This window comes from Dipteris shenzhenensis, chromosome 2, assembly GCF_047967505.1.
Source record: "Dipteris shenzhenensis isolate YYH24624 ecotype China chromosome 2, Dip_SZ_1.0, whole genome shotgun sequence".
NCBI classification, from domain to species: Eukaryota; Viridiplantae; Streptophyta; class Polypodiopsida; order Gleicheniales; family Dipteridaceae; genus Dipteris; species Dipteris shenzhenensis.
Window position 1 is genome coordinate 11281565 of NC_141597.1, and position 103704 is coordinate 11385268.

General features: G+C 45.5%; 1 protein-coding gene across 3 annotated transcripts; it reads left to right on the forward strand.

Moving 5' to 3' along the window:
* The first annotated feature begins 611 nt into the window (after positions 1–611).
* On the forward strand, positions 612–71951 carry LOC147904326 (exocyst complex component EXO84B-like). Of its 3 annotated transcripts, XM_087385851.1 has the most exons (9): positions 612–1126; positions 31792–31889; positions 34593–35628; positions 55808–56329; positions 56589–56777; positions 57189–57325; positions 57569–57755; positions 58084–58252; positions 71624–71951. In XM_087385851.1, exons 1-7 carry the CDS (start codon positions 929–931, stop codon positions 57726–57728), a joined length of 2340 nt encoding a protein of 779 aa, XP_087241977.1. In that variant the 5' UTR covers positions 612–928; the 3' UTR covers positions 57729–57755; positions 58084–58252; positions 71624–71951. The 3 variants fall into 3 exon arrangements, with proteins under 3 accessions (XP_087241977.1, XP_087241985.1, XP_087241994.1); XM_087385859.1 differs by lacking the exons at positions 58084–58252; positions 71624–71951 and having other exon boundaries at positions 56589–56797; positions 57569–57703; XM_087385868.1 differs by lacking the exons at positions 57569–57755; positions 58084–58252; positions 71624–71951 and adding an exon at positions 57377–57460 and having other exon boundaries at positions 57189–57263.
* Positions 71952–103704: the final 31753 nt, after the last annotated feature.

A 103704-nucleotide genomic window follows, 5' to 3' on the forward strand; every position in this document is an offset into this window, starting at 1 on the left:
GGTAGTTGATTGGCAAAAGAATGAAGTTAGATTTTCATTCGGCATTGAAACCGTGCCCAACTGCACGTCTAGAGACACCGAGGTATCCCAAGGAATCGAAGATTGAACTTTCTTGGAAGCCCACCCATTGGAAAAGATGAGCCACTCCAGGGGGTGGTTAGGGGCACCCCTTGGCAAGCAGAAATGCTCACTCTGCATTGTGTGTGCCAAATTTGGCTTGCATCTGTGTCTGAGTTCTAGAATTGGCTTGTCGCTTAGAAATTTTGACCTGCCATGGGGCTTGGAGCGGGACGGAGGAACGATGCTGTAAAACATGGTCCAAGGGGACTTGCTCTAAGCGCCTAGGCATTAGCTTTTCCAGATTGGTGATTGCTGACCTTCATGTCTCCTTCGGTTGTGCGGAAATCAAGGCTTTGGCTTGGCAAACCAGCCTATCGTTGTCTTCAAGCAAGCCGTGAAGTTGGGAGATGTTTTCCCACCTTGCTTTCTCTTGTAATTTGACTGGGGAGGAGTTCAAAGTTCAAACTTGATAGAATTGACTGGCTGACAAGCCCAATATGTTGAAACGTCCAAAAGACAAAACGGTGACGTTCACAAGACAAAAACGGGAACCTCGAAAGCATCAATCGCTGCCTGTGCCGCCCATCATTCCCTCCATGGAGAATTTCCCCCTCCTTCCTACAGTTGTTTCCATCCCTTGGATGTTGGCCCTGTTGCAGCTTGCTGGTGCCCACTGCAGTTCTGCTTTGTTCCTCTTGGGCTACCCAGCTCATTGGCCTTCATCGTATCGAAGCCTCCTTCTGCATGTGTGAGAGATTTGGAAAGACGGAGGCTTGTGGGCACTTTGAATCTTACTAAATTTATGCGGGAGAGAGAGAGAGAGAGAGAGAGAGAGAGAGCGCTCTGGATGAACCTTGATTGAGACAAAATGCTGTCTGAGGGACCTGACCGTATGGAGTCCGCGAGACCGTCCGTCCGATTCAGAGCCACCATTTTGGCAGAGTCGCCCCGTTCCAATGCGTCTGGTGGGAACCTGGCATCGCCAGAAAGTTTAAGAGCTGTAGATAGCGAGTGGTTTACCACAGATGGTTATGTCGAGCCCAAGTATCAATCACTGACTGAAAAGGTATAGTAGAGTTCATCTCAATGGCTCCACGCTGAAATTTTCGCGCTTAGCATGCAAATGTAGCCGACAATCCTGGGAACTTCCTCCGTTGGGGTGTACTTATGGATTGGGGCTGCACCCTTGGGCGAAAAACTTAGGCCTCACAAGTTTAAGCAAGAATTTCGGGGTCAGCTATGTCTGCTGACTAATAAAATTTCCGAGGTCATAACCAAAAGCAGATTTGGAGGTGTTATGCTGCCAACGTTACCGATGCCTTCCATGAGCTTCAACGCCCTTGTTTCATGGTCTCCGTTTCAACTGTTGACTCATAACATCTGACAGCAAATAATCAACACTGGCAATGTGGAAAACTCATAACTAGTCTATATTGGCTGACCAACAAGGAAGGAACGCACATGTGTAGTACATTTCTTGCTAATCAACTCAAGAGAACATGGTGACTTGAGTCCAGACACTTAGATAGATCTTTTCGTCACTTTTAACTGCTGTTCTCAAATGATATTCAATCACAAGCATCTAAAAAGACACGGACTGTCCTTGAAGCCTTCTTAGTATGTTCTTCACATACTAAAGTAGTTACCACATGGCAGCACAAGTATAAAGAAGTATATAGGAAACCTTGTTAATGCATACTAATAAATGTTCAGCCGATTTATTGTTTCATGATCATGTATTCACAGACACGCGCATGCAGGCACATTCATGCATGCACTCTATTATGGATGACGTGATCTAGCTCTACTCTAGGGCTGCCAAGGCCAGGGAGGGCAGTAAGAGCATGAAGCAGAAACCAAGGGCTGGACTGCCATGCATAAGTAGCAGCAGTCCGTGCGGCAGGAGTAGGCCTACAGGCCTAGTGGTAGACCTAGAAAGAAGAGGGGTCGGGTGGGGAAGGGGGAAGCGGTCAGCCTCTTCATTGAGCAGCAAGTTCACTCTGAGGAGGACCTTCAGTTACATTCATTTACCTCCATCCCTAGTGGCTCAGGTGTATTCTTTGTGCACTTGGTGATTACAAAGCCAGAAGCAATAGTTTAGTATACCACAAGTCTTCTGCTGTGAGCATTAGTCCACTTGCATGTTTTGGGCGCTATAAGAACAGGTTCAGTTCTGGGGCATAGAAGAGGTAAGCTCTAGAAATATTTTTGTAGCTGTCAAACTGACTAACCCATGAAAGCAAGAGTAAGGGGTCAGTCTTGCCTTTCTATACCTTTGGGAAGTTATTTTCTTTGAAATCCAAGTAGTGGGATGGACTAGTGGGGCCTTAACATCTGCCTGTTGTTGGAGACCCAACCAAAGTCCCATATTGGGGCCTCCTCTTCCCTCTCCTTGAGCTCTGTATCCTCATTCTCAAACTGTCTCTGTGTGTGTGTGTCTCCCAGCCTTTTCGAATTTGTCTGCAATTTTCTTCTTTTCCAAATGCTTGCTATAAATGCAGACAACTGGGTCATTTTGCACGGGACTGCACTTCTACTCCAGATCTAGGTACCTCAGTTCCTTCTCCAGCAGTTCCGGCAACCGGTTTTTCTTCTTCTGGGATAGAGGTAGTCAAGCAATTTTCCAAACCAGTTAAGGTATGGAAGCGGGTTAAAGATGTTTCAGCGCCAGATTGTTCTCAGGTTAATCCCTTTGTTGTTAAAGAAGCTCGGGATCAGTCTATTATTGAGCATACTCAGCATACTTCTTTTCAGGATATGGAGTTACATGTTGAAGAGGGGCTTAAACAGGATGATGCACATGGTACATCTCAGGCTGATGCACAGGGTGAAGCTGTAATGATGTGTCATGATTTATCAGCTGCAGCTCCTATGTCAGAGTGTGTAGATGTTACTCAAGTCCTTATGCCTGTGAAGACGGTGCCAGAGTCTCTTTCTGTTCAGGATGCAGATGTTCCTTTTTCATTGGATTCTTTTCATCCTTGGTTGAGACAGGTTTTTGACCTTGTGGTTCAAAAATTCAGGTTGCGGTGAGCTGATGCTGCTCCCCGACTCCCTTGCTGCCCCCTCTCAGCCTCCTCCTGCCTCCATCCCCGCCCCTCTCTCCTCCCTCCTCTCAGCCCCCTCCCTGCCTTACCTCTCCCTCCTTCCTCAGCCCCTCCTTGCCTTCCTACCCCCGCCTTCTCAGACCCCTTCCCTCGCCCTCTACCCCTGCCCCCTACCTCGCTGCTCAGCCCCCTCTCCCTCTCCCCCGCCCCCTACCTCCGCCTCTCAGCCCCTCTCCCCTGCCCTCTACCCTGCCCTCTACCCCCGCCCCCTAACCCCACTTCTCAGCCCCTCTCCCCCGCCCTCTATCCCCTCTACCCCCGCCCTCTACCCTCGTCCTCTACCCCTGCTCCTCAGCCCCCCTTCCCCCACTCTCTACCCCTGCCCCCCTCCCTCGCCCCCTCAGCCCCTACCCTTGCCTCCTCCCCTCGCCCCCGCAGCCCCTTTCCCCCGCCTGCCTCCCTGCCCCCTCCCCCCGTCTCCCTCACTTCCTCTCCCTCCCTTTCAGCCTACCTCTCCCCTCCCCTCCTCCTTCATCCCCTCTCCCTTCATCCTCATCCTTATCCTTCTTCCTCCCTTCATCCTCACCCTCACCCTCCTTCACCCTTCATCCCCTCCTTCTGCCTTCACCCTCATCTCGGACTCTCCTCTGCCTTCATCCTCTTCCTAAGCAGCTTTTTAGTAGGACGGTGCTCAACAGTGTTCGAGTCTTCCTTTCCACCCTGATTGACGATGGCTCTGCCTTCAGCCAATCCTCGCCCGCTTCCACCGGCCGCGAAAACCATCACATTCTCAAAAGACGAGGTGCAGCAGCTCAAAAAAGATATTGAGTAGGAGAGCTTGACATCGCTCTTTGCTCGCATCCATGCGTCCCACCCTTCCAAGTTACTGGCCAGGGATTGGATGCTCGCCACTCTACATGGAGACCTCGCAAGGCACTTCACAGATGTTCCTCTGCTTGGGCGAGGTTTCTTCCAGATTGTTTTTGACTCCTCGAAGGTAGCACGTACAATGCTTCAAGCTAGTCCGCTAGCACTCGGCTCCCAGAGGATTTGTCAGATCCCCTTTTCACTGGGTTTTGATCCTGTCGAGGAAGACAGTGGGACGACGTTACTCTTCATCAGATTTCTAGGCTTTCCTCAGATATACCATTGACTGCTACATTCCATTGAAGCCGCCTTTGGAGTGTTTTTTGAGATCCCGCATGTTAGGGTCATTGTCTCTGACCCTAACATCTCGGATGACCACATTATGCTTCAGTGTCCAGATGGCTCCTTCTTCAGGCAAAGAGTCGAGATTGCAGGGAGATAGGATCAGTGTAGGATTTGCAGGACCCTTGGACACTTTGCTAGAGATTGTCCAAGGAAAAAGAAAAGACAAAAAAGATGCACGGATGCGTCTCATAGCTTCATTCGACCTGGACCTTCTTCACGACCAGTTCTTACCGCCTCACGCTGCTAGACCTTCGACTTCATAGTCAGGACCATCAGCCTCTCGTCCTAGTATTTCTACAGCGCGGATAGAACAGTCAGCACGTCCTGCTTTGGTCGTTCCCCATTGGGTGCTTGTCAAAGTTGGTGAGCTAGTACCTCAAGCTACCACTGACAGGGCTGCTGCGGACCCGTCAGTACCTCAGTCTACCACTGATGGGGCTGCGGATCCGTCTCTTCAGGCAAGAGACAGTTCTTTCCTGGTTCCATCTGCAAGTGAGACTGCTCTTGACCCTGTTCAGATGCAGGAGCGCTCATCTAGGGAGAACCTTTCTGTAGAGACCTTTGCTTTACTTGAAAGCAATGACAAAATTGTGGACGAGGTCATGCAGTTGTGGTCACGTGTGTCTACACCTGACAGAGGTAAGGGGGTTATTGGTTCCACCCCTTCTTTTGCAGGGCTCCTTCGCACTCCTACGCCAGAGGTACTCCTTCGCACTCTTGCACCAGAGGGACTTCGTAGGAATTTATTTTCAGTTTTGGCAAACTTGGCTGAGTTTGAGGTAGAGGAGTTTGTATCCTCCACGCCTGGGGAGCATATCTTCCAGGACAGTTTCCCCCTCAGCAGGGGGTGTGCTTTCCCCAGTTGACTTCCCTCCTCTTGATAGGAGGAATTTTTCGCAAGAGAGGGTTTTCTCTGCTACTAGGTCGGGTAGGATCTTCCATCCGGCCTTCTCCTCTCGTAGATGAGGATTGTCAGTTAGAACGTTTAGGGATTCGGGGGTGTACCTCACTGCCGCCGCAGAAAGTTGATTCGTAATCAACTTCATCCAGGTGTTACTGGGGGTCCCATAAACATTCTGATGATTCAGAAACACAAATTGGATGCCAGGGATTGTTCTAAGTCGGGTAAACTTCTTTCAGGCCACACTTTTTGGTCACCCGCCATAAGCACCAAGGGAGGTACTTGCATTTCTGTTTCTTCTTCTATACTCCCCTTGGTGATTGGACACGGGCTCATAGTCCCTTCTAGAGCTGAGTGGATTATACTTTTGATTGATGGGCATAAGGTTGGTCTCTTAAACCTTTATGCACCCAATTCTAGAGGGGATCTTGTTCTTTTTTGGAAGGAACTGCTCTCTTGGTCACTTATTGCAAATGCTTGGATTATAGGGGGCCATTTCAACATGGTTGAAATGCCCTCAGACAAAAGGGGTGGTAGGGAAGGTGGCCTTCACTCCCTAGAGAGAGCAGCGTGAGATGCCTTGCTTTTTCAGTACAGTGGCAGGGATGCTTGGCATGATGATGCTTTTCACACTTAGCCACATTCTCTCCGGTTTTCTTGGTCGAACAGGAGATTGCAGATGCCTATACATCCATGGATTGACAGATTTTATGTGGATGATTTTGTCCACTTCGGATCATTTCCAGTGGTTTTGATGGTTTTAGATCCCCATGTGAGGCACCGCTCCGCCAGTGTCAGGATTCCAGATTCTTTCTATGCACAGGAGGGCCTTATAGAGACAATTTTGAGGACCTGGGTATCTCATTTGCAGGATGGGTAGGTTTCTCCTTCAGACTTAGCCGCAGCCCTCTCTGATATCAGTGACTTTTATCTTTCAGTTGCTCGTATCAAAAGGGGTGAGATTCTCAGGCGTGAGATAGGTATCTGCCAGCAATTGGCTGCTCTCTAGAGGGAGGAGTAGAAGAGCCTTACAGATGCTTGGATTCAAGAGCGCTTTGCTGCAGCAAGGGCTCAGCAGCAGTCACTTTTAGATTAGAGAGCAGAGTATGCCTTTTATGCCAGAGAGTCTTTTTTGACACAGAAGGGAGGTAGGGTCAACAAGCAGTTCTTCTCTACTCTTGGCCCCGGACATAGTAGGGAGAGTGTCTCACAGCTTGTTGACTCAGGCAGAGTTCTTCAGACACATCCAGATGCCATCTTGCATGTTGCCACCGATTTCTATGCCTCCCTTCTTACAATAGAGCGAGACACTTAGGCCATAGATGATGCTAGAGTGGTTATTTGGCGACACCTACCTGGGTTGGTGACAGGGGATATAACCGTTTCACTTGATGCACCCTTCACCAATGTAGAGCTCAAGACTGCTCTCTCTGCCCTTCACAAGGGCAAGTGTCCTGGTTCAGATGGACTTATCCCCTTATTTTTTATTACTTTTTGGGATCAGATTGGGGATCATATTACCTTGGGACTCGGACACTCAGGCCACAGATTATGCTAGAGTGGTTATTTGGCGACACTTACCTGGGTTGGTGATAGGGGATATGACCGTTTCACTTGATGCACCCTTCACCAATGTAGAGTTCAGGACTGCTCTCTCTGCCTTTCACAAGGACAAGTGTCTTGGTTTAGATGGACTTATCCCCTTATTTTTTATTACTTTTTGGAATCAGATTGGGGATCATATTATCTCAGTGCTGTAGGGTGTATGGGACTCGGGTGAGATGCTAGACTCACTTGCGGAGGGCCTCATTCATTTGATTCCAAAAGGGGGTTGCAGGAATTTAGTGTCTCAGTGGAGACCGATTACCTTGCTGGGTACCTTGTACAAAATCCTAGCTAAAGCTAACAGCCTTCGTCTGTAGCCCTTTCTACCAGATCTTATCCATGATATGCAGACGGGTTTTGTGCATGGCAAGAGCATCTTTGATAACATCTTCTCATTTCGGGAGGCTTCGGAGTGGGCCATGCATAATGGCCACATGCTGGCCTTTCTACTCTTGGATTTTGAGAAAGCTTATGACAGGGTAGATTGGGGCTTTCTAGAGGGCACACTTACTCGCTTTGGCTTCTCAGATGCGTGGATCAGAGGGGTATCAGCCCTCTATAGATCAGCCCACAGCTAGGTTCTTATTGGTGCAGTCAGGGGAGATAGATTTGAGATTACTAGATCAGTCCATCAGGGTTGCCCCCTAGCTCCCTTTTTATTCCTTTTTGTGGCGAGGCTATGAGCTATTACATTAGAGCTCAAGCTGGAATCGTAGGGCTCAGGCTTCCTTTGAGGGAGGAGGATGAGCTCTTAGACAGTGAGTTGGCAGATGACACGGCTGCATTTTTGGATGCCACTCCACAGACACTGAATTCATTCAGGACAGCATTGGATTTGTTTTGCATTGCGGCAGGTGCACACATTAATTGGAACAAATCCAATGAATTTTGGATCAGTGATGATGACACTCCAGTATGGGGGATTGACATCGGGTTTACTTGGATTCAGAGGAGAGTCTCTGTCAGATCTCTGGGATGCTAGGTTGGGTTGGGCATCTCTCCGGCACAGTAGTTCGCTTCCGTGTTGGAGAGTATCAGGAGGAAACTCATCTTTTGGAGTTCAGCTAGACTTGACCTTGCATCCAGAGTTGTGGTTGTGAACCAGGTATTATTGGCCATTGCTTGGTTTGTTTGCTCATGTTGGTGCAGATCTAGAGGCTGTATCACTCAGCTCATGAGACCTATCAGGAACTTCCTATGGAGCGGTTTAGATGGCACCTCAGATGTTGTAGACAGGGTGGCTTGGGAGACCCTCATTCTTCCCACAGGAGAAGGGGGTCTTAATATTATTGACCCGAACTTGCAGTGTATGGCCTTGCTCTGCAAGTTTGTAATACGTGGTTTCACGTAGCATTCAGTCTTGCACCCCTTCTCATGGGGGAGATTGGTTGGACAACAGTAGATGGATCTTTCGGCCCATCTCAAATCCTCCCCTTTTCCTCTCATGGCTGCTATTCTAAAAGCTTGGGGTTGCTTCAGAAACACACTTCGCAGAGTTACACCCACTTCTTGTGAAGAGATTCAAAGGCAGTCAGTCATGTGGAATGACTCGATTTCGGATCATCATTGCAGGCCACTCGAAGTGTCACATTATATGCAGTGGTCTAGATGGGAGTTGGCAGGCCTGTATGAGACTTCCAGAGGATCAAAGACTTTTAGCAGTTGGCCACCTCAGAGGGAGTGCACTTAGGATACAGCAGATACATGCAGTTATCTGCCAGAGTGGATTGACACAGATGACATGCTGCTTACAGAGTCCACTTGGTGGGGAGTGTTCTCAAGGACGGATATTCCGTTATAGGTCATTGCATTGCAGGATGCACATGAAAATACCCTTGTCTTTGATGTTCAGTCAAGAGGCAGACTTATCAGATCTTCTGATGATATTCTTTTGGAGGTTGCATTTCAGCCTATCAGGATTGCAGGATTCATGGAGTGGGGCAGGGATTCACAGTGGTATCTTGACCTTGATCCTATTCTCCTTGCGCTGGGGTCTTGGATTTCAGCCTGTCAGGATTGCAAGATTCATGGAGTGGGGCAGGGATTCACAGTGGTATCTTGACCCTGATCCTATTCTCCTTGCGTTGGGGTCTTGGAGACTCTGGTTGTATGGTGGTTCCCCTATTAAGTTCTTGTAGTCGGACCCAGGGGAGTGGGAATGGATTGATGAGGGGCACCGAGATAAGAGCTTTCCCTTCTTTCGCTATAGAGTTAGAAATGCCCGAAGGTTTCAGCTCAGCACTAGAGGTTGGAGGCCCTCCAGAGCGCCACATTGGGATAGTTTTCAGATTTTCGCAGTTGTGCGGAAGAACTTTTGGTGCAGGCTCTGGAAATCCCTCAGGAATAGAAAGATGAGTCCTGTCTTTTGGCTTTCTATTGATGGAGGGATTGCAGTGAACCTGTGGAGATCTAGGTTTGGGGCTGACCCTACTTGTCCTCGTCGTCACATGGCAGTTGAGTCAGCACAACATTGCCTTTGGGAGTGCAGACAGGCGAGGACGATCTGAAAAGGTGTTGCTTGGATTTTCAGCATCTTTCATACAACATCTTTCTATATGACCTAGGGTTCAGTGGCTTGGTTATCTCTTACTGACCGACAGGTGTTGTTCGAGGGACATGATCCAGATCCAGCTTTCATTGTACGTCGACATTCAGTGGAGTCTTGTTTCCTCTAGGATGTTCCCCTCACTCCTTTCAAAGCTGCTCATGCCTTAGTAGACACGTCTTGGGAGATTTTGGCTAGCATTGTAGCTTGGCATATTTGGAGAGCCAGGTGTTCAGAGGCAATGGAGGGTATCCTGGTTCCCCTTCCCAGACTATAGCCAGTATTTGGACTGACACAGTATACACTCTGAAGGCCATTTGGGCGAGCATGCAGGGATCCTCTAGAGCAACCGCTGCTAGGAGAGTTACTTTTTTCAGAGTTTGGAGGGGATCTCCTTTCTTCTCTGAGTTTCCTTCAGGGTTGAGATGGCATTTTCAGCCTCTGCCGTGGTTCTTTATTAGCTCACTTTGGGCTTTTTTTTCTTCATGCATTGCATGATGTACTCCCTTATTTGAGCTTGCTCTTGTGGTTTCATTCATACTTAATGAAGTAATTTTCTTGAAAAAAAAATTAAAAAAAATAAAAAATAAAAAAGTTTAGGTTGCCAGCTTATATAAGAAGAATCACAAGGGGAAAAAACAGCTTTGTTTTATTGACGGTGATGTCACTCCGTTGCATCACTTTTTGCAAGTGAATAGTCTTGGAGAAGTGTTTTTAGATCCTCCTCCAAATGATATGTAAATTTTATCTTGGTAGCCTCATGATTTTTTCTCTCTGAGGCTTGCTTGTAAATTTGATCTTTGTACTCAATGGTGGGTTTTCACTTCGTTTGAGGTTTCCCACAAAGAAATATAAGATTTCACTAAAAAAAAAGTGTGTGTGTCTCCCTGTCTCCCTCTTTTCCTCTCTCTCTCGAATCCTTTTGTTCTCGCTCTAGACTCTACAACATCATTTTGTGCATGGCTTGTTGTAGTATTTTGATTTTGTTGGGGCATAGGATATATATCGTTCTGCTGGTTGGTAAATTTACTTGTGGCTCAATCAAGGGTATGCCATCCATCTAAGTTCTCAGTTGACGTATGACAGGCTCCTGCTCTCCAGTCAAAGCTTTTTCTGCATGTACCCATTGATTGCATGTAACCATTCGATTGTGTGATGTGGATGTCCAAAGCATAGTACTACCATGCACTGCCATATCCGATCATCGGAGACCATGGGGCTTACTGATGCCTGATCTCTTGGTGTATGTTGGCTGCTAACCCCCGCTAAACTCCTACCAAAACACTTACCTTGGACTTGGGGTCATGCAGCATTATCATACACATATAGGCTTAAAGAAGCTGAAGCTTAATGATGAGGCAAAACCATGCTTTAGGTGCCCCTTTTGTCCACCTTGAGGAGTTACAGAAGGTCCTTGCCTGTCCAAGCATGCACAGGACAACAGCAGCCAGCCTGGCTACTTACGGGGCACTGAACAGGTAGGTTCAGCACAGCAGCCAGTTGGCGGTTGCCATGTGGCAGTCGGCAGAGTTACAGACCCAGTCGGGTTCCCACAGATTGCTCGGCCAGTCTGCCCTGTCATGACAAGAGAAATGATTATTTAGTTAATTAATAGTCATTAGAACTTTATTATTGTTAGGCGCCAATTTGATGGTGCGGTTATATGTTTGTATTTATGATCGATCAAGCGGTGTAAATAGTACCGCCAAAACTATGTAACATTGGCCAATGATTAGTAATAAAGATGTGCACACACGTGTCTAGGTCCTAGGGGCAATAGGAAAGGGAAAGGGTGCATTAGAGTGCATTGAATGGTAGGTGCATGGGTCATAGGCTAAGGGTAGGTGTAAATGGGAAGATGGAACTTGAGTGATCTCAAGGGACATTAATGAAAGGGTATCACCCTTTCATTGTGAATCTCACGTAGCATTCTTTCTACCACATTGCATTCATCCGTCATCTCTCTCCCACCTTGCATGTAGGTCGAAAAAGAAACAAGTACTCTCACGAGGGCGCTCTTCCCCATTGGAGGGCCAATCGGTATTCAAATTCTGCATGCATTGCACACATTTGCATTTTCGAAAAGTGTGGATTTTCACATGCCCCCTTCCCGGTCGGGTAGCATTCAGGTCAGTGGCCTTTCTCCTCCCCCATTAGTGAGTACTGATATGGTAATAAATGATTGATAGCCATGCCCTACGATTGGAACCATCTAGAGACTGATGCATACCAGCACTGCTCATCTCCCTCAGCTGCAAGCTGCATAAATGATGAGAGGACCCTCAGACCAAAGAAGGTCGTCAAATGACCAATCAAAATAGCGCGATAGTAACTTGCATCCATGGGATCACCTGTCCTATGAATGGGTATGATGGCGTTTGTGTCTGGGAGGTTGGAAACGCTTTGCAGGAGGCTTCATTAAACAGCTTCGTTAGGATTGGAGCAAGTACTTTCCACCTGCCGGTTAGTAAGTCTGCGTGGGGCTCCCCTGAGCCATTGTGTAACTTCGTGATGGCCTCTTTTAGGCGTGCTATGGTGAAGAGCATGGAGGTGGTGCGGTGAAGGATGTCTTCTAAGATGGGCATGGGCTGGTCATGAATGTCATAAAGCCTGTCCGCGTAAGCTTTCCAAAGACTAGGGTCCTTGATACGACATGGTGATCTGCTTTCCAGAAGTTGCTATACAGGACACCTTAAGAGCGGGCGAGAAACTTGTCTCTTTTGTCGCATTAAACATCGATACTTTTTCCCAGTTTGTTCTTGGTCAGGGTGCCCTTGTTTGGTCTTGGATTGCGAACATTGGTCAAATGTGTTGCACTTGACATCATATGAACTATTTTGAGTTACAAGCTCTTTTGGGTGGCTTTCCAGTGTTTTTGATTGTGTAAGGGAAGGAGTGTTGTGCTGTAGTGTGGATGAGGCTCTGTGCAACCACACACCTTTAGGACCTGGTTGGAGCCGAGGGAGCTTCCAGTGAAGCTGAGTTTCTAGTATCTACAGAGATTACTGTCTTCATATTTTGGAGGAGGGATTTATCACACCACCGGGGTACAGTGAGCTTCATATGCCTCACTCACTACGGATCTCCATCAGACAGTTTTGGGTTTCATCACACCGCCTCCGCATAGAGAGCGGCAGAGCAGAGGGGATTCCTAGGGAGCATCGCTTATGCATATTGTGTGACTGTCAGGAGGTTGAGTTGGAGGAGCATTTTATTTTCAGGTGCCCAGTGTACTACGAGATCCGAGGTCGCTACCACTGCCTCTTCAGAGACGGCTCCGGGCTCCTTTCCAGATTCCTCGCCTACCCAGATTAGAGATGCCTCGCGGCCTTCATTCACGAGGGGGTCCGACAAAGAGAGTACTTACTCAGGCGACGGGGCTTGGCCACATCATCAGACACCTCTCAGAGTAGGATCACAGAGTTCTTCCCATCGAGTGACATTGATCGTCCAGTCTTTAGCCGCAGACGTGACAGAGACCCTGACCCGACGATCGTAGCACGACACACGAGACATCGAGGGGATACACAGATCACTGTGGGGGACCTCCCGTCATTGTTTAGACCCGAGATACGTCCCACGGGAGTCACGGTGGCTTTGGTCTTGTGTCGACGAGCCTCGTCTCGGAGACCGAGACGCACGGCACCCCTTGACGGGCACCAGCGTCCCATCACCGGCTATGCACCAGCTAGGGTGACATGACATACGGAGGATTCCGCTCTGCTCCAGTCTTTTTCTTTTCATTGTTACACTCAGATGTATTTGATTATGTATGATCAGACTTAGGATTCAGCACGGGTGATGATGCTCGTTTTAGTAGCTCCACCCTTAGTGTGATTTGTATCAGGTTTTCTTTCAGTCTCATAGACCCATAGGTCTTCCGAAGACTCTAATAAAATTTCTTTCTTTGGCAAGGTCCACAACAAATGAATATCTCCAGATAACCTAGACCACGAACTCTCACTGAGCTTTTGAGCAAGTACTCTTTTGGCTTCAGTACACCTTGTCCATCTGTGTCCGAGATTTGAAGCACCCACACTTCCCCTTTTGCCTTAGAAGAAGGCCAATTCCTTCCAATCTCGCATTACCTGAGACACATGAAGAGCAGAGTCTCTCCACAGCATGCTATAAAGGCTCATATTTAGAACATCAAGTACACATCAGATCGCCGTACTGCTTGTGTGCTTGCTCTGAAAGCAAACCATGCACCTCATTGAGGCACATACCAATAGCCTATGTAATCCTGTACTGTTCCCTATTAAAGTACATCAACCATCTGACCTCGAAACCCTAGGGCACACATGAAATCCACCCTCGTGTCAGTATCAACACAGCCACACACTCCATGCTGTCCTTCACCTTCACAAAGGCATCTGACTCCTCGTCGACCCACATCTCAATGTTAGACATCATCACTGTGGTTTCTAGGTCAACATATCTGACCTCAATAACACACGGAGATGTCACCAAGAACGACTCTTCGATTACCACATTAGCTTTGGCTTTTGTGTCACCCTCGGACTCCTTCCTCTTGTTTTTTTGATCCGCCTTCTTCTTTCTACAATCCTTTGCAAAATGACCTGGCGTGTCGCAATAGAAGCACTTCTTCTTCTACTTCCTCTTGGAAGGCTCCTCACCTTCAGAGTCATCCTTCTTGGACTTGCCAGCGTTAGGCTTGCCCTTTCCTTTGCTAGGGTAATCCTTCGCTAGCAACGCCTTGTCATCTTTGTCGTTGTTGTAGAGCTTCTTCCTAGCTTCTTCTTGTAGCAGTTTTGGACCCAACTCCTCAAAAGTCAGAGGTTTGGTCCTCTGTCCCGCTGTCACAATCGTAACAAAGCTTTTGAAACTCTGAGGTAGCCTCCTTAGTACCATCAAGGCCAAATGGCATGAGTGCATCTTCTGACCAACTGATTCCAGTCGATCCCTCACCACCTTGACCTTTGTCAAGTGGTCATGTATCGAATCTCCCTCATCCATATCAAGGTTGTAGAGCTGATGTTGAGGAAGCAAGATCTGGGATGTGTTGTCTGTCTCGTACAAATCCCATAGAATGGTCCATGCCTCTCTTGATGTGTCGACCATCTGGATGTGAGGAAGCACAGAGTCCGTTGTAGTCCCTATGATCAATGCCAGGGCATGGGCATCTCTGTCTTCCCAAGCTTCGAGCTCCTCTCCATCTTTTGGCATGAGTATCTTCCCCTGTTTGTCCACCGTATCGTCCGGCTTCGGTCTCCACTCCCGTTGTCAATTTCCACAGCTTCCGAGCCACTAAATGACTCCGGATCTTCACCTTCCAGATCGGGTAATTTGTCCCATCCAGTTTCCTAGACTCTCCAAAGTTAGGGATGGTGAAAGAAAGAAATCTGGGGGAGGAGGAAGGGAGAGCAGGGGCTGAAGAGGCTGAAAAGATCGACATCTCTGTTGCTAAACCACACAGCAAAGTCAAACAAACTCACCCTTTTGTAGATCAGAACTCCTTACGCCCCTAACTGAACTTGAGTCACCCTTCCTTCTTGCAAGGACACTATCCTCCAGTCATGGAAGTCGATTCCTAAGAGCTTCCGAATCAGGGCTGTCGTTCAGCAAGGTCCTTGCTTTCACGCTCCCACACCTGTGAGCCTTCTACTTGAGCTCTGATACCGTGTTAGAAATCAACCAACAGAGGGTACGTGCATCGGAAGACTAATAGAATAGCCTAGGAGCTCACACAATGTGGTGTGGGGTGTGGAATCACAAACTTTTTAACTTAATGTGCATTAGATAGATGTGCAGACTCATCAATAGACAATGAACCAGCAAGATATAGAAACCACCAAAATAATATATTTCCGTCCAAAGCTATGGACACAATACAAAAGAGATAGATTTAGAGTCCCACCAATGGTGTGGTCCTCTGATCTTACCACAAGGTACTTCTCCTATCTGCCGGCTATCTCTAGACTCGAGCCCGCATGCTCCACCTCGAGCATCTGTTAGACTTTCTGTCCAGAATGATCTTCTCAATTTCGCTGCCCTGTGTGTAGGCAGCCCCTTTTAAGCTTTGTGTGCAGCACACAGGTCCTCTTGGTCCTCCTGAATGTAGACCCCAAGACAGCTGCTCCACACTGCTCCAATTTGCTTGGGAAAGGCTGCTAGGGCCTAGAGGCCCTCCTTTTATAGCCCCCAAGGGCTGCTGACAAAAACTGACCAGCCTTGCTGATTCTGGCCGACGAGTCAGTCCAGCCCCTTAAGGGCTCTCAAACCGGGGCCCTTTGGCCCACTCTTCTAGGGCCTTGGACCTCCAGTCAAGGCAAGGGCCCAGCCCTATATAAGGCATGTCCCTGCCTACTAGCAGCCCCCTTTGCTGCTGCACCAGGTCTCCATGTGGCTGACGTGATCTGCTGGTCTGCCACAGCTCGAGAAATCGACAATGGACTGATAAAGAGCTGCATATGGTGATGCCTCAGCTTCCTCTTGGATATCTCGAGCAAAGTGGGAGGTCTCGAGAGGGAAGTAGCATACTGTAATGAACAAATCCTGGCTGTCCATGTGTCGGATCTGGATCCAAAGAAATCTGGAGTATCTCTTTGCTCTACTGAGATGGTTCCCAAAAGGGTGGAGCTGTAAAGAACAGCTACTCTTCCTGACCCTCGCACTCCCCCTGTGTCCCTCGTCTCATCTCTATAAGCAGACTCCCATGTCTACCTGCTGACTACTGGTAGTGGGCGATCTGGACTCTGAGAGAGAGAGAGAGAGAGAGAGAGAGAGAGAGAGAGTTTATTAAAGTCTTCGGAAGACCGATGGGTCTATGAGACTGTGAAAAACCTGATACAATGAGCTGTGGTAGTGGAGCTACTAAACGAGCATCCACACCAATGCAGAATGCAAAAAAATGCAAAATGGCAGTACTAAGTCCTAAGTACAACATAGTCATATCCCGACTATATATATCAATCTCAGCATCATCGTCGGCATCATCATAACCATCATCATCATCATTGTCAGCAGCAGGACATCAGGATGGATGAGGCTGTGGAAATGGAGGCATGAGGTCAGCAATGGAACGTTGTTGCCCCCTCAAGGGTGCAGTCGTGGTACGTCTCCTGGTCGTAGCTCTGCGTCTAACCAAGGCCACTTGACCCCTTTTAGTCGGGCTCTGACCATAAACAAGGAGGGGATGTCCCCAAGTATGATTTGTGAGTCAACCCTCTGTCTGAGCTGTTGGGTCACAGGCTCCGGGTCATGGTCATGTCGAGGTCTCGCCTCGTGGGGGTCTATGAGATCTGGCTGAAAGAACTCCGAGAGAGAGAGAGAGAGAGAGAGAGAGAGAGAGAGAGAGAGAGAGAGAGAGAGAGAGAGAGAGAGAGAGAGAGAGAGAGAGAGAGAGAGAGAGAGTTGTACTGGAAGGGATACGGTTGATCTCATCGCGTGGGATCTGAAGGGATGGGGAGTCCAAACTGTACTGAAAGGGGGGGAGGCGATCCATCTGAATGCCTTGAGACCGAAACCATTTGGAGATGCGTGCATACTAGGCTTTGTTGTCCCCGCGCTTAGCTAGCCGTCGGGATGACTCTAAGTGCCAATCTAGGTAGTCTCCATCTAGGTAGGGCCCATACTCTGTATAGATGCAGTGTCTAGAAGATGGCAACAATCTGCAGCGGTGTCATAGTGAACTCAGCCTGTATGATCTGATGAGGGATTGACGGCTTACTTCTAATCATCGTGGACCCCATGGTCATAGGTAACGTGTAGCCTCTCAAACTTCCGCCACTCAGATATCGGCAGGTCACATCTCCAAAAAGGTGTTGCATACATGCCTTTTGGTCTCACTAGTGTATCAAAGAGCCACCCCTTGTCAAGGGATCCTGAAAGTGTGCTTGGAAGCACTGTCTCTCCAGCCGTGCCAGAGCCCCTTGCCCTCGTGTGAGTCGTGGTTGACCTACCTGTGTCATCGTGAAGATAGGTCCCGCAAAAACTGCTCCAAGATAGGTGTATGATTTTACTATCTCCAGTGGCTCCCCTCGGTATGTGAAACTATACTGCTGAAGTACCGCTTGTGATGTGTTGAAGATCATAACCTTGGTTTTGCCAAGGTTGACCGTCAAATCTCTCTCTCTCTACGAAATGCATCAAGAGTCTCAAGATGTGGTTGTAGACCCGCCGCAGAGGAGATATGACTACTATGTCATCCGAATATAGTAATATATGTATCATCAAATCTGCAAGCAAGGATCCCTCTCCACGTAAGCGGTCAATGAACATTGTCATCTCATCAAAAGAGCCCAAAGAGTGTCAGAGAGAGGAGACATCCTTGCTTCACTCTGATCGTGCTCTCAATCGAGTTTGACAGACCACCAGGCGCACGCACCCTCCCTCTGATAGACTCATATAAGCTCATCACACCCCAAATCATGACTCCCAGTATCTGCATCTCCCGAAGCCTTCGAATGAGGCGAGCTCGTGGTACTGTGTCAAAGGCCTTCCGAAACAAGCATAGACTTTCTGGGACTTGGATCTCGCCTCCTCAATGACTGCCCGCAGTGTGAAGATGTGGTTAAGGGTGGAATGTTGCCATCGAAAAGCCCGCCTATCCTAATGCCCGCTGCCCATGTGCCTCAATATAGGAGCTGATCTCTTGCTCTAGCACCGATCCATATATCTTGGCTAGCATATGGTCATGAGTGTGCCATGACATACAGCATGATTGAATATCTGTGCTAGGATCGGGGCTAGGATCTCATGTCCATGTGAAAAGTATTCCGTCCTCAATCCCTCATGATCCATAGCCTTCCGGTTATGAAACCGGCATAGTGCAGCATGTACATTCTGTGCAGTGAACAAAGAGGACGTGGTGTGCCTGGGTAAGGAGGACAAGTCCGGCGTTGTCTACATCTGGACATCATAAAGTGAAGTAGCATATGTATTCTAGACCTTTGGATCGGTGATAGGAATGGGTAACTTATGGATCGGTGATAGGATTGGGTTACTTACCCTTAGAAAGAAGCCCCCATGCAAAGGTGGGATCTCCCCCTCGAAAAAGATCTGATAACCTCATCCATCCGATGTGAGAGAAAAGCTCGTCTCTTCCGCGAGTCACTTGGCTGATATCTGCTGTGCCTCAATCTTCGTAAGGTGCCCTAATGCTTGCTCCTGTATGAGGTGGGATCTCATCTCTCGACACTCATCATCGAACCATGGGTTTTGGAACATCTTCCCAGTTGGGGACTGTGATGTAGATCGAGTCGTGGGGAAGGATCTGACTGTGGCATTCTGTACCACTGATACTAAATTGTTTGAGGCATGGGCAAGGTCTGCATAGTTGCCAAGAGAGTGGGGTAGTTCACGCGACAAGTGACTCATGTATATGGCACCGAGGGCATGATCAAAATGCACCTTGACCCGAGTGGAGACTGGTGGATTCTGTCCTGTGATCGTCTAGGAAGCTGAGATGCTGAAGGTCATATACGAGTGGTCAACGCCAAGTGGGGGGGGGGAGGGACAATGAGATCGCGTACGTGTGACAAAAAAGCTGGTGGAGATCCCAAAGGTAATCTACTGTACTTGATCCCCCTCCGTGTGAAAAGCAGATGAGCCCTCCTGTCAGTGGCCATCGAAGAAGACCATGGTATATGATCAAATTATGAACTGCCTCCATTCCAGCAGATGTCTGCCATACCCAGTGACGTGTGGTGCATCCTCTGAGCGTCTCGCTATCCCAAGCGCTGTCGGATCTATCTCATGTACTTTGAGGGGATCGGTCTCGGAATCAAGTAGGCCCACTTGTCTATTCCTGGTACGTGCATTTAAGTCCCCCAAAAGTAAGATCTCTCCCTGCTTGGAGAAGATATATCGTCTCGTATGGGCTATAGCCTATGACCCTCTGCACTGACCTCTTGTGCGCAGATTCCCACTCCATTTTCTCTCTCCCACTCCTCTCTTCCCCCCCTGCTTCTTCATTTCACTTGGGGCTTTGTCCACATGTGTTTTCTCAGCCAACAATGCCACATAATGCCACATTTGTGGCTTCTAGGCTCTCCTCCTTCTCAATGAGGGCAATACAAATTTTATTGATGCAATTGAGTACACTCTCAGCAACCTTATTGGTTGTCCTTGATAAATATGTTGCCATGGCATTCTCCAAAGCTTTGCTTTCCTCATTTGTCTTCCACGCATCCTCGCGTAGGCATTGCAAATAACAACCAACACCCCTTCTATTTCGTGTGTATAGTGGCAGAAATGCAGAATATGACAACCACCCTCACATTTGTATATATGTTGACAGCTCGTGGTGGGCCTCAATTGATCCTCAACTGAACTAGTATTTTTATGGTAGTTTTGTTTCTCCTTTTCTTCAATAACACATTGTGAGAAGATGCTGTTGCTGCTTCTTGAATCAAGGCTGATCACGTTCTTTTGCTGGTGTCTTTCTTGCAGTTCTTGCTGCTTATGATGGCCGGGAGTGCCTATCTTCTGTGTGAGGGCGCAGATTGGATGGGGGTAGGCTTTATGAAGGCACAATGGGGGGACTCCTTGTGGCTCCCGTGCAGATCGGGCTGAGTGGTCATATCTGGGGGCTAGACAGCCCCTGTGCTACAGTAGGTAGCCTCGATGGGGCTGCAGGCCCAGTATAGGGCAACAGGCCCGCTGGAGCAGGTAGGTGGAGACGGGGGCTATAAGCCAACCCCCGTGCTACAGTAGGTAGCGTCGTCGGGGCAGCAGGCCCGTTACGAGACAGCAGGCCTGCTGGAGTGGGTAAGGTGGAGATGGGGGCTATAAGTGCCACGGCAAGAAAGCGGGGGCTATAGAGCCCGGTGACAGAGAGTGTTAAGACGGGGGCTAGAGAGAGAGAGAGAGAGAGAGAGAGAGAGAGAGAGAGAGAGACATTAACGCCTGCAAGAGGTCTCGCGGGCCTATGAGACAAAGTGCGAATCCAAAAGGTACCTCATACAAGCCACTGAGGGCTGAAGCAAAGGGTTCACTAAGACCTTTGCTGAAAACTGAAAACTGAAAGCTAAAGCTAAAGTGCTAACATGCCAAACTAGTGAACAAAATACTAGAGTAGCAAAGTAACAGAAGAGTGTCAGGTGCTCATGGCTAGCACTCCTAGTACATGCTCACGTTCCACATATCTAGGTAACTTGGTGGCACTATGATGAGATGTGAGAAGCTCTTGTATCTGTGTCTATTGAGCTGTCTCACGACGTGGGGGAGGGCGTGGTCTCCTCGATCTCTGGATCCGGTGGGCTACATCAAGGGTGATGCCTCGTCTTTGGCGGTCGCCTCTGAGAAGGGCTGAGATAGACCGGACCTCGATCGTGCCCGCTCTGGTCTCTCTCTGTGTCGCACGTGGAGTGTGTGTCCCTCGTTTGGATGCATCGTGGTGGACACTCCTACTGCTGATCCATGATGCTCTCATCTCATCAAGCTCCTCTCCTTCCGGCACACTGGCAGCTAACTCAGACGCATAGAAGTTTGTAACAAAAGTCAGTGATCTGTCAACGGTGACTTGTGGCATCAGTCCATGCTGCTCTCTAGCCTGTCGCATCAGTGTGTCTCTCTGTCGATGCATCTCAAGCAGGTAGAGCCCAACACAGACCTGATCGTGAAAATGTATCAGCCATGTGAGTGGACCAAAGCCATGTCCCTCTTGAAAGAGGCAGTGATATCATCCTTGGATCTCATAGTAGACTGGGCAGACACATAGAAAATGCTCCTCCGTCTCGATCTCCTCCATTTGGCATAGTGTGCAAGTCTTCTGCTCTCTGGGTATGCTTGCAGCTCTCCCTACCTCAATCCGCAACTGATGCGATGAGACTCGTAGCTGACCAATGGCGATCCTCAGTGCATGTGAAACTCTCCTGTCCTCGAGATACTGAGGTCTGATGACAAGACCGTGCTCTGAGATCCTCAGAAAGTGATCATGGTAGAACTAGATCTTGGTGGAGAACTCCTCTCCCCCCCAAGCCCTAGATGTATGGATCTGGAGGAGGTTAAACCGTATGATACGCTTGATCTCATCTCGTGGGATCATCTCGGGTGGTGCGTCCAAACTGTACTGAAAGCGGGGAAGTCTGTCCATCTGAATGCCGTGACTACCAAACCACGTGGATAGCCGTGCGTACCATGCTGTATCAACACCACTCTCTGCTAGTTGCCTGGAGGACTCTAATGCTAACCTCGGTAGTCTCCACTGGGGTAAGGCCCATACTCTGTGGAGGAACGTCACTATTTGAAAGATGGCATCAACCTGGAGAGGGTTCATGGCGAACTCTACCTGTATAATCTGATGAGGGACTGAGGGTTTACTCTGAATCATCCTGGATTCCATGGTCACCTGTAGCTTGTCAAATCTCTTCTGCTCAGTCGTCGCTGAAATATCACTCCCCCAGAAAGGTGTTGCATACATGGCAATTGGTCTCACCAGCGTGTCAAAGAGCCAACCCTTCGTCGGGGGGTCTTGGAAGTGTGCCTGGAAGCATCGCCTCTCTAGTCGGGTGAGAGCACCCCATCCTCATGTGACTTGTGCTGTACCCACATGGATCATCGTGAAACATGGTCCAGTGAACACTATCCCCAAACATTTGTAGGATTGCACTATCTCCACAGGCTTGCCACGGTATGTGAAACTATGGTGATGGGACACTACTCGCGAGGTGTTGAAGATCATAACCTTGGTCTTCCCAAGGTTAACTGTCAAGTCTCTCTCCCTGTAGAACATCTCCATAGCCTCTAGATGTTTCTGCAGTACCTCTGCTGAGGATGATGTCATCAGCGTACATCAATATCTGCACCATCAGGTCAGCCAGGAGCAAACCCTCTCCGTCTAGTCGATCGATAAGAAGTGATCTCATCGATATAGAGCCCAAAAAGAGTCGGTGATAGGGGACAGTCTTGCTTTACTCCGATGGTGCTCTCAACCCAGTTTGATAAGCCTCCTGGGGTGTGTATCCTCCCTTTGACAGACTCATATAGACTCATGACCCCCCAAATCATGATATTTGGGAGCTGTAGCTCTTGTAACCTCCTGATTAGGAGAGAGCGTGGGACGGTGTCAAATGCCTTACGGAAGTTTATGAAGCAAGTGTAGACTTTGTGTTGCCTTGACTTTGCCTCCTCAATAATAGCCCTCAGGGTGAAAATGTGATCTAGGGTGGAGTGCTGTCTCTGAAATTCTGCCTGCCCAAGTGCCGGCTGCCCGTGACCCTCTGTGTGGCTGTTGATCAGCTCACACATTCTGCGAAGTAAACAAATGACATGTGGTGGGTCTGGGCATAGAGGATGAAAGGGAGTGAAGGGGGGAGAAGAGCAAGAGTGTGAGAGAGTGAGAGAGAGACACTCAAGATGCGGGTGTGAAATGAATGAGCCACACCACAAACTCAGTTGTGTTTTATTAGGATTAGGTTTACCCTATGACTGTCTTAAGACAGTCATAGGTGTCCTATCTTTTAATGAAGGGTTGGCAATGTGCCTTTACCCCAACAACCTCCCACCTAAAGGCCAATGTGCCTAAAGGGGAGAAAAGAATAAAAATTACAGCAATATACAGTTACTGTATACAAGACCATAAAATAAGAATGGTCTCATCCTAATCCCATGATGTGGCGGCAATGTGCAAACCGCTCTGTAGGCAAGCTCTTAGTGAGCAAATCTGCAGGATTATCATCAGTATGCACCTTCACAAGCTCAAGTCGCTTGTCTTCCAGTACCTCCCTGATGAAATGATATTTCACCTCTATGTGCTTGGTCTTCTGATGAAAGACCGGATTCTTTGCCAACATGATAGCACTCTGACTATCACAATGCAAAACTGGCATATCTCCTGTAATGCCCAAATCTCCCACCAGCCGAGTAAGCCATATTGCTTCCTTGCAGGCCTCAGTGGCTGCAACATATTCAGCTTCAATGGTTGACAGTGCAACGCATTTCTGCAACCGAGACACCCATGATATAGCACCTCCTGCAAATGTGAAAATATAACCGGTAGTAGACTTCCGGTTATCTGCATTCCCTGCATAGTCTGAATCTGTAAAACCATGCACCAATGCATCTTGCCTACCATAGCATATGCACAAGTCTTTGGTACCCTTGAGATACCTCAAGACACCTTTCACTGCTTCCCAGTGCTGCTTGCCTGGATTTGCCATATACCTGCTGATGACTCCCACCGCAAAAGCAATATCCGGACGAGTGGCAACCATGGCATACATCAAAGAACCAACTGCAGATGCATACGGAACCTTGGCCATTTCAGCCTTATCATCATCTGATCTGGGGCTGTCCTTACTGCTGAGTTTTAAATGTGGAGACAACGGGGTACTAATAGACTTCCCCCCCTCCATTTTAAAGCGCTGCAGTACTTTGTCAATGTACTCTTTTTGTGACAGAAACAAAAGTCCCTTGGACCTGTCACGAGTAATCCGCATGCCAAGAATATGATTTGCATCACCCAAGTCTTTCATGTCAAAAGACTTATGCAGTTGTTTCTTCAAAGCACTAATCTCATGCTGAGATTTACTGGCAATAAGCATGTCATCCACATATAGAATGAGTAGCATCAAACTGCCATCCTTTGCCCGTTTGGTGTACAAGCAATGATCGGTCTCACACCTATGATACCCTTGGGACTGCATGAAGGCATCAAACTTCTTGTACCATTCTCTTGGCGCCTGCTTGAGTCCATACAAGCTCCTCTTGAGCTTACACACAAGCTGCTCTTTCCCTTTAACAGCATAACCCTCTGGCTGACTCATATAGATCTCATCATGGAGATCTCCGTGAAGAAAAGCTGTCTTCACATCCATCTGACATAAATCCATGTCGTCATGAGCAACAAGAGCTAACACTGCTCTCAAAGTAGTCATCTTGACTACAGGGGAAAAGATCTCATCAAAGTCAATGCCCTTCTCCTGCTTAAATCTCTTGGCAACCAATCTGGCCTTATACCTCGGTAAAGCATTTGAATCCACTTTGACTTTGTAAACCCACTTGCATGGCAAAATTTTTCTGCCTGCAGGTAACTGCACCAAGTCCCATGTATCATTCTGAAGTAGGGAGTCCATTTCTGACTGCATGGCTTTCTCCCACTTCTTTTTCTCCGTTCTTCCCATAGCTTCCTTGAAGCTGGAAGGCTCACCACAATCTGTCAGCATGATAAAATCAGCCACATTATTAGCTCCTGGAACAAACCTGGCAGGAGGCCGTTGTGCACGGGTGCTCCTCCTAACAAAATGTTCCGGATTAGGCTGCTGTCCAGCCTGTTCTTCATGCATGACGGGTGGCTGTACCACCATATCTGGCTGTTCTACAGCCCCATCTGCTGGCATATCTAGTGGTGCATCATTGGCAAAATTATCTGGCTGATTTTCAGCCTGTATACCCTCTTGAACAGGGTGATCTGCAGCAGGCTGCTGCTGCATATAAATGGGCATTCTTTGCTGTCCAACATCATCATAAATAACCCTCCTGTATTCCACAGGTTGCACGGGTTCCTTGTGTACACTATCCTCTTTAAAGATGACATCATTGCTGCGTATAATCTTCCGTTTAACGGGATCCCATAACCTGTACCCCATTTCACCTTCGTCACCATAACCCATAAAGATGCATCTGATAGACTTTGGATCCAGTTTGGTGCGTAGTTCTTTGCGTACATGAGCAAAGCACTCGCAGCCAAATACACGTAAGTGCTTATATGAAGGTGGCTTGCCAGACCACACCTCTTCTGGCACTTTCAACTCCAAAGCCTTGTTTGGCGACCTGTTAATAATGTGAACTGCTGTTTGCACGGCTTCTGCCCCAAAGCCATGGGGTAATGCAGCATAAGACAACATACATCGAACCTTCTCCTGAATAGTTCGATTCATACGCTCACTTGCACCATTTTGAGATGCATTATGAGGAGCTGTGAGTTCCTGTTTGATGGCCTTAGCTTGGCAAAACTGCACAAAAGCATGTGACACATACTCACTCCCATTATCGGATCTGAGGCATTTCAGCCTACGACCTGTCCGATTCTCAACCTGAGCGACAAACTTCTTGAAAGCATCTAAGGCATCTCCCTTATGCTTCAAGAAATAGACCCACACTTTGCGTGTGGCATCATCAATGAAAGTAATAAAATATTTTGCACCCCCTAGTGATAATTGTGGCATCTCACACAAATCAGTGTGCACTAGATCAAGTGGTGCTCTATTCTGGGGAGTTCTCCTCTTATGAGGAGTCACAGAATGCTTGCCAAATATACAATGATCACAAGTAGGCAAATCTGAAAAAGAAAGAGGCGGCAGATAACCCAAACGTGACAGTTCTTGCATTCCTTTAACAGACATGTGTCCCAACCGGCTATGCCACAATGAAACCTTTGGCAGCTCGGTTATGGCAACAACATGATTACCCACACTGGAAACATAAAGAGGGTACAAGGTATCACTCTTAAAACCCTCAGCCACTATAGTCTGGCCATCAGTAATCACCCATTTGGAATCCCCAAATGTGGTGTGGTAACCACTGTCATCCAATAAGCCAGTGCTAATCAGATTTTTCTTGATTTCCGGCACATGGCGGACACCATCAAGCATGAATATGCGTCCATCAGGAAATACTATCTGTATACTGCCAATCCCTGCAATCTGACATGCATAGTTGTTCCCAAGATGAACAACTCCATGAGTACCTGTGTAGGAAGTAAACCACTCTTTATGAGGAGTAACATGAAAAGAGGCACCTGAATCCAAGAGCCAGGTGTGGATGTCGTGACCATCAATAACCAAGGCATGTGCTATTACAGCAGAAGAGCATAAAACATCATGTATGTCACTGTCACTGTCCTCTGCTACAACATTCACTGCATCCAAATCATCTGCCTTGGCCTTGCCTTTGCCTTTGCTTGCATTTCCTGCATCCTTTGTTTCAGCCTTCTTGGCTTTCTGATCCCGTATGAACTTGAAGCACTTAGACTTCACATGTCCCTTCTTGCCACAATAAAAGCATTCAATATCCTTTTTACCACGGGACTGACTTCGGGATTTGGATTTACTAGCGGATCTCCCTTTCTGCTGAGTTCTGCCTCTATCCTGTACCTGCAAAGCATTTGAAGATTTGCTGCCCGTATTATTCTTCCTGCTCATCTCCTCCAAAAGGAGAGAGCTCTCTACATCAGCATATATAAGAGTGACATTTGAATTAGACAGGGTGGTCTTGAAAGTGTCCCAACTCTCAGGGAGGGTACACAACAAGAAAGTAGCCTTGAACTCCTCATCAAGATTCAACCCCTGTGCAATCAGCTGTGTAAAGATGGCATTGAACTCACTCAAGTGTGAGGTCATAGCTGTACCTTTCTTCATGCGAAGATCGACCAGCTTCTTCAGCCAATAAACCTTACTGGCTGAGCTCTTTTGGGCATACAATTCTTCTAGTCTTTGCCATAGACCATAAGAGGTCTTTTCAGCCTGAACATTGAACACAAGAGTGTCTGAAATAGTGAGCATGATAGCTGCCCTCGCAGACAAATCAAGCTCTTCCCAGTCATCAGCTGCCATGTCAGATGGCTTGACACCCTTCACCCTTATGGGCTTAGCAATCTTCTTTAACAGAAGTACATTCAAGCACTGTTCTGCCCATAATGCATAGTTGTGTGCTCCTTCCAGTTTCTTTATGTTCAGAATCGAAGAATCACTTCCCCCTGATGCCATATCAGATAAGGAAAGTACCTGACTCCCTGGAAGTAAAAAAAAAGACTGAATAAAAAATTCTGATTTCTCAGAAAAAACCTGCTCTATTCAAGAGCCAGAAGCACTCTCAATGGTGCTGTTTTTACTGTCAGGAAAATCTGCAGCAAAACAGTAAATGACCCTGCAAATACTGTACCTTCTGACACACTGTACTGTGCTCAAAGGGGCATAAAAACAGTAATTTCAGACTGCTGCAGCTGCTCAACAAGTGCTTAACAGTGCATAATCATCTGACAAACCACAAACACTGCTGTAAACACTGCTGTACTGACTGTACTGATCACTTCTCCCACCTCAGATGAGGTATTGCACTGAGTTAAATTGCATAAACCACTTGGCAAACACCCAAAAAAAATGACACTTCAGCCTGTCACAGAACCTGCAACAGAAAATGGGATAAATCCCAAGCAATCACCCTTATACCAAGGGGAGAAAATGCATATGAAGATCTCTGTCGGTAACCCAAGTGCTATCAAACAAAGTCTGGGCAAAAGCCCCTTGATCTGACACCTGAATCAAGTGGAGAACACCTCAACAGTGAGGTAGCATGCAATATGAAAATCTCTCTGACAAAATCATCCACCAATGTAATGCATATACTGCCCTGTGTAGAAATGACATACACAGATCCCAACGTACAAACACTCAATGAGGAACCTTTTGAGCACTGTCAACGATGGACAGTTAGGGACCGAGTAAACTCGATGCGCCCTGGCCAAGCGTGGCTCAACTGAAGTTCTCTGAGTGTTGCACAAGAAATGGGACCTGCAAGAAAATGTCACCTCGACACTGCGGAAATCAAGACAAAAGTGTGCTCTCTGGCACCACACTGCCTCAAGGCATACAATGCATCACCTTCCGGGCAAAAGCCCTATGATCTGCTCACCTGTGAACTGAGATTCAAACCCAGTAAAAGCATATGTCCTCTTGCAAAATCAAGGCATTACCTTCCCAGAACAAAATAACTGTGCAATCAACCACACTGTGGTTCTCTTCACCTCAAGCACAAGATGAATGAAAGTACTTGCTGTACTTTTCAAGATAACACAGTTCTGTGAACTGAAAAATGATCCTTAAGCAAGAGGAATGAAGAGCAGAATGCTGTTTCACCTCTCTTTCTTTCCCAAACAAGAATGTAACTTTGTACTTTCGTACTTGCTGTACTTGTGCAGCAGCCAGATCCAAGGAGAACAAATTTCTTCTGACACAGATCCCGAAAAAACGAAAAATGTACCTCCCTGCTGCACAAAAAACGAAAAACAGCTCTAATGTAACTCCCTGCAGGTGTGGCGGCGTCGTCCGTACAGCTGTACGGCAGTCCGTACGGCTGCCCTTGGAGTAGACTGCTCGACGCCCGAAGGGCTTAGCAGCTATGCAGCTGTAGCAGCTGTTGTGCAGCTGCCTGATGCAGCTCCGTGCTGCAGCTGTCAGCAGTTGCTGTACAGCCCGCGACCCGCGTCGCCGCCCGTGCCCGCGCCCGAGCTGCTCTCGTGCCCATGCCACAGCCCGCGCCCGCGCCCGCGCTGTCGCCCTGCAGCCCGCCTTCGCCAATGCGCCGCCGCCGTGCAATGTCGGCGTTCCGTACGACTGTACGGATGACTCGACGTACGTCCGTACGGCGCTCGACGTACGTCCGTACGGAAGGGGGTGGGTAGGCTAGGGAGTGGAGGGGAATGGCTCTGATACCAGTTGAAAGGGAGTGAAGGGGTAGAAGAGCAAGAGTGTGAGAGAGTGAGAGAGAGACACTCAAGATGCGGGTGTGAAATGAATGAGCCACACCACAAACTTAGTTGTGTTTTATTAGGATTAGGTTTACCCTATGACTGTCTTAAGACAGTCATAGGTGTCCTATCTTTTAATGAAGGGTTGGCAATGTGCCTTTACCCCAACAGAGGACATATGAGGTCTCTGTAAAAAAAAAATAGAGGACATATTAGGTGGTGCTTGACCTGGGACATTATATAGAGAGCAAGCATATGTGTGACTGCGGGATCTGTGATGGGAATGGGTGATTTCCACAAGGGTCCCCATCCCGTAGTAGGATCTCCTTCGCGAAAGGAACTGATTACCTCATCCATCCTGTGCATGAGGAAAGCCCGCTTCTTACGCCGTGTCACTCGGTGTGAGATCTGTTGTGCCTCTGGTGAAGTCAAATGTCCCAGTGCTCACTCATGTGTAATGTGGGCTCTCTTCTCTCTACACTCCTCATCGAACCAAGGATTTTGGGGCATCTTCCCATCTAGAACACGTGCAGATCGTGTCGGGCGAAAGGATCTGGCGGCAGCATCTTCTATCACCGATATAAGAGTGTCTGATGCATGTGCGATGTCAATCCCATCTCCAAGTAGTATTGGGAGCTCAGAAGCCAGGTGGCTCACGTACACTGGGTCAAGAGCATGGTCAAAATGGATTTGAAGACGATTGGGTGGTGGGGGGGCCCTCCTCATGGTTGGCGCGGTGACCGATGTACATAAGGTGAGATATGAGTGGTCGGCTCCGAGTGGAGGCGGCGGTTACCAACACAGAATTCAAGAGTGCTCTCTCCGCCCTTCATAAGGGCAAATGCCCTAGTTCTGATGGTCTTACTCCTTTTTTTATAGCCTTTTGGGATATGATAGGTGATCATATTACTTCAGCCCTACCGGGCATTTGGGACTCGGGTGAGATGCCTGACTCATTGACCGAGGGACTCATACACCTTATCCCGAAAGGTGGCAACATGAATTTTGTATCCCATTGGAGACCGATCACTCTTTTGGGCACTCTGTACAAAACCTTGGCCAAGGCGATCAGCATCCGGTTGCAGCCCCTTCTTCCAGACCTTATCCATGATACTTAGACAGGCTTTGTGCATGGCAAAAGCATTTTTGATAATATATTTTCCTTTTGGGAAGCCACAGAGTGGGCTATGTAGAGCGGGCAGAGGCTGGCAGTTCTACTCCTGGACTTTGAGGAAGTCCGCCAGACGATGGCCATCTTCGGAGACCGCTATATATGATCAAGTCATGTATAGCCCCTAGCTCGAGTAAACGTCTCCCATATGCGGTCACTGGTGCATCTGCATCTGCCGACTGCCTCACGATCCCTAGCCCTGCTGCATCCATCTCTGGTACTATGAGGGAATCCTCATCGAAATCTAACAGGCCCACCTGTTTGTTCGCAGTACGTGCATTGAAGTCACCAAGGAGGAGAGTGTCCCCGTGTCTAGAGAACTTTGTGATATCATCATGAATAGTCTCATATGGATTGTGCCCATTAGTGGTGACCTCTTGCGCATAAGATAATGTGTTTGGGGGAAAGTAACATAGTGCAATGAAGGTCGGCTATGTGTCTGGTAACTGGACATGAATGCACATGTGTTGTGCATGCTCCTCCCTTAGTATCATAGAGAGGAGTGGCCTCATATGTGATCTGAAGAGAACAGCCACACCTCCGGATCCTCGTACCCTCCAGAGCTCCCTCTTGTGGGCAGACTCCCATGTGTATCCTGTCATTGTGGGTAGCCCTCTCTCTGGGCTCTCATGTGTCTCGGTGTAGAAGATCACATCTCTGTTATGGTATGTCTCCAAGAACCCCCCTGGGTCATACCATAGGGTGCCATTACAATTCCACACTGCCATCCTCAATTTGTTTTGCATACTCGCCCCATCATTCAGACACCATCATGAGAGAGAGAGAGAGAGAGAGAGAGAGAGAGAGAGAGAGAGAGAAGAACAGGCCAGCCAGCTAGTAGATGACCAGCAGGGCCTGGAAAAAACCCCTGCAATTACAATTCCACACTGCCATCCTCAATTTGTTTTGCATACTCGCCCCATCGTTCAGAGACCGTCATGAGAGAGAGAGAGAGAGATCATGAGAGAGAGAGAGAGAGAGAGAGAGAGAGAGAGAGAGAAGAACAGGCCAGCCAGCTAGTAGATGACCAGCAGGGCCTGGAAAAAACCCTGCAATCCAAGAATCACTAGCTTCGAGTAAGGATAGCCGCTTGAATATAACTTTTTCCAAGAGGGCTGCAAAACCCCTTCGAACCAGGCTGTGAAAAGCCACGCCAGGGGAGAAGCTGTCGGGAATCCGCTCGACAGCCTGGAACAGGCGCTGAGGGACAAGGGGGGGCAGAGAACGATGGAGAGGGGAGCAGCGGGCGGAAAAATAGACAGGGGAGAAGGGGGCGGAAAAATAGACAGGGGAGAAGGGGGCAGAGAAATAGACAGGGGTGAGGCGGAGCAGAGAATGGGGAAGGGGGAGCATGAGGAGGTGGAGAGAGGTGGAGAAGGAGGCAGAAGGGGAAAGAATGAAGGCGGAGGGGAGAGGCGATGGGGAGGCTGAGGGCAGGGGTGGAGCTAGCTGCTCATTGTGGGGAGGTTGTCGCCGCAACTGCATATATCCTGTGGGAAGAGATCTGATACTCACATTTGACCTTTGTTACTAGTTATTCTGTACTTTGTTGAGCATGCATTGAGATTGAGTATATAGATGAACTTGACAAATGTGTCAGCCTCATCATGCATTGATGACTTGGAATTGCAATACATATTATGTCTCTTGCTTTCAAGGACTTGCTTGAGTAAGCTGTCTTTTAGCCTTATTCAAGGAAAGCAAATTAAAGTGGAAGATTTGCAGGCAAAGTTCTTTTTTTTCTGAATTTCTTTGTAGAAAAGTTGTAGTCTTCCCAGCTTCTTTGATGAAGTCATGTTCTTGTTATGATGGCTGCTGCAGGGAATAAGGTTGCTTTGTTCAGAGCTTTTAGAATTGAAGAAGGCTTCAGCTGAAGAGATGCGGAAAAACGTTTATGCCAACTACACTGCTTTTATAAGGTACAATTTTGCTTTGGAACTTCTGCCATGTAATACTCGAGATTTAATGCCATTACCTGGAGCTAAACTGTTTGGAGATCAATGGAAGCATTTTTCAAAGCTAGTAGATGCAAGCCTTGTGAAATAGCTGAGTGCTTGCCATGGAAAGCCTATCTTTATTTTTTGTGGCGTCCTCAATGGGACAGATAATTGGACAGAAAGTGATGGCCTCTAATGCCACTTCCAGGGGATTGCTGCCAATTGTGCTAGAATATATTTGTAGTAAATGAATAGCTTAGTTTCAATTATTGTCAGGATAGGAGAATTTCCGATCTTTAATGCACATCCACAGGTGCCACGCCTGGGTCCAAATCTGAGCTCAGGGGTAAATGGATGGAACGTTGGGGGAGGGATGATATGGATCTCAGAGACGAGGAGATGGCCATTAGAGACTAGGTAACACACAAATTGTTGGCCAATTAGCAGAAAAGATGGATGGCTTTCTGTAAGAGAGAACTCTACCCTATGCTGAGTTATGGAAGGGAAAGGTTGCCTTAGTGAGGGCATCTTTGTCTTTAAAGGCATTTCATATGGAGATATGGGCCATCTCACATGATATCAAGGGGAATAGGCAAATGAAAAAGGACATCCCCAGGGAAAGAATATGCAAGATATGCCAACGAGGAAACATAGAAGATGAGCACCACACAACATTGCCTATTTGCCATGCATAGCAGCACATCAGAGAGAGGCACAACATACAGGCTCTAACGCCTATGGATCTGCATAGCCTTCTTGAACAATCAGCCAAACGACATGGTTCCTACATCAACGAGGTTTTGATATACTGCAACATTGTCTTAGGCAGGGCATGCACATTGGCCAGACAGGCACTAAATACAAACACTTAGAATTATTTCCCAGCTATGCATAGAGCTGCAACTTCTATTCATTTATGCTATTTCTACTCTCCCATAGATCCTGTTGGGTTTCCAGAGCTTTCCTTTTGAGCCTCTCAAAGTGTTCCAGTTGTTTGTCTCGGTGATGATCCTCCTCTTCTTCCTTACAAGAACTCTATAGACGTTGTCTTGCTGTTTTTCCATAGCAGCTTCTTTTTCCCATGCTCCCGTCTTCACTTTCCTTGTCACACCATCCATTGCAAGGCATTCTCTTATCTCTCATGGTTTCTTTAAAAGTACTTGAGAGCTGCTTCTCGTACCATCCTTGTCCACTCTTCATTGTTGCAGTCTTCTTTCTTTTCATACAAATTCAAAGGCTCTTCTTGTTCTTGTGTATATGCATGGAAATTTGTTGGTGTAGTCTGTATATCTCTTCCAATATTATTAATGTGTCTCATCATTGACCAAGAAGATGAGAGCAAGCCGTGATCTTCATGTAGGCTATGCACATAGCATGTGAAAGCTGAAGAGATGCTTGATGAAAAGGAAAAAATTTCCAAGCATGAACTAGACTCCTTTTCATAATTAGAAATCGATCTATGTCGTGCCACTATTTACCTAGAGAATGTCCTTCTGTATTATGTAGTGGCTTGTTGTTCCAAAACCTCAAACAATGTCATCACTTGAGTGTCCGCTGGCGATTCCCTTGTAACATGGCGGCTATGAGACTAAAATGCTAGCCAAAGAAGCTAGACCATCCTGTGAAGGAGTCACCCAAGATATTCCATAAGAAAATCATTGATCTAGAATGGTGCCTGCAGAGTTGTGAAGTTTGCCAGTATGACATAGACAGTGTTTGCATAAGATAATTGCAGGTGTAACAAGGAAATCAAAGATAAGGCTTTTGCCTCACGCTTTTGGATATGAATGGAAGTAGTGGCATTTAAGCATGGACGAGAGTGCATACCCCCTCCTAATTGAGTGCCTTTCGCTGAGCGTATCACGAGCTTGGGACATGCAAACTCCACGCCATGTCTTGTGGCAGAAATCAAACTTAGAGGTGCAAGGGTGTATATATGACATGTTCAAAGCGTATGCCTGCACACAGATGCCATCCATAGTTTGCAGAAGGTCCTGTTTTGAGTTATGGTGCTTCTGACGTAATACTGGAACATGAAGTCATTCTATGATGTTGCTCTAGGTCTTAGGTATTGCTGTTTCTAACATGGCTGCCTTTGTTTTGGGAAAACCATAAAAGCAATTGATGTCCTATAGCACTTGTGACAGAGAGAGGGCATGGTCAAAGGTGTATCTGATGTGTGATTTTCTTTTAGTGCTAGCTTTTGCCATGAATGCATCTGACTGACCTGGTCAATAATAGACTAATAGAAACTTAACTGTTGGTATTGTAAAAAAATGGATGGTTTTGGATATATTCTCCTGCAGTACATGACTTGGACATTTATCAGGTGGTAAGGATGTCTGATCTGTAGTCCATGCTATACATGGTGGAGTTCACATGTGAGTTTTGTTAGCAGAGAGTTTTGTTTTTTGTTTTGCATTGGTAATTTCATGCATACGCCTGACGTGTCTGAAGGATTTTGTTAAACACAGACGTGTCCTGTTCTTTTTTCATTATGCATTACGAGTTTCCTTTCTCACGATCACTCCAAACAGGAAAAATTAAACTCTATGACGATCCCTAAGGAGGCACGCTATGCATCTAAATGTGATTGTTATAGTGTCACAATAAGAAGAGGCCTGTACAGCTCTTTGAGATTGTGGATATTCACTGAATTGTCTGCTTGCAATCGTTTGTTTGTAGAACATCTCAAGAACTAGGTGAGTTGGAAATGGAGTTGATGACAATGCGGACTTTAATTTCTACTCATGCAGTCCTCGTTCGGGATCTTCTTGAAGGAGTGTACTTTCAATCAGTGTCAAATTCTAGAGCTGCTGCTCTTTCTCAAGAGTCATCAAAGGCAGATGAGGACATTAAGTTCCTTGATCTTAAAAAGCGATTTCATCTGCTATCAGATGTGTTTGACGTATGTTTAGCAGAGCGTAAGATGGACGATGCACTTGCAGCTCTTGATGAGGTAGAGATGTTTATTTCTGAGGCACAAAAGGGAGCCCTGAAACTGGTCACTGCCTCCTACTTCACTTCTGCCTTCTCTGAGAGGAAGGGTAGGCTAATAACACAGCTTGTGGAAGCAGCATGGCAGCCTACTGTTCACGGAAGTGAGTTGCGCAAAGTGGTATCGATTCTTAATCGACTTGGTGATGGGCCTCATGCACATACATTGCTATTGAATTCTTATCATGTCCGTATTCAGAATAGTGTGAAAGACCTACGGCCAACAGGCTCGTGGTATACTGGGTCATATACTGCAACTCTTGCACAGCTCTACTTCTCTATGATCTCACAAGCATCTCGGGACTCCTTGAGGGTTTTTGGGAATGTCCCTGCCTGTGCATCAGAGCTTGTATTGTGGGCTTGTAAGGAAACAGAAGATTATGTTTGCCTCATGAAAAAGCATGTTTTATCATTCTCTATTATGGCAGGTGGGATAGGGGCTGCTGCAGACTTTGTTCAGATTTCATTAGGCCATTGTGGTCTTTTGGAAAAGCAGGGTTTGTCACTTTGTCCTTTGTTATTGAAGCTGCTCAGACCTTGTGTTGAGGGGGTTTTGGAAAGATGTTTTACGAGGATGGAGGAATGTCTCAGGGCTCAGATTTCTTCTGATAATTGGATCCTTACTGAGTTGTCTGCATGGTCTGCCAGCCGAGGAAGGATAACATCAAAAGTCTCACATGTCAAGCTGTCCATCAGTGCGCACAGATTTTATTCCATGGTTCAGGTACAACATTGAGGTCGTCATTTGCTCTGGTGCATATTGTTCTTCATTCTGTTTGTCACAGTGCAATTTTGTCTCTTTAATTATCATTTCTTTAAATGGATCATGCATGTAAGAGAAGGCATACGACATGCATTGCACATAGTTGAGCTAGAGATAAAGGCAGGGGTGTGATCTGTCGATGGTGTCTAATGGCTCAAGGGAACTTTTAGAAAATGTGGAAGATTGACTCGAGCTAAATCATTGGCCAATTTTCTTCACTTTCCTCAGCCAGTGTCTACTAGAATTGTTGTTTGGGAATGTCCTTTCTGCGTGAAGAGGTTTTGCTTCCTGTATGTACAGGTATAAAATATATAAATGAAGTCATTTCAACTCCTTTTTTGACCTCTTTCATGTTGCTGTTTATCCAACCTTGAACTGCATAATAGGTTGATTTAAAAAACTCTATCCCCCCATTTATGCCTCTATCCTTTCTCTTTGTGCTTGTGTTTCTAACTGAATGAGATTTTTCTTATTGCTGTTCATGCATCAGACAGGCTCATTCTGAATCCTTTTTGCACTAGTTTGCTCCTTTTTCTTCTCTTCTTAACCGCCTTCTCTTCTCCTCTTCCGTTCTACTCTCTTAGTCCTTTTTGTCCCCACTCTATCAATTCGAGCAAGTTTCTTCTTCCTCTGTAGTTCCGTCTGCTCTTGTAGGAGTTGCATGATAGTTTTGGCCATTGCTAAGCTGCTTTTTGGAGTTCAAGACAGGAGGGTTTCAACATAGTGTCTGAACCTGCCCCAACCAGCTGAAGCGAGCTATTGTTTTCTGGGCAGTATGCTGAGAAGCTGGCGTATAAAGTTTTGGTCGTGTTTTAGTAGGATAGAGGCTGTCTGCTATACCATGGGATGTTCGTTCTCAATAAGAGACCTCTTCCAGTTGCTACTCGCTTTAGCAGAGCGGATTGCATTGTTGGTCAGCAAGAGCCAATCTTGGTTTAGGACAGTTTATGTTTTTCGGACACTTACAGTTAGGGCCCGTCAATACGTGGTCATCCTTTTCCTTAACAAAATCTCATAGATAGAGCCTTGGATAAGGTGCATGGCGAGGCTTCTAACGTAGGTCTGACGTTGCTCTTCATTGCAGCCTTTACGGCAGATAACAAAGGTGCTGCATGAATGTGGTTTTTAGTACAGTCTACTCCTTCAAAATTTGATGCCTTGTTTGAAGGTAACAACTTCAAGATGGAAGAAATAGACTTGAGAGAAGCCAATCCAAATGAACTGGTGATGTATGCTTGTGACTGTCCCATGTTTATTTCTTTGCAAGATATTTTTTCACCTTGTATATGCGAAGGATTGATGTAGTCTTCAGATACAATAGATGGTATCTTTAGGGGAGCTGTGTGTGGATTTGTTTCTCAGAGAGGGAGGACCATGATGTTGCATGGTCTCATTGAACCCAAAGGGCATGTAATTACAGTAAGGCAATTAACCAGGTAACTCCGTAAACCGATTTCTTTGTATGCATAGTACCCTCATTAGTTGTGATAATGAGTCAATAGGAGGTTCGGCTTGTGTAACTAGTGTTTTGCGTCCAACTTTATCCTTGGATTGCAGATTTAGAATCAGAATCGACTAAAACCAAGATATGTAAAGCTCATATAGCGTTGTGCAATCATAATTTTTTGCACTGTACATGTGGCACTGTGCAACCTGATGACCTAATCTTAGTCTATGGTTTAGGGTTTCCTACAAACCCCATTGTTTCTTTGCATTTAGTATTTACTATTCATTTCAGCTTTCTTAGGGTTTCTCCAAATTCGTTTGTCCTTTCCATTCTCACTTAATGTAGAAGTGGTGTAGAGCCTTTCTTCCGGGTAGTCCTATGAAGTTGATAGGTGCATAAAGAATACACTATGTTAGAGAAAGCTGAGATGGATCACACCGACTATGAAATACAAGTGTATGGGTTTTCGTTGGAATTTTTGAACTCTTGAGAAAGAAGAAGTCCATCAGAGCATGCATGGCATAGGGCCACATGATGCACATGTTGTGTTTTTAGAGGATGAGTTTGGGATTGTTCTTGGATTCATCTAGGTATATGGCATAGGGCCACATGATGCACATGTTGAAGATTCCATGTTCATGATGATAGAGGATTTGGCAAGCGTACGATCACTTAAGATCATAAAGTTATATTTGCACTATATGCATTGTTGCATCCTAGATGTTTAGTTTATGGACACCCAAATGGATAAAATGCTATCTTCTGTAGGTTCCCAACATGCATATGGGTTACATGAGATTGGACATGCATTAGTGCCAAATCACTTGCCTTTCCAGCCTATGCATGAGCTTTACCTTAAAGCTTTGATGCAATCAGCTGGCAAGCACTCATGCCTAGCATGAGCAAGCAAGGCACATTCATTGAAAGGCAAACACAAGGACAGATATAGGAGACACATGCTGAATTTTCATGTGGCTAGCAAGACAATGGTGGTGGTAATGACACTTTGCACACACTAGGCAATAACCCCAATGATGCTTTACTATGCCAGCATGCTGATACACATGATGCAGTGTTGTTGGAGAAGCAACATGTTACAAGCATGTTAAAAATGCAAAATTAGCTTGTGGTTGCAGATTGACTTGGTGGTTTGATGCCACCCTAGCATGCATCATGGAGGCAAACTTGATGACAGAGTCTTTGGGGATGGGGTGAACAGAGAGGAGAAAGAAAGAAAGAAATTTTATTAGAGTCTTTGGAAGACCGATGAGTCTATGAGATTGAAAGAAAACGTGATACAAATCACAGTAAGGGTGGAGCTACCTAAACGAGCATCATCACCCGTGCTGAATCCTAAGTCTGATCATACATAATCAAATACATCTGGATGTAACAATGAAAAGAAAAGGACTGGAGCGGAGCGGAATCCTCCATATGTCATGTCGCCCTGGCTGGTGCAAAGCCGGTGATGGGACGCTGGCGCCCGTCAAGGGGTGCCGTGCGTCTCGATCTCCTGGACGAGGCTCGACGCAAGACCAGAGCCACCGTGACTCCCGTGGGACGTATCCAGAGTCTAAACAATGTGTCAAAGGCTTTGCGGAAATCCACAAAGCAACAATATACCCTCTCCTTCCATGATCTGGCCTCCTCAATGGCACTCTTGAGTGTGAGTATGTGATCCATAGTCCCATGGTCTCGCCTGAAATCGGCCTGACCCTCTGCTCTGAGCCCTCTCATCTCTATGAACAGGCTGACCGATGCATCCAAGACAGTTGAATAGATCTTGGACATCACATGTCCAATCATGATAATCTTGTAGTTACTCGGGTCCATGGGATCCCCTACCTTGTGGATGGGGGTGATGGTGTTGAGTGTCCAGGTGCGGGGGAAGCCAAGGCAAACAACGTCATTGAATATCTTTGCTAGGATCGGGGCTAACGTGTCGATCCCATATGCGATAAACTCAGTGCATAGCTCCTCATGATCCTTCGCTCGGCCATTGTGCAGTTTCAATGTCGCGTCCTTGACTCCGCCTCTGGTGAACAACGTGCAAGAGGTGGGGCGAGGTGTGTGTATGAGATCCGGAGTGGGCTGGACATCATAAAGATGGTGTGCATACGTGTGCCAGACTCTGGTGATGGGAACCTACACTCAAGGAATATCCACAAAAAATTCTTAGAGTTGCTGCTGTACAAGATGTGCAGCAGCAGCTCCTCATTTCGAGGAAGAAATGTCTGCTTCTTCCGACGTACGAGACGTCGGTACTTGCGTATCGTGTTTGGTGTGTTCGGGAGGTGACATCTGGTTTCAAATCGGAGCTATCAGCGATAAGCCTTGCACTCCGCATCATACCAATTGTTGTAGGGTACAGAACCAAGAAGTGGTGGTCTAGTGGACCGTGTGGTGTGGGGAAAGATTTGGAGGGCAGCCTCGTGGAGTGTGCAACTAATTAGGGCAGTACCGTCCTCTATGAGTGGTATGTGATTGATGTAGGTTAGGAGTCTGTTTAGGCATCCAGAGTAGACCGGTGAGAGGCTGTAATCAAAGTGTATGTCGTGGTAGGTGTCGTGCTTCCTATGTGGTATGCGTGGTGTGGCTATACCACATAGGAAGCAAAGTGTGGGGTGGCGATAGTGAAGAATAGGTATGTGTGATCAGCTCCTGGAGGGAGTAGTGCTACGGTGAAGTGGGTGATACATGAAGTGAAGGTAAGGGATCCCATGATGTAATCTACTACACTAGTGCCCCCCTCGTGTGGGAAGCAAGTAAAACCACCTGAGGAGGGCCATAGGTCAAGTTGGTTGTAGATGATGAGATCATGCATCTTGCCCAGATCAAGGAGCGCGTGTCCATATGGTGTAACAGGCCCGTGTCGGTCCTATGAGGTCCTAGTCATACCTGCACGGTCTAGGTCCATGTCTGGTAGTATGATAGAGTCGTCTCGGAAGTCCAGGAGTGGTGCCTGGCGCGTGCTCGTCCTGGCGTTGAAGTCCCCAACAAGGAGAACTTCCCCGCGGGCTGAAAGGTCTGGGATATCCTGATGTAAGGGTGCATATGGCGATGTCTCACCCTCCTCTCGTGCCACTATGGCGAAGTGGGATGTGTCTGGCGGGAAGTAGCATATTGCTATGAAAAGGTCACGGGTGTCTGTGCGTCGGATCCGGATCCACATGAATCGGGAGTGTGTGTTCTTCCTCTCAATGGAGATGGCTCTAGCAAGGGAAGACTTGTACAATACTGCGACCCCGGTTGATCCTCGGACTCCTCCTGTATCCCTCATCTCATCCTTGAAGGCTGACTCCCATGTGTAGCCACTGACTATCGGAAGTGGACGCTTTGGGCTCTGGTGTGTCTCCGTGTAAAAGACTATGTCTCGTCCTAGCTAAGACTCCGAGAAGTTCTTTGGGTCTGACCATAAGGTACCATTACAGTTTCAAATGGTGTAGGCTAGGGTCTCGGAAACCTCAGTCTCATAGGTCCCGTCCCCCTAGGGGGTACGGGTGGGAGCTCGACGGGTGCCGGTCAACAACCTACCATGTCGGATCACGGCTCATTTTCCCTCCTTGCGGACAACGTCCCGTTGCTATAGAAGAACTTGTCGCTCCTGAATCTATAGTGGCGTCAAATCCTTGTCCATGGACAAGGTGGGATGCTCTCGTAGAGCGGCTCGGCGTCGGAGTGTCACTAGTCGAGCATGTGAATCGCTGAAGCGAATGACTAGGGGATGCTCTCGGTTGGGATCTCTCCCAACACGCCATGCTCCCTCTATGCCATGGTCGGGGACCCCCATGGTGGTGGTCACAAAGGTGATTGCCTCCTCCATGGGCATCGTAGTGGTGTTGGTGCTGTCTCGCGTGATCCCTCGTATCCGGATGTTGAGGGCCTTCGAAGCCCGTTGTTGCTGCTCATGTATGGCGGTTGAAACGGTTGCCTTTGGAGGCTCCCGTTTTGCCACGTCCACCCATCTAGTCGTCTCTGCTATAGCCGACTGTATCGTGGCTATCTGTGCCTCCATCGCTATGACTGGGGTCCCTCCAGGCGTTGCTCTGAGGGTCCCGAGCTCCTCTCAAAGCTGTGTGATGTCGGGTCTGAGTCCCTGGGTAAGGGTGCCCTGCTCGTGTATAATGCAGGCCTGCTCCTGGGTGTATCGGGCTTGCTCCTAGGTGTAATGTGTCAGCTTTGCCTGACGGGCCCGGATGCTGTGTATCTCAGCCAATAGGGAGTCCCAAGCATCTGGTGGGGTCCTAAGATGTCTTGGTCTAGGTGGGAACTTGATCTCGAGAGGGGTTTGAAAACTTTGAATGAAGGTTGGCTGCTGAGGTTGTATTGAGGGTGGGGACAGCATGATCTGGGCGGGGGAGTGGTATGTAGGAGTAGCGAGGCCGGACGAGGTGATGAAGGGTGGCTAACTGAGAGGTAGAGGTGATACGAGGGGAAAGTACTGTGGAGCCGTGGCCGGTGGGGCCAGTGGTGAGGCTACTGGAGAGGAGACCTGTGATGATGATGCAGGAGAGGGGGAGGAGAGAGGTGGCGTAGATGATGAGGCGGATGATGGTGGTGAAATAGTGGTGGTAACCAGAGGTCGACGATGTGGTGAGCGGCATGGGCTTTGGGTGGGCCCCTTTCTTCTGGGCCGTGTTGTTGTCCACTGTCAAACCGCTCCGGTTGCTGCGTTTGTTGAAGTCCTTTAGACTGAGTTGCTTTTGTGTTTTCCCCTTGTCACCGTTCCCCTTCCCCATCTCCACGCGTATGGAAATTTGGACCGAAGGGTCTCCCGCCTAGTCTCCTGTCCTCATCCCCCTGTTCCCTTCATTATGGGGGGGAGGCAGCAGCGGGCAAAGAAGGGATTGCAGGAGGTCGGAGCTGTTGGGAAAAAAAAGGAAAAAAGTCGGAGCTGCAAGCGGGGGTTTAAAAAAAAAAAAACTTGAGCGAGGGGCGGGGGCTGAGCGAGGGGTAGGGGGGGGTAGTGAGGGGGCAGCGAGGGGTAGCGGAGGCGGTCGCTGGGGGGGTGGCAGTGAGGGGGTGGCGGAGGGGGTGGCAGCGAGTGGGTAGCAGAGGGGGTAGCAACGAGGTGAAGGGGTAGCAGCGAGGGGGGGAGCGGAGGAGGTAGCGAGGGGGTAGCGAGAGGGTAGCGGAGGGGCAGCGGAGGGGGTAGCTCCTAGGTCAAAGAAGATCAATGGCATCTAGACATGGGTGAAAATACTAAGCTTCATAAGGATGATGAACAGTCTTGAAAGGTTGTAAAACAAACACTCCTCCATTGTAAGATCTCAAATTGGAAAATGTATGCTTAATGCATTGGGCACTGTATGGTGCCACAAATGGTCTCACAAAGGAAGAAAACCAAGAAGATCGAATAGGTGAAGGCAAGGGATCCCATGTACAAGATACTAATGGTGAAGAACATCATGATAGTTTTAGTTTTGAAACTGGATCACATGTCATGATTTTGAGAATACTCTAGATGATGCCATGATGCCTATATAGATCACACAGCCTCCAAATCCAAGACAATGCATGTTAAGTGGGGTTTTACATTTCATAATCTTCTGTACGGAAAACCTCATGCTCCTAATGCCTCTCATATCCAAATGAGGTCCAAGATAGAGGCAACATGGACAGTTGTGAGAGGGCAGCATTATATGAGTATCTCCATCACACCTACCATGCGTGTATGTACCCAGATGTAGGCAAGAGCCTACTAACAAAACAAGATGGCAAGGAAGTTATTGGTTGCTTTAAGTGTCCTTGTCTCACATATTAATGATGGATATAATGAGAAACCAAAAAAGTGCAAAAAGATTGCAATGATCATAAGAGATGCCATTGTGCTTGAGATCTATTGTTACCATCCTTCACTCGCGTGTGTATGGACATGGGAGCATCGTGAAGCGGCCTAGTAATACGATGTTTCCAGGACAACACCTTGGATGGAGCGCTTGCCTATAGGCATGCTCATGCTACTTTGTTGTATTTGGAGAACATGCATGTGTCCTACGATGGCCACACGGTGTAGTCTTCTCCTCTGCTATGTGGGCCTCTGGCTAACATGGATTACATGAGTGTGCGCCTGTTGCTTGTGACCCTTGACACATGCTACATGGTAGTATATGGGTAGCTAATGGTTTGCATCATGCCCAAAAAATCATTGTCGAAAAGACTGTGGTATTGGTATTGATCGTATTGTTGTCTTTGGAGAACATGCATGGGATCATGTGTCCTACGATGGCCACACGGTGTGGTGTTCCCTTCTACTATGTGGGCCTCTGGCCAACATGGGTTACATGAGTGTGCGCTTGTTGCTTGTGACCCTTGACACATATGCTACATGGCACTATTTGGGTAGCTAATGGTTCGGGTCATGCCCAAAAAATCCTTGTTGAAAAGATTGTGGTATTGGTATTGATGGTATTTCAATAGCACATGCTCTTTTGTTTCTACCTCTTGCATGTCAGGGAGGATCTGGAGTCTCAAATCACGACAATTTTGTGTGGTCTCAATCTTTCACCTGCACACATGAGAGAAAGAAAGTAAGAAAGAAAGGTTATTAAAGTCTTCGAAAGACCAAAGGATCTATGAGACTGAAAAAACAAGATACAAGATAAATACAAACACAAACACAAACGCCAAACACTAGTATAAAGTATATGAGCCCATGGAGAGGATGGTAACGATGGTGGTATCACTATGGCGATCCTTTGTATGTTGTCTGACCAACTGAGTCTACGGGGTAACTGAGAATAGAGAAGAGGGTCTCGACAAAGAGACACTTTGATGATGGTGGGTGCTAGGACAGCATGCACCCATGATAGAGCGCTGACGTTATTTACTCTACGTGGTCTGCTATGGTCTCATAGCCGTGGCTCTTTGTCAGACAAGTGCCACTGTCACCCCCATCGATCGTGTCCATACTCTGGCGAACATGGAGGTAAGATCCCCAAGCCTAATTTGTGCATCGACATATTGATGGATCTATTATATCTCTTGCTCCAAGCCTTGACTATGCCATCTCCGGAGCTAGATGAGCGCACCCTGATCTCATCTCTGTGCCTTGAGAACGTAGTCTCTATGTCGTATGGCCTCATGAATAAAGATTGCTAAACGTCTTGGATTTGGGTGAACCAAGAGGCTGGAGAGGTATCCTAATCCATCTTTGTGAAAAGACAATGGTGACGACCTCGAATCTCATAGTTCACATGACATTGGAAAGCAAAATGCTTCTTTGACTCAATCTTGTAGATCACATAGGTGCATATGCAGCCCTCTCTAGGTATTCCATCAGCCCTTCCAATTTGAATGCGTAGTCGGTGTGAGGAAACACGGATATGCTAGATCGAAATCCTTAAAGAGTGGGGGAGGTGGATCCATGTGTCACTTGGCGGGTTGACGAAGCCCTCGTATGATATTTAAGCAATGATCTCTATAGGATTTGAGCTTCAGTGGAGGCTCGCTAGGGGATAACTAAGTCTTGTATGTGTGAAGCTGAATGAGATCCTCTCAAATAATGTGGTTAGCCTCGTGATAAGTGAGTGGAATAGCTAAGGTCTCAAGGTGATACTGAAAGGAGGGTATTTTGTCCATGGGGAGTCCTAGGCTCTCAAACCATGTGCATGTATGGGCATATCAACACCTCTAATCGACCTTAGCTACTAATGTCGTGGATGCAGATAGGGCAAGCCATGGTAACATGAGGTCGAAGGACCAAAGTCCTTAGAGTCGGTGAAGTTATCTGATCACCTGGACTCTTATGTCAAGTTGTAGCCGGATGACCTCAAGCTTGTGGAACTAATGGCTTATTGTGGATCATCCATGACAATAAGAGAACCTGGAGCCTCTCTACTCAAGCCGAGTCTATCTCTGATAGATCAAGCTCCCAGCATGGACTGCCATAATGTTTTCTGCAGTCTTTCTTGAATCTCACTGTGGGCTGCCAGCTCACCTTTCTTCCGTCTGAGTTCAGCTCGCCACGTCTCTCTTGCTTTTGAAGGGAAGAAGAAAATGGAGCAGACAGATACTACAGTCAGCAGGGGTCCACGAGGTAGTTCAAGAGCGCATTTCCTCTACAACACACTAGTTGATGTCCATCTTGACTGAGTCAGTCAACACACATACTCGAATAATAAGAAAGTAGAAGATATAGTTCATGGAAAGATGGTTGAGGCTACTCCCAAGGAAATGGACGTGAATATATGTTGGGGTAAAGGCACATTGCCACCCCTTTATTAAAGATAAGACATCTATGGCAGTCATAGGATAAAACCTAATCCTAATAAAACTAATGAGTTTGTGGTGTGGCTCATCACTTCACACCCGCACACTTGAGTCTTCTCTCTCTCTCACACTCTCTCCCTCTTGCTCTTCTTTCCCCTTCTGTTCCCCTTCAACTGGTATCAGAGCCACTTCTCCCTCTACCCTTGCCTACCCACCCCCCTCGACCTCTACCTAGCCTCTTCATGGGCCAACGGGCCAGCAGGTGACAGCGCCGTACGGACGTACGTCGTCTGTACATCCGTACGGACGGGCGTCGCAGGTCTGCAGGCAGCACCGGCGGCAAGCGGAGCACAGCGGCGCGGGCGCGGGCGTAGAGCAGGGCGCGAGCAGCGCAGCTGCTCACGCAGCTAGCGCTACAGCAGCAGCTGCTAGCTGCTAGCCTGCGTAGGGGCAGCCAGTGCACAGCACCAGGCTGCGCAGAGAATCAGAGCGCGCAGCGCGCGCTCAGGTACGGACATCCGTACCTGCCGTACGGACGTCGTACAGGAGCCGTACATCCGTACGGATTTACACGGCGCAGGTACAGGGAGCTGCATCAGGGAGAACATTCAGAAATTTTTTTTTTCTGGCATTCCGTACCCTGCACACGTGCGCAGGTACAGGAAGTACAGCAGGCAGAATTTTTTTTTGGGAAGAAAAAGAAGGAGAAAGAGCTCTCTGCTCTTCACTCAGGATCATCCTTCAGTTCTCAAAACTGTGTTTTCTTGAAAGTACAGCAAGTACCTTCATTTACCTCGTGCTTGAGGTGAAGAGAACCACAGTGTGTGGTTGATTGCACAGTTATCTGTTTTCGTGAAGGAAATGCCTTGATTTTGCAGAGGACTTTTATGCTTTTACTGGGCTTGAATCTCAGTTTCCGGGTGAGCAGATCATAGGGCTTTTGCCTGGCAGTTGATGCTTTGTATGCCTTGAGGTAGTGTGGTGCCAGAGAGCACACATTTGCCTCGATTTCCGCAATGTCGAGGTGACATTTTTCTTGCAGGTCACATTTCTTGTGCAACACTCAGAGAACCTCAGTTGAGCCACGCTTGGCCAGGGCGCATCGAGTTTACTCGGTCCCTAACTGTCCATCGTTGACAGTGCTCAAAAGGTTCCTCATTGAGTGTTTGTACGTTGGGATCTGTGTATGTCATTTCTACACAGGGCAGTATATGCATTACACTGTTGGTTGATTCTGTCAGAGAGATTTTCACATTGCATGCTACCTCAGTGTTGAGGTGTTCTTCACTTGGTTCAGGTGTCAGATCAAGGGGCTTTTGCCCAGATTTTGTTTGATAGCACTTGGGTTACCGACAGAGATCTTCAGATGCATTTTATCCCCTTGGCAGAAGGGTGATTGCTTGGGATTTATCCCATTTTCTGTTGCAGGTTTTGTGACAGGCTGAAGTGTCATTTTTTTTTGGGTGTTTGCCAAGTGGTTTATGCATATTAACTCAGTGCAATACCTCATCTGAGGTGGGAGAAGTGATCAGTACAGTCAGTACAGCAGTGTTTACAGCAGTGTCTTGTGTCTTGTCAGCCAATGATGCACTGTTAAAGCACTTGTGGAGCAGCTGCAACATTCTGAAATTACTGTTTATGCCTATTTGAGCTCGGTACAGTGTTTCAGAAGGTACAGTATTTGCAGGGACATTTATTGTTTTGCTGCAGATTTTCCTGACAGTAAAAAACAGCACTATTGTGAGTGCTCCTGGCTCTTGATAGAGCAGGTTTTTTTTTTCTGAGAAATCAGAATTTTTATTCAGTCTTTTTTTTTACTTCCAGGGAGTCAGATACTTTCCTTATCTGATATGGCTTGAGGGGGAAGTGAATCTTCAATTCTGAACATAAAGAAACTGGAAGGAGCACACAATCATGCATTATGGGCAGAATAGTGCTTGAATGTACTTCTGTTAAAGAAGATTTCTAAGCCCATAAGGGTGAAGGGTGTCAAGCCATCTGACATGGCAGCTGATGACTGGGAAGAGCTTGATTTGTCCGCAAGGGCAGCTATCATGCTCACTATTTCTGACACTCTTGTGTTCAATGTTCAGGCTGAAAAGACCTCTTATGGTCTATGGCAAAGGCTAGAAGAATTGTATGCCCAAAAGAGCTCAGCCAGTAAGGTTTATTGGTCGAAGAAGCTGGTTGATCTTCGCATGAAGGAAGGTACAGCTATGACCTCACACTTGAGTGAGTTCAATGCCATCTTTACACAGCTGATTGCACAGGGATTGAATCTTGATGAGGAGTTCAAGGCTACTTTCTTGCTGTGTACCCTCCCTGAGAGTTGGGACACTTTCAAGACCACCCTGTCAAATTCTAATGTCACTCTTATTTATGCTGATGTAGAGAGCTCTCTCCTTATGGAGGAGATGAGCAGGAAGAATAATGCGAGCAGCAAGTCTTCAAATGCTTTGCAGGTACAGGATAGAGGCAGGACTCAGCAGAAGGGGAGATCTGCTAGTAAGTCCAAATCCCGCAGTCAGTCCCGTGGCAAAAAGGATATTGAATGCTTTTATTGTGGCAAGAAGGGACATGTGAAGTCTAAGTGCTTCAAGTTCATACGGGATCAGAAAGCCAAGAAGGCTGAAACAAAGGATGCAGGCAATGGAAGCAAAGGCAAAGGCAAGGCCAAGGCAGATGACTTGGATGCAGTGAATGTTGTAGCAGAGGACAGTGACAGTGACATACATGATGTTTTATGCTCTTTTGCTGTAATAGCACATGCTTTGGTTATTGATGGCCATGACATGCACACCTGGCTCTTGGACTCAGGTGCTTCTTTTCATGTTACTCCTCATAGGGAGTGGTTTACTTCCTACACAGGTACTTATGGAGTTGTTCATCTTGGGAACAACTATGCATGTCAGATTGCAAGGATTGGCAGTATACAGATAGTATTTCCTGATGGACGCATATTTATGCTTGATGGTGTCCGCCATGTGCCGCAAATCAAGAAAAATCTGATTAGCACTGGCTTATTGGATGACAGTGGTTACCACACCACATTTGGGGATTCCAAATGGGTGATTACTGATGGCCAGGCTGTAGTGGCTGAGGGTTTTAAGAGTGATACCTTGTACCCTCTTTATGTTTCCAGTGTAGGTAATCATGTTGTTGCCATAACCGAGCTGCCAAAGGTTTCATTGTGGCATAGCCGGTTGGGACACATGTCTGTTAAAGGAATGCAAGAACTGTCACGTTTGGGTTATCTGCCGTCTCTTTCTTTTTCAGATTTGCCTACTTGTGATCATTGTATATTTGGCAAGCATTCTGTGACTCCTCATAAGAGGAGAACTCCCCAGAATAGAGCACCACTTGATCTAGTGCACACTGATTTGTGTGAGATGCCACAATTATCACTAGGGGGTGCAAAATATTTTATTACTTTCATTGATGATGTCACACGCAAAGTGTGGGTCTATTTCTTGAAGCATAAGGGCGATGCCTTAGATGCTTTCAAGAAGTTTGTCGCTCAGGTTGAGAATCGGACAGGTCGCAGGCTGAAATGCCTCAGATCCGATAATGGGGGTGAGTATGTGTCACATGCTTTTGTGCAATTTTGCCAAGCTAAGGGCATCAAACATGAACTCACAGCCCCTCATAATGCATCTCAAAATGGTGCAAGTGAGCGTATGAATCGAACTATTCAGGAGAAGGTTCGATGTATGTTGTCTTATGCTGCATTACCCCATGGCTTTTGGGCAGAAGCCGTGCAAACAGCAGTTCACATTATTAACAGGTCGCCAAACAAGGCTTTGGAGTTGAAAGTGCCAGAGGAGGTGTGGTCTGGCAAGCCACCTTCATATAAGCACTTACGTGTATTTGGCTGCGAGTGCTTTGCTGATGTACGCAAAGAACTGCGCACCAAACTGGATCCAAAGTCTATCAGATGCATCTTTATGGGTTATGGTGACGAAGGTGAAATGGGGTACAGGTTATTGGATCCCGTTAAACGGAAGATTATACGCAGCAATGATGTCATCTTTAAAGAGGATAGTGTACACAAGGAACCCGTGCAACCTGTGGAATACAGGAGGGTTATTTATGATGATGTTGGACAGCAAAGAATGCCCATTTATATGCAGCAGCAGGCTGCTGCAGATAACCCTGTTCAAGAGGGTATACAGGCTGAAAATCAGCCAGATAATTTTGCCAATGATGCACCACTGGATATGCCAGCAGATGGGGCTGTAGAACAGCCAGATATGGTGGTACAGCCACCCGTCATGCATGAAGAACAGGCTGGACAGCAGCCTAATCCGGAACATTTTGTTAGGAGGAGCACCTGTGTACAACGGCCTCCTGCCAGGTTTGTTCCAGGAGCCAATAATGTGGCTGATTTTATCATGCTGACAGATTGTGGTGAGCCTTCCAGCTTCAAGGAAGCTATGGGAAGAACAGAGAAAAAGAAGTGGGAGAAAGCCATGCAGTCAGAAATGGACTCCTTACTTCAAAATGATACATGGGACTTGGTGCAGCTACCTGCAGGCAGAAAGGTTTTGCCATGCAAGTGGGTTTACAAAGTCAAAGTGGATTCAAATGCTTTACCGAGGTATAAGGCCAGATTGGCTGCTAAGGGATTTAAGCAGGAGAAGGGCATTGACTTTGATGAGATCTTTTCCCCTGTAGTCAAGATGACTACTTTGAGAGCAGTGTTAGCTCTTGTTGCTCATGACGACATGGATTTATGTCAGATGGATGTGAAGACAGCTTTTCTTCACGGAGATCTCCATGATGAGATCTATATGAGTCAGCCAGAGGGTTATGCTGTTAAAGGGAAAGAGCAGCTTGTGTGTAAGCTCAAGAGGAGCTTGTATGGACTCAAGCAGGCGCCAAGAGAATGGTACAAGAAGTTTGATGCCTTCATGCAGTCCCAAGGGTATCATAGGTGTGAGACCGATCATTGCTTGTACACCAAACGGGCAAAGGATGGCAGTTTGATGCTACTCATTCTATATGTGGATGACATGCTTATTGCCAGTAAATCTCAGCATGAGATTAGTGCTTTGAAGAAACAACTGCATAAGTCTTTTGACATGAAAGACTTGGGTGATGCAAATCATATTCTTGGCATGCGGATTACTCGTGATAGGTCCAAGGGACTTTTGTTTCTGTCACAGAAAGCGTACATTGACAAAGTACTGCAGCGCTTTAAAATGGAGGGGGGGAAGTCTATTAGTACCCCGTTGCCTCCACATTTAAAACTCAGCAGTAAGGACAGCCCCAGATCAGATGATGATAAGGCTGAAATGGCCAAGGTTCCGTATGCATCTGCAGTTGGTTCTTTGATGTATGCCATGGTTGCCACTCGTCCGGATATTGCTTTTGCGGTGGGAGTCATCAGCAGGTATATGGCAAATCCAGGCAAGCGGCACTGGGAAGCAGTGAAAGGTGTCTTGAGGTATCTCAAGGGTACCAAAGACTTGTGCATATGCTATGGTAGGCAGGATGCATTGGTGCATGGTTTTACAGATTCAGACTATGCAGGGAATGCAGATAACCGGAAGTCTACTACCGGTTATATTTTCACATTTGCAGGAGGTGCTATATCATGGGTGTCTCGGTTGCAGAAATGCATTGCACTGTCAACTACTGAAGCTGAATATGTTGCAGCCACTGAGGCTTGCAAGGAAGCAATATGGCTTACTCGGCTGGTGGGAGACTTGGGCATTACAGGAGATATGCCAGTTTTGCATTGTGATAGTCAGAGTGCTATCATGTTGGCAAAGAATCCGGTCTTTCATAAGAAGACCAAGCACATAGATGTGAAATATCATTTCATCATGGAGGTACTGGAAGACAAGCGACTTGAGCTTGTGAAGGTGCATACTGATGATAATCCTGCAGATTTGCTCACTAAGAGCTTGCCTACTGAGCGGTTTGCACATTGCCGCCACATCATGGGATTAGGATGAGACCATTCTTATTTTATGGTCTTGTATACAGTAACTGTATATTGCTGTAATTTTTATTCTTTTCTCCCCTTTAGGCACATTGGCCTTTAGGTGGGAGGTTGTTGGGGTAAAGGCACATTGCCACCCCTTTATTAAAGATAAGACATCTATGACTGCAGTCATAGGATAAAACCTAATCCTAATAAAACTAATGAGTTTGTGGTGTGGCTCATCACTTCACACCCGCACACTTGAGTCTTCTCTCTCTCTCACACTCTCTCCCTCTTGCTCTTCTTTCCCCTTCTGTCCCCCTTCAATATATACATGGAACTTCAAGAAGAAGCGGAAGGCACTAAATGTCAGGATGGAAAGCCTCGCAGTAGACGATTGATAGTGATGGAAGCTTCTATACTAGCATTAGGAACCTAAGGGAAGCCATACCAGAGATAACATGGGATTCCAATTCAAGCATTAATAGAAGGTTCCTTTCTTTGAAAAAAAAAACATGGGATTCCGATTAGATAGAAGTGTTGATCAAGGTGTTAAGCATGCCATTTTTACACTTGAATCATGGAGAATATAAAATTGAGTTTCTCAAATAGGCCAGTAAATTGGAAGACACAAAGGTTGGATGTTGGATGAGCTTACCCAAGCCCAACTGAATCAGAAACTAAAGGAGCTGGAGAAAGTCAATGAAGCCAAGAAAGAAAGAAAATGGGTTGATTACTGAATAACGATTGTTAGAGACCTCAAAGTTAAACGTGTTTTATCTACAGACACTCCGTCTAAAACTGATGTATGCGAAGTGGATTTCTAGCATGTCTTGTGTTTGTTATTTTGCCATGCCATGTGAGCAGTAGATGATATGATTTGCTACATCTTTGGACATATTCTAGTCTTACAAAGGTATATATATGCACTAGGCACTTCTGGTTCCCGGTTGTACTGGTGGTGATCTCGTGACGTATTTCGTTCTTGGTCTCATAAGCATTTTTGGTCATGATCTTGTGATGTATTTCGTTCATGGTGTCATGAGTTTTTTCGGCTTCTACAGACATTAATACATCTTTCTTTCTTTCTTTCTCTTGAAGATCACACCCGTGCTCGTGATTATCTTGTGGGATTCATGATCTTGTGATGTATTTCGTTCATGGTCTCATGAGTTCTTTCGGCTTCTACAGATGTTAATACATCTTTCTTTCTTTCTTTCTCTTGAAGATAACACCCGTGCTCATGATTATCTTGTGGAATTCAAGGTGTTACAGTCTATAAGGTCACTGTACCCAATAAAGATGCATTTTTTAAGCACTGCTTAGTAATTTTTGTCCTATCTATTTTGGAACATGAGCATAACAGATACAACCAAAGACTCTGAAACACATTACACGTGGCCTCTTCTTTGTCCGAGATGCTTGGGGTGTCATGTTTTTGATTGATGTAGTATCAAGTACATAAGCAGCTGTAAACACAGCTTCTGTCCAAAATATGTTCGGCTGCTGGCATTCTCATGTCTGAGTATAGACTTGGCTGCCTCAACAAGGTGCTTGCTCTTACTCTTTGCCACTTCACTCGTTTGAGGAGTGTAGGTAGTAGTGAGCGTTGCTTTATGTCTTTTTTGCTGCAACATAGTTTGAAATCATAACTTCTAAAATCACCCCCTCTATCACTTTTTAAAATTCTGATTTTCTTGCCACTTTATTTCTTTGCAAGAGCCATTCTTCTATGCCAAAGACCTTTAGTAAGCAGTCCAGATATGGAACATGTAGTTCTCTCTTCATCAATTTGCCATCAAATGTGTAAAGGCCTCCATCTCTGCTACCTTAGCCAACGACTAAATGAATCCTTTATGAAACATTTATGCTTTGCTTAAAGGAGATCATACATGACTGAATAGATAGCAAGTTCTTTTGAAGACTGGTACATATTTGACATTCTTCAAATACTTCACACATTTTTCATGTGAGGAAGTGTGCCATTTCCCTTGCCATGCAGCTTATAAGCATTTGCAAGTTCTACCACACCACTTGTGGGCTGATCTAGTGATTCACAACCAACCCTCCATCCCCATTCCTGGGCTCTCATGTGCTTGCTATCACTTGAGTCTATCATCCATAAATCTGAAGTTGTGGAGTCTGATAGTAAGCAATACTCATCTGCTACCATGACATCCTCAAAGTCTAGACCTAGGCTTCGTCTGAAAAGCAAGTTGATTTATCATCAAAAGCTTTGAGGATTTCATGAGCATGATATCATAGACCTGCAAAACTTCTAGCCGCTCATAAAGTGGACTGTTCATTACATTCTAAAGCATGAGATGGCTGCCCCAGACGTTTAGGAGTTAAGTTTTGAGAAGGTAGGTGAAGAAAATGTCATTCAATTTATAGCTGTGATGAGAATGCTAACAGTGCCACATTGGGATAGTTTTCAGATTTTCGCAGTTGTGTGGAAGAACTTTTGGCGTAAGCTTTGGAAATCCCTCAGGAATAGAAAGATCACTCTTTTCTTTTGGCTTTCTATTCATGGAGGGATTCTAGTGAACCTGTGAAGATCCAGGTTCGGGGCTGACCCTACTTGTCCTTGTTGTCACATTCAGTACAGCATTGCCTTTGGGAGTGTAGATAGGCGAGCACAATCTGGAAAGGTGTTGCTAGGATTTTCAGCATCTTTCATACAACACCTTTCTATATGACCTAGGGTGTAGTGGCTTGGTTATCTCTTACTGGCCCTCAGGTGTTTTTCGAGGGACATGATCCAGATCCAGCTCTCATTGTACGGCGACACTCAGTGGAGTCTTGTTCCCTCTAGGATGTTCCCTTCGCTCCTTTCAGAGCTGTTCATGCCTTAGTAGACACGTCTTGGGAGATTTTGGCTAGCATTGCAGCTTGGCATATTTGGAGAGCCAGGTGTACAGAGGTGATGAAGGGTATCCAGGTTCACCTTTCCTAGACTATAGCCAGTATTTGGATCGACACAGTACACACTCTGATGGCCATTTGGGCAAGCATACAGGGATTCTCCAGAGCAGCCACTGCCAGGAGAGTTACTTTTTTTAGAGTTTGGAGAGGATCTCCTTTCTTCTCTGAGTCTCCCTTAGGGTTGAGATGGCATTTTCAGCCTCCGCCTTGGTTCTTTATTAGCTCATCTTGAGCTGTTTTTTCCTCATGCATTGCATGATGTACTCCCGCATTTAGGCTTGCTCTCGCGGTTTTCATTCATACTTAATGAAGTAATTTTCTTGAAAAAAAAAAAGAATGCTAATAGTGCAGTAGTAGCTATCATAGGGGCTAGACATCATCATGTTTGTTTTACCCTATGCATCCTCGTACTTTTAACAAGACATTGAAAAACTTGGGCAAGCTCCCTCAGCTTTTACCACCCGTTGATAAGAGGAGTAAGCTGTCACCTTCGTTTATGATACATATTGTAAGCATCCTCAAACCTCTTAGTAACTACTTACAGCATCGATTTAGTTGGAAGTAGTATAAGTACCTTGTCTTTTAAGTTTTTACGTGTGTATAGTTTGTTTTCACTTTTCATGTACGTTCCTTCCCTTGAGAGCCTCTATAGAACGCATGGCCAAACGAGAGGACGAGAGTGTTTTTGTACATGTGTATAGTTTGTTTTCACTTTTTATGTACGTTACTTCCCTTGAGAGCCTCTAGAACATTAGAACGCATGGCCAAAAGAGAGGATGAGAGTGTTTTTGGAAAAGATTGATCGCAATTTAAAAGTATAAGATAGTAGTTATTTATTTGAGAACACAAAAAGTATGATTCATGGACAAAGAGAGTGAGAAAGAGAAATGAGGGCCTGTAATGAAAAGGTCCAGAAATTTTGGTGGAGGAGGATTCCCATCGAGGTGAAGGAAGATTCCCCTCAAGTTGTGTAAAAGGACATGTAGCTTATGTACGCCTCGTGGATGATTGGGAATCATCATTGTGGAGCTTTTGATCTTGGGGAATGTTTTTTTTTTTTTTCTGGAATTGCTGTATATTGATCCAGTTGAATATTTGAAGGGCAGGAGTACAAGCCTTCATGATGGTGGAGTCGGCCCTTTGTATAAAGAGAATGGTAGAAAGCGAGTATGTTGGCCTGTGCGTATGTTTAGTACACTACATCTCTTATGTTTGATGCTGACGATCTGAGTAGGGATGACATAGCATGTAGTCCAGGCTGTGATTCTCATTTGGGATTTGTGTTAAGTTCTTGTGAAGTATAGATTACAGCTGCTTTACTTTTCAAACTAGGCTTCCTATGAAGACATGTGGCTTTTATACTTTCATAGCATAGAGAATTTTGATAATCACAAAACGTGTTCCACTATCCCTTGTTTACCTTGTCACGAGATAAGCAAAGGCAGCAGAAATGTTGGAAGGAAAAATTTCCATGTTGTGAATTGTCAAGCAGTGTAGTCTTTTTCTATTGAGCAAGACTAGTTGTTGGCATGCTTCATATGGTTAGAACTACCTCAAATGACTTGAAACCAGCTTAAGAATCATTTTTAATTCTCTTCTGTGACATCTTCTTTGGCCACGTGATCCAGGATCTGTTGGAAGATGCTACACCAATGATGGCAACGCAGTTTGGAAGGCTAGTATTGGAAGGCATCACAAATATTTTAGGGTTGTATGTTAAGATGCTCCTCAAGGCTTTACCTGATGTAAGTGAAAGCGAAGGTAGGGAACATCTGGGTAATGACACAAAAATTGTCATTGCAAGAACTGAAGCACAACAACTTGCAATTCTAGGTAATGCTGCAGCTTTGGCAGATGAGCTTCTCCCTTATTTAGCTTTGAAGTGGCAGCAAAGTGCATGTAAAGAAAAGCAACATGGACAAGGACACGAACAATCTGCCGTATCAGGAACTAGATTGATGGATTGGCGACGCCGCTTGCAGCGTGCTGTAGATGAAATTCGGGATCGTTTTTGCGAGCAACATATACTTGAACTTTTGTTTGACAGAAACGACAAGCCACTGCTGACTGCAGAATTGTATTTAAGCTTAGATGATAATGGGAAGCATCAAAATTCGCATGAAGACCCGATGCCATCTCCACCTTTTCAGGTCTTTATTATAAAAACACATGATTTTGGATTTGTAAAACATAATATGTGTACACATACAGTAAACAAGACTGTTCATAAGCATTTGTAGGATATGCATGACATTTGAAGGATTTAAAGATTGCTTCCTGTAATGGGAGCTCTTTGTATCAGCAACTCCTTTGGCACACTAGGACATAACAGAAGAAAGCACAGCCTGCCATATTCTCTCTGTCTTTGAGCTTATTCTCTGTTATGGTTTGTTTCCTTTCTTTCTGCAGGTCCTATTTATGAAATTAAATGAATTAGAACAACTAGCTGCTGACATTCTAGCTGGAAGAGAAAGGGTTGTTATCTTACTTCTGATGAGACTAGCAGAGGCATTTGTGATGTGGATTTCTAAGGATGATTATTTCTGGGGAAGTATGGAGGATGAACCTAAAGCCTTGGGTCCCATCGGGCTACAGCAAGTACGTTCTGGCAAGTTTCTGTAAGTAGACAAATAGAAGCATATATAATCTTAAAGATACACAATACTGACAACATCCGCAAGCATGTAACATACTTCTTTTTTCTTCAAAGAGAGCATGTAACATACTTGGGAAAATTGTTGATACAAACACACATTATGTGACGTGCTTCATAACAATATCAGCAAGGATTACTCAGGAAATTGGTTTTTCAAAAGGCGTGAAGATATTATAATATGTGACATGCAGTTTACATTTACCCTGTGATTACCATAAAGTTAACCTTCTGGTCAACTGTGTTAAGAGAACAAAACTTTCACATCCACAAACACTTGTTTTCTTTATTTACCATAATTTGTTATGGCAACCTCATCTTTTCACCAGAGTCATTGATTGTGCATATTCGATCAGTTTGTGTTGGATATGCAGTTTGTCATCCAGATGGCATCAGCTGGTAGATATACCTCAAGAAAGATGCGGCAAACGGTATCTGCTATTATTTCACGTGCAGAGAATGCATTTTTAGCAACTGGAATAGATCCAAAGAGGTTCCTTCTCGCCCCAGATGTGTTTTGCACAAAATGTTTCTTGCTTTCCAGGTCTTTACGAGATGGATCAATTCCTTATTTGGGTCTTCTTGTAGTTGTGCCTGATTGAATCCTGAGTGCTCTCCAAGTTTTGGATTCCATCATCTTTACAGACCCAAAAGCCTGCCATTGGTTCAGCATTCTGCAGTATGTCATTCTATTGCAAAGTTGTAGCTCAGGTTTGCATTCCTTGTGTGCCTCCAGTGTCCTGCAAGAAGACCAGTGGTTCGAAGATGTTGCGAAGGGGTCAATAGAAAAGATTCTTGCTGAAATGGCAGGTGCTCTCTCAAATGAGCAAGTACTGGGCAGTCCAACGTCTATTTCTGGCCTTCTTTCTGGAGAAGGCATGCGAGCTGTTGATTGAATAATTATGGGACCATACATGATACAGGTAAGGACTGCTGCCATGAATATTCATCAAAATTTAATACATAGTCTGAAGACTGCTTGCAGTCAATGGTTCTTGCTGTATGTTGTTTGCCTTTTGGATGTTTTGTCTGTGTTTAAACCTATGCACATACATGTATAGACTTCAACAATGATGCAATATAACCTAGCAAGGTTATTATGTATAGCTATGACAGCTGAAACTGATCACTAATTTAGTCAAACTTCAACCAATGAAGTGAGTGGTAAGACTTTTACCTACTACTCTGTAATGCTATTGATTGGCATCCGATGTATGTATATCGTTACATGGTTTTATTTATAATTCACAGAAGGATAGGGTCTCCCAAAGACAGTGGTGATGAGTGACAATGGATTGGGTCTCCTAAAGACAGTGGTGATGAGTGACAATGGAAGAAATGAGGTTGAGCACAATTGCAAGAGTGTATAGTTCCATATCTATCCAAGTGAGGGACTTGATGTTGCTGTCCATAAAGCAAGGTATGTAGTTCTTTTGGAAACATGTTGCTTTTCACAACATCTATGCTTTGGTTTCTTTGTTTTCAATGTCATGGTTAGTTGCAAGTTTGTCTTACGCTCAAATCTTCATACGGAGTAAGCAACATAAGGAAATAAAAGCATATCATATTTTCATTATAGCATTAGGTGCAGAAATGCACCTGGGACTGACTTCCAGCCAGCCCTGATATGGGGGTACAGCTGAAATATGTATAAACCCATGCTGGAAGAGGAGGCTTGACGGCCCCAGTTGTACAGGATATTATTGGCTTTGATATCTTATTGAGCGAGTGGACCACATATTTTTGCATCCCATTTACGGGCTGCTTCCAATGGGAAGGGGAGTTTACTTCAAACCAAAACAAAAGAGTTGTGTCGAGAGAAAGCCATTGCGACCACATGATTGGCTTAAGATAAGTCCGTGCAGCTTCCATTCAAGTCGGTAAGTCTTGGAGCTAGTTTGGCTGGTGAAAACTTGCAGCAGCACCTTAGACAACATAAGGCAGATTTATAGAAGATGGATGAATCGTTCACAATCTTTTGCCCAATGTTAAGCATTGAGTACCTTTTTCTCGTTTAGCATGCATCTTGGTGTTGTTGAAATGACTAAGCTCCTTCTCTTTGGTTATAAAAATATTTGACTAGATATTGAAGCTATTTACACTTCAATATATTTTCAAGAAACAGCTTCAGGTGAAACACAGCTTGTTGCTTGAATTGAGAAAATCTATGAGAGAGAGAGAGAGGGAAAGAGAGAGAGAAAGAAAGAAAGAAATTTTATTAGAGTCTTCGGAAGACCGATGGGTCTATGAGACTGAAAGAAAACCTGATACAAATCACAGTAAGGGTGGAGCTACTGAAACAGGCATCATAACCCGTGCTAAATCCTAAGTCTGATCATACATAATCAAATACATATGGATGTAACAATGAAAAGAAAAGGACTGGAGCGGAGCAGAATCCTCCGTATGTCATGTCGCCCTGGCTGGTGCATAGCCGGTGATGGGATGTTGGCGCCCGTCAAGGGGTGCCGTGCGTCTCGGTCTCCTGGACGAGGCTTGACGTAAGACCAGAGCCACCGTGACTCCCATGGGACGTATTCCGGGTCTAAACAATGACGGGAGGTCTCCCAGAGTGATGTGTGTGTCCCCTCGATGTCTCGTGTGTCGTGCTGCGGTCGTCGAGTCGAAGTCTCTGTCACAACTATGGCTAGAGACTGGACGATCAATGTCACTCGATGGGAAGAACTTTGTGATCCTGCTCTGATGTGGCCAAGCCCCGTCGCTTGAGTAAGTACTCTGTGTGTCGGACCCCCTTGTGAATGAAGGCCGCGAGGCATCTCTGATCTGGGTAGGCAAGGAATCTGGAAAGGAGCCTGGAGTTGTCTCTGAAAATCTATATATATATATATGAAAATCTGAGAGACATTTCCATATATGAAAATCTATGTGAGAGAGAGAGAGAGAGAGATTTCCCAGGCTGCTCTCTCTAGGGAATGTATTGTTAGATATCAATGCTCCACTCTCGTGTAATTACGCGGGAACCAGCTAACTCTACTTGTAAGCCCTTTATATGAGGAGAAGGCATTTGAGTAGCTCGGTTATCCGGTAGGTCCTGGTTTGGACACTAGATGGGGGCCATGTGTGGCCTGATGGTTGGACCGCTTCAGATAGAGTTGGCACACTGCCAACTAGGCTACATGCAAGTGTGGGAAGGCATCCCATGACTGACCGCACTGAGGGTAGACGGAGCATTTTCCGAGGCAGCCCAATCTCGGGCTGCAGGGTCGGTTTGGGGCCCCAGATGATCCCGGATGGCTCTGGGCCGAACGCTTCTAACGTGTGGTCGGTGGCCTATTTCGGGACCAACCTCCAGTTGGCCGTTTTGGGCCGACTGGGTCGGTCTCCCAATTGGGTCTAACTGACTACGACTAGTGGCTATATAAGAGCAAGCCTGTGAAGCCCATAATCATCACTGGCTATAGCAACCTTGATTCCTTAGCATCCAATCTCCGTCCTCTACTGTTTTCAGCACGCCATCGAAGCTTCTCACACAGGAGCGCACGGTTGGGAGACAGTGCCATCTATTGTATCAGTTTTACAGTAATCAAAATTTTTATTATCCATACTATCTGCTTTTCTCTCTTGCATACGAGATCCTGTTATGTGTTGAGCACAGACGTTGTATTGTTTTCTTACATGGTATCAGAGCTTGGGCTCTAGCAAGAAGATTTGGTAGTGTGTTTCTGTTTGCGAGCAGATTATGAGAGATGGCCCAGCCCGCAAGACTGCGAATTCCACCATTCGGCGAAAGCGAAAAGTTAGACGGCACTAACTATCCACTCTGGAAGTTCAAGATGAAGACCATCCTAAGCGCATACGAGCTTTGGGATACTGCTACTAGGGTGGACGTGAAGCCGGTTGCGAGATCGAATCCAGCCAATGTAGGACAACACATAGTACCAATTGCGGATCATATTCTTGCGTGGATAAGAAGAAATGCAGATGCGTTGTGTTTCATTATCTGCAGTGTAAGTGATTCTGTCATGGCGTTAATTCAACATGTCACCACAGCGGAGGATGAACCGCCTTTCTTCTTTACCAGGAGTATTGGGGATGCAAAAGGAGAAGTGCTATGAGAGATAAAATTCTTCTCAAGCAATTCTTGCACCTGTGTTGCCACATCTTCCCGTTCTACTCTTAGAGAGACGGTAGGGGTGCCTTATTAATTGGCTTACTGCCAGGTTTGAGGACTATGGCATGATCAACATGTCTCCTTGGGGCCAATTGTGAAGGCATATCAGCAAACATGATACTCGCCTTCAGTTTCCTAAAGGGAACTAACTTGCATACATTTCATTACAGCCATTAGTCATCAATCACAGCCACTTCACTACTTATTGCAGCCACTTAGAAATAGATCCAACAAAGCCAAGCGCATATTGAAACAATATTCAGGAGCTAGATTGCACCTGAGTGCAACATCAGATTGGCCCCAAATTGTTGGCGCCCTTTCGGTATTTCTTTCATTTATTTAAGAGGCAAACAATACAACAGGGTCACTACCTGGCACTTATCCAAAACCAGCCAACTTAATCTTACCTGCAACACAAGCCAATCCCTGGCTTACAAAGGCGTCCAGCCTCAATGCATAATTCCATAGCACAAGGCATCCAAAATCCAGCACATATCCAAGTGCATAGTCCATGGCCAAACTGGAAACCATAAGCAAAACGAATTCTCTGGCAAGTTGACATCCAAATCAGCAAATATTATGTGACAAGCGGCTCTAGGAATCGACATGAACAAACTAGGCACTGTCCAGCATCAATACCTTTGGCACAGAATTTTGCACACAACCCGGAGCTGTTTCCAACAACTAGCCTTAGCCACACAGCTCTACCCAGGATATTACCTGTGCCAATCCTTTGCTGTCCAGCTTCGATTATTATAGCTGACTGGAATACACGAGGAGATCCTCCATGTACAAACTGCCAGTGAATTCCATACACTGAAACCTTGCTGTCCAAGGCTGACACACAGCCCTAGACCTTGCAACCAACTTGCAGGTTTAGAGAAAAACATGAAAGAAAGATTCCATCCCACAAGGGCTCACCCTTGTACTTTGCTTCACTGGCAACTAACTGCACTGGTACCCAATTACTAGGCAAGGCTATGGCATTTCACACTGACTGTGCCAACTAAGTGTGACAAAGCATCAATGCAAGTCCCCAAAAATGCTCAAATAGCCTCAAGGCATAAGAATTGCAATACATTGTCCCTCTAGAACCTTTCCAGGCACACCCTCTGTGGTTAGGTGTCTGTTTACAACCTGTATGGTCTAGAGAGAGCCCCAATGAAAAACAAAAGCAATAACAACTTTTACAAAAAATGGCAAATGCCTGTTGTCCATGGAAGAGGGGCAAGCTCTTTGCTGCACCTTTCCTCTGTCCAGGCCCCCGGGGGTGTAGAAATGACTCCCAGCCAAGGGAAAAGAGAGAGAATGAGGTAGAGAGAGATTCTGGGAGCTGAGAACAGAAAGAAGAGCAAGGCTCATGGGTGCAGAGGCAGAAATAGGAGAAAAAGGCTAGAACATCAGCAACAAGGCCTCGGAAGGTGCACCAATAGCCCGTATAGCTTCTAGGAACAACCTTGGGGTGTGTGCCAGTTGCAAAGATCACTGTACAGCAGCAAAAAACTAGCCTAGGACTGCATGCCAACAGTTATGGAGCAGATGAGCAGCTTTGGGATGCATGCCAGCCATGAAATCAGGTCCAAACATAGCAAAAACAGTCTGTACAGCTAGGAGGAACGTCCATACAAATTTAAATGAAGTCCTTACAGCAATCAATGAGGTCCGTACTGTCATTATGCAGGCTGCATGCGGCCTTGGAAGTCGTGCCACAGAGAGAGAGAGAGAGAGAGAGAGAGGGGGGCGGGTAAACACCTCGAAATGTGTGAAGAGAGCAAAACAAGAGACGTTGGAAAAACCGTACAAAAGAGGGAAATAGCCCAAACGTTGGGTGTAGGGGGAGAGAGGGGTGCATGCAAGACCATGCACCTTGGGGGATGCCACATGGCTCATTAAAGCCCCTAACCCTCGTTACCAATGACACTATTCATTTGCCCCGACATTAAAGCTCTAACCCTCTTTTACCAATGAAACATTGGTTTTCCTTGGGCCCAACATTTACAGCCCTCTTAGCCTTGCCTTGACCTAGCATTTGGTCCTAGTGGGTGCACTTCGAACTAGACTAGGGACTTCTAGGAAGTTGGCACTTCCTCTAGGCCAGTCCCTCGCGGCCAAAATGTCCATGGGTTTAGTTGCACATTAAAATTCATGTCCTCGTGACAAACACATCTGCAAATTTTGAGAGCAATTCTACATATCACAATCCACAACACGGGGAATGCTATCAGCGCATAGATGGCACACTCCCTCTTGAGCTCCCTGGCCAGCTGCCTTGCTGATATGACCTGCAATTTAGGGGTTGCAATACCATGCAATGTTACAGATTTAACCCTGTGGACAAAGTTGAGTGACAAAGCATATAAGTCTGTGCTGATTTTGCCCAGTCGTTTCAACCAATGACAGCCTAGGACAGCATCTATTGGGCCCATATCCAATGCCAAGAGATCACCTGCAAATTCATAATCTTCAGAGAACTTGATCCTTGCATCCTGGAAACTATATGTGCTGATCATATGCTGTCCATTTGCCACCTCTACTCTCAGCCCTTGATCTATTTTAGTAGCATCAGTCCCACCTTCTGTAAGGTTTTGAAATTAATAAAATTGTGAGTGCTACCGCTGTCCACCAACATGTGAACAGTCCTGCCATTAATCATCCCTTTCAATCTGATGGTTTCAGCACTTTTGTCACCCATCAAAATGAAGGGAGATGACAAAGTGTTGGCTGGGCATCCCAATGAATTTCCTCTTTGTCCATAGTAGCATTCAGCCTCATGTGCATGAAAAGGTATAAAAACTTGATGCTCCACAAGAAAAGATGTAGGCCCACGGCCTCGCATGTCAGAGTGGGCTGAATGTGGATTGATTGCACACCATGAATATCATGATCAGTAGCACCACCCGGATCAAAAGGAAAATCAGTTCCCTTCGTGGCTCCAGTGTCAAGAACCTCATCCGCATCACGTGTTCTCGCCATCTCATCATGAGAGGCATCCAAGGAATCTGTGGCTTCAACCAAACCTCATTATCAGAGAGTTCAATGATCATGCTAAGCTTGGCTGAACCAATGTTCCGCATCTTACACACATCTCGATGCTCAGGGGTCCATTTCTCCCCACACTTAAAGCACAAGTTTGCTTTCTTTCTACTGTCCATTATGGCCGTGGTATACTACTGAATTGCTGATTTTTCATTTCCAGCAGTAGGCTTGGCTCCTAGCTTGGCACCTGATGGCTTGTATTTCTCGGCATAGGGCATCTTACTCACTGAAACAGTAGGAAATCGTGGAACGGGTGTTGCTGCAGATTTCTTATCATTCCAACCACCCAACTTAGGTTTCTTCTCAGCCTCATAAGCAGTACCATGTATGCTGCCCGTTACATTCTTATACTTGATGGCATACTTTGGCTCAAATACTTCTGCAAGCTGGGCTGCCCTCTCAATAGTTTGAGGGTTATGTGCCTTAACATCTGCAGCCAAGGAAGCAGTCAATCCATGGATGGAACACAGAAGCTTTCCTTTTTCAGATACATCCTGTACAAACAAGGAAAGCCTCTAGAAGTGTTGCAAATACTGTTGGACCGTACCGCTCTACCACAATGCATAAAACTCTGCCAAGTATTGGTCCAAGATGAGTGGGTATATGAAGCTAGTGACCATCAATTCTTTAAAATCCCTCCATGTGGTTGGCCTTTGAGGTGAATCCCTCATATACTGCCACCACATGTGAGCATAATCCTACTTGCAAAGATGATGTGCTCCTCGTCAGTCTTGGGGTGGAAGCAGAAATAGTCTTCCAGCTTCGCGAGCCACTCCTCCAACTCATTGGGAGTGCGAGTGTCCCCTTCAGACTTATGAACTAAGTGCTTATCTTTCACGCCTTTGGTTGCATAGTTCTTGTTGTACCCACCAGAATATCGGGCATCCTCACGCTTAAGACTCACATATTGAGAAAGACATCTCATCACACACATCCTCAGGCAAAGCTCAGCAAGAGTGTAAGGCATTTGAAAGCATATGATCCGTGGTCACTTGCCATTTACAACATTCTACTGCATAGTAACACCACCCACCTGATGCACGGGCTGCATCTGGCTAAAAGTATTCATTGTCGGAGCCATAGAAGCATGCATTCCTGGCAAAGTCTACTTCCCAAAGACATCCCTATGAAAAGATGGCACAGCAAAAGCCTGAGAAGAGGATTGACCTTGCTCCTAGCTGCCCTACACCCCAAAACCAGATCCATGCATATTCACTAGTGCAGTATTGAAAGGATGCATATCCAAAGGTCAGCCCAGTATAGGCGGCTTAGCCTACGTAGAAGTAGAAATCTGTGAGCCTAAAGGTGGTCTGGCATCTATCAAAAAAGTGCTCTGCAGCACATAAAAGACATCACCCAAATTAAGATAATCCCCGTGCTAGGGTGTACGCAAGGGTCCAAAAAACGGGTGCTCATAGGCAAGGCGTGCATCAACCATAAACCCTCTACGTGGCTGGAAAACTCAACATGGCTATCTGATTGATCCCCATTCTGGGGTGTGGGTTGCTTAACCTTATCGTGCATAGCAATGGCAAATGTGATCTGTTGACCAATCTGTTGTTCCATCTGAGTGGTATCCTGCATAGCCATAGCTGTGGTAGTGCCTGCGATTCTCGAGATGCAGGAGAGGGGTTGAGTGGTAAGAACTTCTGTACCACTAGTCGATGCACCCACTGTGGTAGGAACTTGCTCATACTGAGCAGCCTCATCATTGTAATGTACCGAATCACGAGGGGCACGCTTGGATGCCATGGTGAGTGTCACAAGAGAGAGAGGAAGCTCGAATGTATGGCTTTTCTTGCAAAGAATTTCCCAATCTGACAGACATATCTGTCCCAACAAGAGAGTACAAATGCAAGCAGCATATCTGTCCCAACAAGCGAGTACAATTGCAGGCAAAGAAATGAAGCTGACTTAGAGGAATAGACAGCAAAAACCTGCTGTAATGAGCACCTGAGAACCACTAAAAATGCCGACGGAGAAGCTTAGGAGGAAGAGTGATGAAGAGGCTCCAAAATGGAGACGAGGTGATTCCAAACGGGGCTGTGAAAAGCCCTAAAAAGAGGCTAAAAAATTAACTTTTTGCCCCCCTCTCTTTTTTTTTTGGGGAGGGGTGGGCGGCGACTAAGTCACCTAGGAGATTTATGACAGCCCTAACTTAAGACTATTAGGATTGTTAGGACACTGACTTAGGCCAACATAACCCAACCTTTAACCCCAGTTAGCACTAACCTAGCCTAATTCCAAACTAACTAAACCTAACCAACATGTCAAACCTAACCCGCAGTTAAAACTAACCTAAGAATAAATCAAAACCTTACACTAGGGGTTGCGACGGGCGACGAATTGACGTAGGTGACCAAAATCCGGGACATCGGTGGCAGCATCCGGGACACTAGTGGCGTCGTTTGGCGCAGGTGTCATAGCTTGCCAGTCTGGGTGAGGCATCAATAGGAGGTATCCACGGTGAGCATTCGGGGGTCTCACAGATGTTAGCAGGACGTGCCGTCTCAGGCCTTTGGCCACTCGTTCTACGAGGTATGCTATCCCCAAAGCTGAATTGGGGGCGTCGCAACAGGTCTAGAGGAGCTGTTGCAGGGTTCGAAATCAGGACCGGTTGGCTTGGCCTTAGCTGACGTGGGTCGGGCAGCGCCGGTAGTGACGAAATGCACATGTAGCTGGTCATTGACTGGAATGTGGTGGCTCTTATGAAGGAGGCGCATAGGCCTCCTATTGGAACAAGTTCTCAGCTTGAGTAGCTAGGCAAGGGTCAAACTCAGCAGTTATCTAGATTGCTTGGCACTGGCTATTAGCTTCAACTTGTGCAAAGGGCAAATAATGAAGGTGAAAAGGGGAAGCAATAGTGCTAGTGTCAGAGCTGGAATTGGAATTGGAACTCAGAATCCAAAACCCAGCACTGTGGTGGCCGTATCTGTGTCTATCTGGTTGTCTCATGTTGTGGTGGCGGAGGGGGACGTGGTCTCCTCGATCTTTGAACTTGCTGAGCTATGTTTAGAGTGACCCCTCGTCTTGGGGGGTCTCCTCTGAGGAAAGCTGTGATAGGTCGAACCTCAATCTAGTGTGCTTTGGTCGCTCTCCGTGTCACGGGTACCCTCTACAATCCTCTCTCGGCAATCCACACTGCCCGCATATCAGCTAGCATCCTCCTCCACTCCATTTTGTCCTGTAGTTGACTCAAATGCATAGAAATCTGCAACATGCTACTGTTTCTTGTCAGCCTCTGTATCCTGTGGTTTGGTCCTCCTCCTGCTCTCTGATTTGTTGTAGCAGGGTCTCCTTGTGTCGGCGCATCTCAAGCAGATAGAGCCCAATGCAGACCTGGTCATGGAAGTGGATCAATCGTGATAGTGGGCCTGATGGGACGAAACCTGCATCTGCCCAATGGCAATCCTCAGTGCGTGTGAGACTCCTTTGTCTTGAGATACTGGGGTTTGATGATGAATCCCTCCTCCGATACTCTTAGGAAATGGTCGTGGTAAAGCTAGGTCTTGGTGGAGAGCTCTTGATCTCCCCCCAAGCCGGAGATGTGTGGAGTTGGAGGAGGTCTAATCGTATGATACTGTTAATCTCATCTCGCGGGATCGACTTAGGGGCTGCATCCATACTGCACTGAAAGGGAGAGAGCCTGTCCATTTGAATCCAGTGTGTGGCAAACCATGTGGATATACGTGCATACCATGTGTCTGTCCCGCTCTCAGCTAGTCGTCTGGATGACTCTAGAGCCAACCTCGATAGTCTCCACTGGGGTAAGTCCTAGGCTCTGTGAATGAATGTCACTATTTGGAAGATGGCATCAATCTGTAGTGGTGTCATGGCGAACTCTGCCTACACTATCTCATGCGGGATAGAGGGCTTGCTCAGAATCATCCTAGATCCATAGTCACCTATAGCTGCTCAAATTTCCTCCACTCTGCTATCGGTTGGTCACATCTCCAGAAGGATGCTGCATCCGTGGTAGTCGGTCGCACTAGTGTATCGAAGAGCCAATACTTCATCGGTGGATCCTGAATGTGTGCCTGGAAGCACTATCTCTCCAATCAAGCTAGAGCACCTCGTCCTTGCGTGAGTTGTGCATGGGCTGCATGTGTCATAGTGAAAGGGGGTCCTGTGAAGAGTGCTTCTAAATAGGTGTAGGTACTAGGGCTACACTATCTCCACTGGCTCGTCTCGATAAGTGAAGCTGAGTCAACGGAGCACTGCATGTGAGGTGTTGAAGACCATAACCTTGATCTTCCCAAGGTTGACTGTCAGGTCTCTCTCTTTGCAGAACACCTTTAGGGCTACCAAATGTCTCTGTAGTCCCTTTGCTAAGGATGAGACAAGGAGACTATGTCATGAGTGTATAGCAATATCTATATCATGAGATCACCAGTAGTGATCCTTCACCTCCTAGGCGGTCTATGAAGGAAGTGATCTCATCAATGTAAGCCCAAAGAGGGTCGGTGAGAGGGGCCAACCCTGCTTCACTCCCATCGTACTCTCGACCCAATCCGATAGATGACCAGGGGCGCGAACTCTACCTCTAATTTACTCATACAGGCTCATAACCTCCCATATCAGTGTCTCTGGAATCTGTAGCTCCTGTAGTCTCTTGATCATTCGGGACCGTGGGATAGTGTCAAAAGCCTTTCGAAAGTCGACAAAGCATGTGTAGACCTTCTAGTGTTTGGACCTCGCCACCTCAATGATAGCCCCTAGAGTGAAAATGTGATCTAGGATAGAATGTGGCCTTTGGAATCCTACCTGCCCTAGTGCCTGCTGCCCCCGAGCCTCCGTATGATTGTTGAGCTCCCTCTCTAAAATTGATCCATAAATCTTGGCCAGAGCATGGCCAATCATGAGGATATGGTAGTTCCTAGTCTCCACAGGGTCTCCGGCTTTGTGTATTGGTACAATAGTGGTAGTGCTTCAAGCAGGTGGGAAACCGTGACAGCCCGGTTAGACATTTGTGCTGGACCGGAGCTAGGACCTCCTCTCCATGTGCAAGGTGCTCAGTCCGTAGGCCCTCATGGTCCTGTGCTCTCCGATTGTGTAATCTTCGAAGTGCAACTCATACATTATGTGTGGTGAACAAGTGGCAAGTGGTGGGCCTGAGCATAGAGGACATATCCGGTGGTGTTCGCGTTTAGGCATCATAGAGGGAACCTGCATACGTGTGCCACATCTGGATCGGTGATGGGAATAGGTGGCTTCTCTTCGATAGAAACCCCCATCTAGTGGTCAAGGCTCCTCCTCGAAAAGATCTGACAATCTCGTCCATCCTGTGTGTGAGGAAGGCCCGCCTCTTATGACGTGTCAATTGTTGACAATTCCTCTGTGCCTTAAGTGGCGTTAGATGACTCAAAGCCCACTCCTGTGTCAGAGCTCTCACCTATGTGCACTCATTGTTGAATCAAGGGTTTTGGGACATCTTCCCATCTCGGACCCACATGGGTCGGGTCGTGGGAAAAGAGAAAGGGGGAGAGAGAGAGAGAGAGAGAGAGAGAGGAGATTGGGAAGAGAGAGAGAGTAAGGAAGTAGGGAGAGAGAGAGAGAGTAGGCATGTAGGAGAGTAGGAAAGGAGGTAGGTAGGATAAGATTCAAATCAATCGATAGTACATGAGTGGTAGGGGGTTGACTTATATAGTCCCTAACCTCAGTCCCCAATTTCCCACTAAAACTCCCACTGGTTTGTCAACTGTATCTTCAAAGTACACGAGCTCTTCCGTGGCCATGATGGTAGTCATAAGAGCATAATTAGTGGTTTCAATCTGAATTGCTTTCCCTTTTTGAGCATATGTTAATATGGCTGGTGGTTTGCTTCCCTTAGTAGACCATCTGAGTCGCTGCTATGCAGGTGGATCCTTTGGCAATTCTTGCTCTTCTTCATCAATCGTTTCCGTAGGTGACTGAGTGATCAATGCATACTATCTCTTGTGTTTTGATGTTTTCCATTCAGATTCTTCATAATTACATCGATCGATTAGCTTCAAGTATAGCTATGAAATCTTTACGTGCATTCGGTACAACTAAACCATCCGGAATTTAGCGTGTCATCAGTCCTTCAAAATATTTTTGCATATTATGACTTTTCGGTTGATGGGATCATACAACTTGTATGCTTTGCTTTCTTCACTGTAGCCAACCATGATGCATTTACATAACTTAACATCCAACTTTTTGTGATGATCGTTATGTATGTGGCATATGTTGTGCAATCAAATGTGCGGAGATGTCCAATGCGTGGCTTATATCCAATGAATGCCTCATAAGATGTCATACCTTGAATTGGTTCGGTCAAAAGCCGATTGAGCAAGTAGTTTGCAGTCGCAATTGCTTCTGCCCAGTACTGATTCAGAAGATGCTTCTCATGGAGCATTACTCTCGCACTGTTTGCTGAAGTCCCACTCTTTCTTTCAGCTACTGCATTTTGCTGAGGAGTATCCGCACATGTGAACGTCATTATTTATGTAAAAGTTCATGAATGCTGAAGACATGTATTCATCTCCTGTGTCTGATGTCATGACTTTGATCTTTCTACCTATAGTGGCTCTATCAAAGGATTTCTTTCACACAGAAATCTTTCAACTCTCAAGAGGAATGTTTTTCTTTTTCTCGAAAAAGCACATGGTTCTCTTGAAGAGAAGAATGACAACCTTTCTCAACCAAAATTCTCTAGAACTCTCCGTATCTTTCTCACACTAAAGAAACTCTCTCACAACGGGAATTCTAAACACAAATCGACGATGGACGGAAATTCTCTCTAAATAGACAGAGATTCTATCAACAGAAGAATAAAATGAACACTCAAGAATCTCTCAATCTTTTTCACACCCTCAGATGGCACCTCGGCGAAAAGCTAGGATCCTCTGATACCATGAACAAATATGGAGAGAGGAGAGAAGAGTGGAGATGAGGAGAGAGGGCATAGCTACAGAGCACACCACAGACTAACTATACACTAGATTTAATTGAAAATAAAGAATATATATAAACCCCTTTAGGGTTAGGGTTAGGGTTTGCAACCCTTTCCTTTTTAGCACTCTTTGTGTTAGTGTTATCCACAATATCGAACATGATGTGGAGATGAATCCTCAACATCCCAAGTGACCATTGTCGTCTAACAAGGTTCTCCATCTCCTATTCACAAATTCGGTAAGTGTCCACAAGGCCTGTCTTACCAAGGCAGTCTTTTGTGTGTATCCAGACTATATCTGATATTGTCAGCCATTCAAATCGTCCATCGTTATGCATAGGAAGATGTCTGGCTTTTGTGCCATTCTTAATGTTTATATGGTGTTTACTCGCATGCTTTGGTTTCTTTATGCCTTATAGTATGTCCAATGCCATTGAATATTAGCAGGCTCATACATTTCTATTGGCTTGTGCATCAGAAGTCAAGGAGTAAGCAATTCGTACTGAATGAGTGTCGGATGCTCAAGTTATTGCAGACTGCTTGTCTGCTTTTTAGTTTGTGTGTTGTTCTTGTCATTCGTTGTGTAAAAGATTTACAAAAGGAGGGGATTCACACACTAGATGTGCTTTTCAATTTCAATCAGTTATCCACAATAAATGCATGTTCTAACCTGGTACTCAATTGTGCGTTTTTCATATGCTTTTCAGTTTGGATCATTGCTCTTTGCTTTGCTCTACCGGGATAGTTGAACCAACAAAACTCAAATGTACTACAATACAAGTGGAGGAAGTTTTATTTATTCATCGTAGACTTCTCAAAAGGTAACATGCACTACAAGCAGGCGTTTTCCCTCTGTATTTGAAAATATAGTGCTCTGTTGGTTACAACATTTATATGAAGGGTGCCACTAAACAATTGAGTGGGTATATTCGTATATTGTCCAGTACTGACATTTTCTCTACGATGCCTTCTAAGAAAAACTGGGGCAATCTGTATGTTCTCTATGTGTACAGCTTAATTAGCGATGCTTGCTGCTTTGGAGCAAACCAAATTAAAATAGATTAAATTTGCCAATGTTATTGTTAAAGAGTATGCTAGAAATTCTACTTCCTTTTCTTTTGCAATGACAATGTTATATAGTTCCTTCATCTATTTTGCTCCAATATGTGGTTTTTCCATGTTTATAGCGTTGATGCTGAATTTATAATTTTTAGGCTTATGAATAACTGCAAGAGACCATGAGAAGAGCCTCCCATTCTTCCACTATGATGAGAAGTTGATGCTGAATTTATGGTTTTTAAGCTTATGAATTACTGCAAGAGACCATGAGAAGAGCCTCCCATTCTTCCACTGTAATGTTAGCAATGCTAGCAGGTCTCATCGTAATGTTGTGGGATGAAAGCCCTTTAAAGCATCTCATTGGGAGAATTTAGACTTTTATACATTTGTAGATTTCTTTTTTGAACAAGGTTCTTTTAGCCTCAGTCCTAGGCTTTTTTGTTGAGTAGGACTTGACTGACTTTTTCTCTTGCTATGCATGGTGCATTCTTGCCTTGATCACTCTACTCTTGGAAGTTCTTTTCATGAAAAAAAAAAAGTTTCTTTCACGATAGTGTACGGAGTCCATGAGTACGATATTGTACGGAATCCATGAGTACAATGCTACAACCGTCACTTGCATCATGCTTTGGTGCTATTGAAATCCATAAATTTTGTGATGAATGAACCATCAATGAGTACAATGCCACGACCATCACATGCACCATGCTTAGGTGATACTGAAATCCATAAATTTTGTGATGAATGAACCATCCAAATCCTTCGTACTTGTCTATAATACTCTTAAACTCTTGATTATTGTTACACCTCTACGCTTGGACCATAATATGCATAACTATAGCACTATCTAGTTTTGCTAATGCAATCTAGAGATATGCATACTCGTATGCCAATCACTTCTCTAAGTATTACTTTGCTCCTCCCTTCCAAAACCTCTCTTCATGCATGATCCATTCACTTCTACAAAAGATTAGGCTACTCCTGTAAGCTCCCTTTTTTTCAATTGCTCCACAATTTGTGGGTTGGTCACAAATCCATAGAACACTCATAGTATGCTCTTTTAATGCCTAATAATCAACATTATCGCATAGTATATCTTTGATACCCCTCCTCTTTTTTTGCCATAACTTTCAAACCATTGCATATTTCAAAAGCTTTAAATTGGGATTTATAGCCACAATGAAAGGTTTCTAGCATCGTAAAAGTTCTTAAGTTAGAGGTGATTTGAAAAAGTTGACCGCCAATTATTTTTTGGGGCTTTGCTCTTCTTTTGTTGGATTGCTCACATAGGTTGATTCCCTCAATTATTTCACACATCAATGTGCTTATTTAGAAATGGGAAAGTCAAATGTGAAATAAAGCAAAATTCACAATTTCAATCTCACACACTTTAAACAACAATAACAATAGTAACAACATACATGGAAATGCTAAAAGGTAAGATTGTACTACTAGTTTTTGATGTGAATTTCATTGTATTAACCACAACTTGTTGAGGACTATCTCTCAACAAGGTTACAAAAGGGGATAAGAGAACATTCGTTTCTCTCTCCACCAATCTCTTTAGGCTATTGCACATAGGTCTTGTGTGAACTTGTGTATATATTCGATCTCTTGGACAATTGTGATATCTTGTATATCTCACTTACGTGTAGAAAATCATGATATGAAATAGCAAAGTGGTGTTTGATTACAATGTCTCCTATTAATAATATTAAACAAAGTCTTACAATGCAATATTGTTTTAAAGTATGGATGACGGGATCCTTAATGTGTAGTCAAGGTAATTCTCTATAAACCACCGTTTTCAATAGGGTGGTCATCTTGGTCAAGCAAGTGTACCATGAAGTTATCAACCTCCAATTCAAGTTAGCACCACTTTGCTAGGAGATTCCCTAAGTCAAGTTCAAACACTCAATCAAGATTTCTATGTGGTCACTCTAATTCTTCTTCTTCTTAGTGGATCGTGTTGTAATGGGGTCGACTTATGCCAATTTAGCTATGTTTCTTTCATACTCATCTCAATACAAGTCGAAAGTGGAACCCCAAGCTTTAACCTATTCTAGACTCACCATAAGGACATGCTAGAATTTCATCACTAACCATTGAGCCTTTGTTCAAGCCTCAAACATGAGCATGTGTGTAAAGAGGATACATCTCTTCATATAATCCTCAAACAGCTAGTCAAGGCACATATTTATCTTAAAAAGAACATCCTAGCATTGAAACATCTTTAATAACCCATTGAACAGATACTCATCATGATAAATTCTCTAATTGTTATGTAGCATGTTCATTTATTTGAATGTAAATAGCACTGATGATGGTAGACTTATCAAAATTCCGGCCCAAGCCTTAATAATAGAGTAAAAGATAGCCTTGAAAAGGAGGTCAGTTTTTGGTTTGCAGTGGTAAATGTAATGTAGAGTGTAGTGATTCCATTTATGTTATAAGTTGCTTTTCTTGTGTAAGCTAACATCAACACATGTAGTAAATCATAATCTACATGTGGAAGTATTTGATTATAAAAAGGTAGCAAGCCTTGAACTATAAGGAGAAGGAGGCATGTTTTGCCTGTGCTAGCTCCACCTGTTAGAAACAAGTGTATTTTTTCTAATGGATGAATTATTCTTTTTTGTATCATGATGTCATCAAATAGATGTCTTTGTTCAGTGTTTAAAGATCGATTTTTCTTAAAATATTCATCGTTTTGCACAAGGATTTATTTTTCAATAGGAATAGTGAATTTATTGTTAAGTGTTTTTTAATGTATGTTTTTCATGTCCAATGTGATGTCGTATCTAGGGAAGTCATTTTGTTGTAAGTCATGGTTTTGTTTGTTTGGGTATCATTATTATTATTCATGTGTAGGACTCTAATCCTCACTCTGAAAAAAAGATGCACTAAGGATTCGGATTGAGGATCTCTTTAAGTTGAAAAGTGTACTTGAATCCCAATTGATGAGGTATATATACTAAGAGTTGCTATCTATTTCTATCAACTTCTATCAACCACACAAACATGGTTAATATAGTAAGAGTTGATATCCATTTCTATCAAATCTTATAAACCATACAAACATCAACCAATGCTTAAGGGTAGCTATAAGAAGAGATTGTTGTCTTACAAGACCATCTTACCAATGAGTAAGCGGTGATGATGTGGGGTGTTCCAACATAATTTGAGATGTTGGTCATCCTTGAAAAGGGGTCATGGTGGCATCCATATGAGAGCACGCATTTCCTACAACCATTGGATTCTAAGAGGCTCATATGCATTACAATTATTTGCCTTGATGCTATGCTACCAAGGATTTCATGGTGAAACATATTCTACCATTAGTACATTCCAATAGGCTGATAAAGTGCCCTTGCCACTAGAAGCTTAATGAAGTGTTCAACATCCCTTCCACTGGAAAAAGAGGTGACAAAGGTTCATCCACCCAACCAATACAAGTTATGATGATCGAGCCCAACGAAAGGGATTTCAAGGGTTAATAAACCCCTTTGCTAGTAAAAGGGGTGCTAAGGGTTGCATGTCTCCAAGGACTCTTTCTGAAACCATGGAAGCCTGTTGTAGTGATTCCAATGTAAGAGAAAAGGGTGGAAGTTTCTCATTGGGATATGCCTCTTGATGCAATGGATGTAATGCAAGTGCAAGGCTGTGAGTTGGATGCTTTTGACCCAGAGGATCTTGATTGGGGCTTTGAGGAATCAATTGGAGAGTTGGATTTGGAGATGGAATGCATATTAAAGAGATTGAAAAATAGGTTATAACCTTTGAAGAAATAGAGACAAGAGACCAGCTATTCTTGGATACGGTACCCTTGTAATTGATTGCGTATTGCAAGTGGTATGGAGTTTGTGCGGCTTGCAAAGTCTGGGTGGCTCAAAGCAATGTGACCAGTATGGAAGGAAGGGTTTATTTGCTTTGAACCTAGGAGAATGTACTGGGCAAAGCAAAAGGAGGCTAGTGGACATTAATGTCCACAACTGAGGGGTGGACAAAACTGATAGGCAGACTTCAAGGATCCTAATTTTGAATTCCTAGTGATAGAAACTAGTTGAAACTATGATATTGTGTTTGTTGGGCCATGTTTTCTTGCAAGCAAAAATTAATAGTGTGGGTTGTAAAAGTTATGATGGTTGCAAGATGTGTAAATGAAGTATATGAATTGGCGGCCCTTTTTCAGTATTAGGTATATGTTTGTGTGTTAGAGGCATGTCATAAAGGTCACCCACAGTACTTTGGTTTCCCTTATCAACAATCATTATAGTACTCCATGTCTACATCTAATGCCTTAAATCTAGATGCTTTTTTCCTTACATTATATCTTGAGCCAGTTGCTAGGTTATAAGCCTCATCTTGATATTTTTGGGCCTAGCTACTCAACAAGAATGAACAAGCTTGCCTCATTCTATCCATGCATTGATCTTTGGCTCCCTCTGTGGCTTTGAGTAGCCTCCTTGATTGATCTCAAAATATGATTCTACTTTTCAAATGTTGATGGCCATTTTATGGCTCACTATGGTCCTTGAACCTTTCTTCTTCATGATGATCCTCATTCTCAGATTGTTTTATCGGTTTTGATTGATAGTTGGATTGAGGAATGATAGAACAAGACAAAGAAAACAAGAGCCCTGCATAAGTAGCCAAGATTAAATTATTGAGTCCTGGTGGAAATCTAGCCTAAGGAGGAGCTTTCCTTTCGGTGGCGAAGGTAGCTCTATCTTTGCTTGAAGTGGAGGGGAAGGCAGGATCCTAGATACGAGTCAAGGACATGCTCCCATGGGATGTCTTCCTCTAGTTGAGAAATATATGTTTCTTTTAGAGGGGCTTCTTCATGTACTCCTCTACATTGATTATCTTGTCCATATGTTTTATTTTACTATCGTTTGTGACCCTTGCGTAGTCATTTTCCAATACACTATCCTTGGGGTCCATTAGAAAAAATTAGAGCTCAATTTGGGGCCTTTGAGCCCAGAAGGAAAATAGCCCTCCGCCAATCAAACGAGGTCCAATGTAACGTTGGAAAAAATAAAAAAAAGGAAGACGGCCGAGTTTGCATTCAATGAGGATACCTGAGTTATATTTGACATAGGGTGCAAATTTTTGTGTTTTGGACGTCACCTGCGCTTCCAAACCCCCAAAAGGATGTCAAAAACACTAAAAACGCTAAAAACGGACAATTGGAGGCTCGAAAAAGGTAAAAAAGGCCCGATCCTTTTTGGCCTTTTTTGAGCCTAAACACCAAATTCTGCACCCTATGTCAGATATAATAAAGTAGCTCAGGTGTCCTCATTGAATGCATCTTCCTAGAACACGTACTTTGCCAGTTTGCTTTTTAATATTATCCATTTTTTAATTTTAAAAAAAGGAATATAGCAATTTCTCTTTGGGCCCCAAAATGAGCTCGCATTTTTCCTAATGTTTATGGAATTTTAATTCAACACCACACAAGCAAGAAATCCTGAGTCTCTACTCTAGATTTCAAACTGTCACATCTAAGCTCTCTTTTAGATCATCAAATAAATCATATAGTGAAACTTGTACATTGTGCAAGCTAGGATCCTATTGATTTCTTTTCCCATTTGCCATCTTGATTGAATGCAACTTGGTACAACAACTTTTTGCTATGGTGGTGTGCACTTTGATGGCTTGTTGTTGCTCTTTGAGTAAGAAGGCTACCTATATTGTGTTAGTATTGATATATACAAATTGATGTATGTCAAGATTACCAAGCTAACATCTTATGTGATTGATGAACCTAATAATGTCACCAAAAAATGCATCTATGATGGTGGACTCATTTAAGTTTGACCCTCTTATGGCCACATCATACCTCCTTGATTGTCGATGGCTACAAATACTCAAAAATAGACCAATCTCAAGGAATGATAATAGCATGATGATCAAGCATCCTTGTTGGCCTTCTTAAGGAATGAAATTGTGTCTCATTTCTTGTTAAACTTGACCATGCATATGAAAATTCTTGAGATCAACTATTGTGATCCTCTCCATGGATCATCTTCTCCCACCACATATACAAGCCAACATCTACTTAGGGCAGTTCAACATGAGGACGCAACCCATTCAAGAATTCTTTTATTTCCTTAGTGAGGTGAGGAAAATACTTGAAAAGGAGCTTCTTAAAGGTAAAACCCATTGAGCTTCTCCTCAGCTCTTACCTTCTCACCAAAGAAGGTAAGAGCTGAGGAGAAGTGAAGAAGGCTTTGAAATATCTAAAGTGTGTGATGAGAGAGCTAAAGAAAGGCCAATAGATTTTCAATAGTTTTGAATAGAGAGCATGTTCAAGGTCTAGAAGTAGCCAATAATCCCCTCAATAGGGCCATTTGGGTGCCAAATGCGATACAAAGTAGTAGTGAGGAGCTCCACCAGGACCAAGCCCTTCATTGAAATCACTCTCCCCAAGACTGCGAGAGGGAATTGTGATGGGATTTAATAAGGCCTTCATTGACATCACTCTCTCCAAGAGTGTGAGAGGGCATTAAGATGGGATTTGAGTGACTCACAAAGTCAGACCTAGCCTCACATTGCCTCACAAATCATTACAACAGTTCTTGCCTTGACCTCCAAGCCACGAAGATATATCGGGTTGATTTCTCTTATCAATCCTCCAAGGCATGGTGGGTTCAATAGGGAGATAGGACGACCATAGAGTTTTTTTAGACCAATGGCTCCCAATCAATAGAGATGTAGCTGATAGCGGCTATGGGATGCGAGTGGTTAAATGCACTCATACCCATAGGAGATCATAGAGATGAGCATAGACTTCTATTGACATCTTGTTTACCCTAAGGAGGAGTCCTCTATATCCTTGTAACTAGGCTCTCAAGGCTATCCCCATAGAAGTTCCATCAAGAGAATGGATTGACATAGTCCTTTTGGAGGTGCTTCTAAGAGTTCATTCACCCCCCCCTTCAAATAGATTTTAAAGGAGATTTTCGACACTAGCTCTTTGCCCCAGTCCTTAAGTTGTGATTGGATTTCTTGATCCCAAAAGGGGGGATAGATTTGACATCTATAAGTGGAGATTGATTACTTTGTTGGACACCACTTACAAGATCTTAGCCAAGGTCTTGAAAATGTAATTATTATGACCACATAATTGAATTGCACCACATATGTGTTAGCCATCTCCACTAAATCATCCCCCAGAATGTCCCAAAAGCCAAGAAAAAATTCATATGTAAGACCACTTGAACCAAGGGCTTGAGCTTTCTTCATGCATTCGACAACATCCTATAGCTCATCCCGAGTGAAGGTTTTGGCAAGCATGTTTCTCTACGTGTCAAAGATACAGGATTGGATATCCATAAAGATGCTAGACAATGCCTCATGCAATTCATCATCTTGCAAAACACGCTGCCCATTAAGCCCCTTAAGATGCATCAAAATGATATTTACAATGTGCTAGAATTCCACCTGTATTTTACCATCTGGACCCATCCCCATGTCAATTGTTTTTCTTTGCTATTTGCATTAAGCAGCCTAAAAAAAGAACTTGGTAGGGGCAATTACCAAGCTGCAACCAAGTTTGTCTATCCAACATTCTGGCATGATCAGCATCCTCAAATTCTTGCATTCATCTCCTATTCTAATTTCGACAATAGACGTGCGAAATGGCTATTTAGAGGTCATTCCTCTAGTGCACTCTTCAGTGAAAGACGAATCTTGGTCAATATCTTCAAGCTTCCATTTGCAGCGTTTATCATTTCTCTCCCAATTCCTAGCCATAAGCACAATTAAACAAATTTTTTTGGAAGAAAGAACCTTCTTATTGAACTTAAAGGAGATGTCCAAAGACTTGTCAACTACAGATAAAATACCAAACTGCCATCCGATTGGGATGTGATCCGATAAGCAACCCCGTCGAGGCCTGCATTCACCATCCATTCTTTGACCCATACACTCTATCTAGTCTTCTAGCCCTAAATAGCTCCCCCTTTCTTCTAATATTCCAAGAATATCCACCCATACCCATTGGCGAATCCAGCTCAGCACAATCTATTAGACCACAATTAAGACATAAATCCTCCCTAGGGGTTCATTAGAGTCTACAAAGAACCTTAGTCGACTTTCCCTTCCCTCCAACTAGACTCCAAGGCTCTTGAGAGCTTGTACTTAACCGAGATACTTCCTTATTGTTGAGGGGTAGTTTCACCACTCTACCTGGTCATCATCACGAGGTAAGACTAGGATAGAATAGTAGGCTGATATGTTATCCTTTATAGTAATCAGTTATAACAGTAGAAAAGCCACTACGTTGGAGTTTGTCCCAACCATGATACTGTGAGCTCAGACCGTTATTGAACTGTTGTAATGACTCATGCAAAGTTCCAGAAGGATCTTCATGTAGTTTTCAAAACAAAATATGAAGAGAGTTTTTACAAGCAGCAATAGCCGTAGTTTTGGCTCCAAGAATTATGTGTACAACTGTTCTTTCATTTCTATTTCTTTTTAGATTATGTTCCGACTGTACTTGTAGTTTTCAAGATCTTATGGATTTCTGTGCATGAATTCACTAAGTGTTCTTCATTGTGTATACCAAGAACATAATTGGCAATCCTATACATGTTCAAACTCAAAAGAATGAAAACTAAATCTGAAAGGTGACTGAACAAAGTGCGACGCCTTTTCAATGCAAAGCCCAACATAACAAATCAAAGTAAAAAGTCACCAATACAAAGACAGCAAGCACCACCACTGAAGAACTCAAGCTGGTGAAACATGAAAACGTGGGCATGACAAGCCGACATGATAAGAACACATGGACATGCCAGTTAAACTTGTGCTGAGGAACGTGAAAGAATCAGACAATGCTTTGACAATCATCCCTAGGGGCAGTTGATCCATGATAAAGTAAGAATATGACAACATAAGAAAGACCAGCCCAAGACAAGAATTGAGAGTGCTCTCAACGGAAGCAAGAATGGAAGAGGGAGAGAGAGAAACAGAGAGCTACACAAGTTTTGGTGGGTGCAGAACCACCCTAATCTTCTTTTTCATTCATTTATATATGTGTTTGAGTATTGTACATAACCGGGGTAAAGGCACAGTGACCTTTAACCCCCACAACCTCCCAGTTAAAGGACAATGTGCCTTTAAGGGAGAACAACCAGTGAGCATACTATCCAATGCCCATCAATACACGACAATACTCAAACTGCTGACTAGGTAGACTCTTCGTCAGCATATCTGCAGTGTTATCATCTGTATGAACCTTGACAAGCTCTATGCGCTTGTCCTCAAGTACCTCCCTGATGAAATGGTACCCGCCCTCAATGTGTTTGGTCTTTACATGAAAGACCGGATTCCGTGCTAGCTGAATAGCACTCATAGAATCACTATGCAATGTTGGTACACCTGTATGAATCCCCAAATCTCCCACTAGCCGATCAAGCCATATAGCCTCCTTGCAACCCTCTGTGGCTACAACATACTCAGCCTTTGTGGTAGACAAAGCAACACACTTCTGTGCACGAGACATCCACGACACTGCACCACCTGCAAAGGTGAACACATAACCAAAAGTGGATCTCCTACTATCCACATGCCCCGCATAGTCTGAATCTGTGTACCCAAGTACACGCATGTCTCCTCTACCAAAGCAGATGCACATCTCCTTGGTACCCTTGATGTACCTCATGATGCACTTAACTACCTCCGAATGCCTCTTTCATGGATTAGCCATATACCGGCTAACAACTCCCACTGCAAATGCAATGTTTGGTCTAGTAGCTATCATAGCATACATAAGACTCCCAACTGCTGATGCATAAGGAACCTTGGCCATCATGGCCCTCTCCTCATTTGATTTGGGACTATCTGGGTGACTCAATTTCACATATGGAGGCGATGGAGTACTCACTTCCTTCCCCCCCTCTATATTGAAACGCTGCAATACTTTTATAACAGACTCTTTTTGTGAAAGCCAAAGGAGTTTCCTACTCCGATCACGCGTGATGCGCATACCAAGAATATGACCTCCAAGTCCCAAATCCTTCATATCAAAGGCCTCATGCAACTTGGCCTTTAATGCATCTAGCTCATAAGTATTCTTGCTAGCCAATAGCATATCATCCACATATAGTGCCAAGATTATCAGGCTATTATCCTTAGCCCTTTTAGTGTAGAGGCAGTGATCAATTTCACTCCTTCTAAAACCCTGGGACTGAATGAAAGCATCAAACTTCTGATACCATTCTCTAGGCGCTTGCTGAAGACCATAGAGACTCTTCTTCAGCTTGCAAACTAAATGCTCTTTGGCCTTTTCTTCAAAGCCTTCTGGCTGCACCATGTAAATTTCCTCATGCAAATCCCCATGCAAGAAAGCTGTCTTGACATCCATCTGCATAAGCTCCATATCCTGTGCTGCCACTAGTCCAAGCATGCATCTAAGTGTGGTCATCTTCACAACTGGAGAGAATATTTCATCAAAGTCCACACCCTTCTCTTGCTTGAACCCTTTAGCGACCAAACGGGCCTTGTACCTAGGCACATCATCACCTGTGACCTTCATCTTGTAGACCCATTTACATGGCAATGCTTTCTTTCCATGTGGCAAAGAAACCAAGTCCCAAGTCTTATTCTTCATAAGTGAACTCATCTCTGATTGCATAGCATACTCCCACTTGCGTTGATCCTCGCACATCATAGCCTCTCTGTAGCAAGAAGGCTCCCCGCAATCAGTAAGCATCACATAGTCTACCCCTGGAACAAACCTATCAGGCGGTCTAGACACTCTAGATGATCTTCTCAAGGGCATTTCAGCTTGCAATCCCACCTGCATATCAGCCACATTTGGCTCATCATTTCCCACCAATAGATGATCCATCATCTACCCTCTGTGGGAGTACTTGGTGGTACAATTTCTTGCACATTTGGTGCATGGACAGCTTGCTGTCTATCAACATATGCAGGTGGATTCACATTCTGGAAAGTGATTCTCCTCATTTCCACATCCCTCATGGGTGTCTTATGCAACTTATTTTCATTAAAGACTACATCATGGCTGTGTATGATCTTCTTTGCTTCTGGGTCCCAGAGACGATAGCCCATCTCTCCACTTTCACCATAACCCAGAAAGATGCATTTCCTAGACTTAGGATCTAGCTTCTTTCGAAGCTCTATCGGCACATGTGCATATGCCTCACCTCCAAATATACGCAAATGAGAGTAAGAGGGCTTCTTGCCACTCCATGCCTCTTCAGGAATACTGCCATCCAAACTCTTACTAGGTGATCTATTGATCACATGCATTGCAGTCTTCATTGCCTCAGCCCAAAAACCACCAGAAAGACTTGCATTGGAAAGCATGCATTGCAACCTTTCTTGAATGGTACGATTCATCTTTTCTGCAGCTGGATTTTGCTCTGGAGTATGAGGGGATATGAGCTCCCTCTTAATCCCACGTGTATCATAGAAATGCTGAAAGTCACGAGAGAGGTACTCTCCACCATTGTCAGTTTGTAGGCATTTAAGCGTTCTACCTGACTGATTCTCGACAAGGCTAGCCATTTCTGAAATACTTGGAACACATCACTCTTCCGAGCTATAGCATAAGCCCACACTTTCCTAGTTGAATCATCAATGAATGTCACATAGTATTCAGCCCTGCCTAATGATCGTGTAGGCATGGGACCACATACATCTGAATGCACCAAATCAAGCTTTTCAAACTCTTTCTTTCCCCTTCTTTTATGAGCTGATTTAGTCTGCTTCCCATAGAGATAGTGCTCACAAAATTGAAAATCAGAGAAACTCAAATGCGGTACATAACCCAAATAGCATAAGAGTTTCATCCATTCTCGCTCATGTGCCCCAACCTGCAATGCCACAAAGAAGTGCTTGGCTGCTTGGTTATTGCAACAACATGATCAAATACCCCTGATACATGTAAGGGATACAAAGTCCCACACTTGGCACCCCTGGCCAAAAGCATAGAGCCCTTCTGAATTTTCCAACTCTGAAAGCCAAAAGTGGTATGAAAACCAGCATCATCTAGCTAACCCATTGAAATAAGACTCTTGGTCAACTTAGGCACATGTCTCACATGTTTCAAAATAAATGCAGACCTATTTGCAAAAGAAAACTTTATGTCACCTACTCCCACTGTCACATGCATAGTCATTTCCAAGATGCACACAACCTGTCTTTCCACTGTCATAAGTGGAGAACCATTCCCTATGGGGAGTAACATGGAATGAAGCACCAGAATCCAAAATCCAATCCTGGGAATATGCATCATCTGAAGTGGTAAGCAACTCTACAGATAAACTAGACATGAAGAGAACGTCATCGTCACTATCATGTGTGATTGCATTGATCTCCTCGATCTTCACTTTTCCTTTGTCCTCCCTTGGACTCTCTTCCTTTTGATTTGCACCCCAATTTGCATTCTTTTTCTTATCCTTTTGCTCTCTTTTCAGCTTGTAGCAATCCTTTTTCATATGGCCCTTCTTTCCACAGTGGTAACACTCAATGTTCCGTGCCTTGGGTGTGCTACGAGACTTCCCTCTTTCTTGGGACTTCCCCCTGAACTATGATCTGCCCCTTTGCACATTTAAGGCTACATCCTGCTTGTTGCCGTCCATAGATTTCCGTGTAATCTCCTGGGTCAACAAGCTACCCAAAACATCATCAAACTTCAATACTCCACCGAGTGCAGAGTTATTGACAGCTGTACGGAAGGTATCCCATGAGGATGGCAATGAACATAAGAGAAATATTGCCTTAGTCTCCGCATCAAAATTCATCTTTTGAGCCTGAAGCTGGCTGAAAATAATATTGAATTCATTCAATTGAGAAGCAATGGAGACCCCTTCCTTCATTTGCAGCTCAAACAACCTCTTCATGAGGTAAACTTTATTAGAGGTAGTTTCCTTCTCATAAGTGGCACACAGTTTCTTCCACAAATCTTCCATAGTTTGCTCATTTACTACTACGAAATAAACTGACTCGGCAAGATGAAATTTAATAGTAGACTTTGCTAATGCATCCAACTCATTCCAATCATCCTCAGACATATTTGCAGGCTTAGCTTCGATCCCTGTAAAGGGTTTAATCTGCTTCTTTTGAATAAGCACATGCCTTATCTATTCTTTCCACAAAGAAAAGTTTGTCCCATCAAACTTTTTAATGTTGAAAAACTCATTTTCAGACATGGAAGAGGATGCCATAATGCAAATACAGCAAAATCCCAAATGCTAGTGCCTACAAGAGAGAATCACACCAAATACCAGGTGCACCCAAATGTGTATGCCACAATAGAGTGAAATATCACCAAAACTCATGTCTCAAAGCATCTGACTCATGTGCATATACTATGCATCCATATGAGCAAATCTGGCCCAAAAGAAAATGCAACTACAATGGCAATCCAAAATGCCAATAAGTGCCAAATGACTCAAGCATAAACACCGTCCACTGGCATATGCATTAATAATATCTCATCCAAGAGAGCATAGCACTATCAGTGCATCACCTGCAATGTGTAAAAGCTATCCCTCAGCATAAAATAGCATCCATGTGCAAAGCGTCCATAAAAATAGCATCCCACAAGGCAATTTGGGCCTATCAACGCATCCAATAAGGACCACAATGCATCCAAATGGCCTATAAATCATCCACTGCAACCCAATGCACACCACGAATGAGCGCACACTGCTCAAACTCACTGCTCAAACTGCAACCAGAGTGATCTGCATAAGGTATGCTCAAGAAATCATAGTCCCATGGTAATGACCGCTACTGAAAATAGAGCCTGAGATGCCTCAAAGCACGGGCGCCATTGCCTAATCGGATCTGCAAATATCTCTCTTCTGCCAGAACTCCAAAATCCCAACCGATGAGTGAGAAATGGGAGTCAACACTTATCCACTACCATGTGGCATAAATCTAAGGTTTCAAAACCTTAGAATGAAAAAAGCATAACAGAGAGAAGAAATCGAATATACAGAGATCTATAACTCTGAAAATCCTCCATCGAATCATTAAGAATTGATAGGTAGGTGTTTTTGGGCGTCCGAAACGCAATGGGACAGACGGTTTTGGAAACCGTGGTCTCAATCACTGGGTCCACCAACGCACAGACTGAAAAACGTTTTTGGAAACAGAGCTATTTGTAAACTCCACCAGAGTATGAATGATGAGCAACATAGAAGTTTTAGGACCTCCTGAGTCCACCAGAACTGACAAATCTACAAATGGTTGCTCCAAACTTGAGTTCCAACACCCGGGCAGAAAAACGCAGAAACTGACACAATGAATTAGAAATCCAATGAAATGATCCCAGATTCAAGAATGAAGGTGTTTCCAAGCTCGTGAAGTGAAGTGGACACCAAAAGCAAGCAATAATTGCCTCTACAAATCAATACGGAGTCTCTATCATCGAAGGGAATAGGGAAAACCTCAAAAAACGACTTTTTCTTTGAAAACACTTAACAAGCTCTCAAAACCACTTTGCAAAACCAAAGTGACTTTTCCAAAGGTTCCTCCAAGGTCTCTGCACACTCGGATGCAAGTAAAGTCACCCACAAAGCTTCCCACAGAGCTTCTCCTTCCTCCCACAGAGTTGTTGAGCTTCGAGGCATTCACACACGCTCAGGTAGATCACCCGGGCTCTGATACCAATTGAGAGTGCTCTCAACGGAAGCAAGAATGAAAGAGGGAGAGAGAGAAACAGAGAGCTACATAAGTTTTGGTGGGTGCAGAACCACCCTAATCTTCTTTTTCATTCATTTATATATGTGTTTGAGTATTGTACATAACCGAGGTAAAGGCACAGTGACCTTTAACCCTCACAAAGAATGTCACCACAATGTACCCAATGCACAATGGACAAGCCAAAAGAGCTGCAAAGGTGCTAAGGAGTATCTTGGGCAACTACCTCAAGAAAATAAGGCAAAAGAAGGTTCAACTCAGTAGTAGTCCAAGCCGACACCAAGGAAGCTCTCTAGAAGATTAAGATAGCAACTTCACTAAGCACTAGTGGACAAAGACGTCAACAACACTAGCAAATCAACTACTTTTGTAAGCCAATTATTCTATGCAATTAGCATTGACATATATGCTATAGACGTGAGTGAAGAACATTCTGACATAGTTATTATGTTTCATGGAGGCGCCCCTAGTGAATGTCAAAAGAAACTAAGTCCCCATAGTCACCAAACCGAGTTGGCTCACTATATTTTACAAGAAATAGAGCTAGAGCTCAAGACAGAACTAGACAGTGATAGAATCTTTGAGGATCCTAGCCCAAGTGGAGAAAGTTCATTAACAAACTCAATTCATAGCTTAGAAATCCAAGAAGCAACAAATGAGCTTGGAGTGTTGAATGTACTAATACCTACTGAAACTTTCTTATGAACTACACTCGATAGCTACAAGCATCTATGTTACTACCCAAAGATAGCTCACCTTCAATCCCTTGCCACCCCAACCAAAAAGGAGAGTACCTATTCCACCACCTATTAGGATGCAAAACCCACTTATAATAGAGAGAAATTTGCAAGGCCCACTTCCCTTATATTTTTTTGAGGCCTTGGATTCATCTTTTGAAGTAGAACTCACTCTCGTTGTGCCACGCAAGTTATAATTCTTCAATCCCGCTCTCAAACTTCTCAACTTGGTCTTTGATCCTCGTCTTTAAATTTGGAGAGGCTAAAATGACTTGGAGTACCTTGGTGAGAAAGAGGCAAGCGGGGGAGAAAGGAAAGAGAAAAGGCTTTTAGACTTGGGATTTGAGAGGGGTAGAAATGTCTGTGATGAAGTAGCTTTTTTCCCAAAGGTTTTTAAACCTTGGGATGACATGGTTGCAGCCTCCTTTGCATCTCTATGTACATAAATCGATGCTCAGATCTATGGAGATATCCTCGGGAGTCAAAAGCCTCTTAAGCCACAGAATCAACTTTAAATCTATCAGAATCGGGGAGGCTGAAGCTTTAGGTGCTGCATGAAGTCATGATGGGTTTCGAGATTGGTGTCATGCAGCTATCAATTGCATTGTTAATCACATACTACTACAGTTTGACATTGGAGCAAACTCTCCACGCTCTTATTTGCATAATAATTGGAGCTGCAAATTTGAAGATAAGCAGGGCATAGCTGGGCAAGAGTCGTACATAGAAACAGGGTGGCGTGTGGTCTCGACGGTGACTCACGTGTCATGGGGAAGTTAAGAGATGCTGATGGAGCCTCCACTCCAAGCTACTCCATGTGAGAGCAATGCAAGGCACGAGCTATTCGCATGTGTCACTCAAGCAGCCTCTGGATTGTTGCAATGTGTTTCCACGAGAGAAAGAGGGAAGGGAGAGAGGGGAGAAGGGAGGGAGAACGAGAAGGGAAGAGGAGAGTGAAGGGGGATGGAGTGGCAAACACAAGGGCACTACAATGGAATCAAGGGAACACCCAAAACACTCTTGGAAGAGAAGAGGGAGCTCATATTCAAACTTGTGCCAACAACAACAAAGACCGAAGTCAACCCTTTGGCCTTTTATACATGTCATGATTTTGAAGGGAGGGCCAACCCTTTTCCTTTTAGCACTCTCCCTCTCTCTACATTGAAAAGGCTCTTGGGCCGTAGGGTGCCAAGGCATATTGCTATTCTTTCCATCTCTCCCTACTAGTGGAAATAGCACTTGTGTTAACCATATAAGAGCGCTCGGGACAAGCCTGGAATTAGAAGAAGGTGTTCCTAATCGGCTCCTAAAAAGCGCTTTTGTTAGCCTTGTGCCTCCAAGCCTTAAGCTATTTGAGGCTCAAGCACCCTATACGAGGCTAAAAACTTGGAGTGGTGAGGCTTAACTTCTGTGAGACACTTAACCATAGCTGGCAACTAGAATCTACAACCTGTCAGCTGGAACCTGCAACTTGTGCACGTTGCCTACAATCTTTGGCCTTGGGGTATTTGGGGCTCAAACTCCATGAGCTTGTATTGAACTCCTTGCATGGCTATAACCGTTGAAGTAAATCATGAATCCTGATCACCTCTCATCCCTGGTTACCCTGCATTCGGCCACTATACTCTATTCCTATTATTGATCCGCCCTCGGGTCAGTCGCGCTGGAGGAGGTGTGTGGTGAGGACTCTCTGTAGGACTTTATAGCGGTGCAGCTACTGTCGTGGAGTGAGCCGAGTGAGGTACAAGTGATACTTCCAAAAATATGTGGCATGCATATCCTCATACATGCGGATGTGGTGTCTATTGGAGATTGCGGACACGGAGGTAGAGGCGGAGATACTGAAATTGCGTAGGATGGATGTCAGGATTGGAGATTGAAGACAATTTGATTGTTCAGATTGTGGAGGCGATTATCAATGGGATGACTGTGGGAACAGAGGTCGCAGAGGTGTAAGAGGAGGAGGCAGTTGAAGTGGGCCACTGCCACAATGGCAGGATCGAGTATCGAGCCATACGTGTCAGTGAATGACAGGAGGTGGAAGCAAAATCCCTCCTGAGTCATCTCTTTGGGGAAGTTGTACTTCAGAAAATTGTACAACATATTAGGGTCCTTTTGTTGGAGCTCTTTGAATTCCACCCAAGTCCCCATCGCTATTCCATTGGCATATATAGGGGGTGGATCTCGCAATGATGTGGGCACTACGGTAGTACCACCAAAATTGCTCTAGCTTTAAGAAGGGAATGCACCAACGAGGCTATAGACCGACATTTGCATTGGTCCTTGGGACTGGAGCATTGAGGGCGAGGTTGTATCCTCCTCTTGTGCACTTTGGATGCGTGCATCACCAGCCGTCAAAAGACTGGGTAATGAATTATGTGAGGGGGCGCACCTCTAAGATTTCATATAGATGGAGTTGGAAGCCCTTGAGTTTGTGCTTCGCATGGTGCATTCATAAGTGCACTGTCTGGTAGCTCTTGAAATGAGTGCAAGTTGGGGCGCCACTAGACATTTTCGGGCAGGGAGGAAGGAGGAGCTTGTGGAGCCTTGTCATCTTCAACGGGCATGGGTTCCGCCTCTACTATGCCTGTTGGCATTGTATCATCGACCACCTGGACAAATTTGGCTGCTTTGAGCAGCGTGTTGAAAGCCTCTTTAGGGAGGTCGATCGGAGCCATAGAGGAGATGGACAGGGAGGTCTCGTGCTATGCGATGGTCGTGTTAGATGCATTGGAAGAATAATCAGGTAGTGTTGTTCAAGGAAGGGGAGGTTGGGTGCTTTGCTGGGTGGGTTGGGCGGGATCCAAAGGAGGTGGTGGTGGGATTTCGATAGGTGGGGCGGTAGAATTAAATATGGCAGTGGCTTCTTGGCCTTCCTCCTTGGCGAATTCCTCAAGATATGCTACATGTATTGTTTTAAAATTGCTCACCAAGGACTCAAGTGAGTCTTGGAGAGCTTATAGCACCTAGTTGAAGAGGATTATTATGCCTACGGGGTTGTAAGTGGTGGATTGGTATGCCGCAAGATGCCCTTGAGATTGGATTGCAGTAGCTCGACCGTAGGTCTGCATCCAATCAATGTCTGCTTGTAGACTTTTGGGGGTGCAGACCCATTCCTCGGGCTTTGTGATTTGCATCACATCATCGTGCATTGGATAATTAGTGGACTCTGTGATGATGTAGCACTAGGCTTGGGAATTCAACAAAATGGGATGGGCGGCGAGAATCTGGAGGTTAGACGGGCGGAGAAGAGAGAGACTAGAGGGTTCGAGATCTAAGAAAAAATAAGACATGGCTAGGATGGGGCGACAGAGTGGAGATCGAGGTTACGGCAAAGGATTATTTGGAGGGCATTAGGAGAGAGTTGAGTTGTGAGGTCTAGGTGGGATATAAGGTTTTGTGCACAGAGTGCCTTGAAGTGCATTTGTAGTGTTTGGGGATGATGCGTGGTGCGAGTGTGTCAGTGGCGAGCAGTACGAAGACCTCCCTATACATTCTAAACTCTTGTTGCTCTCGGTCTTTCAAGCTTGAGTATTTTGATTGAACGAGGGCACGTTGTCGTTCATTGTCCTCTTAAAGGGACACTCTCAGTGCCCGTTCTTGTGCCAAGAGATCTTGTAGTGTTTGGATCTAGCACTCCTGGTTCTCCTGGGTCCTGGCATGCGGTGCCTCTGCTTGCGCCTTTTGCTCCAATTCTATTTGGAGGTTGGCAAGATATGGTTATGGCCACAACCGGCATGATATGGAATTGGCAACAGTGAGTGGGATTCTTGGATGGCGATGGTCGATGGGATATAGTTATGGACTCGACTGACATGATATGGAGATGGCTATGATCGACGGGATTCTTTGATGGCGACGATCGATGGGATTCTTGGATGGCGATGGTTGGTGGGATAATACTATAGCAACGACTGGTAGGATACTGTCTAAGAAGAGTAGGGAAAGGGAAAGAGGGGAAGAGAGTGAAGGAGTGGGAAGGTGGGAGGGAGATACGAATGGATGGGGTGCACCGATGCAGTGTGGGACAGATTGTGGGGCCAGCATGCAAGATGGCAAAAAAATGCAAATGGACGTACTGACCCTAATCACCTAGTCTTGACTCTCTGTGTGTGTGTGTTCGGAAGTGACTTGTGGGTTGCGGGTGATATGCCTACTATATTGACTCACCTAGAGCTGGACTTGACGATTATGAGGAATGCGGTGTAGATGGACACCGTGCTACCGCATAGCATGTAAAAGCCATGTAGAGCATGTGTCCAGCTTGTGTCTTACCTTGGACGCCAGAGGTACATTGGCGTTATGACTAGTTGTTGTGGAATGGCCCTTTGTCCGCTCGCGGGGGAAGCGGGTTCTTGTGTGACTACCTTCGGTGCAAACTTTTGCTCTCGTTGAGTAGGGTGGTACCATTGAAGATGGTACAATCGCAATTATCCTCAAGGGTTCACCTTTGGATTTGGAGGGAGGTTCTTGTGTAACACCCCGCATTGTAAGGGTCGGTTCTTGTGCTGCTCCTTCATTGCCTTTGGCAATATTTGTGTTGAGTTGGACGATTCGTGGTAATAGAGTGCATTCAAGATTCTGGGGCTAGTTTACTGCATTCGATTCCTCGATAGGTTCTTGTGGTTCTGGATCTTGGGTCAACACAGGTTCTTGTGTTGCTACCTTTGCAGTTTGTACATTAAACTTCGGCACCTAGCCGACTTGCTTGCCTCGATCTTCCAAGTGCTTGGTGGAGACCCAGCATTTGGGGGGGTATTGCAGTTGAGGAGGTGGATTGGAGCTTGGAGTTCGAAGCATGGGATGGCAGTGTGCCCTTCTTCTTGGCACGAATGCTTTCGGAAGAGATGCCTTTGGAGTGATTAGGGACTTCTATGCTGCTTCTGGTCATTGTTTCCGATTGAAGTAGTGTTGAGCACAAAGGATAGCTACTTGTACTTGCTGTTCATGACTTTCCTGAGTGGAGGACGGCAATGGTAGCGAAGTGGGCAATGGCACTTGGTTGCCACTGTGGTTGGCCATTTGCTCCCTTTAGGGTTGGTGGGGGGTGGGAGGTGGATGGGGCTTCCAGTCCTCCCTCCCATAGAACTCTGTTGTCATGGGCCGGTGAGGGTGAAACTGAAGGAGCAAGACTTGGTCCACACAGTGGGACTACCGCCGTTCTACCACCATTTGTGAGTGAAGTAGTCCAAGTGCACCAGTCGATTTGAAAGTTCATAGCGGCATAGCACCAGGTCCTTCCCAATATGATCTGTTCATCAGTTGCTTCTGTGGGGAGAACATAAAAGTGTATTTCTACTGACTAGTAAACAACCATTAGACTTAAATTCACAAAACCCGAGGTGCATATGAGTTGGCCGTTGATAGCCCTTACAGAAGCGACGGTGAGGTTTAGGGGTACCTATAGCTTTTCCCATACCTTGCAGGAGATGAAGTTGTGGCTCCGCTCTTGGATCTACGAGTGCTCTGATGCACATGTGCGGGACCTACAGTTGAACAAGCAACCTAGCTGTTCTATTGTTAGCTCATCTGTTAGTTCCACATGTTCAGTCGTTGCCTTAAGTAGTGTCATTTTCTTATGCTGTCTGAGCTTAGCGTTACAGGCTCTAGCTTCTCAGATGGCTTGACGTTTCATCTTGGCTACTGTGGCCTTGAGTTGTTTTTCTCTATGGATGGCTTGAAGGGCAGACAATGTGAGTGATCCATAGTATCTTTTTAATTTGCTCCCGTTAAGGCAACCATCCATTTTTGTCCCATTAAGGGTGGCTATTCGGCATGTCCCTTGCGGAGTGATCTCAACCATGTGGTAGGGACCCATACCTCTGTACTTGAGCTTGCACTTGGTATTGCAGATGTTGTAGAGGAGTGACAAATCTCCCTCTGCCAGGTGTTTGTTCTTGAGGTTGTGGTCAAACCATATTCTGCATCGGGACTTCTCCACCCACAAAGAGTAGGTTGTATGCAACCTTGTCTCTTCTAACCTTTCAAGGTCAACTAGCCATTCTGCCAATGCATTCTCTGTAAGCCTTTCCTTAACAGTAAGATGGAGGCTAGGCACTACATACTCCATTGGCATCACTGCCTCCACCCCGAAGGCTAGGCTAAAGGGGGTATAGTGTGTGGCCACCTTGTAGGATGTTCTGTAGGCCCATAACGCTGCTATGAGCTTATGCTCCCAGTCGGTATGACTGCCCTCTATAATACAAGTTATGATCTTATAGCAAGTTGCTCTCAACCAAGCCATTTTCCCTAGGGTAGTATGGCGTTGACTTCCTATGTATGATCATAAACTCACTAGTCAGGATTGCTATTGTTTTGTTGAGAAAATGAGTTCCTCCGTTGTTGACTAACTCTAAGGGACATCCAAAGTGCATGATCACTTATTCATATAAGACTTTTGCGATGGATCTCGCATCTACGTTCACGGTGGCTCTCCCTTCTGCCCACTTAGTGAAGTAATCTATGGCCAAGATGATGTATCTGGCCCTGGTTCCTTTAGCTACGTGACTTATGGGTCCAATAAAATCGATGCCCCATTTCTCGAAGGGCTGATCAATTAAGATTCTGATTATGGGCATCATATCCACCTTGTGTGGGATTTGGACACGCTAGTAGGGGTCGCATCGCTTGATGAATTTGGTTGTGTCTCTGACGAGAGTCAGCCACCAAAGGCCAGCTTGGAGCACCTTACGTGTTGTAACATCATCAAAAAAATGACCTCCTGCAATTCCCAAGTGGGCTTCCTCGAGCACATCGATGTATTCATGCTCGCACACACATCTTTGCAGGATGCCATCCTTGCCCATGCGGTATAGTTGGCCTACAATTAGCTGCTAATATGGCGCTACATCCTTAATGAGTTTGTGGGATCTATCTTTCTTAAGAGCTTGGCCAAGGGGTAGGTTGTTGGCCAAGTAGTGATCGATCTCGCCGGCCCATTCAGGTATGATGTCGAGGAAGAAGAGAGAAGCATTAAGGAGGTCATCTTCGACTCCCATTGGGGCTTCACCATTTGGGATTCTCAAGAGGTGGTTAGTTAAGACATGGGTTTTCCCTTTACATACAGCAACTGTGAAGTCGAACTTCAAGAGGATTAGCATCCACCTAGTGATGCATCCAATCATGCATGGCTTGTTGACCAAGTATAATAATGCTTGGTGGTCCATAAAGAAGAAGAACTTGTTAGTAGTGCCTGAAGTTCTTGACTGCGTAGACCATGGCTAGACCTTCCCTCTCAATTGTTATGTAGTTAACCTTGGCCTCATTTAGTTGGTGGCTCGGAAAGTACACCGGGTAGTCTAGGTTATGCTCCCCTGGTTGGGCTAACACACACCCGATAGCAAAGTTGGAGGCATCAATATGGACGTGGAATATTAGATTCTAGTCGGGTGCTCTCAACACCACTGCGGTGGCTAGGGCTAGTTTGAGGGTTTTGAAGGATTTTTGGCATTCCTCTGTCCACTCAAAGGATACTAGCAGTTTGTATAATGGGTGGGCTATGTTTGCGTAGAACAAGATGAACCTTCTGTAATAGCCCGTGTGGCTAGTCAATCATTGGACTCCCTTGGCATTGGTGGGCCTGGTGGTAATTCCAAGATGAGTTTGATTTTGTTGTGGTCCATAGAGATTCCATTCTGAGACACTATGTGGCCAAGAATTACACCATGTTTGACCCCAAATTGGCACTTAAGAGGGTTCAAGGATATAAGGTTTAAGTGGCACTTCTCGAGGATGAGCTTGAGGTATTTCAAGTGATCATCCCACGTCGAGTTCACGCATATGTCATCCAAGAAGACTTCCACAAAGTCTCTTAGATACTCTTTGAATACCGTGATCATCATCCATTGGAAAGTGGCAGGGGCATTGGTTAACCCAAATATCATTACTCTAGCCGCATACACACCCCACTCAGTTGTGAAGGTTGTTTTATGTTGATCCTACGGGGCGATAAAACTTGGTTGTAACCCAAAAATCCATCTAGGAAGCTATAGGCTTCCTTTCCGGCTACCCTTTGCAGGACATGTTCCATGAATGGCAAGGGGGAGTGGCCACATCTAGTGGTAGCATTAACCTTTTTCAAATCCATGCATACTCTAATGTTTCCATTTTTCTTCAGGACTATCACGATCGGTGACACCCAGTCCATATGCTTGATCTCATCAATGAATCCCGCATCTATGAGTTTTTGGATTTCCTCCCTCACTATGGGATTCATAGGGTAGGGGCGTTGACATACCAGCATGGCATCCTCTGGCATGGGAACTGTGTGCTACCACTAGTTCGGTAGGCACCCCTTTCATATCGATGTATTTCCAAGCCATGCAGTCCTATTCTCGTAGGAGAGCTATTAAAGCATTCTCCTCATTGGGAGTGAGATCATCGTCAGCAATGAATATGGGTTGGGGGTCCTACCCTTTCGGAGCTAGGTTTACCTCCTTGACCGGGGCTGGCCCATCGTAGCCTTGGGGGAACCTGTCTTCCTGAGATCTCTTGGCTTATTGGTATAAGATCTTATGATCCTCGATCATGTAGGCCTTGTAGTGGGCCGGTACCTGTCGTAGGACTTCTTTTTCTTCAACCTCCTCCTCTATTTCTGCAGAAGAAGTGGTCCTTTTGGCATTAGTCGAGTTTTTGGATACAGCAAGCTTCGAACCTGAAGGGGGCTCTTTCATTGCACTTATAGAGCCGATGGGGGAGGTTATCTTACTCACCCTGGCTCCCCAATTGGAAGAGAACCATGCTGAGTGGTTGTGGCACCTACGTATGATAGCTAGTGGAGATCTAATTTGACCCTTACTGGTCCTTTGCTTACCTCTTGGGGTTTGAGCATGTTAAACATTCTAAAGGGAACCACTGGGGTCAAACCCTCGAGCTCTAGGGTGGTGATCTGGAACCCTATTCTCTCTAGGACATCAATGTTGGCTAAGATGTGCATTTAGTTCTAAGAGAATTCCGGATCAGGAGGAGGTGCATTTTAGGTTCATTGGACTCCTTTTCATCCTCTTCCCTATCACAGGGTTGGAATAGCTTTACGAATGTGGTTCGGGCAATTTTGTTAGATTTTGCAGCGAAAAGGTGTCCTAACAATGGGTGGGCCTTATAGGTGTACAAGGCCACGCGCATGATTTGTTCCTCGTGCCGCAAATAGATGTTATCATCAGTATGCTAGTTGTGTACAAGCCCGGACATTTGTAAGAAGGGTCTACCTAGGATAGCCTCATATCCCAACTATCGGGTGAAGTCCATGACTACAAACTTGACGGGGTACGTGAATTCGAATACTTTAATGTTAATGCCAGTAAGGACTCCCAAGGATTCTGCAGTTCTACCATCGGCCAACTTCACTATACGAGATGGGTTTGCTCGAGTGTAGGTTTTCCCCACTTTACCCAACATTCCTTAGTACAGACACTCACTCCTGCCCCTCCATCCAAGATGGCATCAACCTTTTGGTGTTGATAGATTATGGGGATAGCGGCATTCGTGTCATCACCCTCAAAGTATTAGCCTAGCTTATTGATGGGAACCTTGGGTAAATTCTGCCCCTTTTCCGGTGACGATTGGTTGGCCTTAGGGTTGGCAAGGCCTGGGGGCAGGAACGGTCGGTCTATTCATCTAGTTGGATAGGTGTGCCAAAGGATAGGATTCCCTCTTAGCAGGGAGGCGATTGACATTTTTACCTCTGTTGATAGGAAGGAAACCAACCCAGCACTATCACAGGGTTCTTGTGAAAACTCTCCTTCCATAAAACCATAAAGGTCTCCTTCTTCCTATAGGTTTTGCAATAGTGGGTCCTCCTGGAATATTTTCTACATCAAATCCAAAGCTTCTAACTAATTGAAGCTGAAATGTTCCTCTTCTTCCACCTTTTCTAGCACCTTGAGCGATTTTCCCCCTTGGTGGCCCATTAGGTGGGCTAGATGGATAGTATCCAACCCTCTGCTCACCTTGAGTCTATGCTCAAACATTTTCTGGCAGTCCTATACCAAGTTCTGAGCCTCTATTATGTATTGCTTCTCTAGGATCGGGTCAGGATAGGTTTCCTTATAGGAGGGCGAGGGTGCTAGGCCTTGGGCTTGCATTGGCTTGTTTACCTCTGAGCTCAGAGGTACCTCAGGGTCACCCTAGGTGGAAGCATGTTTGGAGGCAGAGGAGCTGGTGAGGTTGGCTGTGCCCTCATCGGAACCTACCTGGATGAGCACCTAGTCAGACCCATCACCTACCCTTATGGCCTTCTTGGACTGGGTCAGTGGATGTTGAGGGATCTCAGGGCCTTGCGGTAGGGGCCCTTTATCTTTCCTTGTCAGTTTCCTCATTGCCTTACCTAATGCTTTGACTTGCATCCTTGTGATGACTTTTAAGTGTATAGCATCCACCTAGCCTTGTTTGATACTAAGCAAGTTAAGGCTGGTGCTCTTAGGCGGGGTGACAGGGGTTATCGGTCTTCTTAAGGGACAGTCCTTGAACAGATGCTTGATTCCACACCCTGCACACAAGGGTGTGGGGCTAGTCATGGGTGGAGCGGTGGGGGTAAGGTCCCTATAGGGGTAGTCCTTCAAGAAATGTGGCCCTTGGCACTTGAAGCAGGACACCGGAGGGTTCGAAGTACCTTTGTAGGGGCATTCACTTGCCCTATGGGGGCCTTGGCAGGTATAGCATCGGATCGGGGGCCTTTGGGCGACAAAGTTTAGGTGTTTAGCCCTTGAGTTCACGGGAGCAGTCTGGAACATGAGGACTTGCTGATCCTCTTGTAGGAGGTAGTGATTTAGGGTGCCACTTCCTTCCTAGTAGGGGTAGTAGTCGAGGGGTTCATGATCTGGATCTGTCTCCTCCCAGTCATTGGGCACTTCCTCTACCAATACTTGATTGACCGGAGCTATGCAAGGTAGTGGAGGTTGAGGGCCCAATATGGGTGGTGGTAATGGAGCCGGCTAAGTCTTGTACTGCCTTGAACTGGCCAAAAGGCCACCTTATGTATTTAGAGGATTAGGTGGAGCTGTTAGGGCTAATGGGGGTCTCATTTGATACATGGGTTGGGGAAGGGACCTCAAAAATTGACATTGGAGGTATCGTGGTTTCCCCACCTATGGCAGTGTGCGCAATAGAGTGCTAGCCTTGCCCTTAGGCATGGACACTCATTGGAGGGATGGTTGCCATTGCATACCCCACACCAGATGTTCTCTCTGTGGAAACAAGTGGGAGTGCTTGGTGCCTCCTTGGAGGTTCCTGACCTCCACTGTTGGCCTAGCTGATTTAGCAAATTAGAGGCCAGCTCACTCATATCCAAGCCCTTGGGCTCGTTGGTCTCCTTTTTGATTGTTGCTACATTGGAAGACCTAACTGATGGAGCTATTTCTGAGGGATTTGGGTTTTATCCGCATTCGCCTTATCCATCATGTTGTCACTTATACAGATGGCTACCCTTCTGCATAGATCAAAGGAGGTAGGATTCATCACCATCAGGTGGTCGTGCCGCTTCAGGTCTGCCAATCCGATGAGGAAGGGGGGCAACAATCATTCGTCGCTCATTTGCTCGTATGGTTCACAATGGGCATTGAGGTGCTTGATCTTGACTATGTAATCCCTAAGGGATTCCTTGTCATTTTGTTTTACCTCATACAACTAGTTAATTGGGCTCTGTTTATGGCCGCTAGGGGCAAACCCCACAATGAAGGCCTTTCTCAACGTCTCCCAGTTGACTTTCTCTTCTGGGGTGAGAGCCCTATACCATTGGCTTGCTTTATCATCCAAGTTGAGACCAAATGCAATGGCCATTTCTAGGTCCCCGCGAGCATGAAAGGCTTCACAAATTTGCTCAAATCGCTCCACGTGGGAGATCGGGTCTCCTTCTCCAAGGAATTTGGTCATTAACTTGGAGATAGCTATGGGTCGGCTCCTCGAGGGATTTGCAATCCCTGCAGGAAACATTGCGGTGGGTGGGGGTGGTGTGGCCCCCCTTCCTAGGACATTCACCAAGATATGCATTGCCTCATCAGTTAACACTGTTTGAGCAGCTGGTGGGGGCAGTGCCGTTGTGGGCCTGACAAGATGTAGGGTTGGGATGTAGGGTTGGTCTTAAGCCTGGCCTTGGTGATGGTATCCATGTAGTTGCTGGTACCGGTGTTGGAACAGATGCACCAAGGCCTGCATTCATCGGTGCAACAGGTATGGATGGAAATAGACATACTCCAGGAGGGGGTGGGTCATGGGGCATGGGCACGGTGGTTCCATGCAATGGGCGATAAGGTGGAACTTATGGAGCCCCATAGTTGACGTAAGTTGGTGGCACATGGGCTATTGGGGGCTCATAAGGCGCCCCTCCTTGGAAGCCTCTTGCATACCCTCGGCTGGGGTCTTGCCCTCGGAGTTCCCTCATCCATGTCTTCCCATTGGGGATGTCTTGCAAAGGAGGAGAGCTCTAGGTCCGCAAAGGTGGTTTCCATCCTGGTCTGCATTTCAGGAGTTGGATGTTGCTGACCTTCCCTTCCTGCACACATTTCCATGTCTGCCGACTCTGTTCGGCCTAAATGTCCGAACATGTTGGAGAACGTACCTCTTAGCCTGGATGCTACCGAAGGTGCGGGAGAGTTGGGAGAGGCCACACTAGTGAATGGGGCTTTGAAAGCCCTTGGATCTGAGGGGTATTGCATTACTTGACCCGAGGGGTATTGCATTACCTCGTCCAAGCTCTCCGTCTCATCGGAGCTAGATAGATCTTCCTATCGGGGGCCTATTACCAAGTAGGAGCTAGGAATCGAGCCCCCAGATCCCCAGCTAGGGCGAAAGGTGGGCTGAGCATAGCTCGAAGCACTATCTTCTAGCACGGGATCCTTAGACAAAATTCTCCTGGACTTCAAGTGCATGTATGAGACCTCTAACTAGGAACACTCAGGCTAAACTGTAGTTCTAGAATTTTTATATTCTAGACTACCCCATAGGTATCTCGACGGTCGTAGGGTAGCTCTATGGCAACGGTCATAGGGATAGCTATATCAAGATGGTTGTAGGGATAGCTCTATGGCAATGGTTGTAGGGATAGCTCTATGGCGACGGTCATAGGGATAGCTCTATGGAATCGGGTGGCAGGATAGGTCTATGGAACCGGGCAATGGGATAGGCGTAACGTGCCAGTCGGGCCGAATAGATCGTGCCATGTGTTCGACAAGATAAGATGTAGGTGGTACCCCCCCGGACATAGGGATGAGTTTAAGACGACGGTCAGAGGGATAATGGGGTCGACAGGACAATGGGGTCGACAGGACAATGATCAATGCGCCGGTCGGTGGAATCATTATGGCAACATGCGTGGGGATAGAAAGATAGCGACGATCAGAGGGATAACGGGGTCAACAAAATAATTATGGCGACGGGTGTGGGGATGAGCTTATAGTGCCGGTCGATGGAATATATGGATCGATGGGATACAAATATGGCCACGGGGGTGGGGATGACCGAAGACACCGATCGGGGAGATAACATTATAGCAATAGTCACGGGGATAACGCTATGGCCATGGGTCAATGGCTGTCAGGTCGGCGGGATAATTAACTCTGACACGCATTTCATCAAGGCAATAGGTTAGGCCGTGGTCAGAAGTTAGGTCGGTGGGATATGGCTATGGCATTGAGTCAACAAGGTTTGACCAGTGGCATACGGTTATGGCACCCATCGATGGGATAACTCTAACACACCGACCCGTGGGGATAGAGAAACACTACGTTGCCAACTGGTTTTTGGTGATTTTTGGGGGATTTTGAGTTTTTGTTCTGGTTTTTCTATGCTAGGGGGTGTTACACTGCCTAGTCTACCTACTCAATGAAAAAAACTTGAAAGAAAAACAACTTTAGAAAGCCAAAAAATTCTTGAGCGGTGAGTTTTACCACACAAAACCACTTCGAAATTCAGCAAGAATCATCATTTTTGGTTGTTTTTTGTGTCTTTAGACATTATACACCCCTTAGCAATCTTACAAACTAAGTCCTACCAACTCAAAACAGTAAAAAACATAAAAAACAAGCTTCAAATGATCAAAAAGACTCTCCAACAGAAAATGATAGCTTTCCTAAGTTTTCGATCCAAAGCTCTCACTTCTTCACCCTTTCCTCTCTTACAACTCCACTAACAAAGCTCCAAGTTAAGCTTGAAGCCTTGTGCAATGAGTAGATAACAAAAGAAGACTAGTACAATGCAAAAGCATACCTCCATTCCTTGGCAGCGGTGCCAAAAGTGTGGTCTCGACAGCGACTCATGTATCATGGGGATGTTGAAGAGATGCTGATGGAGCCTCCACTCCAAGCTACTCCTTGTAAGAGAAATGCAAGGCACGAGCCATCCGCATGTCACTCAAGCAACCTCCGGATTGTTGCAATGTGTTTCCACGAGAGAAAGAGGGAAGGGGGAGAGGGGAGAAGAGAGGGGAGAAGGGAGGGAGAAGGAGAATGGAAGAGGAGAGTGAAGGGGGATGGAGTGGCAAACACAAGGGCACTACAATGGAAACAAGGGAACACCCAAAACACTCTTGGAAGAGAAGAGGGAGCTTGTAGTCAAACTTATGCAAACAACAATGAAGACCAAAGTCAACCGTCACCTTTTGAAGAGAGGGCCAACCCTTTTCCTTTTAGCACTCTCCCTCTCTTTACATTAAAAAGGCTCTTGGGCCCGTAGGGTGCCAAGGCATATTGCAATTCTTTCCATGTCTCCCTGCTAGCAGAAGTAGTGCTTGTGTTAACCATATAAGAGCGCTGGGGACAAGCTTGGAAGTAGGAGGTGTTCTAGGGGTGTTCCTAACCAGCTCCCAAATAGCGCTTGTGTTAGCCTTGCACCTCCAAGCCTTAAGCCATTTGGGGCTCAAACCCCCTGTACGAGGCTCAAAACTTGGAGTGGCGAGACTTAACTCCTGTGAGACACTTAACTGCAGCTTGCAGTTGGAACCTACAACCTGTGAGCTAGAACCTACAATCTGTAAGCTGGAACCTGCAACTTGTGCACGTTGCTTGCAATCTTTGGCCTTGGGGTATTTGGGGCTCAAAATCCCTGAGCTTGTACTGTACTCCTCCCATGGCTGTAACAGTTGAAGTAAATCATGGAGCCTAATCACCTCTCATCCCTGATTACCCTACATTCGGCCACTGTACTCTGTGGATGTTAACAACGTTTCACAATATATGACGAAACCATGAACTATGATGATGCTAAGCTATTAGAGGCCTGTCTTTCTTGGTCATCGCTTCAACCTCAAACAAAAAGCCTTTTGTTTAGGAGCATATGGTGCACAATCTTTCGATTACCAAGCTCTGATACCAATATTACAATCATAGGGCTCTTTCTATTGATTCCACCCAGCTACGGATTCTAGTGATTTCCACGTGAATACTCTCTTTCCTTCTTCATCCTGGAGATAAAACTTCCCCTAGCCCAATGCTTGCCAATTGGCCTCATACCTTGGTGCCATGTGTCCCATAAGGGACCTTACCATTCTAGCCCTCTCATAGAGCCCATTTGCACCCCTTCATTAATGTCCAGGCCTATGCGTAACCTTAGTCCCAAACTCTCTAGACCTCATAGTATGCAAGCATCGTCGAGCCCTCAGGTTTCCTACCTAACCATAATCACACCACACACTTCTGGGATTATGGCTGACGTAACAGAGAGAGCATAGAATTGGATCACAAGCCACATCAAGAATTCAAGGATGGATTTGATCTAAGCATTTCTTCTTACCTCAACTTGTATGTGTCGTTTGAAACCCCCATGAAACCTCTGATCTTCTAGAAGTCATCTATTCCCTTTAGCTCAAGGATTGCCTCCCTATAATTTCCTATGTGCTAGACTAAAGTATTTAAACTACTTTTATGAAAGCTTGCTCATACTTAAACCAATAATTTGGAATCCTATTGGTTTCCTTGAGGATCATCTACCATTTATGTGCTTTGTTTCCTAGGAAAAGACTCACTTCCATGACTTGATTCTTAGTAGGGGTATTCCCAAGGGGATGGAAGTCTTGCCACTTTTGCAAGAAAGTGTTTATGGCATCCTTTTTTCTTTCTTTTTCTTCCCCATTGTATATTGGTGGCTTTAAGTCCTTAAGAATATTCAAGGTTTCTTTAATTTGAGAGGTAGACCTTTCAATTTGACTTATAGGAGTCGAGTAATAGAGTGACCAATCGAGAATCAGATAACTTAGAAATAGCTTTGGTTAGAGTCTTCAATGAGCGACTAGTAGCCTCTAAATCTATTTCTATATTTTGTGTTTGGGTTTTTAGTTTATGAATTAGTACAAAATTTTATAATCAACATAATCCACATCC

Excerpts from the sequence above, each read along its gene's own strand:
- LOC147904326 (XM_087385851.1), top strand. The coding sequence starts at position 929 with ATGCTGTCTGAGGGACCTGACCGTATGGAGTCCGCGAGACCGTCCGTC. Across the intron at positions 35,629-55,807 it reads GATTTTATTCCATGGTTCAG|GATCTGTTGGAAGATGCTAC; the intron begins GTACAACATTGA and ends CACGTGATCCAG. Across the intron at positions 56,778-57,188 it reads GTCCCATCGGGCTACAGCAA|TTTGTGTTGGATATGCAGTT; the intron begins GTACGTTCTGGC and ends ATATTCGATCAG.